Consider the following 144,179-nt stretch of genomic DNA (forward strand, 5'->3'; position numbering starts at 1 on the left):
AATGTTAAGCCTAAAATATACCTAATATATCATCAATAATTACATCAATATTGCTACTAATTTGTGCCAATTATACCTTTTTAGAATACTTTTACATTCGAATATGTTTCTTTCTTGTAAGGTACCTAAATGTTTGGTAGAATCCAAATAGGAACGAAAGAGGTTAAAAACAGAATAAAAACCCTACAAAAGGAGTCAAAAACGATGAAGATCAATTACACCAAAACGAGGACAAAGACGAAGTTAGAAACAGAGAAAAATATCAAATTCTCGGTTGAGGAAACCAGATTCTCGGTAGAGAAATTGAGAGCCGCGACCGAGAATCTCAAATTCTCAGCCGCAACACGCGTCATCCAGCCCCTCCTTCCATTCGTTCGAAGACCAAATAATTGCTCCCCCATTCTCGGCCGAGAATTTTGCATTCTCGGTAAGTTCAGAATTTCTGGAAGAGCCATTCGCACACTTTCGTTTTCGACAAAACGCGTTCGTTCGGGTGGATAGAAACGTCCCTTCGCAGAGGATACGTCCCTTCACAATGGACATGAAACTTCAATCACGACTCTTCAACATCTATAAATAAAGAGTTGATGGAGAGTTGGAGAGATATAGAAAAAAGAGATTAGTATAGAATTAATGCAGAAATTTCGAGTCAAGTGATTCAGAATTTAGATTTCATTTCTGTAAAAAGCAATATGATGTACACACATTGTTTATTCAATAAATACAAACATAGTAGCGTTTAGATTTGTTAATATTAGTTTACATTTTGGTAGAGGCTGATCGCATCCCTATTATGAAGTTATAGCGAGAAGATTGAGTAGAGAATCCGCTCCTGAGTCTGACAAACTCTAAACGAAACCCAAGGAAAGGATTGACAACCCGTTCACTTGCACGCCGTCGAATGTTTTCATGCTCCTTGTTCTCTGTAAACTTGTATCAAATTTATATTTCATCTAATAAAGTCCGTTCCATTCGATAGATTTTTATGCAGCACTTTGGTAAAGGATCCGAAGTGGATGCTGATGTTTTCATTAAAACGTAGTTAAATTCAAATCTTTACAAGGAAACTTTGTTGAACACTTAGGCAAATTGATATCATCAGTAGTGTATCAATTTGGTTAAGGTAGCAATCTAACCCGACCGTAGGAGGATTGACTGCAGTTCAAAGCCCTAAAATTAGAAGAACAGTCATTTATATCATTGTTTTAACTTATGCAAAGTTTAAAGTTGTTTTCTTTGCTTAATGCAAATGAATACATTTGTTTAATTTTCTAAAAGAACTAAATGTTCCTTTTTTGTAAATTTATCCCTAAATCAGAAGTATTTTCTAACATTTGTTATACTCTAATCTAATGCTTATTCTAGCAATTTCAAAACCAAATCCAATTAAACGATTTTACATATTATAAACCTTAAAAGTAAATCTAACTGATTCAAAATAAGTTTTTGTTAAAAAGTGTTCCCTGTGGGATCGATATCTTTTATTACTACAAGTATATACCGTACACTTGTGGAAATCGCTCAACAAGTTTTTGGCGCCGTTGCCGGGGAACGCCAAAAGTTTTGACAAAAATTTAGATTTTTCGTATTTTATTTCGAATCTAGGTTTATTTATACTTATCCAAAATTTTATAAATTTTATATTTTACTTATTTTAAGTTACTTATTTTATTTCGGTGCGTGCAAAATTTCAAGTTCATGCGCAGTTCTCGAAGTTCGGGCACGCCACAAGACCCTATTGACCCAAACATTGAAAGGACTTTTAAAAAGAAAAAGAAAGACAAGAAAAAGAAAAAACTCCAATAAAAACTAGAGTTACTGAGCCAGAAATTATGGCCACACTTATGGATTATGCCAGGCCAGGGGTGGCCGGTATAACAAACAGCATAGTTAGACCCCAAATAAATGCAAATCAATTTGAGATTAAGCCAGCACTGCTTAATATGTTACAAAATAACGTAACATTTTACGGGTTACCTAACGAAAATCCTAACACCCATTTGACAAAATTCTTAGAAATTTGTGACACTTTTAAAATACCAAATGTGACTGCGGAAGCAATCAACCTTCACCTTTTTCCTTTCACTTTGAAGGATCGAGCCAAAGAGTGGTTAACTTCTATGCCAGCCGCAACATTTGAAACTTGGGAGCAATTAGCCCAAACATTTTTATCAAAATTTTTTCCTTTAGCAAAAACCGCAAGAGTCATAAAAGAGTTAACATCTTTTTCTCAAAATGATAATGAAACTCTTTATGAGGCTTGGGAACGTTTTAAAGAACTTCAACATTTATGCACACACCACCAATTGCCCGCTGAACTTTTAATGCAAACATTTTATAATGGATTAAATCCTACAACTAGAGGTTCATTGGATGCTATGTCTGGAGGGTTATTCATGAAGAAAACATCGGCCCAAGCAAGAGAACTTTTGGAGGAAATGGCAATTAATAATAGTATGTGGCCCGCGGAACGTGGACACGTACCAATGGCAAAACCATCATCCTCAACTACGTCATCAGTTAAAGGTATAGTGAATCTTGATCCAGTTGCGATGTTGCAAGCCCAATTTTCTGCCTTATCGCACAAAATTGATAGGTTTATGGCACCGTGTGATCCTAATGGTAAGCCAATCCAACCGGATGTAGATTATGAAGGTATGAGAAAAATTGAACAGGTAAATTTTGTCCAAGGGCAAAATCAAACTAATAACCCTTATTCCAATACATATAATCCTGGATGGAGAAATCATCCTAACTTTAACTGGAGAGATAATAATAATGCCAATGCTAATCAAAATCGTACCACCAATTATCAAAATCAATCAAGAGATATGATTAGCACTTTATCTTCCAAAATCGATAAATTTATTGATGCTATAAGCGGAAAAATAAGTAATCACGACGATGGTTTTAAACGGATCGAGAATAAATTCGATCAGCTTATTAAAAACCAATCATCTAGCATCCATAATTTGGAGGTTCAAATTGGACAACTCGCTAAATTAATTCCATCACGCAAAGAGGGAAGCCTTCCTAGCCATACGGAAGAAAATCTGAAAGAGCATGTAAAGGCTATCACTCTTCGTTCAGGTAAAAATTACTTAGGTCCGGAAATGCCCGGAAATTCAACTTTACCAGAAACTGATTTACCAAAATCCAAAGAAGATACATTAAACCAAAAAGATACACCAATTGACTCAAGTACAAAAACTTTTGTACCCAAACCACCTTTTCCACACAAAGTCCGAAATAAGGACTATGACAAACAACTTTTAACATTTTTAGACAAACCTAAAAATTTTCATATTAATTTGACGTTTATGGATGCGATTACGCAAATTCCCAATTATGGTAAGTTCCTAAACGATTTAATTTCAAAGAAAATCAGTTGGGAAGGAATTTCATCCATTTCACTAACTGAAGATTGTAGTACAATTGTGTCAAGTAATTTGCCCACTAAACTCAAAGATCCCGGATGTTTTACCATTCCGTGTAAGTTGGGAGATATTGAATTCCCAAGTTGTCTTTGTGATTTAGGAGCAAGCATAAACTTGATGCCTTTATCTATTTTTAATAAGCTAGGCTTAGAAAAAGATATCAAACGTACCAATATGGTTTTGCAATTAGCGGATCAAACCACTAAAAGACCATATGGTATAATTGAGGATGTTTTAGTTAAAGTTGACAAATTTATTTTTCCTACCGATTTCGTTATATTAGATTTTGCATATGACGTTAATTGTCCATTAATTTTTAGTAGACCGTTCATGAACACGAGACGTGCTCTAGTCGATGTGTCGAAAGGGAAAGTAGTTTTACGAATAGGAGATGATAAGATCGAGTTTGATATGAATCAGGCAATGAAGTATCATATGGAGGATTTCGCTTGTATGAAACTTGATTTAGTTGAAGAATGTGTAAATGACATTGTTCAAAAAGAAGAAATAATAGAACCTATAATGAGTGATGAATTAGAAGATAAGGAATCAGAGCCTTTGATTCGTGAAGATGGACCAGTTCCGCCTTCAATTATAGTTCCACCTAAATTAGAACTTAAAGAATTACCAAACCATTTGAGGTACACTTTCTTAGGCGAAGGCGATTCTCTACCTATAATTATCTCGAACAAACTAACACAGGTTCAAAAAGAAAAATTAAAGGATGTTGTTAGAAATAGAATAGGAAGTATGGGATGGCAAATTTCAGACTTAAAATGAATTAATCCTAGTATTGTAATTCACAAAATTCACTTAGAAGAAGACAAGCCACCTAAAGCGGATAGGCAAAGATGCTTAAATCCGAATATGAAAGAGGTAGTAAAAAATGAGATTACTAAACTTCTAGACAATGGAATCATTTATCCTATTTCAGATAGTGCATGGGTTAGTCCACTCCATTGTGTACCCAAAAAATAAGGTATCACTGTCATAAGGAATGACGAAGGTGAATTAATACCTACACGAACCACCATCGGTTGGAGGGTTTGTATAGATTATAGGAACCTTAATAAAGCAACTAGGAACGATCATTTCCCTCTTCCTTTCATTGATCAAATAATCGAAAGGATAGCTGGTCATGCTTTTTATTGTTTTCTAGACGGTTATTCCGGATTCTTTCAAATATACATTTACCCGGATGACCAAGACAAAACAACCTTCACGTGTCCTTACGGAACATTTGCATATAGGAGAATACCTTTGGTCTATGTAACGCACCAGCAACATTTCAACGTTGTATGACTGCAATTTTTAATGATTTCATTGAAGATATCATGGAAGTTTTTATGGATGATTTTTCCGTTTATGGAGATTCTTTCGATTCATGCTTACAAAACTTGGATAAAGTTTTGTCTAGGTGTGAAGAAACAAATTTAGTATTAAACTGGGAAAAATTTCATTTCATGGTTGATGAGGGAATTGTTTTAGGTCACAAAATATCTAAAAAAGATTAGAAGTAGATAGAGCAAAAAACTTCAGTAATAGAAAAATTACCCCCTCCAACTACTGTTAAGGGAGTAAGGTCGTTTTTAGGACATGCAGGTTTTTACAGAAGATTTATTAAAAATTTCTCTGTAATTTCCAAACCACTTACTAATTTACTCATGAAAGATTCAACCTTTGATTTTAATGAAGATTATGTTAAGGCTTTCGAAACATTGAAAACAGCTCTAGTCAGTGCACCTATTATTGCTAAACCCGATTGGGATTTACCTTTTGAAATTATGTGTGATGCAAGTGACTTAGCTGTCGGATGTGTTTTAGGTCAAAGAAAGGATAAGAAACTTCATGTAATTTATTATGCAAGTCACACACTGTCCAGTGCACAATTAAACTACACCACAACCGAGAAGGAAATGTTAGGTGTAGTTTTTGCATGCGATAAGTTTAGGTCATACTTGTTAGGTTTGAAGGTTATTATTTATACTGACCACACAACTTTAAGGTATTTATTTGCTAAAAAAGATGCAAAACCACGTCTAATTAGATGGGTTTTATTGTTACAAGAATTTGATATAGAAATTAAAGACAAAAAAGGAGTAGAAAACCTTATCGCCGATCATCTATCGAGACTCGAAGATGAAGACGGTCCTATAGGTGAAACTATCGGTATACGAGATGATTTCCCTGATGAATATCTCTATCTAATAAAAAGTGTCATGTCACCATGGTATGCGGATATTGCAAATTATCTTGCAGCCAAGATTGTTCCGGAAGGATTAACTTTCTATCAAAAGAAGAAATTCTTCTTTGACATTAAACAGTATTTTTGGGAAGATCCTTTTTTGTTTAGAACTTGTGGTGACGGGATAATTAGGAGATGCGTTAGTGAAAATGAATATGAGTCTATAATGTCGGAATGCCACTCTAGCTCTTATTTGAATGTGGATTCTTTTGGCCTACATTGTTTAAAGACGTCCGTTCATTTATTACTCGTTGTGACAAATGCCAAAGAACGGGAAATTTAGGCAGAAAAGATGAGATACCCCTCACAAACATGTTAGAAGTTGAAGTCTTCGACATGTGGGGAATAGATTTCATGGGACATTTTCCTCCTTCTAATGGTAAAACTTATATCTTAGTCGCCGTTGATTATGTTTCGAAGTGGGTTGAAGCAATTGCGACCCCGACAAATGATTCTAAAATTGTTGTTAATTTTCTTGACGATATATTTTGTAGATTTGGTTGTCCTAGAGTCATTGTTAGTGATGGCGGTACCCATTTTATAAACCGAAGTTTTGATATACTTATGAAAAAACATGGAGTATGCCACCGCGTGTCAACGCCATACCATCCTCAATCGAATGGTCAAGCAGAGATATCAAATAGAGAACTCAAATGGATTCTAGAGAAAACAGTTTCATCTTCAAGAAAAGATTGGTCTTATAAACTAAACAATGCGTTATGGGCATACCGTACTACATTTAAAACACCAATAGGAATGACTCCATACCGATTAGTGTATGGGAAGGCTTGTCATTTGCCAGTCGAATTAGAACACAAAGCCTATTAGGTATTAGGGAACTTAACTTTAATTTGCAGCAAGCAGGTAAGAAACGTTTGCTTAACTTAAATGAGTTAGACAAGTTACGTCGTCTATCTTACGAAAATGCAAAAATATATAAAGAAAAAGTGAAAAAATGGCACGACGCCAAGATTAAACTCAAAAGCTTTAAAATTGGGGACAAGGTGCTGTTATTTAATTCATGACTCCGTTTATTTCCAGGTAAACTTAAGTCCAGATGGACAGGACCATATCTAGTCCTTAATGTATTCGATTATGGCTCTTTAAAACTTGAAGGACCTGACGGAGTTCGTTTCAAAGTTAACGGTAATAGATGTAAAATCTATTACGAAAATATTTCAAATGAAGAAATTGCGTTCGTGACGCATTTTTCTGACAATTAAATTCATTTAGATTTAATGTACTTTATTTTTATTTATTTTAGTTTCGTGTTGTTAGTTTTAATATGTTTTAATTATTTTTAATTTAGTTTTGATTTTTACACATGCCAATTTTATGATTTTTAATCATTAATAGACTTTATATTAAGGTTTAGATACACAAAAATATGTTTAAGTCATGCTTTTATTTTATTTTTAGGTCTTTAGCACGAATTAGGAGAAAATTGGTGATTCTCAGCCGAGAATTTGGAATTCTCAGTTGAGAATTCCCATTTTCAGAATTGTCCAAACATGTAAGGAATTTTCTGAACTTACCGAGAATTTATATTCTCGGCTGAGAATCAGAAACTTAGGGTTTCGACGCCTGATTTCCGCGAGGAAATCAGCGTGTCGCGACCGAGAATTTGAGATTCTCGATCGCGACACAGGAATTTTATGCCCATTAGACCTGTATCTTCTTCTACCTGCAGACACAGCTTTTTAAAAACGAAAAATTGAGTTTCTTCAACTTTCAGAGGTCTGATTTTATGCCTTTTCGCATCAAAACAACACCTCATTTCATCCTAAAGTCCTATAAATAAGTCCTAGATGATCAAAAGTTCTGTTACATTTTTATCTCTTCATCTCTATCAGAACAAATTTCTGATTTTCTCAAACCACCATTCATAAACTAAGTTACAGATACCTTTGTTTCTTTAGCTCCTCCAAAAAAAAAACCATGACTATTAAACACAAAACCTCTAAGAAAATTGCTGCTTCAGGCACTAAACGTCCCGACTTATCTAAATGATACGGTGCGCCCTTTCCTATCTTCAATCATGATGAGGGCGGGCGCTACTGGAGGCTTCATTACAAGTTCTTCGTCGGAATGTTATATATTGAAGAATTTTTGAATGCACAACTCGGAATAAGCGATGACATGAGTCGCTATTTGGAACGCTTAGGGTGGACAAAATTTGCCAATATGCGATTTCCAATAATTGGCGATTGGATTCTCGAGTTTTTCTGTACCGTTCGTTTCATTAACAAACGATGGGTGCATCTTAGTTTTCGTCGAGATGGCGAAATATTTACTTTCGGATATCCCGAGTTGCATGCCTGGTTTGGTTTTCCCCCGAGGGATACAATCCTAAACTCGCAGAATATGTGGGAAGCGGAATATGTGGCAGGCGAACAGGCCACTGATATTTACGTCCACTGATATTTGGAGAATGCTCACTGGATTCTGGCGTTTCAATCCTAAACTCGCCTACAATCAATCCTTTCACTCAAATTCGATGTTGTATCTACACAAGTTCCTGTGTCACAGTCTGTTCAGGTGCACTTTTAGCAATGTGGTCCGAGACACTGACTTATATGTCATTGGAGATGTATTCCAAGGCAATACTATTGATACTTCAAAAATTCTGATGGAGGGTCTTGTTGCCGTTTCTCGATCCAAGGATAAAAAGATTGGATTCGGGAATATAATTTGCGGCATAATTCTTGGTACCAAGGGTACTATCAATATTCCTTGGAGTGAGGATGAATCTTTTCCGACTCTAGATTATGAGTTTCTAGAGTATGAAGGTCTAGTGAAACGTGTCTTTCGAGCAGGCCCGCATTTTCTCTCTGCACCAGAACGTAAAATTGACCGTTTTAGGGCTAGAGAAATCCCGATTGATAGGGATGAGTATATAGAATAGTTTAGGTTTATGAAATTTTATTTTGTACATATTTCCGTATTTGTGTTATTTAAATGCTTTGTTTTTATATTTTGTACATATATGTTAATTCAATAAAATTTCTATTCATTTTAGTTCATTTATTGATTTTACCATAGTTAGATATATTTGTTCCATTTCCTATGTGATCATGGATAACTCTATACTAAATCCATATAATGTTGACCAATTCTAATTATTCTTGCTCAAATGGAGATTCAAACAAATGCCTTAAATGAACTAGTATGGTTTTTCTTAATAAACACATATATTCACATTTAAACCAAGTTCATTATGTTCAATACATTAAGATTTAATTCAATTACTTAATACATGAATTTGTATTTATTTGCACTTAATTCATTTAACTTATATACATAAATGTGCATTTATGTTTCATTAATTCTTAATATGCCATTTATTTCTCTTTATTTTTACAATTAATAAGGATAAACCTATGGTTTTCTTTGAATTTAATGTTTTTCAATTAAGTCCTTAAGTGCAGGTACAGTTTAAATTAAGTTCAGGACACAATTAATCAATAAAATTCCACAAACCAAGTCAAAATACACAAAAACAGCCACATTTGACCGATTCTCGGCCGAGAATTTATAATTCTCGGTAAGTCCAGCAAAAACAGGCCGAAATCAGAGCAAAAAATTCTCTGATTTTCGCGTGCCGTGACCGCGGATCGGCATTCTCGGTCACGACACGCGACCTGTAGGGCGAATCTCTCCGGATTTTTGACCTATTTTTGGCCTATTCCTATTCCTATTCAACCTCTACATCTCCCTATCTCACCCTATATAAATCTACTCCTTACACAAACCTCACATCACCTCACTTTTCACCCAATCCCCTACTCTAAACTCTTCCCCATAAATTACTTTTCCTCTTCCCAACTTATTCTTTACCCCCTCTAATCACTTATCAATTCAATTCCTCATTTCCAATTCTCACCTCACCTTCAAGCTTTGATTTTTCTCTCTTTTCATCTCTTCTTCTTCTTCTTTGCAAACCCTAACCACTATTAACATGACTAGAACAAAGCGTGTTGGTCACAAGCCAGCAGTTACGGAAGCTAATCGCCTTTGTATTCGTTGCGGAGCCTATTTTGACATTGAAATGGAGGAGGAAGCCGCCCGGTTCATTCACTTTTCCCATGCTAACAGGCAGTTTGTGGATATGCACTTCCTTGACTTTGATTCGCTAAGAGCATTGAATTTCTCTACTCGAATTAATGCTTTCATTGAAGCTTTGGGTTGGCAAGAATTTGTTTCTATGCGTTTTCCCCGTATTACGGATTATATGGTAGAATTTTTGGTCACTTTGACCATGGATAAAAAGAGGACATCAATTTCCTTTAGGAATAATGGTATAACTTATACCATAGATTATGAGGCTATGGGGAATATGTTTGGTTTCCCTACTAGTGATTTTTATGACAAGCCTAAGGATTTTGATAACGATTCTATTTGGCAAACTCTTTCGGATCAGGATTATTTTAACTCCCAAAATACCTCAAGCAAGTTGATTTAAGGACAATTGTGTGTTCTTCTTTCACAAATTTCTGAGTTTTTCATTATTTGGTCGTGTTGAGAGCTCAAAAATTCAAGTTCGAGATTTGTTCATTTTGGATTGTCTGTTTAAGGGTTGATAGCATCGGTATGCTATTTGATAATTTGTTTCATGCTTCGAGGGCTTCCATAATTCAAGTCCCTCTCGGTAATTTTATCACGGCTATTGTTTTGGGGGCACGGGGTGAATTGGCTGATTATGACATGTCCACCTACCATGGGTATGTTCCGATTTTGGACATTTCGGCTCTTGAGCGGGCTCACTTATTGCTTACTTCGGTTCCTCCAGTTTTTATTTCATATGCTTCCCGTATTGCCCATCTTCGTGGCACTATGGGTGGGGGCGCTTTGAGTTCACAATTTGTAGGTACCGAAGAAGGAGGCGAGGCGGAAGGCGAAGAAGATGCACCGCCGGCTCAACCACAACCCCAAGCACCTCAAGATGATGATTCGGTGGATTTCAGGCGGATTTTGAACCAAATCAATTTCAATAATCGCCAAATGAATTTACGAATTGATGATTTGCTGGAGAATAACATGGTGATGAATGACAACCTCAATACTTTGAGGCGCGAGCATAGGTCAACTCGGCATCGGATGCTTTCTTTCTTCCGTCGCCGCAATGTGGAAACTTCACCAACACCTCCGGATTCCCCGCCTAATGCTTAGGTTTTATCTTTTCTTTTCATCTTGTTATGTTGTTTTTCAGTTTGGTACATTTTTATTTATTATGTTTCGTACAATTTTCATTTTATGTTGAATGCTTTTTATTTGCTAAATTTCTATTTTTTATTCCGTATGCTTTATTTCGTGCTTATTTTTCATGTTATATCAACTTTTGCACCAATGAGGACATGGTCCAATTTAAGTGTGGGAGAAGATATACATATATCATTTAAACATATACGAATAAATGCAACGAATAATTTTTAAAATGCAACGAATAGCAACAAAATGCAACACTTGTTTTATACAAATGCAACGCATATTGCAACACAATGTATTTAATATTTTCGTATGTTTATAAATTAATCATAAGTTAATATGATTATTTTTAGGTTATCCTTATCAATAGAAATAATATATTTCTATACGGGCAATATTTTTGAAAATTTTCACAAATCTTCGACACGATTTTAAGTAAAAAATTGTTTCGAGTGAATGTATTTAAGTAAAAAATTCTTTATTTCAATCTCTATTTTATATCATACAATTCATGATACAATAAATCTTATTTTAAATTTTCAATTAGGTTTATAGGTATTAAATTGAACTAACATTTTTAGCTCGGTTTGATTTCGTCTTACATTAACACCAATTGAAGTTTTTAAGGAAACTTTAGCCATAATACATGTTGAATTTTAAGTCAATATAGGATGAATGTGCTATCTTTCTTTTTCCCAAGTTACAATTTTAAATTCATATTAATTAATCAATTAGTTGAATTCTTAAGTTTTGGCCACGATTGAGACTAACCTTATCACAATCGAGGTCTGAAAGGGAATAAAATTAAGTACCGTTTACTTTTGGCCACGATTGCGACCACCCTTATCACAATCGAGGTATGGAAGGAACGCTTAAAAAATAATAATAATAAGCATATTTAAGTTTAAAGTAACGATTGCGTCCACCCATGGCATGGTCGGTACCTCTTAAGCAAACACTAAGCAATAAAATACGTATAGAGTTACGGTTGAGACCACCCTTATCTAGGGCGTAACTAAGCAAATAAGATTAACCCAAGTACTTATTCATTTAATATATTTAATATATTAGTTTAGGTTTGGGAAAGGAAATTTTGTGCTTTCAAATGCCTTGAGACGAAAGACTCAATAACATGCGTGCTTATATCGTCCCAAATACTTCAGTTTTAAAATAAAGATACAAGACGAATGATATATCGCCTTTATACTAAGTTAGTTTGATATTTTGCATATAAATTTGCCATGTGAAGTTAGTCTTTTCGGCATAACTAATTTAAAAAGTAATACAAAGATATATGTTTTATTTTCTTAAAGAGATTAGTTAAAGAATAAATTCTGTGAAATTTTGCTCGGGACTAGCAAAAGATTAAGTGTGGAGATTTGTTAAGCCCAAAATATACCTAATATATCATCAATAATTACATCAGTATTGCTACGAATTTGTGCTAATTATACCTGTTTAGAATACTTTTACGTTCGAATATGTTTCTTTGTTGCAAGGTACCTAAATGTTTGGTAGAATCCAAATAGGAACGAAAGAGGTTAAAAACAGAATAAAAAGCCTACAAAAGGAGTAAAAAACGACGAAGATCAATTACACCAAAACGAGGACAAAGACGAAGTCAGAAACAGAGAAAAATGTCAAATTCTCGGTTGAGGAAACCAGATTCTTGGTAGAGAAATTGAGAGCCACGACCGAGAATCTCAAATTCTGGGTCGCGACATGCGTCGTCCAGCCCCTCCTTCCGTTCATTCAAAGACCAAATAATTGCTCCCCCATTCTCGGCCGAGAATTTTGCATTCTCGGTAAGTTCAGAATTTCTAGAAGAGCCATTCGCACACTTTCATTTTCGGGTGGATAGAAACGTCCCTTCGCAGAGGATACGTCCCTTCACAACGGACACGACACTTCAATCATGACTCTTCAACATCTATAAATAAAGAGTTGATAGAGAGTTGGAGAGATATAGAAGAAAGAGATTAGTATAGTATTAATGCAGAAATTCCGAGTCAAGTGATTCAGAATTTAGATTTCATTTCTGTAAAAAACAATATGATGTACACACATTGTTTATTCAATAATTACAAACACAGTAGAGTTTAGATTTGTTCATATTAGTTTACATTTTGGTAGAGGCCGACCGTATCCCTATTACGAAATTACAGTGAGAAGATTGAGTAGAGAATCCGCCCCTGAGTCTGACAAACTCTAAAAGAAACCCAAGGAAAGGATTGACAACCCGTTCACTTGCACGCCGTCGAATGTTTTCATGCTCCTTATTCTCTGTAAACTTGTATCAAATTTATATTTCATCTAATAAAGTCCGTTCGATTCGATAGATTTTTATGCAGCACTTTGGTAAAGGATCCGAAGTGGATGCTAGTGTTTTCATTAAAACGTAGTTAAATTCAAATCTTTACAAGAAAACTTTGTTGAACACTTAGGCAAATTGATATCATCAGTAGAGTATCAATTTGGTTAAGGTAGCGATCTAACCCGACCGTAGGAGGATTGACTGCAGTTCAAAGCCCTAAAATTAGAAGAACCGTCATTTATTTCATTGTTTTAATTTATGCAAAGTTTAAAGTTGTTTTCTTTGCTTAATGCAAACGAATACATTTGTTTACTTTTCTAAAAGAACTAAACGTTCCTGTTTTGTAAATTTATCCCTAAATCAGAAGTATTTTCTAACATTTGTTATACTCTAATCTAATTCTTATTCTAGTAATTTCAAAACCAAATCCAATTAAACGATTTTACATATTATAAACCTTCAAAGTAAATCTAACTGATTCAAAATAAGTTTTTGTTAAAAAGCGTTCCCTGTGTGATCGGTATCTTTTATTACTACAAGCGTATACCATGCACTTGCGGAAATCGCTCAACAATTACCATATTGAGTGATTTATGCTAAATATATAACTATCACATGCTGAGTAGACATACACGTTGAGTAGTTATCTCAAACTGAGTGACTAATCACATGAATTATACCTTTGCGTAGAACTGACAACTCAGAACATTAAACATTTAGAATTCTTAACACTGAGTAAAAGATCCGTTGCACAAATTAATGCTAAAACACGCGAATTAAATAGCCACCTAGGATGACGTAAGCGCAATAATTAGAAAATACATACGCCGATTGTGTCATAAATGCCAGAATCTTTGTCGGTTGAGTATCTCGAGGTCAAACGGCCACCTCAACGCTTCAGATCAACTCGACATCTCTATAAATAGTGGACGAATTCCCACTTGTACCTCTTTACACTCAAAAATTTCTGGTATTCATATCTTCTCTTTTCTAAAAATCCCAAACTTCTCTAAGAATCATGTTTAACGATTCTCAGAACGTCTCCGGTGCCGGTTACGATGACCACCGCTCCGATGAAAACCCTCCATCTCCTGCTCAACAGGAGTATAGCGAGACTCCCATAAAGTCTCAAGAACCTAGTCAGCGTGACCACTCTAAGGTCACTACCCCGAGCAAGAAAACCCAGGCTGACCAAGCTACCTCTTCGAAAGGGAAACAAAAGGATAAGGGAAAGAAACCAATAGAACGTACCTACTCCCTAGTATACCAAAGCGTAAGGGGATATAAGGTTGACCACTCCCACTGGTTTTCACAGGGATTTATGACAGCTGAGAAACCCTTCTGTGAGTGGATCTCAAAGAATGGCTGGACCGAGCTGTTCTCAACTTGAGAAGCTACCTATCCTGAGTTAGTGAAGGAATTCTATGCTAACCTAAGAGCCTCTAATGATAGCCGGGACTACATGGTCACCAAGGTTCAAGGGAAGGATATCTTCATCAACCCTTCTTACATTGCTTCACTGCTAAAACTCAAAAATGAAGGAGCTAAGCTCAAAAAATCGGGTGACCAGGATAAAATTGATTATCCCGTTGAGTTCTGCAAACCCGCCGATCACATAGGAGAGATACCCAGCACTTTCATGGGTCAGAATCAGAAGATGGCCCACTATATACTGACCAACTTCCTCTTCCCCAGGATCAACGCCACCTCCTCAGCGTCGAACTTCGAGCAGTGCTTCATTTGGCACATACTGAACTACCAGCCGATCAATATGCCAGTTTTTCTAATTGGTGGTTTTCAACGGAGCACTGGAACCCTTAGGTTAGGCTCCCTTATTACAAGAATCCTCAAGGATCACCAGGTGAGCCTGGTTAAGGAAATCAACGTCTGGGGAACTAAGATCACGGCCACCATTTTGTTCGGCTTAGTCTACGACCAACCGATTTTCCCTAAGAAAGGAAAAGGGGCTGCTGTTCAGGATACCGAGGGGATGGTGACCAAAAAAGGAAAGAAAGAAAAGAGTGCTCAAGCTGACAAGAAGGACAGAAAGAGGAAAGCTGTTCAGAGCTCTTCCAAAGACGCTGACTCTCCACCGAAAAAGATTCGATTTGTGTCCAAAGGAACTAAGCCTCAAGTTCAACAAGGTCAGGTCGGACCTAAGTCAGCTGAGAAAAGACCAAGGCAAGTTGAGCCTGAAGAAGAGAAAGAAGACACCCCTGAGCAACCATTGTGAAAGAAGAAGAAGATCTCTTCTGGGTTAAGTCCTATCAATGCACCTCCACTTGACATCTTAATCTCTGAAGACTCACATTATGTGAGAAGTCTTGGCATTGATATTGAGCAACCACCAGTTGAACAGGAAGAAGAAGAATTGGGTGGTCAGTTCGATACTGAGGAGACAGTAGATGCTGAGCAACATGAGACAGCAAATGTTGACAACATGATCCAACCAACACTGAGCAGGTTGAAGAAGACGCTGAGCCAACAGAAAAAGATCACACTGATCAAGGGGTAACTTCACCTACTGACTCAATTGAGTCCATTCCTGCTGACCCCTCTCCTCCAAAGACTAAGAGATTAAGGAGACTTAAGAAGAAGGCTCATAAATACCCAATGATTGACCTTATGGATGACTCACCACTGCGGGATCCGATCACTGATCTCTTTGATATGCAGTTTAAGTTCTTCTCCAATCCCACTGAGTCTCATCCAATAGAGAACCAGGAAAAGCAAGCCTCTGTTTCTCAGCCTAAGGAACATGTCGACTCAATTGCTACTCCAAGCCAATGTAATACCGAGCAAGTGCTCGAAGTTCATGCTCCTCAACATACTGAGCTAGCTAAGGAAAAACCTGCTCAGGTCAGTGCTGAAATTCCTCCACTTCCTAAATCCAGTCAGCTTCATCCTGACTCTGAGCAAGTACAAAACTCTGCCGATCAACCACTTCCACAACCACAAGTGCAGAATATCAATTCAAGACCAGCCGCTGATCATGCTGGCACTTCCAATATTGAGCAGAACCAAACACCTCCACCATCCGGTTCTACTCGTACTCCGGCAACTGGGCTAACCAATGATGGATCCTACAGTTATCTTCATGCATTTGAGTCTGGTTGAAGAATCATTGACTCAGCTCAAGCCCTTCTCCAAGACCTTCATCAAACAAATGCCGATGCCGCTGGGTATGTTAATGTTGAGCCAACTCAACTTTCGTCTGTCACTCAACTTCTAACAGAAATCAAAGGTCTTAAGGATCTTCTGAGTGTCATGACTTCTCTACAGTCTTAACAACCCAGACATGACTCTATAGTAAAGCTGGCCAAACTCCAGCTGACAATGGTAAATCACATGGACTCTTTTCAGGGTCAATTTCAAGCTATGTCAGCTGCGAACTCAATGTATGCAACTTCTGTTGAAGTTCATCAACTCTTCAACCAGCTTCATGTTAAGCCCAAAATATACCTAAAATATCATCGATAACTACATCAATATTGCTACGAATTTATGCTATTTATAACTGTTTAGAAAGCTTTTACTCTCGAATATGTTTCTTTCTTGTAAGGTACATAAATATTTGGTAAAATCCAAATAGGAACGAAAAGAGCTTAAAAACAGAAGAAAAACCTTACAAAAGGAGTAAAAAACAACAAAGATCAATTACACCAAAACGAGGACAAAGACGAAGTCAGAAACAGAGAAAAATGCAAATTCTCAACAGAATCCACAATTCTTGGTAGAGAATTTGGGGCTGCGACAGGGAATCTCAAATTCTCGATCACGACACGCCCTTTCATCCGAAGGCTGAAAAATCAATTCCCCATTCTCGGTAAGAGCAGAAATTCTGCCAAGTACAATGAACACATGTTAAAATCCAAGAAACGCGTTCGCTCGGGTGGATAAAGATGTCCTTTCACAACGGATATGATCTTTCACAACAGACACGACACTTCAATCAAGACTCCTCAACATCTATAAATAAAGAGTTGATGAAGAGTTGAAGAGATGTAGAAGAAAGAGATGAGTGCAAGAGTTATGCAGAAACTCTGACTCAGAAATGAGTCAGAGATTAGAATTTCATTTCTGTTCAAAGCAATATGATGTAGACACATTGTTTATTCAATAATAACAAGTTCAGTAGCGTTTAGACATTGTTCCAATTTAGTTTTCATTTTGGTAGTAGACAGACCCCGTCTCTATTACGAAGATTCAACGAGAAGATTGAGTAGAGGATCCGCCCCTGAGCCTGACAAACTCTAATGAAACCCAAGGAAAGGATTGACAACCTGTTCACTTGCAAGTCGTCGAATGTTTCCATGCTCCTTGTTCTCTGTAAACTTGTATCAATTTATATTTCATCTAATAAAGTTCGTTCTATTCGATAGATTTTTATGCAGCACTTTGGTAAAGGCTCCGAAGTGGATGCTGGTGTTTTCATTAAAACGCATTCAATTCAAAATCTTTACAAGGAAACTTTGTTGAACACTTAGGCAAATTATTATCTCGGAAGAGTTTTAATTTGATTAAGGGCAATTATCCCGGATAGGGCTTTGTCATGTTCAAAGCCTAATAATTAGAGGTTCCGTCATTTATTTCATCTTTATAATTCATACAAAGTTTAAAGTTGTTTTCTTTGCTTAATGCAAACAAATACATTTGTTTACTTTTCTAAAAAGTACTAAACGTTCCTGTTTTGCAAATTCATTCTTAAATCAGAATATTTTCTAACATCTTCATACTCTAATCTAATTCTTATTCTAGCAATTTCAAAACCAAAACCGATTAAACGATTTTCCATATTATAAACCTTAAAAGTAAATTTAACCAATTCAAAATAAGTTTTGTTTGAAAAAACATTCCATGTGGGATCGATATCTTTTATTACTACAAGCGTATACCGTCTACTTGTGGAAATCGCTCAACAAGTTTTTGGCGCCGTTGCCGGGGAACGCCAAATTTTTAACAAAAATTTATGTTTTCCGTGTTTTATTTCGAACATTGGTTTATAATATATGTATTTATTTATTTTTACAGTTTTTATTTTGAGGATGGTCAGTAGGACTAAATCCTCGTTGTTATTTAACGTTTGCAATTAGATGTTTGCAGATAAAAAAATTCAAGTTTTTTCAAAAATAACCTGGAGATTTGATTATCAATGAAATGCACAGAAGGAGTCTACAGAAAAGAAATTCTGTATACAGATACATCAGAGAGGAAGGCAAATTTTTGAAATAGGATGTCAGACGTGACAGATGATTTTTCCAGAAAATTTACCTCTTCCCAAAATCTTTAACCCTTTTCTATACACTTAACCCTTCACCAAAACGTCATACCTCTTTGTCAAGAAATTTATTCAATTCCTACACTAAACCCAAATAATTTCACTTTTTATCACTACCTAAAACACCTACATCTATCTCTCTAAGAAATCACCATGGAAAATCTTCTCAGAAAGATATATCAGAAGTAGGATGAAATTACCTTATCCGTCAGGAAGGAGTTGTATACTTTTAATATAGTTTTGAAAGTTTCAGTTCATGCACGTAGTTCTTGTTCATGCGCAGAACCAGAGGTTCGTGTATTTAACCGAAATCACTAGATCCTTAAATTGAGAAAACGCTAAAAAAAAGAAAAGCGCTTAAAAAATGTTAAAAAAAGAAAAAGAAAAAAAATACAATAATAATTTCAAGTTGGGGGTATAGTTCTACTTTTTAATTCTCGCTTGAAATTATTTCCAGGTAAGTTAAAATGGACAAGTCCATATTTAGTTGATCAAAATATTTTGAATAAGAATGAGCTCCAATTCAAGCAATTGAATTTGCAAACAAGTTATTTGAAAATTAATTCGCTTAGTTTTTACGTTTAGATTTTCATTCTTCTTATCTCTTGTTCATAATTTTTATGTTTATTTGTTTTTAGTTTAATTTATTTTTGTTTTATTTTTATTTTATAAGTTTGATTTGTGTATAAACAAGTTTTATCCAATAAAAATTCTTTAAAGTCATGTTTTCTAAATGTTTTGCAAAATTTTTTTATTTCCAAACTTACTGAGAATGTGAATTCTCAATTGAGAATCTTCCTTTCTCTGCCTTGAAAATTTCTGAACTTACTGAGAATATGAATTCTCAGTAGAGAATTCAGGATTTCCAAGGAAAGGAAGAGAAAAAAAACTTCTGAACTTACTGAGAATCGAAATTCTTGGTAACTTCAGCGAAACAAAAAAAAAAAATTCCGCGACCGAGAATCGCTATTCCCGGCCTCGACACGGGCTTATATCAGACCTATATCTCTTCAGTTCATTCACCATTGCTGAATATTTCGAAAAGTTAAGATTCTTCATGTTCAAATGGTGTGAATTTGTACCTTTTCGCCACCAACAGACACATTGATTTGTCTTGTTTGATTATAAAATAATTGAAAAGACCAGATTTCCATCCTTTTCATATCTTTCAGACAAAAATCTGATATTCTTCTCCAATTATTCAAACATTTCAAAAAGTTCCAGAGACATTTTCCTTTTATCAAAACTATGATTTCCAAGCATAAATCTTCCATGATGATTACTGCTGCACGTAGTAAGCGTCCTGATATATCAGAATGCTACAGTGCACCATTTCCCATTTACACACATAATGAAGAACGAAGATATAATAAAACTGTTTGTTGTGTATAGTTTGTACATGGGTTTGTTTTCATTTTTATATATGTATGTTCTTTGTGTTCTTATGTATATGTGTTCTTCTAATTTTAATAAACTATCAAGTTTGATTCTTTGATTCTTTTTGCTTCAAAATACGTTAACCATACAGGTTATACGAATACATCTGAATCTAAGTTTAAATGAAATAGTTTAACTTTTAATCTGAATCCAAGTTTAAATGAAACAATATAACTTTTACAATGACTCTGTAATTGTTTTGAATCTGTATCCATTTCAGAAATGTTTCTGAACATCTGACTTTTCATATATATTACACACTCATAAATTATAAATCATTAATACTATTTCATGAACATTTTATATGATAATTCTAAGTTTTGTTCTGTATATATGTTTTTCAATTTTGATAACATATCAACTTTGATTCTTTGGTTCTTTTTGATTCGTGTGTGTTAACTATGCAAATTATTTGAATGAATCTGTATATATGTTCATATGGAACAGTATCACCTTCACCATGAATTTGTCTATAATGTTAAAATGGATCTGTATGTCATTTCATTATTCTGCATAAGTTTCAATGTTTCAGATTTAATATGAATCAGTGATTAATAATTTGATTTGTTTAATTTTCATTTGTTTTTGTATATAGGTTTGTTTCTAATCTTTCTTGTACATATGTTAATATTCATTTATGCACATATGTGTTATGCAATAAAAATTTGTTTCATTTTCATACTTTAATCTTATATTCTGGTTTATGTCTGTTAAAATTTATAAACTATTAACAAATGAATCTGTTCATATATATCTTCAATGCTAATAATTTATGATTAATTATTGAACATAATAATTAAGTTTTCATGCAACCATTGAGTTTAATTTTAATTAAGAAATTATGAACTTATATCATGTTGATTATTACATATATCAATATGAACTTATTAAAATGAAATATACAAATTTTTCATATGAATCTGTATCAATTAGAATAAGGTTAATGTTTAAGGTTAAATGTTTCTTTATTTGAATGCTGCTTTAATTTGAATAAGGTTCATGTTTAAGTTTTACGCATGAATAAATACCTACATGAACTTACATTCATTATCTTTTAGAAGATTAATTTACCTTATGTGAATTAATGCACATTCATGATTAAATTCAATTATCTAACAGTGTTAATGATCATTTATGATTCGTTTAATTCAGTTTGGTCATTAATTGATTCATTAATTCAGTATTTATCCAGGCTAAACCTATGGTTTACCTTGAATTTAATGTTTTAAATTTGTGTTCTTCAGTGCAGGTATAGTTTACATTAAATTCAGGACACATTTAACAAATTAAATTACACAAACCAAGTCAACATGGACATAAACAGCCACTTTGAACCTATCCGCAACCGAGAATTATATATTCTCAGTAAGTCCAGCAAAAACGGACCCAATTCAGAGCAAAATGTTCTCTGAATTTCGCGTGCCGCGACTGCGGATCAGCATTCTCGGTCGCGACACGCGACCTGTAGGCCGATTTTTATCCGGATTTTTGATATATTTTGAGCCTATTCCTATTCCTACTCTACCTATACATTTCCTAACATACATATTCATACCTATATATACCTTTCCCTTACACAAACCTACCATCACCTCCCATTTTACCCAAATTACACACTCCATACACAAACTTCATACCCTACTCCTCTATTTTTATATATTGCCTAGACATAAGGAGGTTACTCACAAGGGTTCCTCTACCTCTAATAAATTGTTTGCATGTTGAATATGGATCCATTCAACATTATTTCAGATTAGGACGGGCAGCGGTACAAGCATTTTTATGGACATAAGCATAGTGAAACAACCTTATTGTATTGTTTACTCTTTCCTACTTAAAATAGAATGAGAGGATTATATTTAGGGAGTTCGGTTAATTTTATGAAGTTGGGGATGACGAGATGAGTATTTGGTTTGGATATCTTATAACACAATTTATTGTTAAGCCCATCAATTTTCACAACAATCTGGTAAAGGATTTAAAGTCAGAATTTATTTGTTAGTTTTGGATTACACCTTCAAGGATTTCGTGGTAGATTAAATTGGATTACTTTTTAACAATTGAGTCCATGTTTCCATTTTCAACCAATAAGCACGTTGCTATGCGTACTTTGATTACGGGTTTTGTTTTGGATGCTACGAGTATTATGGAGTAGTTTTCATACACATCATCTTAAGTCTTTTCCAATGTTGGATTATGCCACAATTTTACACATTCCTTTAATGGTTAGCCACTGTTGGCTAGTTTTGCAAGTTCGATGTTGGTATTCCAGTTCACATGGAAATGGTATTAAAAAGGATGGTCATGAGCCGAAACATTTTTGATTAGGATGATGATACACATGTAGATGAAGAAAAAGGTGAGGATGAGGGGCATGTTGATGCCTACACGCAAGCACAAGGACATGTTGGTAACAAGCACAATGATCAAGTTAATTTGCCTAGAATTTTGAACCAAATGAGCACACAACCGTCAAATGAGTTTGAGGTTGGATGCTATTGATGAATTCCAATCAACATATTAGTAATAAAACGCGGTGGTTGCCAATTTCCATACTTTGTGGAAACATACGTCAACCCGACGCCAGTTGTTTTCATGTTTCCGTCGTCAAAACGTTGTGACCACACCATCTCCACCGGGTTCACCTTCCCAAGAATATGTTTTATCTTATCTTTTCTCAACTCATTTATCTCTTATGTTATTTTTTGATTCAGTTTGGTACAATTTTAATTTCTATTTATGTTGGATACCATCCATTTCATATTTCTATATTTCGTACAATTTTGCTTTATTTCGTACAATTTTTTCGTGTTTTTATCATTTTTGCACCAATGAGGACATGGTCCAATTTAAGTGTGGGAGGAGATATTGCATATATCATTTTAGTTTTAGTACGAATAAATGCAAAGAATAGTTTTTATAAATGCAACACTTATTTTATGCAAATGCAACATATATTGCAACACAATGTATTTAACATTATTTTTCATAACTTTACATTTTTATATGTTATGTTTGAAATATATTTTAACTTATGATTATTTTTAGGTTATCATTATCGTTAGAAATAATATTTCTATATGGACAATATTATTTTTCAAATTTATCATAAATCTCTGATACGATTTTTAGTAAAATTGTCTCGAGTGAATGTATTTAAGTAAATAAATTCTTTATTTCAATCTCTATTTTATATCATGCAATTCATGATACAATAAATCTTATTTTTAAATTTTCAATTAGGTTTATAGGCATTAAATTGAATTAACAATTTTTATTAGCTCGGTTTGATTTCGTCTTACATTAACACCAATTGAAGTTTTTAAGGAAACTTTAGCCATAATACATGTTGAATGTTAAGTCAATATAGGATGAATGTGCTATTTTTCTTTTTCCCAATTTACAATTTCAATTTATAATTCATATTAATTAATCAATTAGTTGAATTCTTAACTTTTGGCCACGATTGAGACCAACCTTATCACAATCGAGGTATGAAAGGGAAGATAATTAAGTACCGTTTACTTTTGGCCACGGTTGCGACCACCTTTATCACAATCGAGGTATGGAAGGAACGTTAAAAGCAACAACAAAAAAATAAGCGTGTTTAAGTTTAAAGCAACGATTGCGTCCACCCATGGCATGGTCGGTACCTCTTAAGCAAACACTAAGCAATAACATACGTATAAGTTACGATCAAGACCACCCTTCTCTCGGACGTAACTAAGCAAATAAATTAATCCTAAGTACTTATTTAAAATAATATATCTCATATATTAGTTTAGGTTTGGGAAAGGAAATTTTGTGCTTTGAAATGCCTTGAGACGAAAGACTCAATAACATGCGTGCTTATATCGTCCCGGACACTTCAGTTTTAAAACAAATATCAAAGACGAATGATATATCACCTATTATACTATGTTAGTTTGATATTTTGCGTATGAATTTTCCATGCGAAGTAAGTCTTTTCGGCTTAACTAATTCAAAAGGTAATACAGAGATATATGTTTTATTTTCATAAACGAGATTAGTTAAAGAATAAATTCAGTGAAATTTTGCTCGGGACTAGCAAAAGATTAAGTGTGGAGATTTGTTAAGCCCAAAATATACCTAAAATATCATCGATAACTACATCAATATTGCTACGAATTTATGCTATTTATAACTGTTTAGAAAGCTTTTACTCTCGAATATGTTTCTTTCTTGTAAGGTACATAAATATTTGGTAAAATCCAAATAGGAACGAAAAGAGCTGAAAAACAGAAGAAAAACCTTACAAAAGGAGTAAAAAACAACAAAGATCAATTACACCAAAACGAGGACAAAGACGAAGTCAGAAACAGAGAAAACTGCAAATTCTCAGCAGAGAATCCAAAATTCTCGGTAGAGAATTTGGGGCCGCGACAGGGAATCTCAAATTCTCGGTCGCGACACGCCCTTTCATCCGAAGGCTAAAAAATCAATTCCCCATTCTCGGTAAGAGCAGAAATTCTGCCAAGTACAATGAACACATGTTAAAATCCAAGAAACGCGTTCGTTCAGGTGGATAAAGACGTCCTTTCACAACGGATACGATCTTTCACAACGGACACGACACTTCAATCAAGACTCTTCAACATCTATAAATAAAGAGTTGATGAAGAGTTGAAGAGATGTAGAAGAAAGAGATGAGTGCAAGAGTTATGCAGAAACTCTGACTCAGAAATGAGTCAGAGATTAGAATTTCATTTCTGTTCAAAGCAATATGATGTAGAAACATTGTTTATTCAATAATAACAAGTTCAGTAGAATTTAGACATTGTTCCAATTTAGTTTTCATTTTGGTAGTAGACAGACCCCGTCTCTATTACGAAGATTCAACGAGAAGATTGAGTAGAGGATCCGCCCCGGAGCCTGACAAACTCTAACGAAACCCAAGGAAAGGATTGACAACCTGTTCACTTGCAAGTCGTCGAATGTTTCCATGCTCCATGTTCTTTGTAAACTTGTATCAATTTATATTTCATCTAATAAAGTCCGTTCTATTCGATAGATTTTTATGCAGCACTTTGGTAAAGGATCCGAAGTGGATGCTGGTGTTTTCCTTAAAACGTATTTAATTCAAAATCTTTACAAGGAAACTTTGTTGAACACTTAGGCAAATTATTATCTCGGAAGATTTTTAATTTGATTAAGGGCAATTATCCCGGATAGGGTTTTGTCATGTTCAAAGCCTAATAATTAGAGGTTCCGTCATTTATTTCATCTTTATAATTCATACAAAGTTTAAAGTTGTTTTCTTTGCTTAATGCAAACAAATACATTTGTTTACTTTTCTAAAAAGTACTAAACGTTCCTGTCTTGCAAATTCAATCTTAAATCAGAATATTTTCTAACATCTTTATACTCTAATCTAATTCTTATTCTAGCAATTTCAAAACCAAAACCGATTAAACGATTTTCCATATTATAAACCTTAAAAGTAAATTTAACCGATTCAAAATAAGTTTTGTTTGGAAAAACGTTCCCTGTGGGATCGATATCTTTTATTACTACAAGCGTATACCGTGCACTTGCGGAAATCGCTCAACACTTCACTATGAGCAAGCTAAAACCAACGAGGAACTCTCTTCCTCCTCCCAATGCTCCATTGAGCAAATTAGTGAGGCTGTCCGTCTACTCAACTAGAGTAAGAAAGAGATGGAAACTGACCAACTCAAGATGAATGAGCTTCTGCAATACTCCCAATCCATCTTCAAACATGTGCGTCATTCAAATGCTCAACGTCAGTATTATGACTCGGCTCTGCTTAAAATGTTTCATCAAGCCTATGCCATGCTGACTGACAGTATCACCTAGGTTAGGAAGTCTTAAGCATACCTTCTAAGTATGCTCAGTGCTTCGATCAGGGTTCCCCGCTCTGTTTTGGATGATGGTGTGCCTATTTTTGATGGTATAAATGAAAGCACACGCAAGCTTAAGACATTTTCTGCTCGATTAACTCATGTTGCTATTCATGACACCTTCATTCCTCCTCCTCCCGATGGTGGCAAAACGGGGGAGAAAGAACAAGCTGAAAGAACTCAGCATACATGAGAAGCATCTAGAAGTCAGCAAAAACAAAAGGGAAAAGCCAAAGCCAAAGAGCATCCTGTCCAGATCAACTACAAGAAAAAATAGCTTGACTAGGAATGACTAAATATGCTAGACTTAGCCTTTTGTTAAACTTATACTCTTTTGTGTATTTTGTTGTGTTGACTATCAATCCAAAACTATGCATGCATCTCTTTTTCATATTGACCAATCTTATACGATGCTTACCTATGTTTTGTGATAAACTTTAACGCATCTTCATTAAATCAACTGTGTTAATTGTACTACACTGCTTTATGATTGTCTGCTGTGTTAATCAATATGTTGACCTCTTCTTATATGTCCTCTTAACTAAAACTCATTGAACACATATATACTCAGCGCCCTCTGATATCTAAATCTTCCACATAAACTGAGTTAAAAAGAATATGTTCCATGAGCTGACCTATTTTTGAAAACTGACCTTAGACTTACTTGATTAAACCTTGAAATGTTTAAAGTAAAATTAAGTTAGTAGCTCAACCCTTACGGGGGAGTATCTTGAGTAATATAAGGTCAACTATCATGGGGGAGCTCAACACTGAGTTCTTCACTGAATATTTTTGCCAACATCAAAATGGGGGAGTTTGTTGAAACACCTTTCCACATGATTTTGATTTGACAAAATTATTTAAGTAAATGATAAGAAATATTCTAACACATTAAATTTAAATGCTTTGATTTATTCACACTAATGTGTTTGTTCAATGTTGAGTTTATTGATTTATAAGACATTAAGATAAAAAACCTAAAGGCCCATAAATGGAAGTCAAGCCCAAGTCAACAGATCAAGACCACACGGCCCAAGAAGACAAAACGCAGTCATTCTAAGCAAATCACAAGCTCAACATGAGGAAGGATTGAGAAGCCTTCTATCAATTGCTTCAAGATGAAGCTGTTGAGTTGAACGACAAGAAGTACAAGTCAGTGGTAGAACATAATCAACTTGTAGACAAAGTAATTCTACTTTGGGTAAAGTTCAGAAGGCGCAGGAAGCTGTCTGGAAGACTTTACTATAAATGTCGAAACATTTTGTTCATCTGATGAAAAACTGCTGAGCACTGTCGTAGACAGAAGATGCAAGAATCTCATTGGCCAATGAAACTGAGAACATCCTGAGTGACAACGACAGGAAGCCGTTAGCCCCCAATCGTTATTTCAAAATTCGAAATTACCGGTGCTTGAAGTGTCACTATAAATAGGCCTCTCAATTGCTTCATTCGATGCAGATCTTCAATTAGTCGAAACGCTGACCAAATTCATACTTGAAGTTCTGTGAGAAAAGCAAAGCAAAACCTTACACCAATTTCCAATCATTGTGTAAAAGTCTAGAGTGATTTCATTCATCTAAAGTGTCTTAGCAATTGTTGTTTAGGACAAACACTTTATCATTTCTAGAAGAATAGAAAGGAGAAGCTGAGTACTCGTTTATAGTACTCAGCGGTAGTTATAAGAGTGAGTAGAGGTATAGAGGAAGGTACTATTGTATACTCAGCTTCTATTGTAAAAGGTTTCGTGCTCTACCTTTAAAGAGCTCAGTAGAGAATTCATAAAGCTCAGAACGCATTCCGGGGACTGGACGTAGGCGAAGAGGCCGAACCAGGATATGTCTGCTGAGTAACATATTTCTAACCCTTAAACTCCTTTATATATTTCTTGCTATAAAACTGACTAAGTAACGAACTCACGCTGAGTTGAGTGTACTAAGAAGCTGAGTTCAGGAATAGACTCAAAGTTCTATCTCCTGACTCAAGGAAAGAAACAGACTTAGTCACAAGTTGACTAAGCTTGTGTCTTAAAATTACTTAGCGCCGCTGTGTAAACCTTTTCTTAAGAAAAGAAGTCAGCCTTAACGGACAAAATTTTAAATAGTTCCTATCCCCCCTGGAAAAACCTTGTCACGTTATACGGGACCAACACTAACGTTAGGCAATGAACGAGATATGAATGAGATATCTCGATTATTTATATGATTGATGTTATGATAAGCTACACGGGTGGAATTCGAGGATCGATACACATACACAAATTTTATTTTATGAGCTTAAGTTTTGAGTATATTTTATAAGATTTTGATTAAATCCCTTTATAAATGTATATATGTAGTTATGTTAAGCAAAGTTGGTTTTTATAGCTGATAGTTTCTTACTGAGATTTTTGTCTCACCTTTTTAAATGTTTTAATGTTTTTAGGTGAGAAAATACATGATAGAGAGAAGGTTACCGACCGATTATGCGGGGATTGGACGTTGTTGGTTATTATTAGTATTATGGTTAGAACTTTGGTATTTCAATTGTAATATAATGGAGTTGGTAAATATATGTTGAGGTTCTCGAATGACTAATGTAGTAGGAATATGAATTATTCTAGAATATATATTGAAAAGGAAGGCCAAAATAAATAAATAAATATGATATTATGGTATTTGGATAAATTGGAGACTCCTAAATATTGATTATGGTCTTTCTATTTCACGCCCGATGTCGATTGGGGTCATTTAGGGTCGGGTGTGACAATTTTGCTCGTGTTGTAGCAAGTAGTTGTTTAAAGTGACCTTGCTCGAAATGCCTTTTTTGACGATACATTTGCGACAATGCAATTATCATCTGGCCCTGGATCATTTCCATCATCATTGTTCATTATTGACGGGATAATTTCTTCGTTTATATGCATTTTATAATGAAAAATTATCTATAAAATAATAAATATTAATTTACCGATAAATGAATAATTTATTCATTTATCAATAAATAAATAATCTCGCTTAATAAATATTTTTTTCCGGTCCCAAAGATACGCATTCATCAAGATTTTACTGTATGCATTATTTTATCAGTAACAAATCACAAACATATGTTGGGATGTGAAAAAAATAAGAAAAAAATATTAAAAATATATTGTCTTTTAGGCTGATCCCAGGCTAGTTTTGTTTTTGTGTTGTCTTTCTTTTCCTGTTTCTACTAAAAAAAAATCTCCAATTTTATTATTAAATAAAAAACATTATATCCTTTTTTAGAACAAATTGATATAGAATTGGTGCAAAATAAAAAAAGACTGTATTTTATAATAGTGTCTGAAATTGATCCAATTTATCAACGTTAGGGGTAAAATTGCTCTTGGCTACAAAAATTATGGGTAAAATTGCTTCTGACCCAAAACGTTAGGGGTATTTTTGTACCTTAACCCTAAAAAGAAGCAGTATAGGTAGAGGCAACATATCGTTTTCAAGTTATGACAGATCGTAGATATCAATTGCCACCCCGTAATCGTCGATCTACTTAGCATTAAAAGTTTTTTATTATTATTTTAAGACGTTTTGTATCGAATAGCAATTATTTACTAAAGTATATTTTTTTCAATTAATGCTATTTTGTCGAAATTTTTTTTACATAGAGTTTTGCCCCCCCCCCCCCTCAAATCCTGGATCCGCCACTGTGCCACAGTACGAGGATCGAGATGTTTTTGGCAAAGAGACTTGCTCAAAGATATTATGTATGCATGCATTATAATGGACAATATTATTGTTGAGGATGAAAGAGATGCATATGAGAGTTTATTTGATTTTAATTATGATGAAGATCCCATTAATGCCCCAATAGTTGAAGTAATTCATGGACCTATTTTCGACTTTCCTAAATGTTGAAATTCGTAATAAAGATACTCAATCTTCAGGCGGATTGGATGGAACACATATGGTTCAAATTTGGAAATAATTCTAATTAACATTTATTTATTTGTTTCAGAATAATTGATTATGGTTAATGTTATTTAGTTATTTCAAATTACTGTAATTTTTTTGAAAGCATAACTTTTCAAATATTGGAACATTTTTTAAATAAAAGTTGGTGATGTGGATGAGAGAGGAAATAAAATATTAAATTTTGGGATTATGTGATAGCTCTTTGGAGCTTTTTATACAACTTTTATTAGATGTTCTTAATACTTTTGTTGTTTCCTTATTTTTCATTATTGCCTTAATACTAATTTATTTTTTTTTTGTTATTTTATCAAAAATATATTTATGGTCTCGAGCTTCAGAAGAGTCTCACCTTAAATTTCAGTTTATTATCGGATGAATATTTTATTTTGTTTGTCGTTATAAATATTAGTTTTTTATTATTAATAATGAATAAGAAAAAATTAAGGGTCAAATATGTCCTTAAATTGAGAGAGAAAATTAACTAAAGCAATAAATTAGGATGTAATTTTCAAAGAGAAACTAGCCATTAGAGACATATTGAATGAAGTCTACCAATTCGAGCGAGTTGTTTGCCTTAAAGAATGAGAAAATGAAGCTCACTCTCCACATAAAAAGGAGTTTCAAAGTAAGTACTTGATGTGGCAAATAAATAAATGATGCATGTTTCACACACTCTAAAAATGAGTGTCTTCTTCTTTTATTGTCTTCTATTTACTACAAACACAGACATGTGGGACACCTGTTAAATCCAAGAATTTTGCACCAAAATATGAGGATTTTTCCTTAAATAATGTTATTTTTAGCATTATTTCTCTATATAGACCCGCATTAAAAATATGTACATTGTAGTGCTTATTTTTTAACCATGCTCAACTGAAACCGGTGAATGAATCACCGGTTTCAGAAAGTGTAAAGACCCCGGTTATAGAATAACCAGGGTCACTACCATGTCTACCACAAGCAGATATGGAAATTCGAAACCGGTTATTGAATAACCGGTCTCGCTAACACTGGTAAATGAATCACCCGTGTCAGATCGCGTGCGAATCTCACTCACTTAAGTGAGATTCGCACGCGAACTCTGCTTCCTGCTTGGAAGCAGAGTTTGAAACATTATTGAAAGGGCAAAATGTTATTAACATCTTAAAACTAGCCTATACCATAAATCAAATTATATATATACTCTTTACTCATTTTTCACTCTTCGGCTCTGTTCTTTATCGCTGAAAAAAACTGAACTGAACAGAGCTGAGCTGAACTGAACTGAATTGAATTGAATTGAACTGAACTTAATGCTACTGAATACTGAACTTAACTGAATGATACTGAACTTAACTGAATGCTACTGAACTTAACTGAATGCTACCGAACTTAACCGAAGTTAACAATAATGATGATATTGAACTTTAAAATAATTTCATGATAATATTGGGCATTAATTAACTTATAATAATAATAATAATGTGGGCGACTATATACCGCCCTTAAATTCCGGTTCACCGCCCTGTATTGACCCTTTTGCCCTTCTCATTATTTCAAACATAAGTTTTGAAAATTCCAAATCCTCTCAACTTATTTTCCATTCTCAAAAAAACCGACCTAAAACGAGATGGCACGAAGAGGAGGCATCGGCAAAGGATACATGGGTATTACGGTAAGTATTTCCGTAAAAAAATTTAACGAATTCGTGAGTAATCGGACTGAAAATCGGGATTAAAATCCCAGAATTTCAGCTAGACGGACGACCCGCACCATCTCCACCGTATGGTGGATCGCACGGCGCACGCGCTCCACCATAAGGTGGAACGCGCGGCGCATGCGCTCCACCATGCGGTGGATCGCTCGTCGTACGCGTTCCACCTAAGGTGGAACACGTACAAGACGTGCGCTCCACCTTATGGTGGAGCGCACGCGCCACCCGTTTGGCCTAAGGGCCAAACGTTTGCGGCGCACTAGTCGGCCCTAAGGCCGACTAGTGCGCCGCACCCGTTTGGACCATAGGGCAGGTGGTGTAAGCCACCTGCCCAGGCCAAAAAGGGGCAAATTTTGATTTTTTTTTTAAAAAATTGTACGGACCGGGCGTAGGCAGACCCGAACATATATAAAAAAAATTATGTTAAATTGAATATACTAAATAAATAATATTACAGGATCAGGAGGGATCTGACCCTAGACGCACGTCTTCACGTCCTGTTACTGTATCTGCTCGGCGGGATCGGGCGGAGCAGCAGCGATTCATGGCGGACGCCCGGAGGGCACATGCTGCACAGGCGGAGCGTGCTGAGGGACAGGATGAGGCGGCTGATATAGACATGGACGGGGATGCTTCTATGCATCGTCCTAGTGCTGATACTATCCCCATAGATTGTGGCATCGTGATGAGGGGTCGAGACGGACGATTTTATTCTACCGCAGCATCTTCTTCTGGTAAGAAAAATTTAAAAATGTGTTTATTTGTATTTGTGTTAATCGTGATTATTGAAAAATATACCAAAAATTTAATGTAAACCGTTTACTGTAATTTCAGGTAGCAGCAAGCGATCGAGGAGTGTAGAGGATGACTGGGTTGTGAAGGACCCCGTCCCCGGGGGTCCATTTGATGGTGCTATGATCCCGAGCTTTTTGGGACATATTGCATGTGCTATCTGGGCCGGTCAGGATAGGGGCATCCTTAGGTGTCATACCAGATCAGGGTATTGCTCGAAGCTGAGATTATGGTACAGTGGTTCTTCCAGGACGATTTAGTCGCGTATCGAGTCATCTGGCATGTTCTATTTACCTGGTATTATGCACAGTCACATAGATGCTGCTTTGATCACGGCATTTGTAGAGCGGTGGCAGCCAGACTCGTCATCATTTCACATGCCATTTGGCGAGATGACCATTTTGATGCATGATGTGTGGGAGATATTGCGCATCCCCGTAGATGGTGCCATGGTGACTGCTGATGCGACTGTTGATGAGCTTAAGGAGTGCGTGATGGATTTGTTTGGGATGACTCGGGTTCAATCAGATGCCCGTCATTATGCTTCTGGTGGTATACGAGCCGCTTCCGTCATGGAGCACTGTGGAGGTAATCGGATTCCTGAGACCCAGGCTATAGCTTGGACGTGGCTGATGCTCGGTTCCACCTTGTTCGTAGACAAGAGTGGTGACCGCATCCGACCTTCTTGTCTGTTAGAGGTGCAGGACTCGGCGGCTGGAGCCGTTGGACTTTCTTGGGGATCAGCTGCACTAGCATATCTATACCGTCAAATTGGTATTGCTACCAGAGGAGATTGCGGGCAGATGACGGGTTGTATGACATTGCTCCAGTCCTGGATTTACGAGTATTTTCCTTGTTTCAGGCCACATCGAGAGGCAGTTACAGTTGACCCGGATCTTCCTAGGGCTTCATTGTGGCCATCTATATCGATGGAGAAGAGCGATGAGCGGCTGAGAGCATTTCGTGCCCGGCTTGATGTGTTGACAGCAGATGAGGTATACTTGCTATATAATTATAAATACTGTTCAATTAAAACAAATTTGTATTACTTGTATGTGTTAATGTAATTTTATACATCTGTAGGTCATGTGGATGCCGTATGGTCCTGATGCCATTACTGAGACCCCGAGGACTCTATATTCTAGATGGATACGGTATCGGGATGTGATCGAGCCGTACATGCCGGGGCGATGCCTTCGACAGCTTGGACATGTGTAGACCATTCCTAGACCGATATTGCAGCCTTCTAAGGCTGTTCGCCCGTGGACCAGTTTGAAGTATCGTGTAGAGGTGCCAGCTGTGATAGTGCAGGGTATTTGGGACTCTTTTCCCCAGTCGTCCGTCCTTATACTGTCTGTATTCACTCCAGCACATACTCCATCAGATTGTGAGGATCAGTACATGCATTGGTACACCCGTCACTCACACCCTCGTCTACTTCCGGAGATTGTTGCACCCGGACCGACTGTTTATACTCGCTCGAACAGTGAGATTGTAAGTTATTTTTGGTTTTTCTTTACTGGTCTAGTAATGTGAAATGATATTTACTGAAATGTGAAGTGATATTAACCTTGTTTTTTGTTCCTTACTTTTTACAGTGGGTTAGTCGATTATCTGGCTGGGGTGAAACTGTGTTGGATCACATGAGTCAGCTGGACGAGGATGCTGCGATTGTATATAGGCAGTCGTTAGAGCAGATTATGGGTGCTTGGCATTTGGCCAAGTGAGTTATGACTGTATTTTGAAGTATTTTAGTACTATTTTGACTGAATTTGGTGGATTGATATTTTAGTACTATTATGACAGAATTTGGTTTTTTTTGTGGTACGTTTTGTTATTATTGCAAATTTAAGAATACATTAGAATGACATAAACGGCATAAACTGTAAAAATACATTACAACGACATAAACTGAAAAAATACATTACAACGACATAAACCGGAAAAAAAAGACATTAGTCACTATCTTCTTCGTACACCTGAATGTTTGGTGAAGATGTCGCTGGTACACCTGACTGTATTGCAAGGTATATCTCTTTCTCCTCTGCAATATTCGTCTCATATTCCACAGGAAAAATGTTCCATGGAGCATTTCCTCTATTTCTTGGCCAAGCTCGTCCTGGCAGGTAATCGTTCTTTGAAGCGCTGATACTCTGTAGTACTCGAACCTCTAATTTATAGCGATCCCAATTTTTCACGATCGAGTAAGGATAAGTTCGATGAACCTCATGAGAAATTTCAGACTCTGTCCATCTTAAAAAGATGATGGAGTTGAAATTTTTTTTAGGGATAATTCCCCTCTGATTATCACGCAGTAGTCTGGCGAACATAGCTTTCCAGTCATCAATAGGCATAAACCACTTCAGAAATGTTTGAATATGACTAGGAATATTTCCTTCATTCAAATTGTTCAACCATTCCTCTAGAGCAAATTCAAAAGGCATGTAATACATATAACATAAGAACCACATCATGTGTAGTGAGTATATTGGAAACTCACCAGCAGACGGAAGCTTGAAGCAAAACATAAATGGAGTTTCAGGATGGAACATTGTTGGACTCACAAATGTCTCTCCATATACACGGATTGCGTAGTATTGGTAATCAAGCATCTTCGTCGTGCAATCAAACTTATTCAAAGTTGATACTATGCTTTTCTCGGGAGGAAAATTAGGGAACTCATTGGTAAAATCAGATGAAGCCATTTATGTTTGAGAGTTTTCGTTGAAATGAATTTAAAGAGTAAATGTGGATAACTGAAGTAGCAAGATTGTTTAATTTTATAGATGGAGAATATAGCCGTTGGAATATAGACGTTGGAATATAGCCGTGGGAATACCACATGTTCGAATATATTAATCAGAATTGATCATAATTGATCAGAATTCACCTGTAACATTACAGAACCACACATAATTAATCAGAATTCACCTGTAACATTACAGAACCACATATAATTGATCAGAATTCACCTGTAACATTACAGAACCATACATAATTAATCAGAATTCACCTGTAACATTACAGAACCACACATAATTAATCAGAATTCACCTGTAACATTACAGAACCACACATAATTGATCATAATTCATCTGTAATATTACAGAACCATACATAATTAATCAGAATTCACCTGTAACATTACAGAACCACACATAATTAATCAGAATTCACCTGTAACATTACAGAACCACACATAATGATCAGAATTCACCTGCAACATTACAGAACCACACATAATTGATCAGAATTCACCTGTAACATTACAGAACCACACATAATTGATCAGAATTCACCTGTAACATTATAGAACCATACATAATTAATCAGAATTCACCTGTAACATTACAGAACCACACATAATTGATCAGAATTCACCTGTAACATTACAGAACCACACATAATTGATCAGAATTCACCTATAACATTACAGAACCACACATAATTGATCAGAATTCACCTGTAACATTACAGAACCATACATAATTAATCAGAATTCACCTGTAACATTACAGAACCACACATAATTAATCAGAATTCACCTGTAACATTACAGAACCACACATAATTGATCAGAATTCACCTGTAACATTACAGAACCACACATAATTAATCAGAATTCACATGTAACATTACAGAACCACACATAATTAATCAGAATTCACCTGTAACATTACAGAACCACACATAATTGATCAGAATTCACCTGTAACATTATAGAACCACACATAATTGATCAGAATTCACCTGTAACATTATAGAACCATACATAATTAATCAGAATTCACCTGTAACATTACAAAACCATACATAATTAATCAAAATTCACCTGTAACATTACAGAACCACACATAATTAATCAGAATTCAACCTATAACATTACAGAATATCAACCACTAATATCCCCTAAGTTGGGCCAATCTGGTCCACTGTGTCACCCTATCCTGATAGAAGCGCTCCCATCCTACAACGCTTTGGCCTCGGTGCACAAACCACCAGTGTACTATAGGGGGCACTAGAAAGTTAGGCGATAAATTTAAACGTATGTAGTGCTGGCAGTGATTCCCTAAATGAGCTATACAAATCTCACGTGATGGTCTTGTAGCAGTCGATGCGGCATACAATGGTAAGATAGTACCACACTGCTAATGTGTCCCCACCTGAGAAGCCAAATAACATGATAGCAGAATTGTACATTGTAGCAACCGGCCATAAGTCATCCCAAACGGTCATCCAATAATCCGGCGTACAACCTGCACCGTCCCAACTTACTCTACGAAGAGCTGCATCAACAGTATCAACAAACACTCTTTGATACAGACAACGGTTAGCAATTACTTCATTTCGAATGTGATGCCTAACTGTCTGCCACGCTTCTTCGTCACCAAAAATGTAAGTTGCTACCGTACGGAAACCACAATTTCCATCACCTACAACGTCGTAGTATGATTCGACGTATGGTTTAATTATGCCAACTATTTTATCGGAATGTACGAATTCAGAACCATGATATGTTTTTCCATCTGCATTCATGTATATTAGTGTAAAACAACTCTATATTGCAAAACAGTTATAAAAAAAAGTTAGGTTTATCAGATAAACATTACCTGATGAGGCAGCATTATGTACCGAGGATGACGAGCTAATTCTGCCACTTCTACCACGACTCCTAGATGAACTAGTAGAATGAGCCCGTCCACGACGAGTTTCATTGTATTCCCAAGAACTCGACATACGTTTTTTGGATTTGCTCACCTTAGGTCGCCACCGCACGTTAATTTTGACATCGGGTTTGGTGTACTGAGCTTGATCAGGGTGTAGTTGATCATGGATAAACATTGAAATATTACGCATTACAGATGGGTCGGCTTTAGAGACTTGGTCCACTAAGGACTTAAAATATCGCTGCTCCTCGTTCAGATCATTACGCCCGTCATTTTCATCAGTGTGACCATGATTGATTAAAAGTGTTCTCCAAAACACGTGAACACTCTCAGAACTGATCATTTGTTCCAGATCACAAGCTCGTTTCAGCTCACATGCACATGGTATCTGATGCGATGTTCTCAATACACAACCGCAATGCACGTACACTTCATGGCTCAACCCTCTCATACGCTCTAAGTCTTGATTCAACAACTGCAGACAATAATGAGAGACTTTGAATACAAGTTGGCTTAATAGGCGTCCGGTGAAAGTGACTGCTTGACGAAGCCGGGACTATTCAAGCATGTACCTGATACGAAGACAAAATTATTATTAGTTAGTGAAATGATACAACCCTAAATGCAAATTCCAAAATCGCAGTAAAAGAAATTGCAAATACCTTATATTGGTTGCTTGTGATTCAATCTGCTTGTGAACCTTCTGCCATACCGTGTCAAGGGACCCAGTTGCCATATTGAGCCATTGCTTTAGACTAGCATGTTCGCTCTCCACTCGACAAGTAGTTGTGTTACCAAAATGTAGGAACTCCTTTGTCCAAGCAACAACAAACTTCTCCTTATGCACCAACCACGTCTCCTCAACATACGAGATAACTCCTTTAAACCTGCTCATCTTTTCCTTCATCATCATAAGATTGGTCTCGTACTCCTCAATAGTTAATGATTCTAATATTGTTCTCCATTTGCCATTCTTGAATTTAGAGGTAAGGCCTTTATCTCCAATGATTCTATACACACGATCTTCCACATCCTTATTTATATGCCAAGTGCATAGCAAGTGCGCTGCTTGTGGAAAAACTTCTTATATCGGCTTTAATAACCCAAGCTCCCTGTCACTAACAACAACGGTCGGGTTCAGATCATCCCCAAGCAAAATCTTCAGCCTTTGCAAAATCCAACGATAGCTCCTTTCGGTCTCGTCTTTAACAATAGCATACGCTATCTTGAAGTTATTATTGCATGGCGTCATCCCAACAATCTCAACAAACGGTATTTTGTACTTGTTTATTTTGTACGTTGAATCAATGCCGATGTACCAGTGGTAAGTCCTAAGCATATCAACTGACTCTGGATGTGCCATGAACACATGCGTTATCACACCTGAATCAGTCTGTGTGTAATTGACATATTTGTTCTCCACAGCAATATGGTAGAATTGACTAGCCAGGTCTCTACCTTCAAACGCGTCCCTCCTCATTTTGTCCCTCTAATTATATATGTGTTTAATTACTGAGTTGTCCTCTGGGTGTTTTTCTTTAACTGCTGCTAAAATAGCACAAGGCTTTGCTTGAGCTGAAGACATATCACGCACAATTTGTTTAGATGCGATACTGAGTCCGCTCATTTGCCGACTTCCCTCTAGATACATACGCATTGTATGGTTATGCATTCCAGTTAACCCAGCCTTAGCCTTTATCCCCCATCCCGAAAGGTCTGCATGTTGATAGGCTTTAATCTAAAATTTACAGCGGCACGCTTTAGTTTTACTTTTCCTAATTGCAGGATCTTCATCATTTTTCACAACACCTCTATATCGTTCACCCCGTGAACAGCGCAACAACTTCTGTTTTCCTCCATTTTTGTGCGAAGATATTACAAGCTCAAACTTCTGAATAGCTATCTTTCTTGCCCAATCAATAGCATCCTGACTGGAGGGGAAAACGGTATCCGTTATGAAACGCGAACTATAATCAATGTTATCGGGGTTCCAATCTTCTATCGGTACCTGAATATACGAAAAATTGACATTAAAATTACAAAAAAAAAACTTCGGGGCTATTTCTCCCGTTCAAAATTAATTCGGGGCAATTTCTGCCTATTTTGGCCTGAACGGGCAGGCTACCCCTTTCAACATAGGTGGAAATGGGCAGCGCGTACTGCCCGTTCCAAAGGTGGAACGGGTGGCGCGTACCACCCGTTCTATGGGTGGAGCGGGTGGCGCGTACCACCCGTTCCATGGGTGGAGCGGGTGGCGATTACCACCCGTTCCCTAGGTCGAACGGGTAGTTCATCCGTTCGGCCTAAGGAACGGGTGGTAATCGCCACCCGCCCAGGCAAAAACCGAATAAAAAAAAAAGAAGCTAAATAACGTTTTTAATTCTTGTAATATTACCTCGTGTTCGAACTCATTGTCTTCGGGAATGCTTTGATCCATTTTTTTCAAATCCGGGATTTGTGCTCGGGAGAGAAAACTAGAGAGAGTTTTGAAGGTTTTAGGGGGAAAAAATGACAAGGGTAAAATGGTCAAAACAGTGCGGTGAACCGGAAATTAAGGGCGGTATTTAGCAATACCCATAATAATGGTACTAATAAATCTAATAATATCAATAATAAATAAATATATTATTAAAGATAAAACTAAATTGAATATCAAATAAAAGCCTGAGTTGATAAAATCTTGGCTCGATAAAAGCCTATGAAATTAAATAAAAATGAGTTTAATTTAAATTAAAAATACAAATTACATACAAACACAAATTTACATATAATTAAAAGCCTATGAAATTAAATACAAATCTTCATATGAATACAAACTCTTAACTTTTTATTTTAATTAAGGGTTAAAATGCAAAAATAACGTTTTGGGTCAGGAGTAATTTTACCTCTAATGTCTAAAATGGTGCAATTTTATCCTTAACATTGATAAATTTGAGAAATAATTCATAATATGGATGAAATTTCTAATTTTTAAATAAGGATGCATACTTTAGTTTTAATTTTTTTATTAAACGATATACACTTTAATAAACTATCATTTCTTGACTTTTATCTAATTTATAGATAATGATAAACTATAAATAATAATAATAATAAATAATGATAAATTATAGATAAATAATAATAACAATTATAATAAATTATATATAAATAATTATAATATAATAAATAATGATAAATTACTGAATGCTGAAACTGGATGCTGAAACTGAATGCTGAACTGAACTGAACTAAATTGAATTGAATTGAACTGAACTGAACTGAACTGATTGTTACTGAAATTAAGTGATAAAGAACATGACCTTCTTCTCATTTCATTTATTCTCATTTCACTTCTTCTCGTTCCACCCTCCTATACATCTTTAAATTCTTCTCTCATTTATATATACATCTCCACTTATCATTCCACCATCTTGAAGACTTGTGTTCTCATAGACAATAAAAATGTGTAATTTATTTTCTTTGATTTCGTATAAAATGTTATTATTGATCTAATTTATGTACTTGTGCTTTTGATGTTGAAGGAGCTTTGAAACTAAACATAGGTAACTTCATTTTATGGATATATGTAGTCAATATATATTTGGTTGTGTTACACTTATGATTAGATAGTATTATTATTTGGTAAAGTTAGATAGTGTTATTATTTTGTGTAATTGGATAATATTGTTTTGTATATATTATTTGTATAATTGAATTTATTGTTTCTTGAAATTAATATAGATAGATAATTATAAATAAAATTACCCATAGTTGAATATATGGTTGGAATTAATATATCTAGATATGTGAAAGAAAAATCAATTCAACTATGAAATCATTTGTTTGGGGTTTGATATTGATTTAATGGAAATGTTTTTTAATATAATTGTATCCATAAAATTAAAATAATACTACCCATAAAATTAAAATAATATTGTCTATATAAAAGTTTCAAGAAAATAATACTATATCCATAAAATTATTATTTTAATATAATTATATCCATAAAATTAAAATAATACTACACATAATATCCATAATTATACTATCTTAATATAATTGTATCCATAAAATTAAAATAATACTATCCATAAAATAATACTACACATAATATCCATAAAATAATATTACACATAATATCCATTATATATTTACATCAAAATATCCATAAAACTAAAATAATATTATATCCATAAAATTATACTATCTAAATCCATAAAATTATTAAAATTACAATAAATAGATTAATTTATAAATATAAAGTTATTTTTTTAACTTATAAAAATATAACACTTCTTAATTGACTAGTAATAATATTTTATAATATTTGGTAATATTTTATATTATTTGTGGTTAGTAAAAAAGTTCTTAATCTGTATACTATGTAGGTATTTTAGATATATTAATTAACTGAATATATTAATTACATCATAAGTTGGGGCAGGGAGATGAATTTTAGGGGCTCCGATTTTGAATATGATTGGTCTAGTGCATTGGCAAAGAATAAATGATCGAAGTTGAGAAGGAGACCATCATTTAAAAATCTCGTATCTAGGATCCGAGCAATTATTGAATTAAACAATGGTGACATAATAACACGAATTTGTGTACAATTTTCCTATCTTTGGCAACTCATCATTGTCGTATTCTTGTATGATTATTTCGAACGACGACGATATTCAATTCATTTACGATAATTTAAGCAATGTACCAACATATAATACTGTTGAATTATTTGTTCAGTTTGGGAGAGTAACCAATAACGCACATATATCAAGTATGTTTACAAATACCAATTTCGGTTATGGCTCCACAATAGTTGGACCTAGCTATCAGCCAACATCGTCTTTCTTATCACTAGGCATGGCAAAGCTCGACCAAGCTAGCCCATCATATGCTATTCCGAATGGCAATTTCCAAGACAACGGACATACTAATGTTGATTACTAATTCAATGTGACTACATTCCCCAAATACATTGTTGGAATAAATCGACATGATGTTGGAGTTGTTTATATCCAAAGAAACAACATGTTGACCTTTACGTTTGAAGTAGGAACTAGCCATTATCCAACAAGGATTGGTAGCCCAAATAGAGATGTCGGTGAAACTGACCTGATAGTTGAATATGTTGTCGATGATATAGTTGAAAGCGAGAGCGATGACAGATTGGATGTTGAGAAGGATTTTGATTATGAAGAATATGCCGACCAAGATGAAGAGGTACAAGAAGATGTCGTTGTGGATCATGAAGAAGGAATGGTAGGCAATGATACTAGTAGAATACCTACCATGCCTGCTGTAACTTCATGGATGATGGATTTGAATGCAGCTCCAACTGATGTGCTTGAATTCTATGGTACCCCAACAATTGCTCCTGCCTATTCTATGATAGAAAAAGATCGTGAATATGGGGCTTCAAATGATTCCAAAGAGATCTGTGTGTGGGATGGAGTATCCGAGTTAAGAAAAGGATTAGTTTTTGTTGGAAAAGAGGACGTTCAATTAGCACTAAAGAAATATTCAATGAGTCGAAATGTATCATACTCAACAGTTGAGTCCAAACCACACAAATTAGTCTTAAAGTGTAGGAAATCAGAATGCGCGGGCGGGCGTGTGGCTATCACGCCTCACCGTACACACGTCCCACCACACGGTATGGCATGTGGCTATCACGCCCGACCGCACAGTGAGACATGATAGCCACACGCCCGCGTGACGGAAAGGCAAAAAAAATAGCTTCTCACCCCCAAAACCCATAAAAGTGAATTTTCGTCCTTTCACGGAGTTGGGAGTGGGAAATTGCGGTTGAATATAACAACACCCTAATCTTTTTAAGGAGAATGATACAATCATTTTATGTGTGGAGGTTCATGGCCATAGTTATGGAACAGATATTGGTGGTTGATTGCCGTGGATCTACTTCATTGCTCTCAAATATGGGTAGATCACATTTAGGAAATAATTTGTTGAAGAATGGAGGCTTTTTGGGCTTAGAAAGTGGGATCCAGGAATGCTACCCAATATTCATCTATCTAGGTTACTAACAGGGGTCATATTATGTTTATCCTTGTTAAAATTTTGGGTGACAGGTTTGTGAGGAGAGTGAGTGTTTTCTAAAGTAGAGATAGATTTTTGTACCATTTCTTCTAAGGATTCATGTGAATCAATTTGCTCCTTCTTCAGTTTATTCTGCTCCACTAGCAGAGAATCCATTCCTTTCTGTTGTTCAGCTTGCTAAGAGTGGATCCTTTCCAGTTGTTTTGCAGTAGCTTCAACTCTATCATAGAACTGAGCAGTGAGGGTCTTCAGTTATGTTCGAGAGCATCCATGGCTCCTTGTCATTTTTTAGCTACATGAGCTTTTCTAGTAAGGTGACCATACGATAAAGATTAGTCAGAGGATTAATAGTCTCTTATACCAATGTCAGATAGAGCTGAACTTTAGAAGATAAGAGTCCTAGAGGGAATGAGAGAGAATAGAAGAGAAAGAAAAGAGAATTTCATAAAAGAATTAATAATATTTAACGATAAAAGAATTAATAATATTTAACGGTGAATGACTAAAGTATCTTAAAAATAAAATTAAATCTAACGGTGAAAAACCAAATTAATTTGATGATTAAGGTCCATTTAATTCATTGATAGATTGCTTGTGTACAAGCATCACCTTAATAGCAGCTGGTACAACTACTTAGGTCAAGGAAAACAATTAAGAATAACAATTGAGATATGACAACTGGTATACCAACCTCTAAAGGTAAAAAATAGACTAAATGACAAAATCAGAATTGTAACGACTAACAGGAGGCTACAAGAGCAGCTAAAACCAACACTAATAATGAAAGCAACATTAATTAACAACTATGAGCATAAAACTAACTGAATAACAAATTTATGATTTAATTATGTTTCTTCCTCTGCAGGAGGCAATGAAGATGTCAAATTGGCAGAACTTTGAACCAATGTGGGTCACATATTACTTCGGATATTCTGTGATAAAATTTGCTTGTGAACTTGAGGCTGCATATTATGAGACGCTGTTCAAGATGGACGAAAACAGCAAGTATGTAAGAAAATAATAGACGGGCAATGAATTCAAAAATCAGAAACTATCTCTCTAGTGAAAAAGAACCAAGTGTTTAACTTTAAAGTGATGTTTGTTAAAATTGAAGTTAAGTGCTGAAAATAAAAATAAATACTAAATTGTAAGTGTTCGAATATTATAAATGCTCAAAACTATTAAATGGATTTGTTTGATAAAATATTAGAAATAAAGTATTGAATTCTAGGATATTGATGTATTTTCAGGTATACATATTATTTTCATAAGAAACTATATGAAAAGTGATCATATAAATATATTTAACGAGTATATAACTCATTCGTATATAAAATTTTATGATATTAATATTTTAATGTTGAACATAAAAATTTAAATTAAGTATTCTGACTCATAAGATTAAGTGATCTTTGATTTCATCGAAAATTTCAAGTTATGCTATGAAACAAGCTAAAAACAAATAAGCACTTAATACAGTATTCCCTTTGTGCCTTTCTGTTCAAGAATTTTAATCTTTCAAATTTCATATATATATAGAGAGCAAGATAGAAGATATGTAGTCACTTTAGATTCTCCAGCACAGTACAATTCTTTTAATGTATTGCAGTGGAATCAGTACAAAAAAGATGTACCACTACAAAAATTCATCTCCGGAACAGAGACTAGAATCAATGCATCAGTGCATGGAAAAGAAGGAAAAAGGATAAGTTAACAGTTTGACTAGCATTTCACATAATTCTTCTCAATCTAGGAATTACCTCCAGAATCAGAGTTGTTGTTGCCAGATGGGTTCAATGGCAAAGAATTGGGAATTGTATTTTGATACTTAGACTCCATGGCAACCATCTTCACAGATATTTTCCGCAGATAATCAGGCTGAAGCAGAGATCATGAAAAAAAAAAGAAGTTAGACAAAACAAAACAATAATGTACTTTTGAATCTTCACAGATTTTTTCTGTGTTTCTCTCCTTAAGTCTCACCCAAATTTTATCCCTATAAGAGAATTAACAAATATATTCAAACGACTATACTGACAATATACCTGGTCCATGGCAATAGTATAAATCTTTTCCTCAAAGCGCGCAGAAATTTTCTTCAGCTCTTCTAGTACCTCTTGGCCAGAAAATGGAACATAGCTCTTCAACGCCTCCGTTCTACGCATGCAAAACGATTAATTTTTCTATTTAGGAGCATTGGGAAGTTAGTAGGCAGCTACTGCAGAAAACCTCGATTGATAACATGCCGATAGCATAGGAATACATTGACAGAGTCACATTCTGATATGAATGGATGTCAGCAAAATTGTATAAACTGGAAAATATGCATGACATTATCCACCACATTATAAAAATTTAATGCAGTCATCATCTCATACAAATTGAAGCGAAAACCATAGATAGTTTTAATCATGCCAAACCACTACCCATTATCATGTTAGAAGAAAAGGATGCCAAGCAAAACAATTATAATTTGAAGATTAAAAGTCCACCATTGGACTTTTGTGATGCAGGTATCAGATTCCAACAGCAGAAACCTAAACTCCACAACTTTTTTAAGAAAAGAATTTGAATATGAATAACAAATAAAGTTGCATCAAGCTCATTTCTAATACAGACAAACTACAATGTCATTTCCAATGTCTCCCATTCAAATAAATTACTAAACTTGAACAGAGCAAAACCCAGTTTATTGAATTTAAACGAAATGAAATACTAACATCTTATTGACAATTCTTTCCCGTGAACCAGGTGGCATCTCAGTTCTCCAATTATTGGTATCCATCTGCTAAAGAAAAATTGTATAAACCGATTACAATAACTCAAAAGGCAAGCAAAACGACTGCACTGACTGAATCAATGGTTTAAGATAAACAATAAGCAATTTTTACGACTTCAAACTTTTCCATTGCACTAAATCATAATGATAATGATCTAATGAAATTAGATAACCAACTAATTTATTTCAAGGATAATAAAACCAGAAATTTTAAAACCCACGCAATCAATTGTTCGCTTCCTATCATTCAGTTTCGCAATTGACAACCGTATATACATATACAAAAAAAAAGGGACTGGAAACAATGATTCATCACTAAAGTTGAGTTTAAACCACTATCGCATAAAAGAGTTCCATGAATCCATAAAAAAAATCATAAATAAGACATGTATCCATAAATATATGTAGAATAATAAGTGAAGGAAAGGAGGAAAAATATCAACCACCTTGATATTGTTTGGAACAGCTCGGCCTTGCTTTTGTTTGGGAGGACGCAACTCAATAATTTATAGGGTTCGGAAGAAACCAAGCTATCGATCTCGACCCGGCGGAAATTGTGGGAAACGAAGAGCCTGAGCGAGAACGACTCATCATCGTTTTGCACGGCAAAAAAACAAGCATAACTAAAGTGTATTATTATTTCGTAAAAATATTAGTTTATAATGTTTAATTTAAGATGTTTTTTTTTAAAGATTATAAAAATATTAGTTTATAATGTTTAATTTAAAATGTTAAATTAAATATTTTGATTTATTAAAATAAGTGATTTTTAACTCAATTAACTATTTTAAATGTTGGAGAAACAACCGTTATTAAACGTATTTAAAATAAATAAGTGTTTAAAATTCTAATTTAAGTGATTAAATAGGATATCAAACAAGACATCTGCCTTTAAATTTTGTTTGTTTTAAGTATTAAGCCACTTATCAATTATTTGTTTTCTATTGATTATTGATTTCATTATGGATCCGGTCTTTATCTAACTTTTCGTCGAATTTGGACGGCAAGCACTATTAGGGTGATTCGACTTGTTTATGTGGATAAATAAAAATAAAAAGAAATTAGATAAATAAATTTTCATTAAGTTTTAACAAGCTGGATCTTCTCCTCTCTCATTTCACGATTTGCAGCATCAGAATCGTTAAATCGATTTTCTCATCTAACAAAAAATCTGCTTTTCAGAGGTTCTTCCGAGCTCGATTTCCAACTTTGAAGAACCTACTGAAAATCAAGTTCTGTAATTTTATTACTTTTTACTCTCTCCCGTAGTCAAAAAAATTATTTTTTATTTATCCACGTGGCAGTGAAAATGTCCACGTCATCAGACCGAATTTCTTAAAGGCATGTGCCATCCAAACTCGATGAAAAAGTTAAATAAAAGTCGGATCCATAACAAAACTAATGATCAAGGGTTCAATATAAAAAAAATAACTGATCAAGGATTTGGTCCTTAAAACAGACAAAGTTCAGGTATTTAATTATGCTTTATTTCTTTTGACTTGATAATTGACTATCCACACTATTAACCATGGTTATTAAAACCGCACCAGTTAATGGACCGAAAGAGCCAAAGAATTAAAGGTTTAAGGTTCAACGAGAGTTAGGGCCGATCTTGACATTTTAGGGGTCCTAGGCAAAATAAGCAGTAAGGAGCGTTTTAATATAAAATTTACTAATTAAAGTTTAAAGGTTGGGTATATCTTTTAATTTTTTTTTTGATCAATGAGCTTTTAGAAAGAATTCGACCATCTTGTATGATTTTATCACTGTCTATGTTAAGAAAAATTAACTTTCATACACTACAAGAAAAATACGAAAATTTATTACCAAAAGTATATCTATAGGAACTATAGGAAACAACTACCCTTTCTCCTACAGAACGTAAAATGTTGTAGGAGATTTTGGAGGGAATATTCCTCCATAACTCACCTACAAAATAATTGTTTTTTCTACGCATTTATTTGTAGGAGTTAGATAATAATAATATATGTACTTTATGTATTTATTTTTTTCTACTTATTTTAGAAAACCTTCTCTTTTAATTTTAAAAAAATTAGTGATGATAAAATTACACACAATAATTATTTACAGCACCATTATTAATTTTTTTAGATTTATTATTATTATTCATATTGTTTTTTTGTTGCTTTTTTATTATTAAATTTTAAATTGGGTTTAATTTATATCATTGTATAAATTAATTTTTAATTTTCAAATATAATCAATTTAAGGTAATAAAATGAAACTAAGGCAATAAAATGAAACTTTTTTAATTCTAAATTTAATCAAATTTAAAATAATTATTCTAAAATGAGGTAATAAAATAAAACTTACTTTCTTACCTTTGACTACATATTCAATTATAATCAATTTAAGGTAATAAAATGAAACTTTTTTAATTTTTAAATTTCACCAAATGAAGAATAGTTATTCTAAAATGAGGTAATAAAATGAAACTTACCTTCTTACCCTTGACTACTCATATCATTTATATAGAGTTTTGCTATCTACCGTCCCTAAATTACTTATCACCGCCTCCATTTGGACAATTTTGCCATTTGGAAAAAAGTTTGTCAAAACTGAAAAAAAAATTTGAGAGAAAATTTTAAAATTTGGCCTAAACGGATGTCGCATCCGCCCCCACCATGGGCCGGGCGGATGCCGCATCCGTTTAGGCCAAATTTTGGAAAATACAAAATTCTCAAATTTTTAGTGAAGAAAAATTCTAAATCTTTTAATTTTTTGTGACGAAAAATGCAAAGTCGTCATGAAAAATATGTATTATTTTCATGAGTTTTTGAAAAAAAATATAAATTTTAATGTTTCCGACTCATAATCATCCATTTTCGGGGTTCGGGTTGTCACACATCAATTATTTTCATAATTTCAATTATTGTTGTTCGGGTTTATGATTTTGGAGAGAAAATTTTAAGTTTTTGATCAAAATTATGAGAAGTGCAAAAAAGTCCAATTGGGGCGGTGATAAGTAATTTGAGAGCGGTATTTAGTAGCTCACTTTTTATATTAAAGGGTAATTAATTTATTAGTCCCTATATTTTGATAAAACATACTGTTTAGTCCCTGTATTTTCAAAAACACACGGTAAGGTCCCTAACCTTTTCCTCGATGAACTGTTTAGTCCCTAACGTTTTTTATCGGTTAACTATTTAGTCTTTATCGTTAGAGATAATGGCGGTACGAGGTATTACTAGCGCGTAGTTTGGGACTATGAAAATTATTGGTCTAGATAACCAAGTTGTCATGGATAACATGCCAACATTGGTAAGCACTTTCGAAAAAAGCCAACAATAATAATTACAATACTTGAGTATTCGTATGTAATTTTATCTACTGGACCAAGATTTATAAGAGACTATTAGAGATAATGACACAACACTTCTAATGTAACAAAATGACCTTAAAAGTGGAAGGTTACTATTATCCTAGCCTAGGCCCATGGCGGACATTGGGTAAGAAAAGCTTCTTTTGGGGAAACATGTGGTATAACATTACTATCATTTGGATCTTGATTATCACCATCTTCCATACCAATTACTCATTAAATAATTTATTCGTTTGTAGCCGATTCCATTAAAACTTCATTTTCACTAGGATAATTTAGAATTTGCTCTACATTCATGGCACTTCTTTAATTAATTGTTTAGTTTCTGAAATATAACATTATTTTTACACACATCTTTAGGGAAGGGAATCACGTTGCTGATGCTTTGGCAAAATTTGGAGTATCTCCTCTGTGATCAATTGGTGGCCTTCAGCTCCTGCTTTTTGTCACAGGTTTATCAATGATGACATCTGTAATATTTTTCATTTGCGTTTTCTTGATATTTCCTAAACTTTTCTCCTTTCCCATTCTTCTTATTTGTTCTCCTTTCTCTTCTCTTGTTCAAACACTCATCTTTTTTTTTTTTTTTTAATATATGATGGGTTTGTCAGTTTTTGGGCATGGATACTCTCCCCGCTCAAGTTCTGTCTCGTCCCAATTTCTATAAAAAAAAATGAAAAAAAAATCTATAAATTAATAAATATTAATTTATCAACAAATTAATAAAATATCCATTCATCGATAAATTAATAAAATATTCATTTATTGATAAATTAATAAAATATACATTTATTGATAGATTAATAACTCCGTATACTATGAAGCACCGATATGGGTACGTGTAAGGGTATGGATACACGTACAATATGAGATAAGGGTAAGACGGGGATACGACAAATTTTATATATAATTAATAATAGATATATTATTTATAATGAAAAATTCAAAGGATACATAAATATATAAATCACAAATCACATTTATAAAGTCATTATAAAACCACAAATAATACTAATAAGTCATTATAAAACCACAAATAACATATATAATATTAACTAATAAGTCATTAATTCATAAAAAAACAAACATTTAATACTTAAAACTACTTGAACAACAACAACAACAAAACCTTAGTCTCGACGAATAAAAACTTTTAAAACTACTTGAACTATCCAATTTAAAAACTATTCTAATATATCTTCATGTTCTTCATCTATTTCTCCTTCATCTACAAACACCGGGTCATCAAGAGATAGGTTGGCAATCTCAAAGATCCCTGTCGTCAAGGTAAGATTTGGATTAAGAATAACTTAATGATTAATAAACAACCAGAATAAAGTACCACAAGAGTTGTGAAAGACAGAACAAAAATAGAGTCGAGTTGCAAAAGTAGAGTCGAGTCGCTGTACAAAAATAGAACTCGGACAAAAGTTGAAGTTTATGATGATGAATTTGGACAGAAGAAGTCGACCAAATCGAAGAAGTCGATGATGACCAGAAGAGCCAGTTATGCGAACCAGAAGATTTTTTATTTAGGGTTCGTTTGACAAAAGAGACAAAAAAGACTAATTGATTTAGGAATTTCAATTTTTGTACATCTACATACTTAGTGGGGTGGGGTTAATTTAATTGTAATCTTTGTACATTCAGAGTTTTTTTTTTTAAAAAACCCCTAAACTTTCAAAGTTTTTCTAAGAAAACCCCTAAATATCCCCGCTGTATCCTTGGCGTATCCCCTAATAAAGAAAAGAAAAAGAAAAAAGGGGATACTTCCCGGCCGTATTCTGTACGTATCCTGCCGTGTCTCCATACTCGAAGTATCGGATACACTTACGTTGACCTCCGAAAAGTATCGGTGCTCGTATAAGATAATAATTTTTCAAATTCCAAAAATATTCATTAATAGAGGTTTTAGTGTACTTTAATGCTTACTTGCGGCCCTAAAAGCTTCATATATCAAAACTGTTCTTTTAATGTATTAAGTGGATTTTGACCATCAACCTGAGTTCAAAAAGATTACCACTACAAAAATTCATCTCCCAAACAGCAGAGACTAGAATCAATGCATCAGTGCATGGAAAAGAAGGAAAAAGGATAAGTTAACAGTTTGACTAGCATTTCACATAATTCTTCTCAATCTAGGAATTACCTCCAGAATCAGAGTTGTTGTTGCCAGATGGGTTGGGTGGCAAAGAATTGGGAATTGTATTTTGAGAGTTAGACTCCATGGCAAGCATCTTCAAAGATATTTTCCGCAGATAATCGGACTGAAGCAGAGATCATGAAATAAAGAAAGTTAGACGAAACAAAACAATAATGTAATTTTGAATCTTAACATCACCTATCCCTATATTCACCTGGTTCATGGCAGCAGTATACATCTTTTCCTCAAAACGCACAGCAATTTCCTTTATCTCTTGGCCAGAAAATGGAAGATGCCTCTTCAATGTCTCCATTCTATGCATGCAAAACAATTAATTTTTCATTTTAGGGTACGAGCATAGGAAAGTTAGTAGGCAGCTACTGCAGAAAAGCTCGATTGATAACATGCCGATAGCATAGGAATGCATTTACAGAGTTACATTCTGATATGGATGAATGTCAGCAAAATTGTATAAACTCGAATATGCATGACATTATCAACCACATCATTTTTCTTGTCACCTATTTTTTCCTGGACGTAACAGACCATAACCGTTGTTTTTCACCTGTGTCTTGGAGTTTGTATTTTGGAACTTTTGCTTTTTTAGAAACTGAAAGCATCTTTTACATTAACATGGTAAAAAATTTGCAGCCTTAATTGCAAAATTGAAGGTTTCGTTTAATGTATTATTATGGGTTTATCTTGTACATAAGAGCTTCGAGAATCAGTGCATAATGTAAACCAAAAAATTTACCTTCCAATTATAAAAATGTAATGCAACCATCTCATATAAATTGAAGCCAAAACCATAGATACTTTTAAAAGTTTTAATCATGACAAACCACTACCCATTGTCATGTTAGAAAAAAAAGGATGACAAGCAAAACAATTATAATTTGAAGATTAAAAGTCCAGCATTGGGCTTTTGTGATGCAGGTATCAGATTCCAACAGCAGAAACCTAAACTCCACAACTTTTTTAAGAAAAGAATTTGAATATGAATAACAAATAAAGTTGCATCAAGCTCATTTCTAATACAAACAAACTACAATGTCATTTCCAACGTCTCCCATTCAAATAAATTACTAAACTTGAACACAGCAAAGCCCAGTTTATTGAATTTAAGCGAAATGAAATACTAACATCTTATTGACAATTCTTTCCCGTGAACCAGGTGGCATCTCAGTTCTCCAATTATAGGTATCCATGTGCTAAATAGAAATTGTATAAACAGTTAGAATAACTCAAAAGACAAGCAAAACGACTGCACTGACTGAATTAATGGAAGACACATTTCAAATTATCTAGAAGATAAACAATAAGCAATTTGTACGACTTCAAACTTTCCCATTGCATAAAATCATAATGATAACGATCTAAGAAATAAGATAAACAACTAATTTATTTCAAGGATAATAGAACCAGAAATTTTAAAACCCACGCAATCAATTGTTCGCTTCCCAACACGATGATTCATCACTAAAATTGATCATTTCAAACCTTAAGCAGCGATGGTCTTATAGAATTTTAACCACTATCGCACTAAAGAGTTCCATGAATCCATACAAAAAAGGGTAAATATGTAGAATAATAAGTGAAGGAAAGGAGGAAAAATATCACACACCTTGATATTGTTTGGAACAGCTCGGCCCTGGTTTAGTTTGGGAGGACGCAACTCAATAATTTATAAGCTATCGATCTCGACCCTGCGGAATCTGTTGTGGGAAAGAAGAGACTGAGGAAGAACCAGACAGTCATAATCGTTTTGCACGCGGAAGACTTGATAACCATTTATGCACACTATTAACACGTCATCACCACCGACTTTCTTAGAATTTATCCAAAAGTGAGACAAAATTAAATAGGTATATATGCGAATGCGTGTGAGGTGAGCAAAAGACCTAAAACATAAAGTTGAGTGGAGTGAGGTCACCTAATTAAATTTCAATTAGGTCTTTGTAAAAGTTCTTTTTATCTGTCTAACCAATGGCCAAGGTAAAGAGCGTTTTGAAATAAAAAGAGTGGTTTTAATCAACTTTAGTGGTTTGGCCACTGAAATCGTTGATTGAAGTGTTTGGTGGAGAGATGTTTGGGAGAGAGTTTTGGGAAACGCTAATTCAGAAAAAACTCTTTTTAGAAGCTTTTTCAATTAGCGTTTTGCAATATTAAAATGAATGGACTTCTTTAACCCTACTTTTAGTTTGCGGATCCTAAAATTAAAAAAAAATGCCCTTATTCGTCTTTTTGCACAAACCGCTACTATCAATCAGCTAATTTTTACCAAACATGTTTACACAAACAGCTAGTCAAATCAGCTAATGTAATCAGCTAATTCCCAAACAGGGCCAAAAAAAATGGATACCAAAATAGGTTAAGGTTAAGGTTTTTTTTTTTTAGAGAAGTGCCAATTTTAGATTTTACATTCAATATAATTTGTTCTTTGAACTTATCCAAAAAGGTTGATTGGCCCTCTTAACTTTCAAAGTGTCCCAATAAACCCCTCAACTTGCATAAGATATTCAGTTATCCCTCTGAACTTGCGTAAAATGTAATTAATTGATCATTCGCTCACAAAAAAATAAGTTAAACAGGGAAGACGTATTACACGCATCTTAGAATGTTATTTCACAATTCAAAAATAGATTAAAAATGAAGTTATTGTTTGCTGAAGTGTACAACTTGTCTTCTCTAATATTAGAACCATATACCCTGATTTTGGTCATTTTACTTTTTTTAAGACTCGTGCAATACATTTTCCGTATTTAACTTGCTTTTTTTTTGCAACCGAGTGATCAATTGATTACATTTTGCGCAAGTTTAGGATGCTAACTGAACATTTTATGCAAGTTAAGGGAGCTATCGGGACGCTTTGAAAGTTTAAGGGACCAATCAACCTTTTTGGATAAGTTCAGGGGGCAAATGATGTATTAAGCCTTAATATAGACTTAACGTTTTGCAACATAACATCAATTTAGGCTTAACGTTTCCAACATATCATCAATTTAGGAATTACTAACAGAACGTGGATAAATTATTAGAAGCATCCGGTTCTCCATGTCAAATAGAGAACCTTCTATATATATTTTGACACGTGTAATATGGACTCACGCATATTATAAGAGGTCTCATTATTTTAATTATTACATGAGGTTACAATACATGTGTCCAAATGTGAATTGGGGGTCCTCCGAGTAACATGGAAGTCCCGATGCTTAATATAGGAACTCCAGAACGTGACACGTTATTCGTTGAGTCTGCCAACTCAGCGCCACGTCACATAAGATACCAAAATAGGTCTAAGGTTTGTAGAAAATATCAATTTAGGTTTCACGTACAAAATAACACCAATATATATATGCTTAACGTTTACAAAATAATACGAATTTAAGCTTAACGTTTACAAAATATATCCAATTTAAGCTAAACGTCATAATTAATTATATTATATTATTTTCCTGTTAACTTCATATGTTATTTTTTTATTTAGTTCTATTTTCTTATATATTATAATACAATTAATTATTATTCTTGCCGATTAAAATTTTATATTTGTTTTTCATCAATGATTCAATGATTCCCAAATTCTAAAAGTAATTGAATATCCACAAAATTAACACTAGTTAAAATGATATTGATATATGACCATATTGTCGCACAAAATATCAATTGTCAACAGACAACTCATCCAAAATGTATCTAAAATATTACCATACAGCCACACAAAAGAAGGAGAGACCTTTCAAAGTCTCAAGGTTACACGTATCCAAAGGGTTGGATTTGTCTGACTCAAATACATTGAACTAATTAAACAAAAGCCTGGTGACTCTTCACTTGACCAGGGCAGTTCGGACATTTCAAAGTAAGGAAGGGTGTTTCGGTCTTTTAACAACAATGGGGTATTCTAGAAGCTGTCCAAATGTCTTATAATAGTCACCATATCACTTGATTATTCCTTAGAGTGATCATATCTGGATTTGATCAATGGTTCACCCGCTTGTCTTGTCTTGTACCTTTTAGTTTAGCCTTCAAGATTATTTCATCAATACACCTAGTAACAATATAAATGTAATAATTAGCGCAATGTTTACCTTAATCAGAAAGATATTATTTTTCATGCAAATTATTAAGGAAACTTAACTTTCAATTAAACAGCAATAGCATCAGTTCTTACACAATGAAAATTAGATAAGGGTTGATCAGCTACAAGAATTTGAGGTTTAGACAGATTCAAACCCCACTTAGCTAACCCATTTGCCTCTTCATTGCTCTCCCTTCTCTGGAATATGAATTGAATGTTTGAGAAGGTTGAGCTCTCTTCTCTGATTAGCTGTGCCACAGAATCAGTGTATCTGATATCCCTTGGTTCCTTCACCGTGTTAATAGCATTCAAGCAATCAGAGGAGAGTATGATTTTGCTGAATCCACTGCTCTTTGCGAAAACTAGAGAGTTTAGAATTGCGAGAAGCTCGGCATGGAGAACGGACCAGCAAGTTCCAAGGGGGCACGCTCCGCTCATTAGGATCAAACCCATACAGTCACGGACTAAGAATCCATTGAGGAAGTCTGCAGCCGGTGGAATCCACTCCTTTGGCTCTTTAGAGCATCTTTACTGGTCTGATTTAGGGACTATTCTGCATTCTTTTACCTTTAAAAAAACAGGTCCCAATCCAACCTCTAAATGGGTTGGTTTGGAGATTGTCCAAAATAGATGTGTTTTGGTCTGTAAAAGAATAACAAATTCAAAGCTAGGAGGATTGGGAAGAGAAGTGGACAGCACTCATGTGGCAGAAAGTCATTGGAGTGTGAAGTTCAAACCAATTATTGATGTGTGTGGAATGCTAAGTTCATTCCACTTTTTTCTTTCTGAATTTGGACTCATTAACAATCTGGATACAAATATAAATAACTAATAAATGAAGTTTTATTTATCCATATTATAGAAAAGTAACAAATAAATGAAGCTTTGTACAAAACTTGAAGTTACAGCACTCAACTTGAAGTTACACAGTGAGGAGTTTGAGCGGGAAGAACAGAACATCAATGAAAACAACAATTATGAATACTGACCAAAACACACACATATATATAAATCTCTGGAACTCACTGTATCTGCACATTACTTTCTTCTGTAGAGTGGTGAGCAGAAATATGAATAAACTGTTTGGTATAAAGCCTATGACGCCTCTCTCGTGCGTAGAAAACCCAGAACATCAAGGAAAACATGACAGCTGCTGATACCATTACAAACCCAATAAACACCCATCTGCTGTACTGATTCAGGCCTGGACAATGATGCTCACTGATACTTGTGAATGTTTCTCGAACGAAACTACAGTCTACAAGACCAACAAGGAATGGACTGTAGTGATATAATGCATAACTAATATTCACAGCATATGTCATTTGGTTGTAAAATTCAGGTGTCATACGACCTCTAGTTTTGCAAGTACCATTTGATGAAACTTGGCACATGTACTTGATCCATTCCTGCATCATACATGAAGTGAGGTTAGTGAGTGTTCTAGGCATAATCACTTAGATATTGTAGCTAAAAATTAACCAATTTAGGGTGTTTTTATTAGACTATGTATTTAGTTATTATTCTCTGTATTATTTATCTCTAGCCTAGAATATAGGATAAGCTGTTAATTATAGTTGTTCACCTAGAGTGAACTGTATCCTGTATAAATACTGAACTTCACATTAATAACAATCACTGAGAATCATATTGTTACATGGTATCAGAGCCCTAAACCTAACCCTAATCCTCTCTCTCTCTCCTACCTTCACCGAAACACTATCTCTCTTCTCCAATATACGGCCGCCGCCGCCGTCCCAGATTCCGGCCACCGATCTCCACCGATCCAGCCAAACCGAAACACCATCCCTCTCCTCCCATCGCCGATCATGAGTACCAACACGGTAAACTCCACCGCCGGCACACCACCAAACACAAACTCGAACCTCAACAACACAAACTCAAACCTTAGCATCACAGACACAAACCCTAATCACCATCCCTCCCTCACCGTATCCAACATATCTACCTTCATCAAAATAACCCTCGACATAGAAAAGGGACATTATCCTACTTGGGCGGCCCTATTCAAACTCCATGCCACGGCATTTCAGGTCCTGGACCACATACTTCCTCCCTCACCCACAGACCCTTCCGCTAATACTCTCAAACAATCCAATCCTGCTCTCTGGACTCGTATTGATGCTGTTGTTCTTCAATGGATCTATAGCACCATCTCCCTTGACCTTCTACATACTATTATTGTAGCCGACTCCACAGCCGCCAGGGCCTGGAGCCGTCTTCAGGAGATTTTCTCAGACAACAAAAATTCTCGGGCTCTATTTCTTCAACAAGAGTTCTCCAAAACCAAACTCAGTGACTATTCTGACATCTCCACATACTGTCAGCACCTCAAATCCCTGTCTGATCAATTATCAAATGTGGATTGCCCGGTTACCAATGATCAGATGGTGCTACAGCTTATATCCGGTTTGACTGATGTGTATGATACTGTCGGCACTCAAATTAGACATGGGGATCCCCTTCCCACTTTTCAGAGAGCTCGATCCATGCTGATTCTGGAGGAAACAGCTCGTGCCCGTAAGATTCTCCCTCCGTCCGAATCCGTTGCATTGACTGTGTCGTCTGGTGACACTGCTGTTGCGCCGCCGCAATACTCATCTTCCCGACCTGCGCACCATCGCGGCTCCTCCTCTTACCGCGGAGGTCGACACGGTGGCCGTCCGTATCGTGGCAGAGGTGGTCGACATCATCATCGGTCATCTCAGCCTCCACATTATCGCCCTGCTGCTATTCCTCCTTGGGGATATACCTACCCTTGGACACCACCGCAACAATGGGCATCTCCTCCTTGCCCTAATCCTACATCAGGCAGACAACCGTCAGGGTCTGGTATTTTGGGGCCTCGTCCCCCTATGCAGCAAGCACATCTTAATATGGAAGCATCATCATATGTGCCTACTGACATTGCGGAAGCCATGCACACCATGACAATAGCTCCACCTTCTGATCAATGGCACATGGACACCGGAGCTACCTCACACATGACAGCCGACAAAGGTACACTCACCTCTTATTTTAATTCGAGCCTCAATGAAAATATCATTGTCGGTAATGGTCATTGTATGCCTGCTTGTGGATTTGGTAATGCAGTTTTAGCTTCTAAATATCACCCTTTAAAGTTAACCAATGTTTTGCATGCACCTCATCTTATCAAAAATCTTATTTCCGTCCGTCAATTTACTAAAGATAACCAAGTTTCTGTGGAATTTGATCCCTTCGGTTTTTCTGTGAAGGATTTACAGACGGGCACTATTATCATGAGATGTAAAAGTTCCGGCGCTCTGTATCCAGTCACTTCTAGCTCCCACAATTCACCGTCGTCTCCATCTGTCTTTACTGCTTTGTCTTCCGCCGTTTGGCATCATAGATTAGGACATCCAGGGCCTCCTGTTTTGAACGCCCTGGTCAATAAAAATTTGATTCCTTGTAATAAAGTTAAGGTTGATTCTGTTTGTTCTTCTTGTATTAATGGAAAACAAGTAAAATTACCTTTTCGGTCCTCGAACAATTTTGCATGTATGCCCTTTGATTTAATTCATAGTGATATCTGGACTTCACCCGTCCTTAGCTCAGGTGGTCATCGGTTTTATGTATTATTTCTCGACTCTTACACCAATTTTTTATGGACCTTTCCGCTAGCTCACAAATCACAAGTCTACTCTGTCTTTCTTATTTTTCGGTCCTATGTCAGAACTCAATTTGAAAGAGAAATTAAAGTTTTTCAATGTGACAATGGGGTGAATTCAATAATAATTCTTTCAAACAATTTTGTCAAACTAACGGCATGCAGTTCCGGTTCTCATGTCCGTACACCTCACCCCAAAACGGAAAATCAGAACGCACCATTCGCACTATTAATAATCTGATTAGAACAGTCATGCATCATGCTTCCATCCCTCTTAAATTCTGGCACCACGCTCTCGATTTAGCCACCTATCTTCTCAATATCTATCCGCACAGAGTTCTAGGATATCAATCACCAACTCAAATTCTATATCACCAGGAACCTAGTTACTCTCACTTGCGCGTCTTCGGATGCCTTTGTTTCCCTTTAATTCCATCCCAAACTCGAAATAAGCTTGAATCTCGTTCTTTTCCATGTGTATTTTTAGGATATCCATCCAATCATAGGGGCTATAAGTGTCTGGACACGTCTAAAAATAAAATAATCATCTCCCGACATGTTGTCTTTGACGAATCGAACTTTCCATTTTCCACCGCACCTAAAAGTTGCGATCCCTCCCCTTCACTTCCTCCTGCGTCGGACAGCAACTTCCTACCCGCTGTCCATTTCCGCAATCCCTCACCTCGTCGCCCCTCCGTCAGTCTCGAGTCAGTCGTCGTTCCAAGATCCATCGCGTCCTCATCTCCTGTTGCGTCGAAACAATCACCGTCATCCACCCCTATATCCAGTCGCGCTAATCAGTCCGTGTCAGCTGCTGTTCCGTCGAGTCTCACCACTCCGTCACCGTCATCTCCGGTCTCGTCCCATAATGTCAGTCCTTCCGAGTCGTCGTCTGCGCGCACAGCGCAATTACAAACCTCTGAGTCCGTATCATCTTCCACATCCTCCTCTACTGCACCACAAACACAGTCTGATACTTCTGTCGTTTCCCCTCAAATACAGGTTCCTAATACTCACAAAATGACCACAAGGGCCCAACATGGAATCCACAAACCCCGTCGAATGTTAAATCTCTCTGTCTTAACCAATTCTCCCATATCTCCTATTCCTAAAACACCCTCTCTTGCATTAAATGATCCAAACTGGATACAAGCCATGACTGATGAATTTGAGGCTCTTATTCAAAATAAGACGTGGGTACTTGTACCCCGTCCTAAATGTGCTAATATTATTCGTAGTTGGTGGATTTTCAGGCACAAAACGAAGTCAGATGGCTCCTTTGAGCGATATAAAGCAAGATTGGTTGGCAATGGTTCAGGACAGTTGCCAGGGATTGATTGTGGTGAAACATTTAGCCCTGTGGTTAAACCAGCTACTATTCGTGCTGTCCTCAGCATAGCTCTGTCTAAAAATTGGAAAATTCGGCAATTGGACGTCAAAAATGCATTCTTGCATGGGGACCTTCACGAAACAGTATACATGCATCAACCATTGGGGTTCCGGGATCCCAAGTATCCTGATCATGTCTGTCTGCTGCAAAAATCCTTGTATGGCCTTAAACAGGCACCTCGGGCCTGGTATCAACGATTTGCTAATTTTGTCATCAAAATCGGTTTCTCCAATAGCATCTCTGACAGCTCTCTATTTGTCTACAAATAAGGTTCTGACATGGCCTACCTTCTTCTGTATGTTGATGATATAGTGCTAATAACCTCTTCTGACAAACTTCAGGCTTCCATCATGTCCCAATTGAGCTCCGAATTTGCAATGAAAGACTTGGGTCCCCTACATTACTTCTTGGGAATATCAGTAACTCACTCTCCAGGGTCACTATTCCTATCTCAGCGGAAGTATGCTTCCGAAATTATTGACAAAGCCGGACTCACCTCTTGCAATTCGGCCACCACCCCAGTGGACACCAAGCAAAAGTTAAGTATCTCTTCTGGTTCTGCTTACCATGATCCTACTGAATATAGAAGATTGGCTGGTGCACTTCAGTACCTTACTCTTACCCGACCTGACATCTCATACGCGGTTCAACAAGTCTGCCTGTTCATGCACAACCCCAAAACAACACACATGGCTGCCCTTAAACGCATTCTCAGGTATGTTAAAGGCACTATTGAGTTTGGGCTCACACTCCTAGCATCTCCTCTCAGTCAATTGGTTTCATATACGGATGCCGATTGGGCAGGCTGTCCCGACACTCGCCGTTCAACATCAGGCTACTGTGTATTCCTAGGAGACAACCTAGTCTCGTGGTCCGCGAAGAGACAGCCAACGCTGTCCCGTTCCAGCGCAGAGGCTGAATATCGCGGCGTTGCCAACGTTGTGTCTGAGACATGCTGGATCCGCAATCTCCTATTAGAACTTGGCTGTCCAATTCAGAAATCCTCACTAGTGTACTGTGACAACATCAGCGCAGTCTATCTGACAGGGAACCCGGTTCAACACCACCGCACTAAGCATGTGGAAATGGATATCCATTTTGTCCGAGAACGAGTTGCCAAAGGAGAGGTCCGTGTCCTTCACGTGTCCTCTCGTTATCAAATCGTTGACATCTTCACCAAAGGTCTGCCGTCGACACTGTTTGAGGATTTTCGAAATAGTCTCAACGTTCGCCCTCCGAACCTTAAGACTACGGGGGTGTATTAGACTATGTATTTAGTTATTATTCTCTGTATTATTTATCTCTAGCCTAGAATATAGGATAAGCTGTTAATTATAGTTGTTCACCTAGAGTGAACTGTATCCTGTATAAATACTGAACTTCACATTAATAACAATCACTGAGAATCATATTGTTACAGTTTTGAGTGTTAAATCATCCATTGAAACCTTCTACGTTTCGTGGAGTATCCTCATATCAAGAAAGGGTAAGTTTTTGTAGGGTCTAATTCGGGTTCCACACCCGAACATAATCTCTTTCACCCATTTGTACTCATTTTCACTCATTTTCGCGCATATTGAAATTGTATAGCTTACCTGTGATGCATTGGCAAAGTGAACTTCGGCTGCAGCACATATTCGATCTGTCATGTTAGAATTGAATGGATTGCAAAGAATAGGCACCAATGGACCTGACTGATTATAGTATACAAGTGTAGCATTTGGTGGTAAGTTTGGAGGCAAATCTGTTGGTGGGTCGATATTGGCTACATTGGTGATGAATGAGTTAACAATGCCAACTAGCTGGAAAGTGACTTGTTCACTTTCGGACAATGTTTGTTGGGCAGTTGCTCTTTCTACACAGGGAAGAATATCATCTAAACTCGTACGTGCTGTCGGGTTTTGAACCCATTCGTCCATGGCAACACAAGTATCTCCAACTACACTGGATTCAAAAATAGGAAATATATTGAGCATATTTATGTTGGAGTGTACTTCTGTAACATGAATTAACCAATTGTACTTACTTATGGAGGATGAGAGATATGCATGACAATATCAATGCAATTGTTGCCACTATCCATCCAATGATAGCCAATCTGCAATTAATCAGCCAACGCATTATATGAACATGAAGCATCCTGAAAAAGTCACAGAAAATGCAATTTATGCCATAAAAATCCTAAAACTTCTATTAAAGTTTCTCTTTTTCCGGTGACTGATTGGTCAGTTATATGACATTGTTAGAAAGGCCTAAAATGTTGCTGCTGATTTTAATGCTTCACTATATACATTATATGTCACATTGATAGTTGCTAGAAGATAGCAGTTGGTAGTAGTAGTAGTAGCAAAGGTACTCACGCATAGACTAAAGATTGCAATCCAAAAATTGAGACCACTGCAAATTGAGTACAAAAAAGTGTGCATCTTGTGAGAAAATTTATAAATATAACTAATTAATCATGAAATGGCGTCTAGACATGATGATTAGAGAGCTTACAGAAACCAATAAAAGCTAGAAGGAGGATCACAGCAGAAACAGTAATCAGAATTGCCCGTCTGCAAAACAGATGGACAGAAAGCAGAAATGACTTGCTAGCTGCAAAGCAACATTATTTACTCAAAAAAGCTAGCTACTACTCACATAGATTGCAGAACTTTGTGTATCAAATCTGAATTATCATCGGTTGCGTCTCGGAGAATTGTAGCAGAAGCATTAATCATGTTATTAACTTTATCAATGTTGTTTTGGATGGGAGGAGGCAGAAAAAATTGATCAACTCCTACTCCTTTTGCTGCAGATAGATACTCGGATATAGTGGTGAGATTTTGAACTGTATTATCTGCTTCATTCACAACAAACTTCAGTGTATTAGTTGAACTTTGGTGGAACTTTTCCTCTCCAGTGTAAAGAACAATGCAGCCAATTCTGGAACAATTGAGGAAATGTCAGAATACGAAATTTGTGAATTCATCCACGAAAGAAAGAGATGAGAATCGAAATATGTACATCTCGAATACAGTGAAGAATATGAGAAAGCCAAGGGAAAGTGTGTAGGCGGTTCGAGAATAGCCTGAATGCTTAAGTTGGCAGCAGCAGTGACGGATAGAGAGGACTAATAAGGTCACAGCATAACCCAGAAACCAGATCACAGTAAGGAGAAATAGAGGAGCAGCAGTATAAGCAACAGACTGCAACAAAAATGAGAGTTAAATTACTCATAACTCTTAATGCAACAATCAGTGGCGAACCAGAACCAAATACTCAGTAGTCAATGGATGAAAATTTGTTAAAAATTACAGACTTTTTAAGGATTAAACATCAGTGACGGACAAATCCATCACAGATTACCTAATGATGTCAAATGAATTTTTTTTTTGTTTTTGTAGAACAGGAAGGCTAAAAGTACGAGCAAAACAAAAAAGAAAAACTAAGAACAAGTGACACGACTAAGGACCAATCCACATCGATCTTCAGAATGAATATCCATGTCGAGTAACAATTCAGTCGCAGATTCCATAGTGATGTCAAGATGTTGAATATAATGAAATCACCTCCGGTAATTATATATTCAACAAGGGAAATATCAGTAAGTAATGTAATTATTCACTACTAGAAAATTCCTGATTTCTAAGCGAACAAATTCTGCCGCACATTTTGGACGGAATTTCGTCAGAAACTCTGTCCGTCAGAACCTTTGACGGAACAGAAACGTCATCAAAATTAGCATAGACTATTTTACTGAAGTTTCTGATCAGTAAAGTTCTGTCATGGACCACTTTACTGACGAATGTAGATCGATTTCCGACAGATCTTTCCGTCGAGATCAGAAATTTTCTAGTAGTGATTTTTATTTTTTCCCTAGAGTCGTGGGTCGACGGACCCTCTATGACTCCCTGTCCCTCTGTCCCTACCAAAGATAATTTTAAGAGTTGGTGTTGATTAACAAGTTCGATGGAGGAACACATAATTCACTAGTAATCAACAAGTTGGTACTATACATCCAAAAGTGCAAGTTTCAGAAGTCCGAGTCTACACACATAATGAAGCAATAAATAATTGGGCTACAAAGAAACTCACATAGAAATAATGCTTTTCCTTGATATTCCATCCTCCCTTGTAGTATCTAAAATTGTCAAGAGGATCTTTCCTATGAGTTCTTTTTGCAGCTAATATCAAAGACTTGTTTTCAGTGAATTCAACATTGCTTTCATCAAGAGCAGACCTTCTCTTTGTTTCCCATGAACCAGAATCATACTTAGGCTCATCGACGATATTCCCTATCGGACAGTTTTGCAGAAAACAAAGTAGGCAGTCAGTGGAAAAATTAACTAAGTTTTAGAAAAAAATACAAGACTAACAACTCCATTAAAATAGAAAGAAAAAAGGTACCTTGAATTTGAGAAAGAGAAGCACCATATGAGCCTAAAAGGATGGTTGATGATTGCAGTAAGAGAAGAAATGACAATGATTTGATGATACTAACCATTTGTTATATTGACACAGTACAGTAGAATAAACAGCTAATTAGCCCATGTATTTATATAAGCTGTGAAATTCTTGGATATTATCACCTAGATACTCATTCTTGTATCCTGATTGTATATATATATATATATATATATATAAAATAAAGTCAACACTAATTTAAGTAATATTTTTTTCCCTTTTGTTTTATGCTCTAAAAAGTTAAAAAGAAACATAATTCTCCCTCTGTTCCACAATAGGCGAGGCACAAGAATTAAAAAACGTAATTAATTTTAACTAAAAAACTTTGCTATCCTTATATTTATTGCATCCGCTAATTAATTTTATCTATTCCCAAAATAAAAAGTCAACTTAAACGGATCTATTTGGAAAAAATCAACTAATGTGCATGAATCGTATCAAAACCATAAGTATTGTGGAACAAACAAAATTCTTTACAAAACATCTACAGTGGAACGGAGGTAGTAGGATTTTATAAGATTTACAGAAATGTATTAATCATGAGTTAGCAAATATTTGAATATTTACAAAGTAGAGCATATAATATTGTAAAGGCTCATTCCATATCCAGTTTGTAGCTATTGTGCGAAGGGATCATGTGATTGTTTAGCTCTGTATTTCTTGTACTTCTTCCTGTGTTGCCTTTCTCTTCCATAAAATATCCAAAAGCTCAAAGAACACATAACTGAAGCTGCTATTATAAGCATCCCGAGATACGTCCTGAAACTGTAGTGTCTAAGGTTTGGACAGTAATCTTCACTTATCTCAGTGAATGTCTTTAACACAACAGAGCAATTTAGTAGCTCCACCAGAAATTCTCCGGAGTTATACAATGAATTGCTCACATTTACTGAAGATGTTATCTGTTCATATGCCTCAGGTGTCAACCGCCCTTCTGTGCTGCAAATTTCACCTTCTCCAACCTCACATGTATATTTCTTTAATTCCTGCATCCATTCAATTCATTAGCACATGTGTAACAAGGGATAGTGCTTCGTATAAGGGGGAGTTGGTCCGTAGGAAAACTCTGCCCCAAACATAGGTCTGGCTCTGGGGATGATTCGAAAAGATGGCGAATGGAACATATCAGTAGTTATTGGAGACGGACCCCAAGTTGGAATAAGCACCACTATAGGGGACTGGGACCTCTGTCACCCCTGGGTTAGTGGTTGCACTAGCTTAAGTTGATCTACCCTAGTCCATCGGAGAAGGAGCCCTATCGACATTATGAGCTATCAGAGCTCATAGTGCACGCTCCTAGGAGAGCCGAGGTTTGATATACAGGGGACCTTTTGGGACGGTATGCCTAAGTATCTTGCGAGAATTGGCTTAGGCCCGTCATACTCTCCTAAGCTTGAATTGACGGGAGGCATATAGGGGAGAAACCCCCTCGAAACGTTCCCGTGACATTTAGCTCTCTGGTGATCTATGGACGCTCATTTGATATTTTTCGGGTGCTTTTGTAGGAAAATTTAAAGTTCCATACATAGTTTCCATTGACTTTTCCGGTGACCAATGAGTACCCATCCCCTTGGATCCGTCACTGGGTCCGTTTTCCATTTCAACTTGTCTCGTGCAGTAAGAATGGATTTCAATACATGTAAATGCGTTTTAAAACCATGAGGCCTAAATATTGAAGCTTAGGACAAAGTGGGCAATACCTATACAGTATTAGACGTGACCTGACAGTTATTAATAGTGCAAGTAAACTTGAAGTTGTTAACTATACGTACCGGAGATGCATTGCTAATATTGACTTCTGCAGGAGCACATTTCCTGTTTGTGAAATCAGAATTGAAAGGGTTACAAAGAAGAGGCACCAATGGACCAGATTGATTGTGATACAGTGGTCCAGCATTTGGTGGCAATTTTTGATTGGCAACTCCATTGATGTATTTGTTGGCTGCATCAATCAGAAAATAAGATGTTGCCCTGCTTGTGTTTAAGGTTTGTTCTGCTGTTTTTTTGTCCAAACAAGGAAGCAACTGAAGACTTAGTGGAGAATCAGCTCTTGGATTTTCAAGCCACTCATCCATGGCTACACATGTATCTGCCACTGCACTGAAAGGTTCACTATCCATTTAGATACAACATGTATCATTCGAATAAATTCTACCATACTCCTAGTGCAATAATGAATTCATTATTGAAGGCGAGCAATATAACTTCTTATGGACGAAACTTCAATGGAATTTTGTTGGAAATCTGTTTGTAATTCCGACAGATTTTTGGGGGCATGGATGGATGACATGGCATGCCAGGGGTACATCGCTCGCTCCCAATGATGTTCGAAGGAAAATTATATATATCTCTTAAATGTGATGCAGTCCAACTTACTTGTGAAAAGCTAGAAAAACTCCACATAAAATAAAAGCTATTGTGACAAGGATCCACCCTATGAATGTCAACCTGCAATTCATTCATGTAAATATTAGGCAAAGGGAAAAATAATTGACACAACACATGACTAGAAGCAGATGTGTACCAAGTCATATGCGAAACAAAGCGAAAAGAGCTTCATCACTCACATGTAAATGCAGAATCTTAGGCCGAGAATTGAAAACACTGAACACAGTCATATTACAGAAAACAGTAATTAGTACTTGTGTAATTGGAACTGATTTATTATAGTTATAAGGATTGAACAATCTTACAGAACCCAAGAAATGCCAAGACAAGCATCACGGCAGCAATTATTTCAAGAACTAGCCCCCTAATTCAAGCCAGAACAACACATCAGAAAGATCAATGAATGACTATGACATAGAAATCCTGGAAGTTGCGATAGCTTACGCTGGGCTTAAAACTTCCTGAATACTTTTAGATGTCGCCAGCGATTGGAGTTGAGGCATATCAGCTGTGGATTGAATCAATTGGTCCACAGCATTGATGTTGTTCTGCAATTCAGGAGGCAGACGAAATTGATCGATTGTAATATCAGCCGCAGAAGAAAGGGAAGTCATTACACTCTTAAGATGATCAAATATGGACAGGCCTTTTTTAAGAATGAATTCCAGAACATGAGCTACTGCACTACTGAAGTCTGCCTGGTTTATGTATAGCACAATGCATCCACATCTGATATCAAGCAAAAGTCAGGCAAGGGAAAATGTCTCGAAAACGAAAAGTGAAGACGAAAATGCTTGAGACCTTACATTGCTGCAATGGTGAAGAGTGTGAGAAAAGCAAGTGAAGCTCTATGAGCTGTTTCAGAATAGGCATGTGGCTTTTTTCGTTGGTGGCGGCAGCAGAAACAACAACAACAACATATGAAAGCAATGCAGAAGCTGAGGCCAACTACTATAAACCAGATCACAGCAATGATGAACAAAGGAGCTGCAGAAAACCCAACAGACTGCATTGACAACGAAAAAATGCTCGAAAATTGAAATTGTTGGATGATTAAATTAGGAGGAAAACACTTTAAAATGCATATGAAACAAGAAAAAGTTTATGTTGAGGTTAATCTTATATTCGTGAAGCTTAAATTGGTGTTAGAAAGCTTTGAGATATGTTTTGAGTCATTAAAGTCATTCAGAACATTTATAGAGAAAACTGTAGGGCTAGCACTTCGAGCTGCCCAAAGTGCTGAAACTGCCGAGCCAGCAATCCAGAATTCTCAAAGTGCTGGCTTGGCAGTAGCGATAAGAGGACAGCATGCTCACCAAGCTGGCCACTCTGGCTTCGAGGTAGAAAGATCTGAGCAAGGGACGGCCTCACAATGGGGGAGAAACAAACTGAATAACAAATTGGAAATGGTGAAAAAAGGACTGGGGTTTATTAGTAAGGTGAATTTCTAAGACATGTAAACAGCGTTTTAAAGCCGTGAGACACAAGACGTTGAATTTGGCCAAAAAGGACAATATCTACCTAGTATTGGACTAGGTTGTTACATAAATACATTCCTATTTGGACGTTCTTTGGGTATTTAAGGGTTTTAAAGCCTATATAAACACATATAGATGTGTTTATGATGATCATTGACAGCAAAGAAACACATTACCATAGAATTTTAGGAAATTTATTTGATTTGTGAGGTTTCATAAATTGTCCTATAAGTTGTTCTTGGTTGCTAGCTTTGATAATAAAGACTTTTTTTTTTGTGGAAGTAAGAACAAATTGGCCAAACCACATGCATTCTTTGTGTTTCTTATTTCTATTTTCTTTTGAATTGTTAAATTAATTTGTATTTAACAAGGATGAAGATGTATACTTACAGCCCAGTAATGCATATTTCTGTAATCCCATCCACCTGTATAATATTCAAATCTGGCAAGAGGGTCTCTTCTGTGTGTCTTTTCTGCTGCTAATATGATCATCGATTGATTTTCTAACTCATCCATTCTTCTTTCAAGAAACAGCCCTTTTGTTCCTTCTTCCAACACCATAAATTGCTCATCATTCCTCCCTATATAGAATACAAGAAAATGAACTTCAAATCAACCTCAAACTTCGTTAAACATAAGACAAGAAAGAAAAACAAAATTAATACCTCCGGTTTGGTGATTTGATAATGGTAGATGAACATGAAATTGAGAAAACAAGGTTGAAGAAGCAGAGAGAAATAAACAAGGCAGGAAAAGAAGCAAGAATGGATATGGTTTGGTAGAATAATGCATATTGTGATTCATTTTGCTGTCTTCTCTTGCTAGATTATTTCTCTCTTAAGGTTTTTCCTTTTTCATTTTTGTGAATTTAAAACATATGCCTATAGAGGAGAGAGGAAGTAAAAGAAAATGCATTGATTTTAACACGAAATGTAAGACAAGAAAGTGTTAATTCTGTTGGATGATGAAGACTTGTTTTCTTCTTTAATTATATGGTGGTTACCTAATTTTAGATTTGTATTAGTTAAGATGTTGCATATCTTAGATTGAGGTTCCTATATATCTATATTCCATATATCTAGCTCACCGTTGCCATTTTCGTGTTAAAAGTAAATTCTTGTCTATAAATGACACTTCCTTTTTTAAAAACTAAAAGATTTTAAAATTTTAGTTCATGATTAATTAGTCAAGAGGTGTAATACGAGAGAATTTGTGGGACAATACTCTATTATCTAAAAGGTTCTTTCTAATACCTTAAACAAGATAGAAAGATGATCACTATGAGGTCGTTGATCTGCGACCCAACTCTAATACCTAAGTTAGCAGGATTTTGGATAGCGTATCAATTAATTATATGATGTTATATCATATTTATAGGATGGTCAGGGATAAATCCATCCGTTCAATGCTCTCTCTAGATTCCTCGAAAGACAGCTAGATTATGGATATCTTTTAGGTAGTTTCCATAATACGTGATTTTAGATTCCTTAATCCTCGACAGGATTGACAAATTCTAATCCGAGCCAGATTCAAACTTTTTTCCATGGGTCCATGTGTATCGGGATGGCTGATATCCCTGTTTAGTTTAATCGGATGGCTCCTATTGATCCGGACATCCTTACTAGTATAAGATGAGGATACATGTATACTTATATTTATTTGTATGATATACGATATCCCTTTGACTCCCGAAGTTCTTTAGGGCTTCGGTTGCTGAAGGTCTCGTGGGAGCCTGTCGGTTTGAAAATGGTTTGACATTCCGTAGATATCCGATCCTTTGAACATTACTATTTGGAATGATAAAAGGGTGTTGCATCGCACGTGGTTTATTACCATTTAAAGTGGGTGGATCATTGCAATATGTGACATCATTGCCTTGAGTAGGCATGCAGTCTTCCCTAGTAGGCACCGTTATAATAACTCTAGTTTTTTTTTTTTTGAAATACGGATCTAGCCCAATGAATAATAACTCTAGTTCATTCTATGATAAAATAATATAATAACTTTAATTAGATAAGTTGATAGGTAATAGTTAGATTTGATAAGTTAATATACCATAACTAAGTTGATACACAATAATTTATTAATGCTATAGTATAGATAGTATAATTATATAATACAAAACAAAAATAAAAATAATTTATCTAGTATGTGTTGAAACCGAAAACCGAATCAAACCAAACCGAAATATTCAGTTTGGTTAGGTTTGGTTATAAATATTAGGGAAAAGTACAAAAATAGGGTTATTTTCAAATGTAAATTATGTGATTTAAAAGTTTACAAATTGATATCTTGAGGTTGATTCCGTTAGCAAACAAGATCCAAATACACTAACGGTGTTAAAAAAGATAAGGTGACAGCCTAAGTCAAAAAATCTAAAGGGTAATTTTGTCATTTCATTTATTTTATATTTTATAATTTATTATCTTTTTTAAATATTAAAACTTACCCAATTGAAAACAGACACCTCACCTCCCTCTCTTCTTCGTTTTCAACATTACAACACCTCCCTCTCTTCTTCGTCTTCAACCTTGACCTGCAATGGTGAATTTTTTTCTATAAGGACCAACAAGTTATCGATAATAATAAAAAATTGCTAGCCTACGAGGATCGCAAGCGACGGCTTCGGCCGTATCGGATGTACCAAGCCAGACTCTTGCTGCTGTATGAGGATCGCATATTTCAGTTGTCTATTTTCCCTACGGCCTTTGCCTTATTCCACCGTATCTTCTCCGCCGATCCATGGTGTCTTCAGGAGCAGTGGTTGAGGTGACGACCGAACGAGTTGTGATTGGTAATGGCCGATTTCAATGAATGTTTATTACTGTTTGTTACTGTTTGTTATTATCTAGTGATCTAGAACATTCCAATTGTATTTTCTATATAAACTAGAGTTGTGTCTCTCATTCAATAAGATGAATTCAAGATTCAGTTTCTTTTCCTCTCTTTGGTGTTATTAATATGGTATCAGAGCATCCATGAAGATCCATCGATGCAAGAAATTTTGAATCGACTCCAGCCCAGAGATGAAAAAAAGCTTGAAATCATATGCACAAGTTGTAAGCGATCAAGGTGCAAGCGAAGAAGAAGAAGAACCAGTAGAAAGTTCCAATCCAAATTCTGTAGAAAGTACAAATCAAGGATCAAGCGAGGATCGGAGCGGGTTCGAAAATCAAATTTTAGAGAATCAACCTAATAATCCAGAAGCAGGTATGGAGTCCAGTAATGTGAATAATCACAATGATAATCCAAGATTAGTGTTAGTAAGTTCTGTATTGAATGGAAGTAACTACATATCTTGGAAACGATCGATGATGTTAGCGTTAAATGCTAAGAAGAAAACTGATTTCATACTGAAAAATGATGAGCCTCAGGATAAAGACTCAGAAGCATATCTAAAATGGAAACAAATTGATGATTTAGTGTTTTCATGGATATTAAATGCTTTATCTAAGGATTTAGTTGAAGTTTTTCTACATGCTACCTCTTTAAGAAAATTGTGGAATGAAATAGCGTTACGATATGAGAAGAGTAATGGTCCTTTGATTTTTAGATTGAGGAGAGAAATTGCAGGTGTATCACAGGGAACTATGAGTCTGGTTGAGTTTTTTTAACAAGATTAAAAGAATGTGGGATGAATATGATGTTATTAAGCCAACTAAGACCTGTAAGTGTGAAGAATCTAGAAAATTGGCTTTAGAACAAAAGGAAAAAGAGCAACTGATGCAGTTCTTATCAGGGCTCAATGCTGAGTTTAACCATGTGAGAAATCAAATTCTCATCATGGATCCTCTTCCATCTATTGGCAAAGAATTCTCAATGCTTCTAACAATCGAAGATCAAAGAAACAATGATACTGAGACTGTCACAGACTTTGTAAACATGTCTTTTGGGGGAAACAATAGAAATTTTGGAAATAGAAGCAATAATGCTAACAATTCCAAAAGGCAAGGATATGCAGGTAATACAGGAGGAGGAAATACAAGTAATTCAAGCAATTCTGGTGGTTCGGGTGGTAATGCAGGGGGGCCTAAAAATTCTGCATCAGGCAAGTCTAAGAAGGAGAAATGGTGCTCATATTGTAGAAAAGGGGGTCATGAAAGAAATGAGTGCTTCAGAATTAAGGGGTATCCAGACTGGTTCAAAGGAAAAAGAATTGAAGGACCAGCCAAACACCAAACAAATATGATGAATGAGCAGCAAACCCAATTGAAGAGGACTCAGACTTGGAAATTGAAGGGTACAAGCATGATGCAGTGAAGCTGATGATACAGAAAGAAGTTCAAAGGATCATGCGAGGCAAAGCTCCACAAGATAATTCTCATCAAGAATTTTCTGCTTTTGCTAGTGCATGCTTAGGTATGAGTCTATGCCACACTCATGATGATCTTAATGTTAACAATGCATGGATAATTGACTCTGGAGCCACTACACATATGACATATGATTTGAGATTATTGAAGAATGTAACAAAGTTGCAGATTCTGAAAAGAGTTTTCTTGCCAACTGGAGAAGCACAATTGGTAGCATATCAAGGCACTGTGTCATTTAAAGAGGGTCTTAATTTGATGAATGTGCTTTATATCCCCAATTTCAAGTACCATTTATTATCTGTGAGCAAATTGCTCCAAGATCAACAAATGTCAGTGAAATTTTGGTCTAAGTACTGCATTTTGCAGGACCGGGCATGTTCTAAGGCTTTAGCTGTGGGCAAGATGCATGAAGGACTATACTATCTCAGTCAAGGTTCTTTTGATAAAAATGTAATAGAAGAGTTTACTGCTAATAATGTAGTGTGTGCTGTAACTGAAAAAAGATAGTAAGAGTATAGAATTGTGGCACAAGAGATTAGGCCATATTTCTAAGGAGAAGTTTAAACATTTGTTTCAATTACCAAATGTGTACTCTGAGATTTTCAATGAATGTGATGTTTGTATTCGAGCTAAATACAACAGGAAACCATTTCAACATAGTGAAATTAAAACAAAGCAAGCCTTTGAATTAGTTCACATGGACTGTTGGGGGCCATATAGACAGTGATCCATGACAGGGGATAGATATATGCTAACAATTGTAGATGATTTCACTCGAGTTATCTAGATTGTACTGTTTAAACATAAGCATCAAGTGACACAGCTGCTGCAGGATTTTATTAGATTAGTACATACAACCTGCATACATAGATCTTAGAACCTTTGGCTGCCAAAGCTATGTTAAGAACACTGATCCACAAAAGAGAAAATTTGTTGATAGAGCAATAAGAAGCGTTTATCTGGGAGGGTTAGCAGGTCAGAAAGGATGGAAGGTGTACATACTAGATACACGTAAACTATGTGTATCAAGAGATGTACAATTCCAAAAGCACATTTTTCCTTATATTCATAACATTTTAACTAGTTCTTGTAATGCAGGAAATTCTCAAAAAGGTGTAATACCACTACAAAGTGAGGAGCTACCTGATCAAATTGAAGATTTATCTCTCCTAGATACATCTCCATCTCATAATACACTGCAGACTTCACTATCAATGTCTGCACCATCAATTGCAGATATTGAAAGTCAAGAACATATGTCTCACTCATCTGAACCAAGAACTTTTGAAATTTCAACAACACATGTCCCAATTGATTTAGAACAATTTGATATCACAGTGACCAAGGGTGATAGAAGACCTACTAGGCATGTTAAGAAGCCTGGTTGGATGGAGGATTTCATAGTCAACCAAGCCTCGGTAAATAAGGCAGTTTATAAATATACACCTGCTCACACATCATTTCTCACTAAGTTAGATGAGCAAAAGGAACCTAGAAGCTACAAGGAAGCCAAAGGGGTCCCAAAATGGGAAGAAACCATGCAACAGGAGATTACAACTTTGGAGACAACCCAAACTTGGGACTTGGTACCTCTACCTCCTGGCAAGAAGTCAACCACTTCAAAGTGGCTGTTTAAAATTAAAAGAGTTGCAGATGGCAGTGTAACTAGGTACAAGGCACGCCTGGTAGCAAGAGAATATGACCAAGAGTATGGAGTAGATTATCATGATAGTTTTTCACTTGTAACTAAGGTTACTAATGTTAGAATTTTTTTAGCAATTGCTATCACTAATCAATGGCCAATTCAACAAATAAACATCAACAATGCCTATTTGCATGGCAGCATTGAAGAAGAACTCTACATGGATCCAGTTGCAGGATATTCAAAGGCTCAACAAGGCATGGTTTACCGACTGAAGAAGTCTTTATATGGACTAAAACAAGCAGGAAGACAGTGGAACAAGGTCTTCACTGAACAGCTGCTGCAATTAGGCTTTACTAAGTCTATACATGATTATTGCCTCTTCACTAAGAAAGCAGGAGGTGAGTTTTTGGCGCTAATAGTTTATGTTGATGCTGTACTCATCACAGGCACCTCTATGGCTATGATTGAGGAAGTTAAGTCAGCACTTGACAAAAGTTTCACCATCAAGAACTTGGGAGAAGCTAAATACTTCTTGGGAATAGAACTGGCCAGATCAAGTCGGGGATTAATGATAACACAGTCCAAGTACATCAAAGATTTAGTGAATGAGGCGGGTTTGGATCAAGCTACAATCACTACAAGTTCGTTTCCTGCAGGACTCAAACTGGATGTAGCAGGGACAAATTATGATAAACCAGAAAGATACATGAAACTTGTTGGCAAATTACTCTATCTTGGCTTCACTGATATTGCTTTTGTGACTCCACAATTGATTCAGTATATGAGTAAACCAACAGTGTTGCAGATGGAGGCTGCTCTATATGTAGTAAGATACTTAAAAGGCATTAGTTAAATGGGGATCTATTATGACTCTCAATCAAACTTAAGTATTGATTCGGGATATGAATCAGGGCCTGAAGGCCCAAGGCCTAGGAGGGCCCAAAGCCCAAGCACCCTCTATAAATACACAGCTCATCTTGCGAATCCGGACGGGTAACTCTTTCTATCTCTTACACAATTGATTAATAAACGCTCTTGAGCTACTAATTGTCTTGCTCGTCGGAGTATCCGCAGGGACCTTTCTCGGCGCAGGGACGAGCAATCGGAGAGCCAGATATCATCACCGAAGGCCAGGATCACTATATTCACATTCCCAGATTATTTGGTGCGGTGAACGTGGACTACAAGTGACTCCAGAGCTTCAAACAAGATGCAAACCCCTAATGACTCGGCACCAACTGTAGTACCCGAAGCTGGAGCAACCAGCTCCATGACGCACGCCAGAGGCGTGATCCCAAACCTTCCGATCTCCCCCAGAAACCTTGGGCCTTTGATGGAGGAGGTAAGCCCTGAGGAGGAGGAGACCTTTAACACCACTCAACTCCTCAGCGCAATCCAAGGTTTTCAAACGACCCAGGCCGTACACACGGCGGCTCAGATGAAGATCATAGACCAGCAGAGAAGCCTGCAGGAGGAGAACGCCAAAATTTGGCAATACCTTAAAGAGGCGGCAGAGATACAGGAGGGAGCCTTGCCAGAGCAAGCCCCAGAAGCGGTGGTCATCGCGGGAAGAGGAGCCGGGGCCGTTGCGACCAGAGAGGGCGAGGAGCGGCGAGAGGGGACTACAGTCGCGAATAGCGAAGAGTTGTTGGAGCTGAAGATTCAGCGTTTTCTCGACAAAAGGGCCCTCGGGGGCGTGATGGGAGGAAGCATCACCTCCAGCAAAACACCACTGGTGCAAAGGATCATCGAGAAGAGGTTCCCGCGCGACTGGAAATCTCCTCGACTAACCCAATATTCAGGGACCGAGGATCCCAACGACCATGTCGCATCGTTCATGAGCACCATCAATTTATACTCAAAGGATGTGGACATCATGTGCAAGGTCTTCCCCACCACTCTCTCATCTAGTGCGCAGGAATGGTATCGGGGACTTACCTCAGAATCCATTGATTCTTTTGATCTCCCGCTTTGCCGTAGCGGCAAAGGTCAGGAAAATCAGTTCGGACCTCAACGAGCTCAAGCAGCGAACAACCGAGCCTCTGCACAATTTCCTCTCAAGGTTTCATCACATGGCCTCGCAAGTTAAAGGCCTCAACCTGGAGGTGGCCCACGACGCCTTAGCGAAAGGGACCACTTGCGAGCCTCTAAAGCAGAAGTGTTTCCGAAAGATGCCGAGATCTTTCGAAGAGCTGATGACCATGGCACAGACGTTTGTCCGATACGATGATTGTGACCGTCCCGCCGGCTACGAGGAGACAGAAAGGGACAAGGCCAAAGGCGACACGCACAAGCAGGATAGAGGCAGGACGGTCCCGGAATCGCATGAGGAGGCCCGAGTCCGCAAGGAGGCTCCGATGCCCTTTCCGGCCCGAACCGAGCGCGCCAACCCGGAGCGAAGGGGAGATCGATCCCGAGGCAAGGAAGTGCATTACGCTATTCAGAGTCAACCTCGCCGATTCACATAGCAGGTTCCGGCCGGGGACAAGGGCAAAACCCGAGTAGAAAAGGAATACTGTAAGTATCACAGATCCTCCGGACATTCCACGGAGAACTGCTATCAACTACAAAAGGAGATCGAGCGGATCACGGAGCAGGGAGCGCCACCAAAGGCGAGCAGGCAAAGGGAGCAAAGCCCGAAGCAGAGGGAAGCGGGGCGAGCAGAGGAGCCAAAGAGGCCAAGATACCATGGGGAAATACACGTCATAAGGGAAGGAGCACCAGCACTTTCCGCACCGCCCGAGTGCTCCCGTAAGAGAAAGGCGATCGGGCAGACACTAACGGTGCAACCTCCACTCCGTACCAGCCACTCGGAGGCCCTTGTTGTCACCATTAGCATCGCAGGTTTTAAAACACACCGAGTGCTTGTGGACACAGGAAGTTCGGTGAACTTGCTCACCTGGGCAGCACTCCGCGCAATGAAGAATACTCGCACCGCCCTCCGGGCCGGGACTTTCCCTTTGGTTGGCCTCTCAGAAATCGAAGTGCCGGTAAAAGGAGTTATTACACTACCGACTATCTTCGCCGAAGGGGTCGAGGAACTCGAGGATACCGCAGAGTGGGTGGTGGTCGATATCCCCCTGGCTTATAATGCTATTATCGGAAGGCCTCTTCTGGCCGCCCTGAGGGCCACGGTGGATATCTCCGGACTATGCTTGACTTTGCCCCTTCCGCGTGGAAAGATCACCATCCAGGGAGATCGTATGCTGGCCAATAAATTGCAATGGGAGGCGACTCAGCCTCGAACAGCGCTCTACCTAGAGGACGGTCTGATGGACATGAGGGGTTATAATCTCGTGCCCATTGAACCAGTTGATGACTGTATCCTCGGGGACAATAAGATAGTGAAAATGGGAACGAAACTCGCTTCCCCGCTGGCCGAAGAGATCAAGGCTGTCCTAACAGAGCATTCGAATGTGTTCGCCTGGTGCACCGAGGACATCACGGGGGTCGCACCTGAGAAAGCAATGCACAAGGTGAATATCGACCCCTCTGTCGAACCAGTGAAGCAAAGGATGCGAGTGTAGGCGAAAGACAAGCAGGCAGCAGTAAAAGCAGAGATCGACAAACTCCTAGCTGTAAAATTTATCCGCGAGGTCAACTATCCGGACTGGCTTTCTAACGTTGTACTTGTAAAGAAATCCAGCGGAAAGTACCGCATGTGTGTAGATTTCACGAATGTCAATAAAGCTTGCCCCAAGGATTCTTATCCACTGCCTAACATAGATCAACTCCTCGATCAAACTTCCGGTCGCAAGATCTTGTCTCAGTTTGACGCCATCGCCGGTTTCCAGCAGATCCCTTTGGACCCGGCCGACGCCGAGAAAACCTCTTTCATTACACACGAAGGCACATATTATTACAATGTCAGACCTTTCGGGTTAAAGAATGCAGGGGCCACGTACCAGCGTTTGGTAGATAAGATGTTCGGCCATCTCATTGGTAAGACAGTACAGGTGTATATCGACGACATGGTGGTCCTAAGCACTGAAGAGGGCGACCATTCGCAAGACTTAGCAGAAGTATTTAAAATCTTCAGAGCCTATAACCTCAAGCTGAATCCGGAAAAATGTTTCTTCGGAATTCGCAGTGGCAAATTCCTGGGTTGCGTGGTATCAGAAAAGGGCATCGAGCCTAACCCCGTAAAAATCGAAGCAATTCTAGCAATGGAACCACCGCGCGATCTGCAAGGGGTACAAAGGCTCAATGGAAGAATCATCGCTCTGGGACATTTCATCTCCTGCTCGGCGCAGCGATGTCTCCCCTTCTATAAAGCAATCAAGAAGGAGCACCCCTTTAGGTGGTCTACAGATTGCCAGGCCGCGTTCAACGCCATGAAAACTTTCCTCGCAACACCCCCTCTGCTCTCGGTGCCAAAACCAGAGCAGGACATTCACTTATATTTCACCATCACGGATGAAACAGTAGGGGTCGTTTTAACTCAAGAAGAGGGGACGGAGCTTTTTCCAATCTACTTTCTGATCAAAGTGCTGAAGGGAGCCGAAATCCGAGGTGGAAAAAGCCCTATTCGTCATCACTCAAGCTTCAGAACGTCTGAGACCATATTTCCAAGCACACACGATCGTGGTCAGGACCAATTATCCGCTAAAAAAGGCCGTCCAGAGACCAGAGGTTTCCGGGCGTATCACTAACTGGTCCGTTCGTCTCTCCCAGTTTGACGTCCGTTTTGAGCCCCGCACGACGATCAAGGCTCAGGCCTTATCTGATTTTATTGTCGTATTTACCGGCTGTGCTAACACCAAGCCTACGACAACGGCAGCTCGCACTGACGACATCTGGACTATAAGCATTGACGGGTCCTACGCTCCAGGACGGGCAGGCGCTAGTATAGCCATTCAAGGACCCGACAATCTCCACATGCGGTACGCCGTCCGGCTAAATTTCCCGACCACTAATAATCAGGCCGAGTATGAGGCCTTGATCGTCGCCCTTCGGCTATCAAAAACAATAGTGAGCGGACGGCTGATAATATGCTCGGACTCGAAGCTTGTCGTCAGCCATGTCAGCGGCACTTACCAGACAAAGGACCCGACAATGTGCCAATACCTGGCCCTCGCCACATCCCTACTCAATGATCTCAAAACAAAAGGAGTAACCCTTGACCTGATACTAGTACCACGAGAGGAGAACGAGGAAGCAGACGCTATCGCCGTGCTTGCAGCAGGCGAACGATCTAGTGACCCGCTCACCTTAATCGAAATTGCAAGCGCCCCAGCTATTCGCACCGAGAGTTTGCTACAAATTGACTCAGCAGACGCCGCGGCAGGAGGATGGAGAAGCCCAATTATCAGATATCTTCAGGATGGGACACTCCCAGCAGATCGGACAGCGGCATCCCTCGTGGTCCGGCGTTCTTGGCATTATGCATTACATGATGGCTTACTTTATCGCAAATCTGCCACGCATCCCTGGTTGCGCTGTGTATCCGAGGAAGAGGGAGATCACTGTCTTAAGGAAATTCACCAGGGCGTATGTAGCTCGCATCAGGGCGCCCGAATAATTGCAAAGAAGGCCCGGCTCCAGGGGTTCTACTGGCAGACCATGGATTCCGACGCAACGCGTCTGGTTCGCAGTTGTCAGGCATGTCAACTACACGCCAATACCCATCACGCCCCGGCGGCTCCATTCAAAGGTATCATCACACCCTGGCCATTCGCGGTATGGGGCATCGACCTGCTAGGCCCTTTCCCAATGGCTTTAGCACAAAAGCGTTTCTTGGTCGTGGCAGTCGATCACTTTACCAAATGGATCGAATCTGAAGCCCTTGCCAAGATAACCGCTGACAACGTTATCAGTTTTCTCAAACGAACAATTATTTACCGATTCGAGGTCCCTCACTCCTTTATCATTGATAATGGGAAGCAGTTCGACTGCAGTCAGTTTCGCGATTTCTGCGCAGACTGGGGTATCAGAGGACGGTACACGTCGGTAGCTCACCCTCAGAGCAACAGCCTCACGGAGGTAAGCAACCGAACGCTCCTTCGAGGGATCAAAGCACGTTTATCCGACCAAGGCAGGGCATGGCCCGATCATATTACGGCAATCTTATGGTCATACCGCACCACCCCTCATACGGGAACAAGACGTACCCCCTTTTTCCTCGCTTATGGGGCAGAAGCAATGGCACCATCTGAAGTCATTCTTCGCTCCCCCCGACAGACCAGTTTCGAAGAGGTCGACAACAGCGCGGAGCTCAGGGAAGCCAGCGACCGACTCGAGGAAGAGCGCCTTAATGATCTTTTACATATCACGGCCCATAAGCAGAACATCACACGCTATCACGATAGAAGAGTTCGCCCCCGCACTTTTCAGGTCGGAGACCTTGTGCTCAGAGACGCCGCAGCTGCGCAATCCCCTTTAGCTCAGGGAAAGCTCAGCCAATCATGGGAGGGACCGTACAAGATCGACACTGTTCTCCACAATGGAGCTTACAAGATCGCCTCTTTAGACGGGATGGTTTACGACAATAGCTGGAATATCCAAACGTTAAAGAGATATTATCAATAACTTGTACACGAATCACGATTCATAGAGATGTTTTGGTTACATCGTCTAACTATCATTTTGTTAACGATTTTGAGCGAGCAGAACTTTATCGCGTTCTCCGCCAACTAAGCATTCAAATGCTAGCATCAGGCTCTTCGATCATATCGAACGCCTCCTACATCATCTAACTATCATTTTGTTAACGATTTTGAGCGAGCAGAACTTTATCGCGTTCTCCGCCAACTAAGCATTCAAATGCTAGCATCAAGCTCTTCGATCATATCGAACGCCTCCTACATCGTCTAACTATCATTTTGTTAACGATTTTGAGAAAGCAGAACTTTATCGCGTTCTCCGCCAACTAAGCATTCAAATGCTAGCATCAGGCTCTTTGATCATATCGAACGCCTCCTACATCGTCTAACTATCATTTTGTTAACGATTTTGAGCAAGCAGAAATTTATCGCGTTCTCCGCCAACTAAGCATTCAAATGCTAGCATCAGGCTCTTCGATCATATCGAACGCCTCCTACATCGTCTAACTATCATTTTGTTAACGATTTTGAGCGAGAAAAACTTTATCGCGTTCTCCGCCAACTAAGCATTCAAATGCTAGCATCAAGCTCTTCGATCATATCGAACGCCTCCTACATCGTCTAACTATCATTTTGTTAACGATTTTGAGCGAGCAGAACTTTATCGCGTTCTCCGCCAACTAAGCATTCAAATGCTAGCATCAGGCTCTTCGATCATATCGAACGCCTCCTACATCGTCTAATTATCATTTTGTTAACGATCTTGAGCGAGCAGAACTCTATCGCGTTCTCCGCCAAACAAACATTCAAATATTAACATCAGGCTCTTCGAACATGTCGAACGCCTATTACGTCATCTCACAATCCCACATTATGAACGATTTGAAGTACGCAGAACTCCGCCCCTTTCTTCGCTTCATTTAATTTATAAATAAAATAATAAAACTCCTCGAGCATCCGAGTATAACATCCGAATGTTATCGTTCGAGTCTCTCCACAACATTCAAGTCTTATCACGTGAAAAGCGCATAGATTAAAATAAAATCGCAAACTACAAGGTCAACTACGATATCAAACTACAACAAGGTCACTCCTGCTACAAAGAGCCATTACAAACATTCCTATGGCTACAGCAAACGCATAAGCAACCCTAACACATTCAGGTAGATTGAGGACGATCAGGGTTAGGGATAGCCTCCTCATCCATCAAATCTTGATGCATCGCTCTCTAGTCCACGCACTCATCGGTATTATGGCCGTTCTGCCTATGATACAAACAGGCTTTGCCCACATGGGTCACACGATGATTAGGATTAGCAGGAACGGGACCAAGACTTCCCTGCCTCACAAACTCCAAGAAAACCACACTTCGAGGTTTGATGGGATCGACGAACGCCGGTCCATATGGACGCGTTGGCGAGGCATGGCGCCCTACTCATCGGTACTCCGTCTCATGAGGCAAGTTTATCACCCTTTCCATCTCATCGGCTAGCAGCCTCTTTATCCAGGAAGGATGCGGATTGAGCACCGGAGCGACGGTTTCATCGGGGTGGAGATACCCGATGCCCTCATGAGACCATATTTTCTTTTCTGTTGAAGAAAGCGCGCTAACAATGACCTCATAGGAATCGGTGACAGATCCGATATAGGGAACGAAATTCTCACTCTCCACTTTCCTCCTTTGAGAGGCCCAGTCCCGGTTCATCCAAACAGGGGACGAATACCTCACTTTCCTTTCCAGATCATTCTCCTCAGACGGGGGACAATAAACATAGGGATGTGGCATCGCTGATATTGCCTTCTGCACCTCCAACATGCGGGCTGGATCGACAACGTCCTGAAGCGACATTTCCCCGAGAAAATTAGCTAAAGAAGAAAAGGAAAGGGCGAAAGAGAAATGACAAGTCCACAACGAAAAATCCGGCTCCTATTTATAGCACAACGGAGAAAAGACATGAAAGACATCACAATGAACTACAATCAAATCAACTTGCAGGACATAATTAGAACACTACAATATCACAAAAAAGATTCAGATTGTACGAATCATCATTACATCTTTGAAAACAAAATGGACAAAGTACAAACTGCCTACTGCTTCTTGAAACGACCACAAAATTCGACAGCCTTCGCCTGGGCAGCTTTGTCATACACATTCGGAGCAAAGATCACCTCCGGAGGAACTTCGTAACTGGCAGAATGAGCAGCGGTGATCAGCATCATACGATCCAGCTTTATGAGTTTCTCCTCGCGCTGACCAGCGAGAGCACGAAGATCAGCAGCCTCTTTCCGCGCAGCTTCCAGTTGTTGCCTAAGAGAGTCGTTCTCCTCGGCCAGCACTGCCGCCCATCCTGTTTTCTCCTTCAAAGTCTCTGCTACTCGACGAGTCCACCCAACAGCCATCCTGAGCAACACCCTGTATGCACAACTCTCCTCGACATCTTGTTTCAACCTCTGGGAGAGCTCCACTCGACCGGCCGTCTCTACTTTCAGCTTCTTGGACAAAACGGTAATCTCGGCCGCACGACGATCCAGAAGCTCCTGCGCAGCTACCAATTTCTTATTTGCCTCCTCGAGATCGCCGACAGATTTCCGCAGACCGTCTTCCATATCACGAAAAACTTGATCATCATTAACGCACATGTCGAAAACCCTGGTTGCATTCTGGATAGCCTACATAAGATAACACAAGTTAAAAGACGAAAATCATGAAAAGCAAACCAAGGCTAACAGTGCAGATAGGAGAACCCACCACACCAAGGGCCGATAAGGTCTCCAGGCCCAGGTTCATTTTTGAAGCCCCCTCCATCCGTTGATGCTCCCCGGGGACCCTGGCAACGTGAGCCATCGCGCGAGCTAGATTGGAAGTCATCATATCCGAGTGCACCGACAAGTTCATAACATAGTCCCTGAACTTGGAGATTTTTGTTTCCATCCTCTTAACCATTTCCGGATGATCTCCTACTCGATCTGGCACGTCAGCAGACAGCTCGGTCCCGCCGTCAGAGCAGGGCTTCTTGGCACCCTCGCTGGCACCAGCTGCATTTTCACCAGCAGGCTCTTCTCCGGCCATATATTCATCAACAGTTTTCCTCGTATCCCTTTTTCGCTTCCGAGCAAGCACCCCATGATTCGGACTGCCGCCTTTTTCTTCTTCAAGGACGATCACCCCCACATTGCCCTCAAGCTCCTTGGCAACTGGATCATTCACGGGCTTTCCTTGCGGAACATCAACTAATCCGTCAGCATCTTCTCGCACATCAATAACCCCTCCCATACTTTGCACCACTTGGTTCGCATCCTCGAGCGAGGAAAACGAAGCAAACGAACCCGAAGCACCTCCGAACGCCTCATCAGCGGTCTCCAGACCAACACTGAATTCATTAGGGTCAAAATCCATGCTGACACGGGGATCTCCTGGACCTGCAAAATACAGAAGGGAGAAAGAACACTAAGACATTCCGAATACACAACAACATATTACGTGCGACATAATTCACAAGGCAAAATAAAATCCCAGCCCCTCACCTACAACGGCAACATTTACGGAGATCGCCTCCAATTCCGCCAATTCTCCAGCTTTGAAGTTATATCCCCGTTTCCATTTCTCAAAATCCTCAACCGACCACCCTCTAAGTTGAGCCATCCGCCATTGATTCCAAATGTAGTAACCGGCGGCCAGGAAATGACGAAGTAACTCATCTATATCCTGCTTATGATCCTTATCCGATGGGAGACCTTTCAAATACTTCACCAAATTCTCCTCGAAAGGCAGCTTCGGGTGGGTTTTCAGCCATCGACTGGAGTCAATGGGGTCGTCGTTCCATACCACCCTAAAAGGAAAGTCCCCGTCGAGCTTCCTCACCAAGAAGTAGCGGTGGCGGTATTCAGATAATTTATCTTTCAATCCACCTATCACTTTGAACTTCTGGTGTGAGAACGTGACATGTTGAGATCGTTGCCCCTTGTTTGGTTTAAAAAACTCGCGAAAGACTAGACCTGTTGCTCGATACCCGGCAGATCGGCACAGGGAGTAGAAGGCGACCATCATTCTCCAGCCGTTCGGATGTATTTGCCCAGGGCACAGATCGTATTCCATCAGCACTTCTACAAAAAAGGGTAGGAGCGGCAGCCGCATCCCCGATTCTAACTGCTCCTCGTAAACGATGAGCTCATTTGCGCCACCCGCAGAATGGGCTCTATTTTCTTCGCCCAGCGCAACCAATTCGTAAGGCTCCCTGAGTCGGTACACCACAGATATCGCCGGCAGGTCTGCTGAGACGATTATACTATAGGCATCTTCGACCGAAAGGGATTCCGGCCTCTTAGGACGCTCGGCTCTCTCAAAGCGCTTACCCTCGATACTAGAAGTCCCAAGAGATCGAGTCCACACCCTCTCGCGCATTTCCTCATAAATCGCGGTAAGGGGCCGCTCCGCAGTAATCAGACCCTCTGGCATAACCACTACCACCTCTAGGACGCCGGCAGCAACGCCCCCGGCAGGACGATCGACGGTAGGCGGCGGACGAACAACGGATTTCTTTCTTTTCTTCGCCGCACCGGCCACTGCGCTATTTTCACTATCCTTTTCCGCTCGCCTTTTTCACGATACCGTTCGCATCCACGAAGCGTCTCGAAGCGTGAAGTCACCAGGGGCAACCGGCGGCAGTCTGCTTAGGGCTCCCCATGAAGAACCCTCTGACATAATACCCCTCCCCAGAAAAGTCGAAATAAAACAAAGAAAAACGCAAAGCCAAGGCCAAGAGATTATACGACTAACCTTAGTAAAAGTTACGACAAACTCTGACGCGAGGAATCTCCCGAAGAGCAACAATTTTCGGATGACCGCCAAATATTCAGTGCACGGGCAAATCAGGGCAGGCCGACACGATCGCAGAAGAACCCACAGGAAGCAAAAGCAGACAGAGAAAATTTTTCTCAGAAAAAATTGGAAGATGAAATAAAGAGATTTCATCTTACCTCTTCTAGTATTTATAGCTGGGGGGGGGGGGGGGTAAAAGGCGCCGGCACAGCTCATTTTTTCAATAAATTCTTAGGGCGCATGAGGGGAATTTAATTACAGACGTAATTAATGCGGCGCTACAAACAAAAAGCGCATGCAGTAATCCCAAAGGTTTCTTCCAGATTAGTCCAAAGAGCTCTTCTTACAATTGTCCGCCATTTATCTGGGCAAGAAACAGATGCAGTCCCGTATCTTCTCGCATTAAATACTCGGCTTAGCTCTTCGGCGGGGGGGGACTACTTGATTCGGGATATGAATCAGGGCCTGAAGGCCCAGGAAGGCCCAAGGCCCAGGAGGGCCCAAAGCCCAAGCACCCTCTATAAATACACAGCTCATCTTGGGAATCCGGACGTGTAACTCTTTCTATCTCTTACACAATTGATTAATAAACGCTCTTGAGCTACTAATTGTTTTGCTCGTCGGAGTATCCGCAGAGACCTTTCCCGGCGCAGGGATGAGCAATCGGAGAGCCAGATATCATCACCGAAGGCCAGGATCACTGTATTCACATTCCCAGATTAAGTATCATGGAAGGTTTTCGTGATTCTGATTGGGGGAGATGCAAGATTACAAGGAAGTTTGTCACTAGATACTGTGTTTTTATGGGAAATTGCTTAGTCTTGGAAGTCGAAGAAGCAAGTGACTGTTAGTAGAAGCTCAGCAGAAGCTGAATATCGAGCAATAGCAACAACATCATATGAGCTCAAATGGCTATATTTTCTATTGAAGGAATTCAACATAGAGCCAGAACTTCCTATTTCATTAAGATGTGAAAATTAGTCAGCAATTCACATTGCAGCCAATCCTGTGTTTCATGAAAAGATGAAACATGTGGACATTGATTGCCACATAGTGAGAGAACACCTGGAACATGGGTTTATCAAGACTCCGTATGTGACTTCTGCAAATCAAGTTGCGGACATTCTCACTAAAGCTCTAACAGGACCACAGATGGTGGGATTCTTAAACAAGATAAAGATTGTTCAGTGTGCTTCATCTTGAGGGGAGGATACTGAAGAGTAGAAGAAGTGGTTAAGCTTTAGGGGTGGCTATTAAAGACAACTGTCAAAGAGGAATAAAAACAGAATAAAAAAGGAATAAAAATAAAATAAAAAGGAGTAGGTAAAAGGTTGTTACTGTTTGTTATTATCTAGTGATCTAGAACATTCCAATTGTATTTTCTATATAAAATAGAGTTGTGTCTATCATTCAATAAGATGAATTCAAGATTCATTTTCTTTTCTTCTCTTTGGTGTTGTTAATAAAGTTGTCCGATTTCAATGATCCCCGGTGTCTTCAGGAGCATCGGTTGAGGTGACGACGGCGTGGGTTGATACTACTGTGGAATCACCAGTTCATGTTCTGTTACAGTAAAATTTCAATACTTTTAGATAAGGCGGTAATGGTGATATGATATGAACTGTTCCAGTTTTAATTCCAAACTAAGACTGACAAATTCATATGATAAATCAATATTATTGTCATTTTCATCTATATTAATTTATCAGATAAAACAACGAACTAGATAATGAAGAATAAATTATAGCAGAGTAAATGACACCCATGGCAACTGTTTTTTTTTTTGTAGACCCAGCCATAGCCATGAAGAACGTTTTTGGGAGATGGAAGAGGAGAGATGTGAAAGCAAGAGAGATGAGGTGTCAGTTTTGTAATTGGTTGTAATTGGCAATGTTTAATATTTTAAAAGTATAATAAATTATAAAATATTAAATAAATGAAAATACAAAGTTACCCTCCAAATCTTTTGACTTTGACAGAAATGTCTATGTTTGCTAACGGAATGAAGTACATTATACCATTTTACAAACTTTTAAATCACATGGGTGCTGTTTGAAAACAAATGTAACCACAATGTTTATTTTTGTACTTTTCCCTAAATATTATTCGGTTAGGTTCTGTTCTCATTTTATAAGTTATTAGGTTTTCTGTTATTACCGAACCAATCGATAAACATCTCTAACAATGACTAGTCTCTAACCACCTGCTCTGATATCGTTGTTGAGAATGGAGAATTTAATCAAATGGATTTTATTTTAGAGATAAGGTATCAAAATAGGTTTAAGGTTTTTGGAGAAGTACAAATTTAGGCTCCACGTTCAAAATAGCACCAATATAAGTTTAACGTTTATAACATAGCATCAATTATTAGGAATTACTAACAGAACGTGACACGTCATCCGTTAAGTAGAAAGTATATTCAATTTGGGCCACGTCACATAAGGTACCAAAATAGGCCTAAGGTTTGTAGAAAGTATCAATTTGGGCCTCGTTGTACAAAATAGTACCAATATAGAGGTTTAACGTTTACAAAATAATACGAATTTAAGCTTAACGTTTACAAAAAATATATTCAATTTAAGTTGTGTCAAAACGATAAATTTATTTTTCTAGCATGGTACAAATTAAAGAACTGATATTAGACACTTTGGATTTTGTGTGACTATATGGTAGTATTTTAGATACATTTTGGATGAATTCTCAGTTGACAATTGATATTTTGTGTGTCAATATGATCATATAGCAATATCATTTTAACTAGTGTTAATTTTGTAGAATTTCAATTACTTTTAGTTTGCATATATTACATGAGCTTATGGAATTTGGAAGTTATGGAATCATCGATGAAAAACAAATATAAAGTTTTAATGGGCAAGAATAATAATTAATTATATTATAATATATAAGAAAATAGAACTAAATAAAAAAATAACATATGAAATTAATAGGAAAAGAATATAATATAATTAATTATGACGTTTAGTTTAAATTGGATATATTTTGTAAACGTTAAGCTTAAATTCGTGTTATTCGTATTGTGACTCTATGTAATAATTAAAATAGTGAAACCTCTTATAATATGCGTGGGTCTATATTACACGTGTCAAAATATGTATTGAATGTCCTCCATTTCACATGAAGAACCGAGTGATTCTAATAATTTGCCCACGTTCTGTTAGTAATTCATAAATTGATGCTATGTTGTAAACGTTAAACATAAATTGATATTATATTGTAAACGTTAAGTCTATATTAATGTTATTTTGAACGTAAAACCTAAATTGGTACTTTTTTAAAAACCTTATACCTATTTTGACGCCTTACCCATTTCTTTTATCGGTTTGACAAATAAAAAGAAGTTTTACAAAGACCTAATTGAAATTTAATTAGGTGACCTCACTCCACTCAACTTTATGCTTACGTCCTTTTGCTCACCTCACTCACACACATATATACTTACTTAATCTTGTCTCTCACTTTAGGATATTTTGGTAAAAAGTTTCACCAAATTCTAAAATGTCGGTGGTGATAATGTGTTAGTGTGCATAGTCAATAGTCATCAAGTCTTCCGCGTGCAAAACGATTATGAATGTCTGGTTCTTCCTCAGATAGCTTATAAATTATTGAGTTGCATCCTCCTAAACAAAAGCAGGGCCGATCTGTTCCAAATAATATCAAGGTGGGTGATATATTTTTCCTCCTTTCCTTCATTCATTCTCTTATTATTCTACATTTTTTTGATTTTTTTGATGGATTCATGGAACTCTTTTGTGCGATAGTGGTTAAAATTCTATGAGTTCGCTGCTTAAGATTTGAAATGATCAATTTTAGTGATGAATCATCGTGTTTGGAAGGGAACAATTGATTAGGTGGGTTTTAAAATTTCTGGTTCTATTATTCTTGAAATAAATTAGTAGGTTATCTTATTTCATCAGATCATTACAATTATGATTTAGTGCAATAGAAAAGTTTGAAGTCGTACAACAATCTTGATCATATGCACCTTAACGAGCATGTAGAATTTGCTCATTCACCGTTAGATCTAGGCTTATTAAGATAATAAGGTGGAGATTCAAAATATCCTGAGGCTTGAATTTAATAAGACTATATCTAACAGCAAATAAGCAAAATTCACTTGCTTATTGAGGTGCATGAGAAAATTCCTGAATCGCACAAATTGTTTATTGTTTATCTTGTGGATAATTTGAAATGTGCTTGCATTGATTCGGTGCAGTTGTTTTGCTTGCCTTTTGAGTTATTCTAATGGTTTATACGATTTCTCTTTAGCAGATGGATACCAATAATGGGATGACTCTATTGACACCTGATATGCGGCAAATAATGGTCGATAAGATGTTAGTATTTCATTTTGTTTAAATTCAATCGAGGTTTTCTGCAGTAGCTGCCTACTGACTTTCCAATGCTCGTAAATTGTTAGAATGGAGACGTTGAAGAGGCATATTCCATTTTTTTGGCCCAGAGGGACTAGAAGAGCTGAAGAAAATTGCTGTGCGTTTTGAGGAAAGGAATTATACTGCTGCCACGAGCCGGGTATATTGTCATTACAGTCGTTTGACTGGGTGATGTTTTCTGAACTGCCAGGTAGTCGACAAATAAAAATAGAAGATTCTAGTGATGATTCTGATGGTTCTAGTGAAGATGATGAAGAAACTGGTAATGCTTCTGAAAGTGATATTTGTGCTTTTAATTTATAGTTAGCTATTTTTTATTGTTATGTTGTAATTTATTTTGGATTTGATATATCTATAGACAATTAGTTTATTAGAATTTTTCCAAATCTATTAAGTGTTGTTGTGTGTACTATTTTTTATTAAGAAAAGTCGGTGTGACATTTTAATTGTATTTTTTTTTAATATACAGATGGACTTGGACGGACGGGCTTGGGATTCATATTTTAGGCTCGAGCCCAGCCCGAGCCCGACTCAATTTATTGCAGGCTGAACTGGGCTTGGGCTCATCATGTTTTATTAAAAGTCCGAAAGCCCGACCCATGCCTAGGTCTATTTTTCATATAGTTTCTTATGAAAATAATATTTATACCTGAAAATACATCAATATTCTAGAATTTAATACCTTATTTCTAATATTTTATCAAACAACTCCACCATATAAGGGTTTCAGCATTTACATTTAAAATTCAATATTTATTTATTTATTTATTTATTTTTGCATCACTTTAACTTTAACAAACATCACTTTAGAGTTAGACATTTAGTTCTTTTTCACTAGAGAGTTAGACACTTGGTTCTTTTGCACTAGAGAGATAGTTTCTAATGTTTTAATTCAATTTTCGTCTATTATTTTCTTACATGGTTTCTGTTTTCACAGCGTCTCATAATATGCAGCCTCAAGTTCACAATCAAAGGCAACCTCCTCCTATGACAATGTCAGCTAATCAGTCGCAAGTATGTCAGCAAATTTTATCACAGAATATCCCAACTAATATGGGATCCACAAGGGTTCAATATTCTGCCGGTTTGACATCTTCACTGCATCATGTTTCTGGCTCATCACAAACTTCTATCCCTGATGTTGTTGGGCAGAATCCTACCATGTAGAATATTTCTGTCGTTTCACAGAGCTCATAAAGGAATTCAATGGGATAGGGGTGCCTTCTGTCACGATATTGGATAAGAATTAAAGATGAATTAATTAGGTTATTATTTGCTAGTGTGATAATTTTCTTAGCAATTGCTATTTGTTTTGTTTTTGCCTTGAAGATCTGTTAGAAGTTAGTTAGACAGCTGTGAGTTTTGTGTTGCTGCCAACAGTACTGTTAGGAGTCATGCCTTTGTAATGAGTTGATAACAACCACTATAAAGTATGAAGGACCAAAACTAGAATATTTCCTGAAAGGGGGACCAAAGGAGATATTCACCAAAACGACAGCGTACCACGATCAATGGAGAAGCAATGGCGTATCGAGCAAGACATCCACGTGGTGAATCCTGTAGATTCCGCCATACGCTACCCATAGTCAAACCTATGGAGACCCGCCATCACATCTCGATCCGCCCTCCAAACGGCAGGGTTAACTCCCAATAAATCTCATTAAAAGCTCAATAATGAGATACTTCAATGAGATTCGTAACCACTATTAATGGACATTAATGGAGGCTTTCCAGTAACCAAGGAGTTACAACTCTACGACTATAAATAGCTTGCATCACAAGCTATTGAGGTACATTTTACTGATTCTCTACTTTTGTGCTTACAGTTTATTCTCAGAAATATTACTGACTTTGGCATCGGAGTGTCCCCGGCCGATCCCAACGTCGCCTCACAAGGAAGTGCTCCGATCAAGGATTTTTCCACAAGTTATCAATTGGTGCGGTGAACGTGGATCTCTAACAAACAGAAGATCACAAAATCTTGATTGTGTAGAGTTTCACAAAGAACAAAATAATGGAGTCAACGGAACAGAAATCTCAATCTCAAACCTTGGCTCAATACGTTCAAACAAATCTATCCAAAGATAGAGTTCTGTACAGATTGGTGGGAAAGAGTTTTCTACATTAGATCTGGAATTTTATGATGGATCAGATAAGTTTCTTCCCCTTTCTTATTCCATTTTTAATTAAAGAAAATTGAGATCCCTCGCCCTTATAAAGTACTATGAATATCATTACATGTTATTATGATAAATCTAATAAATTGTGAAAGATAAAGTCATAGACACAAATCTTTCATTAAACGTTGCATGCTTGCTATGCCCTCATATTTTTAAGCATGAAAAGTGTAATATGTCATTATCATTGAATTAGTACAAGATGCATGTATAAAATCCGTAATCTTGGAATTTTATAGAAAAAATCCATCCATTCAAGGTGATTTTCAGTCTTTTGGATGAACATGCATATAACTATTAGAAGAAATTACAAAAAAATCATATTTGGTTTTCCTTATACAATTCAACATCTATGTATGGCTTTTCTCATATATAGTACTTTTAATATCAGAAATTCATATTTTTGAATATTGTTTCGACAAACAGTTATTTCATTCCCTTTTTTATAAGGATGTGTTTATTCATAATAAAAACTGTTTATCTGACATTGTTAGAATTTCTTTTACCAACGTAAGAGAGTTGAACATATTGAATCTATTTCTGATTATCATGTAATTGTCCCTAACTATTAAGGCCATTCTGGGATGATGAATTACCAAATTGGGTAAACAAAACTTTCATGTCCTTAGGATATTGAATTTTGGGTAATTTCCCTTACACCCCGAATTGGAGAAGAATCATGGTACATGTATTTTTCTTCCAAAACTACCCTTCGTCTTTTATTTTATTTATACAAATGAAAGGATATAAGCGTAATTTTATATATAACTATATTATTAAATTATCGCTTCCCTTACTTTAATTACATCACATCCAAACTATGCTTTAATGATATCTGAATGCCATTAATGCATGGATGCAAAAAATTGATTGCAAGTAAATAGCAACTATGTAAGATATCTTACCCAATATTAAATGTCATAACTTTTATGATGTCCGAAATAAATATGCTATCTTGGATATTAATGTGCACTGAAATACAAAAAGGCATTGTTTTTAACCATTGTCATTATGGTATGCATTATCAAAAATTCATTGCGATATTTATGTGCAGTAGTAATCTTTATGGTTATAACCGTTATATGTGATATTATTAATTATTAATGCAATCATAATTAAAATTCCATCATGAATGTGTTTGACATATAATATTTACTCGGTTTTATCCTTTGACTATCGGGGAATCAAATTAATGAGTCACACTATGAAACTTTGGGAGCGAGTGATTGAACAAAGGCTAAGGAGGACGGTGAAGATCTCGGAAAACCAGTTTGGCTTTATGCCGGGAAGATCAACTATGGAAGCCATCCATCTAATGAGACAATTAATGGAGCACTATCGAAATAAGAAGAAAGACTTGCATATGGTTTTCATTGACTTGGAGAAAGTATATGATAAGGTACCAAGGGAAGTACTTTGGTGGGCCTTGATAAGGAAAGGCATTTTGCGGAAATATATTGACATCATAAAGGACATGTATGAGGGAGTATGCACGAGTGTATGTACTAGTGTTGGGAAGACTGAAGAGTTTCCTATTACGATTGGAGTGCATCAAGGTTCCGCACTAAGCCCATTTCTTTTTGCCATCGTTATGGATGAACTAACAAGTTCACTTCAAGATGGTATACCATGGTGCATGCTGTTTGCAGATGATATTGTGTTGGTTGAGGAGACGAAAGAAGGAGTGGAGATGAAGTTGGAACTATGGAGGCAAACTCTAGAATCTAGAGGCTTTAAGTTGAGTCGAAGTAAGACAGAATATTTGGAGTGTAAGTTTAGCGGCCGTAGGAGTAGGGAGGCAGGGACAATCATCCTAGATGGGAGAGTTGTTCAGGCCTCGGATTGCTTCCGGTATTTAGGATCTATTATCCAAACGGATGGAGAAGTAGATGGAGATGTTGCTCATAGGATTAAAGCTGGTTGGTCGAAGTGGAAGAGTGCTACGGGTTTCCTTTGTGATCCCGGCATGCCTAATAAATTGAAGGGAAAATTCTACCGGACGACAATTAGACCAGCATTGTTATATGGTACGGAGTGTTGGGCAGTGAAACACTGCCACATCCATAAGATGTCGGTGGCGGAGATGCGTATGTTGAGATGGATGTGTGGTCACACGAGAAAGGACCGGGTGCGTAATGAAATAATTAGGACAAAAGTAGGGGTCACATCTATTGAGAATAAAATGAGAGAAAACCGACTAAGGTGGTTTGGCCATGTGAGACGTAGAGCGCTTGATGCGCCGGTTAGGAGAACCGAAGAGTGGCAAAGGGATGTAGTGGTGAGGGGTAGGGGAAGACCTAAGCAAACTTGGAGGAGGGTGATCGAGAGTGATATGAGTTTATTGGGAATTGAGGAAAATATGGTAGTGGATAGGACGGAGTGGAGGGAGCGAATCTGTGTCGCTGACACGACTTGATTTTCACGGTTTTATATGATGGTTCATGTTAGCCGACCCCGAATCATTTCGGGACTAAGGCTTTGTTGTTGTTGTTTATCCTTTGACTAAGTTCATTCTAGAGTCAGGAACCAACGTAAAGGAATTACTAAATTGATTCCAAGATGAACTAAGAATTCCATAAAGAGACATTGCATTGTACATGATATTTGCCAACAAAGTCAATGCAAATAGTCTTTCATTATGAAGCCAGTTCCATGGATCAAGCCATTGATCCCCAAGGTAAGTGAATATAGCTTTTATGCCTTACCACAGTCTTTTAATAATGGACAGGATATGCCCCACTTCTGGAGTTCTTTATGTACTAACCCACAAGTACAAGGGAATCACTAATACTGCAACCAGCGCCTAACACTGGCATGAAAAGTAAAGCTTAACCCAGAGAGGTGTACATTCGAAGTCACTTTAGAAAAACTCCTTGACTACATCATTAGCCAAAGAGGAGTTAGAGCAAATCCAGATAAAGTAAAAGCCCTACGAGGAGAAAGGTGAAAAGAACGCCTAAATGAAAGCCCCACAATGGGTGAGAAAAGATCCAGAGGTTGAACGGGCGGATCACTATACTAGAAAGATTGTCAACAAGCATATCAAGGCATAAAACAATTTCTAGCAGAACCACCCTTGATGAGCAGACCAATCTGAACGGGAGACCTGCATTTGTATCAATCTGTCATGGATAAAGCTATGTGCACCGTGATTATTCCAGAAGAAGAAGGTCAATAGTTCTCCATCTATTATGTTAGCAAAATGTTGAAGGATGCAGAGATAAGATATTCGAAGTTAGATAAAATGGCTCCAGCGGTTGTGACAACATCCATCCGCGTTGAACCGTAGTTCCAAGTATAACCTTAACATGATCAAGATCAAAATCAAGAGCTGACTTCGCCACCACTGAACACATGGATGATGAGATTGAAAGGCGAGTGCATACCGCTCTAGATAGATGAGAGAATGATGCAAAAAGATACGCCCATCCAGTTAACATGAATTCGCCGTTCACAGCACGGACCTTGAAGTATGAGGCGGACAGAATGTTTAAAGCTTCCAACTTGCCACAATATAAAGGAGAAGAGTACAATATAAATGGGACATTAAATATCCCGAACCCAAAGGAGGGGAGCATGTAACCGTTGAAAGGAACGCCAAGACGTATTACAAGTTCCATAGAAGAAATGGCCACCACATTTTGAAGCTTGCTGGGAGCTAGCAAACTAGATAGATTTGTCCAGAATAACAAATAACAAGACGACAAGCAGAAGACAGATCCCAGAAAGAAAAATATCCGCTCTGGATAAAACGTCCCTCAATTTCCCCTTTTGTAGAAACAGGTCCAGTAATCTCTCCACATACAGATGCATTGGTAGTAACAATGACGATTGAAGGATGTGAGATGAAATGAAGTGAGTAATGGTAGACACGGACAATTCTTGCAATATCATCACCAGAGGTCACACTATCCAGATCAAGGGCCAGGTAACTTTGGAATGCAAGCTGGCGGATGATGATCAAGCGTGGATTGGTGATCTGGAGTTCTCTACTATGGATGGACAGTGGATTAGTGATCTGGAGTTCTCTACTATGGATGGACAATTAGCTTATAAACATCATTCTTGGGCGACCATTCATCTCAGAGGTTGCAGTCCTAATTTCCATCCGTCGTCTGGCAATGTACATTCCCCCCAACAAAGGAAGAGTAATGATTAGCGGGAACCAAAAGGTGGCTCAAGAGACCTACTCGGCGTCACTATCGATTCGCCCACAATCCAAAAATGACGAAGGTGAGGAAGATGAACTTGTCACTACAGCTTTGGGCGACACAAAAATGTTCCTTATTGCTGATGGAAAACGGGTGCGGATCGCCAAAGGATTAAAACCTGAGATTAAGGATGGTGTTATAAAGGTTCTCCTCGAGTCAAAGGACGTATTCGCATGGAAGGATGAGATCCTCACAGGGGTCAATCCAGATATGATCACTCATAAACTCAATATCGCTGAAGATGCGATTCTAGTTGTTCAGAAAAGACGGAACCATGGGCCTACAAATCAGTATTTTTACGTATTCTCATATGTGCATTAAACTGTTATAATATCCTATATTTTATAATTTGTTCTTTCTTGCCATGCTTTTTATATATTCATTTGCCTAGTTTTGTTCTATATCTTTCCAAATTCTATAGAAAAAGAAATAGCAAAGCTGAACAGGCGGATGTAATCAAAGAGGGGATATACGCCCAATGACTGGCGAATGAAAAGTTCCACAGGCGGATCAATTACCTTAAAGATAGGACAATTGATCCCCATCACGGGCGGATGCCCTTTCCACAAAGATAAGAAACACAAACCCTCCAGAGCTTTCAAATGAGCTCCACTCTCTCCTCAAAAACAGGAAAAATATTGGTCACCATCAAAAGCAGGGTTGAGATTATCTCAAACATGAGATAATTACACCCTAAACTTTCTCCTATCTAACATAGGAGACCCAACGGCGGATCAAGCCCTGATCACCGCCAGGATTAAAACATTTCTCAGACGTGAGATCTTTACATCCTTCAAAGTATAATTACTTTCTCCTATCTAACATAGGAGACCCAACGGCGGATCAAGCCCTGATCACCGCCATGATTAGAACATTTCTCAGACGTGAGATCTTTACATCCTTCAAAGTATAATTACTTTTTCCTATCTAACATAGGAGACCCAACGGCGGATCAAGCCCTGATCACCGCTAGGATTAGAACATTTCTCAGACGTGAGATCTTTACATCGTTCAAAGTATAATTACTTTCTCCTATCTAACATAGGAGACCCAACGGCGGATCAAGCCCTGATCACCGCTAGGATTAGAACATTTCTCAGACGTGAGATCTTTACATCCTTCAAAGTATAATTACTTTCTCCTATCTAACATAGGAGACCCAACGGCGGATCAAGCCCTGATCACCGCCAGGATTAGAACATTTCTCAGACGTGAGATCTTTACATCCTTCAAAAAACTTGTCTCAAGAGAGAAGTTTTTTATACCTAATGGCAAACTGATCCACCTCAAAGATTGGAAGCAGATCAGGCGCTTCAGGTAGCTTAACTTCCTCTAAAGGAATAAAAGCTTCAAACCTTCACAAAGGTTCATATCCCTTTCCAAAGAAGGGTTCCAAGACCTAAGGGCGGATCGGTTTACCTCAAAGATAGGAAACAATCGATCACCTGGGGCAGCTTAACTTCCTCTAAAGGAATAAAAGCTTTAAACCTTCAAAAAAGGTTCACACATTGGGGTACGGCTGGCCACTTGCCCTAAACAATCAGGAGAAGTCCTAAGTAAACCAGGTTCTAAAAAGTTACTTGCTAAAAGATATAATGCATTAGTAAAAATAGTTCTGGAAAGAAAAGAGTTCATCCAAATAATGAAGCCTCGTCTTCATCTCCAAATAATGAAGCCTCGTCTTCATCTCCAATTAATGAAGCCTCGTCTTCATCTCCAATTAATGAAGCCTCGTCTTCATCTCCAATTAATGAAGCCTCGTCTTCACCTCCAAATAATAAAGCCTTGTCTTCATCTCCAATTAATGAAGCCTCGTCTTCATCTCCAATTAATAAAGCCTCGTCTTCATCTCCAATTAATGAAGCCTCATCTTCATCATAGAAATAACAAAGTCTCGCCTTCACAAATGCAAAGTAAAAACACTTTGGAAAATGAGTAAATACTAGAGTGCCAAAACGCCCCCACGAGACGCGCAAAAAGTCCCTGAATGGCTGATCATTCTTACTGATCCCTAAGGCGAATCATAATCCTACGCGGATTAATGCAAGGGTGGATATGCAAATAATGAGGAAAAGGAAGGAGTCTCTAGTATTATGCCACGCCACATAGACCATTGCAAGATACGCCATAACGAGATACGCCCGATGAGAGCGAGTAGTGGAGACCTGCCATAGCTCTCAAGAAGAGGGTACATACGTCTTGACGAATCTAAGAATACCAAAAGGCACCTTTATTAACATCCATAAATGGGAATAAATACAATTAAATGGCAATTAATAGCCATTGAAGGGGAATAAAGACTTGACTGTTCGAATACTCCAACTCTGAGGGTTTTAAGGATAAATACTGGGATTAGTGGAGAATTGATAGCATTAAAGATGAGTAATGACATGACTGTTCATCTACATCTCCATAAACATCCAAATATCATACATGGGGAAAAAGGATAAATTGACAAAGAATGAAGGATCCGCCATCAATACTCTTATGGGTAAGGATCCACCAAACGGATTTATGGATTCCTCAACACGCCTCAAAGGGTCAAAGGCCTTGGGAGACCCGCCGTCAACATCGATACGCCCAAGGAACGGCAAAGTTGATTCCCAATAAAGGCAACTAATAACCGATTAATGAGCTAACGTTCATTCTTGAATAAGATCAGTAACCGCCATTAATGAGGCATTAATGGAGACTTTCTAGTTTCCACATTGATGGTTACAAGTATCCTAGTATAAATAGCTTGCATCTTAAGCTATTAAGGTACACTTACTGATTCTCTAACCTTTGTTATCAAATGTGTTTATTCTTTTGTTTGCAGAGTTCACAGACAACATAAAAGTCTCCATACATTGGATCCCAGTGAAAGAAATCCATAAAGCTTATCATAAGCTTCTAGGGGTATGGTTGGCCACCTACCTCGAGACATAAGAAGTTTGAAACCTTCGGAAAATTCATAACAAGTTTGAAACCTTGAGAAAATTCAGAAGAAGTTTGAACACTTGAAAGATCAATAGCATGGAATATGATGAAAAAGCATTAAAACATGCTTTAGACAGCCCTAAAGAGCTTTTTATACCTTTAGGGGGGCTTCTGATAACAACCACTATAAAGTATGAAGGACCAAAACTAGAATATTCCCTGAAAAGGGGACCAAAGGAGATATTCACCAAAACGACAGTGTACCACGATCAATGGAGAAGCAATGGCGTATCGAGCAAGACATCCACGTGGCGAATCCTGTAGATTCCGCCATACGCTACCCATAGTCAAACCTATGGAGACCCGCCATCACATCTCGATCCGCCCTCCAAACGGCAGGGTTAACTCCCAAGAAATCTCATTAAAAGCTCATTAATGAGATACTTCAATGAGATTCGTAACCACCATTAATGGACATTAATGGAGGCTTTCCAGTAACCAAGGAGTTACAACTCTACGACTATAAATAGCTTGCATCACAAGCTATTGAGGTACATTTTACTGATTCTCTACTTTTGTGCTTACAGTTTATTCTCAGAAATATTACTGACTTTGGCATCGGAGTGTCCCCGGCCGATCCCAACGGCGCCTCACAGGGAAGTGCTCCGATCAAGGATTTTTCCACAAGTTATCAGGAGTGTTATTAAAAATATTGATGAAAAGTTATTCCCCTTTCTTCTCTACTTTTTATTTATCTGTAGAGATTTTCTTCCTCCGGCCATGGAAGAATTTAACCAGCAAATGGAACAGTTCTGCAAGCAGCAACAAAACTTTAATTAGTGATAGAAACTTCTTCACAAATGAAATGTCACAAAAATAAAATAGAATTTGGAAGGTTTTTTTTTTTTTGATAAAATGCTACATATCATTCTATTAATTTAAAAATACAAGTACAGTACGAAACAAAGAGGAATAAAACCTCCATCCCACACAGGCAAAGATCCACGAAGGAAAGAAAAAGACTACAAAGAGCAATACATAGACTACAAAGAGCAATAAAAAGACTACCGAGAGCAATAAAACCAGAAAAGATACAAATACAACAAACATAGAAATCATATTCTTCTCATACGTCGAATCCCGTTGAAAAACCGTTGTAATCCATACTTAATCATTTAGGCTCTTCCGGACGTTCAGATCTGAGTCCTTTCTATTTGTGCATCCACGCAGATCTATAGATCGACGGACAAGATAAACCTTTTCCGCGCTTGCTAAGACCGAAAAAAGAATAAAAGAAAGAAGTATAGCTCACAAATGTAGATCTGACGGAAAAAGAAGTTCAAGAAGAAATATAGACTTCAAACTAACAAGAAAATGTAAATATAAAGCTAAAAACGGAAACTAAAATATAAATGGGAGGAGCAAGAAGGAAGACAAGCTTCCTTCTTCCTCCCCGGAGTAGATCTGATAGAAGGGAGTCAATGGAAAAGAAGACTAGAGAAGAGAAAATTGAAAGGAGGAGCTGCTAAAAGAAAAGAAAATTGGAAAAAGCAGACAAGAAAATGGAACCGGGAAAGAGGTGAGGGAGGAGAAAAAAAAATGCTGGAGCAAGTCATTGCTGAAAATTTCAAAAAGGGTTTTTTTTTTAAACTCTAAAACTTTAAATGGAAAAGGTAAGCTCCTCCATGATTGAGTCTTACTCTCTACCATGTCCCATCATTCCTGCCCTTGGGCAGGGCCGGCCCTGTGTTGGTCCCTTATAACGTTACAAGTATAGTTCCAAGGGGGGGTTAGGAACTATTTAAACTTTTTCTTCTTTTAGGGCAGACTTCTTTTCTTAAGAGAAAAGGTTTCTAACAGCGGCGCTGAGTAAACAGCAAGATACTGGCTTAGTCAACTGGTGACTAGGTCAGTTTTTTAACTTGAGTCAGGATATAGCACTTAGAGTCTATTCCTGAGCTCAGATGTTCGATGCGCACAACTCAGCTTGACCTCTTTACTTGGTCAGTTTTCGGTTATTTAAGCAAGCAATATATATAAGGAGTTTAAGGTAAGAAATACGTTACTCAGCAGATTTATCCAGGTTCGGCTTCTAAGCCTACGTCCTGTCCCCGGAACACGTTCCGAGATTTCGAATCCTCTACTGAGCTCTTTAAAGGTAGAGCCTCAAAGCTTTTACAATCTTAGCAACTGAGTATAACAAGAGTACCTTCCTCTATACCTCTACTCAATCCTAATCTCTCGCTGAGTACTATAACCGAGTACTCAGCCTCTCCTTTCTATTCTCTAGAAATGATAAGTGTTTGTCCTAAACAATGATTGCTAAGACACCTTAGATGATTGAATAATCACTCTAGACTTTTACACAAAGATATGAAATGTAGTGTAAGGTTTGCTTTTCTTTTTGCTTGCAGAACTTGCGTAGAAATTTGGTCAGCGTAATGGCTTGATCAAGTTCTGTATTGAATGAAGCTTCTGATGGCACTATTTATAGAGACATCTTGAGGCATCGGTCATTTCGAATTTCGAAATAACCGTTGGAGGGAAACGGCTTCCTGTCGTTGTCATCCTGACTTGCTCAGAGCTCTCGGCCAATCAGATTTGAGTATCTTCTGTCCTCGGTCAGCTTTTGGTCAGCTCGGCAGAATGTCTCTCCTTTTATGGTAAAGTCAACTGGACAGCATACTATGTCATCTGAACTTTACCCAAAGTGGAAACACTTTGTCTGGAAGTTTTCTCTAGCCAGCTGATGTCTTGTACGCTTTGTCGAATCTACTCAGCAGCTTCGTCCCGAAGTTATTCCCAGAAGGTCTTCTAGATCCTTCTTATGCTGAGTTGCGTTTTGTATACAGCGACATCGTTTTGATAAACGCGGACCGAGTTGTCTTGAGTTGTTTGACTTGGGCTTTGACTTTCGTATTGGGCTTGGGCCTTTTAATCCTTATGTCTCATAAGCAATTTAACTCAACATTGAACAAACACATTAGTAGAATAAATCAAAGCATTTAAACTTAGTGTGTTTAGAATATGTTTTTAATTATACTTAAACAATTTTGTCAAATCAAAATTATGTGGAAAGGTGTTTCAACAAACTCCCCCATTTTGATGTTGGCAAAACTATTCAGCGAGGAACTCAGTGTTGAGCTCCCCCATGATAGTTGAACTAATATAACTTAGCAAACTCCCCCGTAAGGGTTGAGCTATTGACTTAGTTTTACTCTAAACATTTAAAGGTTTAATCGAGTAAGTCTAAGGTCAATTTTCAGATATAGGTCAGCTCATGGAACATATTCTATTTTACTCAAGTATTAAGCGGAAGGTTTTATCATTCAGAGGGCGCTGAGTAATTTGTTGTTCAATGAGTTTTATAAGACTACATGTAAGTCAATGTCAAACATGTTATCAGCATTTGGTTAAATCAATAAATTTTGTAAGCATTTAAACATAGCTGATTTTAATTGAAGATACATAATGACATAATACAGAGCATCGCATGAAAACAATTCATAACTCAGTGTTTGAACAAAAGATGCAAGTATTGATATTTAATATAGGTAGTCAGTGTTTACAAACAAATGTTTAAGACAGGCATAGAGACTACATACTTAGTCTATACTGAGCTAGCCTATATTTCTATTTCTTTCTCTTCTGTTTGGACTGACTAGACTCATGCTGTGTTCTCGCTTGTTCTTTCTCCCCCGTTTTGTCAGCATCGGGAGGAGGAATCCTAAAGGTGTCGGTTAAGACAGATCTGGTCAGTTCTGTAGATAGCGCTTTAAGTCGGTCGGCGCTTTCATTGACACCATCAAAAATAGCCACACCACTGTCTGAAACCTCGGTGGGTATATTAAGCTCAGCAGTGCTGATCATGCTGACAGTGAAGGCTTCAGCTTTGCCTATCCATGTAAGTGCATCGGTCAGACCAGCAATGACTTGATGGAATGTTTTGAGGAAGTAGGTGTCATAGTATTGACGTTGAACGTTGCTGTGACGTATGTGGTTGAAGGTTTGTCTAGTGATAGACAACATTTCATTTTGCTTCATAGCGTCAGTATCCATTTCTTGCTTGTTCAGATTCAGCAGTCGAACGGCCTCACCAATTTGCTCAACGGAGCACTGAGAATAAGAAACCATTTGCTCATTGGTTTTGAGTTGCTCGGTGTGAAGCTGAGCAAAGAGCATCTTCACTTCATCAGAGGTAGCATAGCGTGTGTTCGCAGCTGACAAGGTCTGAACTTGTTATTGTAGAGCATTTAAGTGTTGAACTGTTGTCAGCTGGATCTCAGCCAGCTTTGCAATGGAATCCTGCTTAGCTTGTTGTGCTTGATAGGTAATGATGATACTCAGCAAGTCCTTAAATCCCTTAACTTCATTTAGAAGTTGAGTTACTTGGGAGAGCTGAGTAGTCTCTACATTAGAAGACCCAGCAGCAGGAGTAGAAGATTGTTGAAGGTCTTTGATCAAAGTTTGTACTGAGTCGATGATGCATTTGCCAGACTCAGTGACATTCATGTAACTTAGAGATCCTTCATTTAGTTGCCCAGTTACGTCAGTATGACCGGTTGGAAGAGGAGTTAGTGGGATAACCTGGTCAGTGACTGGAAGTGTGGTTCCAATCTGCACTTGAGGTTCTGGTAGAACTGATTGATCGGCAGATATGTTGAGTGGAGAAGAGGTAATTCTTATGCTGTCAGTGCTGACTGGAGCAGGAATGTCCTGAGTCAATGTAGTGCTTGAGGTAACAGCATTGACAGGAATTGGCTCAACTTGACTTGTTGAGTTGGTGGAAGCATTTAAGTCGGCGTGTTCATTTGGTGAAAAAACAGAGGCTTGCTTTTCAATGGAAGCCGATGTAGTAGAAGTTGGTTGTCTTTTGAAAAATTTCAGCTTGAGTTGAGAAGGGTCTTGGGTTGGCTTCTGAATAACAAAGTCAGGTATAGTTGGTAGTTGAACAGGAGGCTCGCTGACTGTCTTCTCACTTGCCTTAACCAATCTTCTTCTGCGAGGAGGAGTGTCAGCTTGGATAGACTCTCCTGAGTGAGATGGAGAAGATTCTTCTTGCTCAGCATTAAGCTGGTCAGCTTGCTCTTGGACTTGATCAACATTGTGTTGGTCAAGTTCTTGTTCTTCTCCAGCAGCCAACTCAGTATTGGCTTGCTCAGCTTCAACCTCACTGGTTGTTTCCTCATTGTCCTCAGCGTCATCCTGACCGCTGGCCTCTTCTTCTTCTTCATCCTCTGAACTGTCACCATCTAGTTCTTCCTCAACTTGTGCAATGAACTGATCGTCCAAATGCACCTCATCTTCTTCATGCTCAGCTACAGTTCCTAGACACTGTGTGAAGTGAGAGTCACCAGGCACAACAATGTCAGTAGGGATAGCATCGATGGGAGTCAGTGAAGAAGGCTTCTGCTTCTTCTGAGGTTGCTCATCAGCATTTGTTCTTTTCTCAGTTTCAGGCTCATCTTGCCTGTTCCTTTTCTCAGTTGACTGAGGTCTTTCCTGACTTGGTTCAACAGCTGACTTAGGCCTTGTTTGATAAGCCACTTAATGGCTTAAATTAAAATATTAAGCACTTATTTATTTTAAGTGCGTTTGATAACAATTATTTTTCCACCACTTAAATTAATAAATTAAGTTAAAAAGCACTTATTTTGGTAAGTCAAAATATTTGACTTAACATTTTAAGTTAAACATTATCCACTAATATTTTTATAATAATTATATCACTCAATAATTTCAGCACTTAAAATATTCAGCACTTAAAATTCAGTACTTATTTTTTCAGCACTTAATTTTCAGTTTTATCAAACAGCACCTTAGGCTTCTTTGCCTTAGGTTCAGCTTTCTTTGAAGTGGTCTCAACAGCTTTCCTCTTGCGGGCAGCTGGAGCCTTAGTTCTTCTCCCTTTCTTCGGGACAGCTGTTTCCTCAGCTTCTTGTTCACCAGAAGCAGCAGCTTTTCCTTTCTTCAGAGGCTGATTGAACTTCAAAGCCCTCAGCGAAGCTGCTGTGATTTCAGATCCTCTAGCTTTAACTTCATCAGTTAGGTCTATCTTGTGATCAATGAGGATCCTAGTGATGAGCGAGCCCAGTCTTAGAGTTCCAGTGCTTCGTAGGAACCCAGCAATGAGGAATACTGGCATGTTGATTGGCTTATATGTCAGCATATGCCATATGAAGCATTGCTCAAAGTTCGTTGCTGAGGTGGTGCAGTTGATCTTGGGGTAGATGAAGTAACTCAGCAGATAGTGAGCCATCTTTTGGTGCTGACCCAGAGAGGAACTGGAGACTTCTCCTGAGTGGCCTTCAGGTTTACAGAAGGTGACTTCGTACCCAGTATTGTCCTGATCTCCAGATCTTCTCAGCTTTGCTCCTTCATTTTTCAACTTTAGCAAATTTGCCAGTTAGTTAGGGTTTATGAAGATGGTGTTTTCTCTTACCACAGTTGCCAGATAATCCTGGTTGTCATCAGCAACACGGAGATTGTGGTAGAATTCCCTTACGAGGTCAGGGTAAGTGTGATCCCTAATAGAGAACAGCTCTGTCCATCCATTTTGCGATATCCATTCGCAAAAGGGTTGCTCGGAGGTTACGAAGGACTCAGAGACCCATCGTGAGAAGTCCACCTTCCATTCGCTAATGTTACCAAAGACCTTGGTATAGGTTCTGGTTTTGGTCGGTTTTTCTTGGGAGGAGGTAGCTTGCCCAGTTTTTCCTTTACTAGGCGTAGTGACCTTGGTAGTTTTAGGCACAGAGGTTTGCCTGGAGGTTTCATCGGAGCTGGGCTTAGGGTGGCCGACACTGGAAATGTTGAAGGAAACTTTGGTCATAGTTTCAGAATTCGTTTGGGAAGCTTTGAGAGTTTTTAGAGAGAAAGCCTTTGCCTTAGAATTCGGTGGATGTAAAGAAAATAAAGAATGGGGATTTACCCATTATTTATAGCGGTGAAGAGTGGATCTTATCGAATACATGTGTCAGTTTTGCCTTGGGATTGTCAACCGACAAAGATCCTGGCATTTATGACACATTCGGCGCGTACGTCATCCTAGGTGGCTATTCGCGTGCTTAAGCAATAAGTGCAACGGATCTAACACTCAGCGTTTAGAATGCTAAGCGTTTTGAATTCTGAGTGGTCAGTAGTATATGAAAGAATGATTTCTCAGTTTAAGATTACTACTCGGTGTGCATATTGACTTAGTATTGATGTGTATTTTGTGTTAAGTGCTCAGCATAACAATCACTCAGCATGCATTTGCATAAATCATTCAGCATAGTAATTCACTCAGCATAAATTCACATTTTAGAACAGGAATTTACTGAAGAGGATTAAACATACCAATGGCTTCTCTCAGTATGCTAAACTGTTCACGAGCCAGTGGCTTTGTGAAGATATCCGTAAGCTGCTCATCCGTTGGGACGTAGGTCAGCTTTATCTCACCTTTGAGTACAAGGTCTCTAATGAAGTGATGCCTTATACTGACATGCTTCATTCTGCTGTGTTGAATTGGGTTCTTTGATAGATCAATTGCACTTTTGTTATCGCATTTGACATCAATTGTCTTTGTTTGAACACCATAGTCTTCAAGCTATTTCTTAATCCATAGGACTTGAGCAACACAATGACCAGCAGCAATGTACTCAGCTTCAGTGGTAGACAAGGCTACTGAAGCCTGCTTCTTGCTGAACCAAGATACAAGACAGCTTCCTAAGAAATGACATCCTCCAGAGGTGCTTTTTCATTCTAGCTTGTCTCGACCATAGTCAGCGTCAGTGTATCCAACGAGTGTGAAGCCATGTGTGTTGGGATACCATAAACCTGCGTTCACTGAGCTTTGCAAGTATCTAAGGATTCTTTTTACAGCTATGTAATGAGATTCCTTAGGGTTAGATTGATATCTCGCACAGTAGCATACTGAGAACTGAATGTCCGGTCTACTGGCTGTTAAGTAAAGTAGAGAGCCTATCATACCTCGATACAATTTGCTGTCTACTGACTTACCATTCTCGTCAGCGCAGAGGACAGTGTCAGTGCCCATAGGAGTGGATATTGGCTTGCAATTTTCCAAGTCATATTTCTTTAATATCTCCTTGGCATATTTAGCTTGACTGATGAAGATGCCATTCTTTCCTTGTTTTATTTGAAGTCCGAGGAAGAAGTTGAGTTCTCCCATCATCGACATTTCAAACTCAGTCTGCATTTGTTTGCTAAATTCTTTGCACATTGATTCGTTAGTTGCACCAAATATTATATCATCAACATAAATTTGAGCCAGCAGGGTATCTTTACCTTTTCTCTTAATGAATAAGGTTGTATCAGCTTTGCCCCTGACATAATTTCTAGTCAGCAGGAAACTGGTCAGCCTCTCATACCAAGCACGTGGTGCTTGCTTGAGGCCGTACAGAGCCTTTTTGAGTTTATAAACGTGGTTTGGGAATTTTGGATACTCAAACCCTGGAGGTTGATTGACATAAACTTCCTCGTTTATAACTCCATTAAGAAATGCACTTTTAACATCCATTTGGAATATTTAAAGTTCATGTAAGATGCATATGCACATAAGATCCTAATAGCTTCTAGCCTTGCCACTGGGGCAAAGGTCTCACCGTAGTCAATACCTTCTTGCTGACTGTAGCCCTGAGCTACAAGCCTTGCTTTGTTCCTGACTACATTTCCTTGCTCATCCAGTTTGTTGCGGAAGACCCATCTTGTTCCAATGGTCTTCTGACTCATTGGATGTGGCACTAGCTCCCATACATCGTTTCTTCTGAATTGGTCAAGTTCCTCTTGCATTGCGCTCATCCAGAATTCATCTTCCTCAGCATCAGCGAAGTTCTTAGGTTCCTGTACTGAGACGAAGGCTACATTGCTGAGGTACCTCCTGAGTTGATTCCTCGTCATCAGGGTATTTCCAGCAGAATCAAGGATCGCACTCTCTGAGTGCCATCTTGGAATCCTTATCTCTTTAGGTAGATTTATGTCTTGTGCTGTCTGTGTTTCAACAATCACCGCAGAAGTAGACTGGTCAGTGAAAGTAATCTTAGGTTCACTCTTACTCCTGAGTATGCTTTGCTGTTTGTTGAGTAGCCTAAAAAGATAGCCTCATCAGCTTTTGAGTCAAACTTTGCTAAGCTATCTTTGGTATTCAAAATAAAACATTTACAGCCAAAGGCACGAAAGTATCCAATGTTGGGCTTTCGTCCTTTCCAAAGTTCATAGGGGGTTTTCTTTAATATAGGTCTAACTAGAGCCTTATTAAGAATATAGCATACTGTGTTAACAGCCTCTCCCTAAAAATACTTTGGAAGCCTATGCTCATCCAGCATTGTCCTGGCTATTTCAACCAGAGTTATGTTCTTCCTTTCTACAACCCCATTTTGTTGAGGTGTTCTAGGAGCAGAAAAATTATGGTCAATGCCGCTGGCTTCACATAATTCAACAAACTTTTGGTTTTTGAATTCTCCACCATTATCACTTCGGATGTGAGCCAATTTTAGGTCTTTATCATTTTCAATTTTTCTAACCAAATTTGAAAATGTCTCAAAGGTCTCATCCTTGCTACTCAGCAAGATGACCCAAGTGTACCGAGAGAAGTCATCTACAATGACCAAGGAAAATCTTCTTCCACCCAGACTCAGTGGCTGGACTGGACCGAAGAGATCCAAGTGTAGTAACTCTAACGGACGCTTAGTTGAGACAATGTTTTTGCTATGAAAAGATTGTTTGGTTTGTTTTCCATCTTGGCAAGCGTGGCATAATTGATCTTTTTCAAATTTAAGTTCAGGCAGTCCCTCAACCAATTGCTTTCTTGCTAATTTGGCCAGGAGGTCCATGCTTACATGACCAAGTCTCATGTGCCATAGCCAGGAATTTTCTTCCTTTGATACTAAGCATATAGTTTTTGAAAACTTTTTCTTTAAGTCTAGCATAAAGACATTATCTATGCGAGGGGCAGTTAAGATTAACTCATTTGTTTTACCCTCGTATATTTTACATCCAGTAGCATCAAATATAACTTTTCTCCCATTGTCACATAGCTGAGCTACGCTGAGTAAGTTATATTTGAGTCCGCTGACTAGGGAGACTGACTCAATAGTGGGGTTACCTCCAATGGTTCCTGACCCTACTATCTTACCCTTTTTGTTGTCTCCAAAACTTACACTTCCTCCTCGTTTACGCTCAAATGTGATGAACTGAGTTTCATCACCAGTCATATGCCTCGAGCATGCGCTGTCAATATACCACATCTTTGACTTCTCAGCACATCTCAGGCTTACCTGCATTGTAACTAGTTACTTTTAGGTACCCAATTCTTTTTGGATCCTTGCTTGTTAGGTGCAACAGGTAAAGCATCATATTTTATTTTATGGCGACATACATGGACAGTATGGCCATTCTTTCCACAGAAGTCATAGCTGACCTTCTGTTTAGGTTGTCTCACTGACTGGTCAACACCCCAGTGCTGAGCATGCCAGCACACCTTCGTGGTGTGACCTTTCTTCCCACAGAAGTCACACTGGACATTCCGCTGGGGATTCCATCTCTGCTGAGTACCTTGGTACTGAGTTCTCAGAGGACTATTTCTTTTATTTGGAACCTTTAATTGGTTCTAGATAGTTGTGACGTCCTTTCTCAGTTTCTTTGAAACTGATTGGACTTCAGAGACAGACTCATGTATGATCTTCATGTTATCATGCAACGTTGAGTTGTCCTGAAGAAGGTATCTGAGGTCACTCAGCTTGACCTCTTCAACCTCGTCACAGCGCCTGCTGAGTGCTCTAATTTTCTTATTACACTTTTTGATAAGTGTATAGAGATCACTCAGGGCATTACCCATTTCGTTTCTGAGCTGGGAAAGTGGTATTACCTCATTTGATTGCTCCTCATCTTCAGATACAACGGAGGGGTCAGTATGCTCAGAAACGCACGGCTCAGCAAGTTCGTCAGCCATGAAGCATATCTTCGCTGACTCGGTGGCCTCAGCTTCTGTTGATGAAGACTCATCACTGTCGCTCCATGTAGCCACCATTGCCTTTTTGCCGTTCTTCTTATCTTTCCTCAGCGTGGGGCAGCTTGACTTTATGTGGCCAGTTTGATGACATTCAAAGCATGTAATAGGCTTTGAGTTGTCTTTCTTGTATTTGCTGTCGCTGGAGTCAGCTTTATACTTATCAAACTTTCTGTAAGGCTTCTTAGAATATTTGTCATTTTTCCTGAATAGCCTTTTCATCTTCCTTGTGAACATAGCCATCTCCTCATCATCTGTTGAGCTCCCTTCTGTGGAGTCAGCTTTCATGACAAGAGATTTCTGCTTCTTGTCTTCAGACTTTTCCTTCACCTCGAAGTTCTTCATTGATATCTCATGGGTCAGCAACGAGCCGATGAGTTCGTCATATTTGTAGGTGGTTAAGTCCTGAGCTTCCTCAACAGCAGTCTTCTTTGCTTGCCAGTCTTTAGGAAGACTCCTGAGTATCTTTTTGACTTGTTCTTCCTCAGTGAAGATCTTCCCAAGTCTCTTGAGCTCATTTATGATGTTGGTGAATCTTGCATTCATGTCAGATATGCCCTCATCATTGTTCATTTCGAACAGCTCGTACAGTCTCATCTGCTGGTTCACCTTGGACTCCTTTACTTTATTGGTTCCTTCGTAGATGACCTCTAGCTTCTTCCAGATCTCTTGTGCCGACTCACAACCTGAGATTTTATTATATTCTGCAGCATCGAGCGCACAGTGAAGCATATTAATAGCCGAAGCGTGATTTTGAAGCTTCTTGAGATCATCCTCTGTCCATTTGGCCTCAGCTTTTACAACTGTTTGGCCAGCCACAATTTCGACAGGTACAAATGGGCCTTGCACTATAGATAGCCAAGCACTCATATTTGTAGCCTGAATGAAATTTTTCATCATATTCTTCCAAAAGGTATAGTTAGACCCGAAGAATAGGGGAGGCCGAGTGATGGACAGCCCCTCAGGCAATATCTGAGTTGTTTGGTTTCCTGGGAGAAATCGAGTACTGTTTTCGCCCATAGTGTGGATCAGCTCAAGGTTGTTAAACCTTTTACAGTGAGCTTGTAAGCTCTGATACCACTTGTTAGTCCCTTATAACGTTACAAGTATAGGTCCAAGGGGGGGTTAGGAACTATTTAAACTTTTTCTTCTTTTAGGGCAGACTTCTTTTCTTAAGAGAAAAGGTTTCCAACAGCGGCGCTGAGTAAACAGCAAGATACTGGCTTAGTCAACTGGTGACTAGGTCAGTTTCTTAACTTGAGTCAGGATATAGCACTTAAAGTCTATTCCTGAGCTCAGATGTTCGATGCGCACAAATCAGCTTGACCTCTTTACTTGGTCAGTTTTCGGTTATTTAAGCAAGCAATATATATAAGGAGTTTAAGGTAAGAAATATGTTACTCAGCAGATTTATCCAGGTTCGGCTTCTAAGCCTACGTCCTGTCCCCGGAACATGTTCCGAGATTTCGAATCCTCTACTGAGCTCTTTAAAGGTAGAGCCTCAAACCTTTTACAATCTTAGCAACTGAGTATAACAAGAGTACCTTCCTCTATACCTCTACTCAATCCTAATCTCTCGCTGAGTACTATAACCGAGTACTCAACCTCTCCTTTCTATTCTCTAGAAATGATAAGTGTTTGTCCTAAACAATGATTGCTAAGACACATTAGATGATTGAATAATCACTCTAGACTTTTACACAAAGATATGAAATGTAGTGTAAGGTTTGCTTTGCTTTTTGTTTGCAGAACTTGCGTAGAAATTTGGTCAGCGTAATGGCTTGATCAAGTTCTGTATTGAATGAAGCTTCTGATGGCACTATTTATAGAGACGTCTTGAGGCATCGGTCATTTCGAATTTCGAAATAACCGTTGGAGGGAAACGGCTTCCTGTCGTTGTCATCCTGACTTGCTCAGAGCTCTCGGCCAATCAGATTTGAGTATCTTCTGTCCTCGGTCAGCTTTTGGTTAGCTCGGCAGAATGTCTCTCCTTTTATGGTAAAGTCAACTGGACAGCATACTGTGTCGTCTGAACTTTACCCAAAGTGGAAACACTTTGTCTGGAAGTTTTCTCTAGCCAGCTGCTGTCTTGCACGCTTTGTCGAATCTACTCAGCAGCTTCGTCCCGAAGTTATTCCCAGAAGGTCTTCTAGATCCTTTTTATGCTGAGTTGCGTTTTGTACACAGTGACATCGTTTTGATAAACGCGGGCCGAGTTGTCTTGAGTTGTTTGACTTGGGCTTTGACTTTCGTATTGGGCTTGGGCCTTTTAATCCTTATGTCTCATAAGCAATTTAACTCAACATTGAACAAACACATTAGTAGAATAAATCAAAGCATTTAAACTTAGTGTGTTTAGAATATGTTTTTAATTATACTTAAACAATTTTGTCAAATCAAAATTATGTGGAAAGGTGTTTCAACACCCTGGTCCTAGGCTCGGGGTGCGCTGGCCTAGGGCCCATGGCCGGGAGGGGGTCCAAAAAAATTAGTACATAAATTGCTTATGTGTTAAGTACAATAAACAAATTCAAAGTAGCAAAAGGTATTACCTTTCTCTAACTAAAGAGAGCATGTGTTTGATTCCCACATTTGTAATTTTTAATATATTTTTAATATATAAATGATATGGGTTCTTAAGGATAAGGATGCAAGTTTCATTAGAAATTTCATTTTATTACCTTAATTTGATTAAATTTGAAAATTAAAAATTAATTTATGCAATAATTACATGAATAAAACTCAATTTAAAATTTAATAATAAAAAGTAACAAAAACAATGTCAATAATAACAATAAAAAAATTAATAATATCACTGTAAATAATTATTGTGTGTAATCTTATCATCACTAATATTTATTTCAAATTAAAAAAGAAAAGGTTTTCTAAAATATATATTATTATTTCTACCAAAAAAAATATATATTATTATTATTTAACTCCTATAAATAAATGCGTAGGAGAAACAATTACTTTGTAGGTGAGTTATGGAGAGAATCTTCCCTCCAAAAATCTCCTATAACATTTTACGTTCTATAGGAGATTCCTACAGAACATGTTTGTAGGAGAAGGTGTATTTATTTTCTATATTTTCTACCGGGACACTAAATCATAAATTTTATAGTAAAGGGTCCTTACTGCTTATTTTGCCTAGGGCCCCTAAATTGTCAGGACCGCCCTGCCCTTGGGTAAACCAAAGATGGCAGGGAAGAATTGCAATCTAAACCACCATTCAAATCCCCAATAATCACTACACTTTGGACCCTAGACAAAACAACAACAACAACAAAGCCTTAGTCCTGAAATGATTCGGGGTCGGCTACATGAACCATCATATAAAATCGTGAAATCAAGTCGTGTCAATGACACAAATTCTCTCCCTCCACTCTTTTCTATCCACTACCATATTTTCCGCAATCCCCAATAAACTCATATCACTCTCGATCACCCTCCTCCAAGTTTGCTTAGGTCTTCCCCTACCCCTCACCACTACATCCCTTTGCCACTCTTCAGTCCTCCTAACCGACGCATCAAGCGCTCTTCGTCTTACATGGCCAAACCACCTTAGTCGGTTTCCCTCATTTTATTCTCAATTGATGTAATCCCTACTTTTGTCCTAATTATTTCATTACTTACTCGATCATTTCTCGTATGACTATACATTCATCTCAACATACGCATCTCTGTCACCGACATCTTATGAGTGTGACAGTGTTTCACTGCCCAACACTCTGTACATATAATAGTGCTGGTCTGATTGCCGTGCGGTAGAATTTTTCCTTCAATCTATTTGGCATGTCGGGGTCACAAAGGAAACCCGTAGCACTCTTCCACTTCGCCCAACCAGATTTAATCCTATGAGCAACATCTCCATCTACTTCTCCATCCGTTTGGATAATAGATCCTAAATACCGAAAGCAATCTGATGCTTGAACAACTCTCCCATCTAGTGTAATTGTCCCTGCCTCCTTACTCCTATCGCCGCTAAACTTACACTCCAAATATTCTGTCTTACTTCGGCTCAACTTTGGACCCTAGACACCTGAAATTTTTTGAAACCTAACCCGAGTTTCAGATCTCCAATCATTCCTTCATCTTATGCCCAAAACATCCCAATCAAACTGAAACATCAACATGAATCTAATCTGTTATCAGTGTTCAATCTGAAAACTCCAGACAAATTACGTTTTGGTACTAATGTGAGTCTACTTGTTGGTCATATTATTGGGCCATTTTACTCTTTAGTTATGTTGCTCTTATTATTGTTTCTTCCTTGTCAAGAGTACAACTCTTTGATCCTCAACTTATTATTAGGGCTCCCAGTCCTTTTGATACTTCCATTGGACAAGGGAGACCTCCTGCTCATGAAAAGGGAGGTTTTAATAATTCAAAATCATTAACGGGTGTTTCCTTCCGCATGAATGAGTCTACAAATTTATGGATTATATTATCTTGCTTGAATTTGTCAATAAATGGAGTTATTGATGAAGAAAACCAACAGGATATTTATCCTGAGTGTTGTTGTAAAGCTTTTATTCCATTTTGTAGCTACTACACATAGCAGACAAAGGACTCACTTGGTGTTGATTATGTGCCTATTCTTTTGGGAGTTTCATCAGCTTTAATGTTGGTAAACTTTCGTTGCTTGGTGTTGTTCCTAAAGTTGCTGCTTTGTTATATACCAAATTGATCACAGTTCATAATGTTATTGCCAATGAAAATGTAAATTTAGAGCTAGCTTTACATGGTTGCTTTCTTCCTGTTCCTTCACCCAACAAGTTTCAAGCAATAGACGACAAGGAAATTCCAGGTAGAATAATCATTGGAAAGGAAGATATTATACTTAATCCAAGTTGAAAAAATATTTTTCTATACATGGGGTTGAGTGCAGTGCTCATCAGGGGAGTAAGAGAATGGTGTACAAGAGGGCCCAAATTTAAGGGGGACAATTTTTTTTATTATATAAATCTAAATAAATTATTGTTATTAATTATTATGTGAAAAATTAAGTAAGTATTAACTTATCCAGAAAATTAACGCTCTAAGGGGGCGTTTGGTTCACAAGAGGTAAGAGTAAAGGAATCAAGAAAGGAAAATTAAGGAAAGGAAAGGAATAAACATTAATTCCTCTATGTGTTTGGATATGTTTAGGAAAATGAATGAGAGTAAAGGAATCCAATTCCCTATAGGACTTGGGGTAATGGCTTAACCTAAAGTGGGGTAATCCCATAATCTAAAATGGGTAAAGGGAATGAGGTTTTTTTTTAAACAAACAAGAACAAAGGGAATGGAACCCTCTCATTCCCATTCTCATTCCTAAAGACCCCGAACCAAACGCCCACTAAGAGTCTTAAAGGGTATTATATTATACAATATTTAATTTAATTATTTTAATTATATTTATTACGTTAAAAATAAGTTAAAAGTACTTTGGTATTTCCTTTTTTTTTATCATGTCACTACAGAATGCATGGTCAATTATAGTATGTATGAAATTAATGAATAGTCGATAATATTAGGCAAAAAGCATCATTAGGCTCTATTGAAGTTAATTGAAGATTAATTAGTTAAATTGAAAAATTTGAAGTAGTATTGGATTTCTTTTAGTGTTTCTTATTTCTTTATGGTTTGTTTATGTAATTTACCTTTGTAGCCGTTAAGCGTTTTTTGTCCCTTCGGACATGTGTCATTTGTTTAGTGAGTCTGTTTTGCTTTCTTGTTTGTAGTGTTTTTCTTTGCCTTTTTAGACTCTGTTCCCTAAAATTCTTTATTGCTGATTTGGGTAAACTTAGTTTTCATGGTATCACAGCCAAAGGCAATGAAAAGAATTAAGGATTCTAGATGAATGTACCTTCTATCATCTTCATCTTTTTATTCCTTTGTTCCTTCTGTATTTCTTTTCTCTCCTTTTCCATTTCATCATTTCTTCAAAATTCATCTTTAAATGACGAAGCCTAGAATCACATATCAGGATATGTTAAATCCTTTGTTTCTTCATCCCTCTCATGGAGCAAACTCCATCACCATAAACAATCTTGGTTACTAGGATAATTAGTTGAAGACCCCGCGTTGCGTGGGATATATAATATTTTATCAAACATTCTAAACATGTTATGTTATTGAATTTAAAAATATGTATTAATTAATGTTTTGAAATTTTAGTTATTTATGATTGAAGTATAAAGTTTAATTATGTAAAAAAACATTAAAAATTAAAATCGCTTCAAAATAATTTTACATTCAATTATATAGTCTTAAATCTTAATATATATCTAACCTCAACTCAACAATTGATATTAGCGTATATATTTGGGTTTAATATCAATAATTTGCAATTAAATTCACAAACCTATTCAATTTTAAAGTATATGAACAAAATATAATTTGATTCTATCTGCGACGAAGCTCCTTTTATCGTATTTGATTTTTAGTTAAAAAAAATTATCCAATATAAAATGAATAACAAAATCGCAAGTTCATTAATAACGTACTAACATAGAGTAGCAATATTATAATATATATTTTATTTAATTCGGATAGCTATAACATCTCTTTTTTGTTATTAATAAAGTAACAAACATTTTTTTGCAATAAAATTTCATTTTAGTAATGCAATTTCAGTAACATAAAGTCAAAAACTTTATCAGTTAAATAATCCAAAAAGACTTGCTTTTTTCTATAATTTAGTGTTATGAGTAGCAAGATGGCCAATTTAGTAAAGATGATTGAAACTTGAAAAAATGATAGAATTACATAGCAGTTAAGTTAAGCACTTATATGGTCTCTTTTGATCTCTCATCTTGCTCTACCGTTAAGAATTATTGGTATTACTTGCAATACTATTTCTGGTTTGCCATAAAAAAATTGTCATTTCAAATCATTCTCTGAGTTTAAATTTAAAACAGATTTTGCAAAGTAACTACTATGTCTATAATCTAGCCATTTCATTTTGCCAAATCCTTTGGATTCACATGCGTTTCTGAACATTCAATCTAGCCATTTATTTTTTAGTTGTTTCTTTGATTGTTTGTCTTTTTTATCTTATCTACACTTACTCTTCTCTCCTTTCAAAATACATTTAGTTAAACTTATTAATGATGAAACAATGTAATAGTGTAAATTTATCCGTAAAAACACTATCAAAAACTTTAAAATTGGTGGATTGTACTTTCATAATAATTCTTATTAAACAGTTATAGAAGAAAACAATAAATTAATTAAATAATAAAAATAAAGTTTGAAGTAAGAATAGAACGAAAATTTGAAGAAAACCAAAAAAAATCCTCAAACAAAAAAAAAACAAGATGTTTAAGGTTGGAACCACAAACTCCATAATTCCTAGCTGAGAATCGACTCCATCAAAAGGTAGCCGATAACTGATCCTGACAAGATGAGAAATATGATATCATGGAAATGAAAGAAAAAAATATAAATCAAAACTTTTGATGACTAGTGGAGAAATTCCGATCAGCTTCCGTCCATGTGGGGGCGTCGTTGGGTTCGACGGGGGGAAGCTCCAATGCCAAAGTCAGTAAGGAAGAACAAGAGAGCAAACTGAATTGACAAAGGATAAGTGAATGTGTACCTTGATAGCCTGAGACGCAGGCTATATATAGCTATGAAGTTGTAACTTCCAGTAACTAGAAAGTCTCCATTAATGCCCCATTAATGGCGGTTACTGGTTACCCTTAAGTTGGCGGTTAGCTAATTGATAGCTCATTAATGGTCTTTATTGCCGGATCGGCGCAACCGTTCTAATGGCGGATTGAGAGCTTATGGAGATCCGCCTCACAGGTTCGCCCGTGGGTCTCTCTTGGCGAGTCCTAGGTGATCCGCCCGTCGGATCTCTTTACTTCGATACGCCGCGGAATTCCTTTATATCAGGCGACCAACACGTGGCGTTCTTTAGGCAAATATCCCTTTTAATCCTTGGGATAATATCACAATGTTATCAGAAGCCCCCCCAAAGTTCCTTTAAAGTCCTTTAGGGCTTTTGAGCTTCTTTGCGCGCCGTCATGATTACCTGCATTAATGAGCACTCTGTTCGATGCCAATCGTGAAGCGACACGTGTAGCAGGCGCACCGCTCAAGGAGAGAGAAAACGTCTTCTTACTTCTTCTCTTTCTCTTTCCTCCTCATTTGTTCTTCTTCTCCATTTTCCTTTGCGCTTTCGTTGCCCAGAGCTTTTCCTGGAGTTTCAGAGTTCTTCGAAGTTTTTACTTTCATGTAAGTTCATTTTTTCATTCTATTTTTTCTGAATGTTTAGGAGCTCTTCTTCATCTTCCGAATCAACCTCTGAATTTTTTAATTTGACTTCTTCCTCGGAGCCTGTATTTAGTTGGACTACTTCGTCATCGGAAAATTCCTTTTCCTCCGAAGGTACGGTCAGCTCCAATTTAGCTGAGTTACACAACTCGGCGTGTAATCGTGATCGAACTCATCTAGGTAGGAGTCAAAACCTTTCCACTCCGATCACCAATACTGCTCCGGCCGTAGTTCTTAGGCATTTTCCAGGGGTGATGGCCTCTTCTTCTGCCCTACCTAGGAAAAAGAAACCTCGAGCGGAGTCCACTCCGTCTCGTATGAGTGTCGCGGATCTAGCGGATCTGGCGAGTCGCTTCCTATGGATAAATAATTATGAGACTCAGTTGGCGGCGGCTCACCAACGACCCTCCTGTCCGCCAAGCGGATTCTTGTCGGTATACTGTAGTCATGTTGAGAGAGGGTTCCGGCTTCCTCTTCCAAAGATGATGGCGGACATCCTTTCTTACTTTGATATCACTGTTAGCCAATTACATCCTAATGGCTGGTTAGACATAGCTTTAGACTGCTATCTGGCCTCGAACTTAGGAGTAGTGTACACTCCCCGTATCTTCAGAGCTTTTCATAAACCGTCGAAACGAAAGTCTGAGTCTTTCCTTACCTTTGCAAAGTTTGGAGTCTATTCGCCATTTAGTGGCAAAATGTCCAACGTTCATTGTTGGGACAAGAAATTCTTCTACGTGAAGATAAACGAGGGCGAATCCTTAGGCTTCCCAACATTCTGGAATCCCCGACCTTTGCACATGGCGGGAGATATGCGTATACTGACGAATAGTGATGAGGTAGTGGCGGAGCTCATGAAGAGTGTCAAGGCGGAGGCCTGGACATATGCAGATGCCTTAGATTTCATGATGAGTGACATTGCCCTGATTCGCCGGGAAGGGGACAAGTTTATTTACTCGAAGATTGCCCAGTTTGATCAAGGTAACTTTGTGTTTTCTTTCTTTGAACTTTGATCGCTTTATTGTTCTCTTTGGCAGGGGTTTATCTAAGGCCAATCACGCTCTTGCAAAGAAGCGTAGGAAGTTGATGGAGGATGAGGCTCGCAAAAAAGATCAGATGGAGAATCCCCAAAAGGGTGCAGGGAAACGTCTGGCAGATACAGCGGCTGATCCGCCTCTGAAAAGGAGGAAGCCTGCAACCTCTGGCGGTCCAAAGCTTATGGCGGATGCCATGAGATCCGGCATGCCCGTGATGGAGATGGAACAAGTAGGTTGTCTTTATCTTTTTATCTATTTGCTATGTTTGGAATCTAAGTTTTGATCCTTACATCTTTGCGCAGACGGCGAAGCCTGACCTAGGCAGATACTGGTTCGCCAAGTATGGTGTCCAGGGATCCTTAGAGAATGAGTCTGTCATCAATGACCTAGACGAGGCTCTGGGTCAGTTGGGTGAGGTACAGAGGAATCAGAACTAGATTCCAGGATCAATCCATGCTCAAAGGGGAAAGACGGAGCTCCTTACGGTAGGTCCCCTTGCTAGAAAGGATCTCTTTTTAGAAAAAGTTGTACCCTTGTTCTTTCCTTTTGACAAAACTGTTTACCTCTGACAGATGTATACTCGCATACGCACTATGGAAGCTGAGCTCCTTCAAGGGGTGGCGGACAAGGCTACCATAGAAAGGTTGGAGAAAGAAATTGCGGATGCCAACGCGAATGTCGCATCTGCCGCGTCCGCCATTGCCCTCAAGGATGCCGAGATTAAAAAGCTAAAGGAGAAGATTGAGGCAGATGCCAAGGAGCATGAAAACGCTTTGGGAGAAGCAGAGTACATGGCTGGAGAGCAAGCTTTCTTTTACGGCGAGCTGATCATGGCGTATTTTGAGCTGGCGTATCCCGAGATCGATTTTACAGATCCGCAATTCGCCGTTCCGGACCCAGATGATGTTCTCAAATTTAACAAAATCCTGGACATCAAGGACTATCTCCATGACTATGTTCGGAAATGGATGAAGGGACCCGTCGAAGAAAGCAAACCTTCCACTAATGTCAAGCTAGTGGACCTCGAGGAAGTACCTCCAAAGTCGGGTGAGGAGCCGATAACCGATGGCTCCCTTCTTCCTGAGGGAACATCTTCTGTGGAAAAGGAAGTCTCCTTGGTAGGCGCATCTGGAGCTGTTGAGAAGGAAGCTTCTCAAGCAGGTGCCTCAAACGAGAAGAATGTTAAGGAGAATGCTCTTGTTAATGTTTAGTTTTGTTGTTTGTAAAACTTAAGTACAATTTTTTAATCCTTATAGTTGCTATTTATTTTACCTTTACATTTGCGTAAGTAAATATATAGGCTTTTAGGATTTATTTTGGAGTAGGTGGCCAGCCATACTCCATCATGAGAACCTTTGTGAAGGTTTGAAGCTGTTTTATTCCTTTTAGAGGAAGTAAAGTTGCCTTAGGGATCAACTTGCTACCTATCTTTGAGGTGAAGCGATCCGCCATTAGGACTTGTGAACCCTTCTTTGGGAAGGGAGTAAGAGAGTGTAAAGACCTTGCGTCCAATGAGCGTTTTAACTCTATCTCGAATGGGGATCATCTACAGATGGAATCCGCCCATGAGATTGTTCTCCTATCATTGAGGAGAAAAAGTAGCTATGAGATAGCAGTACTTTTTTAATGTGGAAAGCGTTGATGCCCTCCTTCTTTTTGAGATTGGAATATTTATATTGCTGCAAGAAAATACTTAAAAAGAATATGGACAATAGAACATCTGAATTTTATTGATTGAAGATACGCTTTATTACAGTAAGCGGGTCTTATATATGAGCCTCATTAAAACCTTTAACAAGAAAAACCACATGGGAAAAAAGCTTATTAAAGGAAAAAGAGTACTCAAGACCTTGTTTACATTCTATTTTCTGGCGAAGTACTTGCGAAGATTTTGGAGATTCCAAGTGCGTGGTAATGTATTTCCGTCCATGTCCTGGATTTTAAATGTGGCGAACCCAATCTTGTCCACTATGTGATATGGACCCATCCAGGTGAGCCCTAGCTTGCCTTTCCCTTCTTTTGATTGGATTTTGTCGGCCTTGCGGAGCACGAGATCTCCCACATTTAATTCTACAAGTCTGGCATTTTTGTCATGATAAGCTGCGATCCGCTGCTTGTAAGTCGCCATACGCACATATGCCTTGTCTCTCTTATCTTCCACTTGATCAAGACTTTCTTTTAATCTCTGACTGTTGTCTTCCTCGCAATAGAATGCAACTCTGTCACTCGGGACCAATATCTCGACTGGGATTACAGCTTCCACGCCATGAGAAAGGGCGAATGGGGTTTCGCCTGTGGCCGTGCGAGGAGTAGTACGATACGTCCATAAGACGCTTGTCAACTGATCCGCCCATTTCTTATCATGCTCCCCTAGTCTTTTCTTTATACCGTTTATGATTGTCCGATTCATGACTTCGGTCATACCGTTGGATTGTGGGTAATATACGGAGGTGAATCTGTTTAGAATGCCCAATTTTTCACAGAAAGCTTTGAATTCACCACAGTTGAATTGCGTTCCATTGTCGGTGATGATCGTGTGCGGAACTCCGTATCTCCCCACAATATTATCTTTGACTAACTCCACCATTCGTTCAACATTGATGGAGGGGACAGCTTCAGCCTCCACCCATTTAGTGAAATGGTCTACTGCTACTACCACGTACTTCCTCTGTCTACGAGTAGGAGGAAATGGTCCAACAATGTCAATTCCCCAGACAGCAAAGGGTCGACCTTCAATGATGGGCCTCTGGAGATGTTTGGCGGTATGAGATTCATTTGTATGAATCTGACAACTATGGCAGGATTCCACCAGTTTCTGTGCATCAAGTTCCGCTGTGGGCCAATAAAATCCCGCTAGCCTCGACTTCTTCAAGATGGAGGCGGATGCCTCACGGGCTCCACATGTTCCCTCGTGCAGCTCCTTGAGAACCTGTTGTCCCTCTTCTGGCAAAATGCATTTTAACCAAGGGTGGCTAAAAGATTTTCTGTAGAGGCAATCATTTATCATGGAGAAATAGGCCGCTTTCCTGACTATCCGCCGAGCTTCCTCCTTGTCCGTAGGTAGTGCTCCATCTAACAGATATTGGCGGATGGCCGACCTCCAATCACCTTCTACCGTCGTGAGTAAGGACACTTCTTCTGAGGCGAAGGCCGGAGCCGCTCTAACTTCGAATGGACATTGTGGATCCATCCAGTTCTCCTTGCTGGAAGCCATTTTAGCTAGATGATCCGCCTCAGTGTTTGATCCGCGAGGTACATGGATCAACTCCCATTTAGTTTCCTTGGCTTCAAGGTGATCCAGCAAAATTTTAACTTCAGCAACGTATTTGGCCAAAACGTCATCCTTTACCTCGTAATTTTTGATCACTTGGTTGACCATCAACTTGGAATCACTATAGATCACGATCTGCTCGGGAGTAATTTCTTTCAGCAGGCGTAGTCCCAATATTAAGGCCTCGTACTCTGCTGCATTGTTGGTTGCAATAAAATCCAATTTTGCTGCGTACCTTAGTTTTATATATTGGGGGCCTGTGATTACGATGCCTATACCAGCTCCTTCTGCTGAGGAAGCTCCATCTGTGTACATCGTCCATTCCTCGACTTGAGATTTAGGGAGATTCATCCCTTCCTCAGTGAATTCATTCACAAAGTCTGTCAAGACTTGACTTTTTAGGGCTGATCTACTCTCGTATCGTACATCAAACTCTCCATGGCGGATTGCCCATTCCATCAATCTGCCTGAAGTTTCCGGCTTTTGCAATACCTTCCTCATGGGTATGTTTGTTCGAACTATAACAGTATGAGCCTGAAAGTATGGCCTAAGGCGGATTGCTGTGATGACAACGGCTAGAGCCATTTTATCAAGTTTGGAATATCTGGTTTCAGCATCCTTCAATACTTTGCTCACGTAATAGATTGGATACTGCTGGCTATCCTCTTCTCTTATCATGACCGTGCAAACAGCTTTATCTGTAACCGAGACATACATATAAAGATCCTCACCTTTCAAGGGCCTACTCATTAAGGGCGGTTCTGTGAGAAACCGTTTGATTCCTTCGAAGGCCTTCTCACAATCCTCATTCCACTCGAACGCCTTTTGCTTCTTTATGACCTCATAAAAGGGTTGGCATCTGCGGGCCGAACAAGAGATAAACCTGCCCAAGGCTACGATCCGCCCGTTAAGGCGTTGCACTTCCATGATATTCCGTGGCGCTTGCATCTCCAGAACGGCTTTAACCTTGTCAGGATTTGGGCTCACTCCCTTCTGGCTAATCATGAATCCCAAGAACTTTCCATACGTTGCACCAAAGGTACATTTTTCTAGGTTCAGTTTGATATTGTGACGTCGGAGTACGCCCAGTACCTCCCTTACATCATCTGCATGCTTTTCCATAGTGGTACTCTTGATGATCATGTCATCTACATAGACGGAGTAGTTATCACCTTTGCTTTCCGCGAATATTTTATTCATCATCCGTTGATAGGTTGCACCTGCGTTCTTAAGCCCGAAGGGTATGACTTTGAAGCAATACGTGGCTTGGTGAGTCACGAATGAGGTTTTGATTCTATCTGAGGGCTCCATTGGGATTTGGTGATAGCTGGATTTCACGTCAGTGAAGGAGTACATAGCGTGTCCCGCGGTTCCATCTACGAGGATATCGATACACGGCAACGGGTAGTTGTCTTTTGGACAAGCTTTATTGAGATCTGTAAAGTCAATACACATGCGGTATGATCCGCCTGCTTTCTTCACTAGAACGACATTCGCCAGCCATTGTGTATAAAGTACCTCTTCAATGGCGTCCGTGATAGGGGTCAAAAACCCCTATCTTTGGGTACGGTTTTAGGACGGGTTTTAGTGTTATTTAGTTAATAAGCGAGCAATTATCGCATTTAAATGCTTTTGTGTGAGTTAGTTAGAAATTGGAAATGTTTTGTTTACTTTTCGTTGTTTAGGCTCGTTTTATGATCAATTTAGGCAAATACGGCCAAAATGGCATGCATATTATAATTCCGTTATCTTTTGAAGCTAATTGATCCGTCAAAAGTCCCACCAAACGAAGCGTTTGCTCAAATAAGCGATTCGCGGGTCAATTTAGCCTTTGGACTAATGTTATCTGGAGTTTGTGTGCATGCGCAGGGACAAGTTCGGGCGAAAAGACACTTTATTAGCATTCGGCAACCGCGCGGGGGCGCATCGGGCTAGACTGCTCGACGAACTGGCCTATTTTAGGCCAGCTCGCGGTGAGCTGGCCTTCGTAGGCCAGCTCACCGAGCAGGCTCTGCCTGCTCACCGAGCAGGCCCTCTGGAGGCCTGCTCGCCGAGCAGACTGTGCCTGCTCGGGACGAGGTGGTTACTCTCTTAAAGGAGATCTCGGCTAGGCTTGCCAACAATGAAGCTTTCTGCAAGGATCTGAGCAATCAGGTAGCCCAGATCAATAGGGACAGGCAGGAAAGGCCACAGGGTTCTCTCTCAAGCACAACGGAGAAGAATCCAAAGATCCTGAGGAAGGATTGAGTAAGGGGGAGAAATCGAGTTCTCCTCGGTTTAAATTCAAAGCTTGAACAATTGTTTCTGCATTTTTTTCCTTTCTTTCCCTTCTTTTTGTTTTGGTTAAATTTGTTTGTTAGTTTAATTCGTATTTTTTATTATATTGTCAAGCTTTGCACCCCATACTCTCTCTAAATTAAAAAAAAAATGCCCCAGCTCGGGCGAGCAGGGCACTGACGCCCTGCTCGCCAAGCTGGTCGGCCGAGCCAGCTGCTCGGCCGACACAGGTTGTGCGGGATTTTAATCCCGAACTAAAAAAAAAAGAAATGAGTGAAAAAATAAAAAGATAAGGATAGGGGATGACTCATCATCCCCTTCCTTACCTTCTTCTTTCCTTCCTTCCTTCTTTTATTTACTTCTTTCTTCTTTCTTTCTTTCTTTTCCTTATTTCACAAAACCTAAACCCCAAATCCTCCATACTAACCCAAATTCAACAACTAAGGTATGTATTCTTACCTATTTTTGATTTCTAACATGTTTCTAGGTTTAGATTTTAGTTTAGGGTGTTAATTTTTGAGATTTGGGACAAAACCTAAGTTTTGGGTTTTTATCTTTTTTCTCAAATAACCTTTTACTTACTTTTAATTCTTGATATTCTTGCAATATATAGTTACATTATGATCAATATGTGATTTGGGTATGATTTTTGTTCTTAATTTGTGAATATTTGGAGAAATTGCTCAATTTGGGTAAAATCTCCATTTTAGCTCAAAGTTCAACTATTCAGTTTATAGTTGACAAGTTGCCAATAGAATTCTATATCACATTCTTAACACATTTTAGTCACTGGGCATCTCTAATTTTGCACGAATTTAAGAATTACGGGTAAAATTACTTAGGGACTGAAAGCTTACGGTTTTGGTCCCTAAGTTTCTAAACTATGGTTTTACCTATTTATTGGTTATTTGGAGGTTTATGTTTATGTTTGTGAAGAGATTCTAACTAGTCCGTTTGGTCTATCTCTCAGGCACTATGGGAAGGAAAGGCAAGGCCAAGATCACAGTTGACAATGAAGCCGACTCTGACATCGAATTTAGTGACGCTCTGCAAGCTAAGTATAACCCACCTTTTGGGCTAGTCGATGAGAGAGAGGGGCTATTGTATCGTTGGTTTTCTAGGCAAGAACTTGCCACTCTAATCATTGTTGACTAGAAATATCTAGCATCTATAGGTCTGGAAAAGGATTTCAATGAAATCCTAAAATTCCACGGTTGGCATAGACTAGCCACAAAAATGACCCTAGTGTATTACAATTTCACTGTAGAATTTCTGACCACCTTGAAAAAGGAGTTGCATGTGGGGTGTGGTAAGCATTCTTTCAAACTGAACGGTGTACCCTATCGTCTCAGTGACACTACGTTAGCAGCCTTGATGGGAGTCTATAGCCATCCAGAGGCAGTCTCGGGTTTTGAGGAACCCATGACAAAAGATAAAGCTTGGGAACAATTAACAGGCTTATCAGAATTTGACTCCCGCACTGCTAGCCCAATCCACCTCTTAGACCCAGTGCTAAACCTTGTGCACAAGTTTGTGGCTCACAACTTGTTAGGCAAAACTGAGAGCAATAAGATCTCAAAGACATAATTGCTCATACTGTGGTGTGTGGCCAACCATAAACTCGTTGATAGTATCAAAGCCATCTTTGAAGGCTTTTCAAGCCAAACAAGTAGAAAACGCGGGTCCATTGGCCTTGGACATTTGGTTACCAACTTCCTTGATAACCAATTCAAAGATTTGGACATTCAGGAAGATGGTTTCCACCCCACCTTGCTTAACTCCGCATTTCTGGGAAAATCTACTTTCCATTCAGTTTTGAACAGGAACTCATCTGGAGGGGCAAGCTCAAGTGGGAGAGCAAGAAAACGGACAAGAAACCTACCACAACTAAGAGAGGGAGAGCACGACGAACCTGAGGAAGAAGAAGCTGCAGCAGCAGATGACCAAACGGAACACCAAGGGCCGGGGACGGAGGCCCAATTCCACGCCATTAACACTATGATGGCAGAAATGAGAGACCTTAACCTTCGGACCTTCAATATTGTTCAACAAATGGACCAACGGTTCACTACCTTCGAAGAGAACATGGACCGAAGGCTCACGGGCCTTGAATACATAGCGGCTGACTACTGTGAGCGCTACAACATGCAGTGGCCACCTCCTCCGGCCGATCAGTAAGTTGTCTTCTCCACCCTAACTTTTTACATTTGTTCTTTATGATTTGTGATGCAATGTTGGAACTTATTGCATATTTTTAGTGTGAGGAGGAGGGGTAGACAAACTTACAAAAATTGTATAATTTTTAAATTTTTGTTGCATCGTGTCTAGTTTAGTTTTGCGTTTTTCGGGTTTTATTTATGTTTTGCATGTTTAGGACCTAAAATCGTGAACCTCCTTCGAATCTAAACTTCGTTATTTGTCCTTGAGGGTTGGGAACCGAATCTAAGATTGCATGACAACTAGTTTAGGTGTAGGACACAATCCTTGTATCTGTAAAAGCATGAGCTAAAGTTTGCATTTAGACCCTACTTTTGAAGAAATGCTAAAATCATTACTTAGGTAGATAACTTAAGAATTGAAGGCATGTGATATTAAACTTGAGTTTGGGGAGAACTAGTAAACACAAAATTGAAACCCAAAGAATTGTGAGTTGAATTTGAGCCCAAGAGCGAACATCAAAAAGCTCTTTTTCTTGACATTTTTGTGTGAATGCTTTGACTTGTGGAAAGATTACAGATTTTGCACCTAATACTGTGTTGAACCTACATGCAATGATTTGAGATGATAAATGATGAATTAGCCTCATTAGAATTAACCCTTTTCTTTACCTTATTTTCTCTTTTTCATCCACTCTAGGAAGCCCCTTTGAGCCTATATTTTTGTAGTTTATAGATTTTTCTTTCGTTCTAACCCAATTTTTGCAAACCATCATTTGGTTTGCTACTTAACCCTAAGTTTTTGCAAAGCTCACATCGAGCCTTTGTCATTTCTAGCGCTTTATCTTTGTTTATGGCATCATAGTAGCAAGCCAAAAGGCTAAGAAGTGAATGAGCATCACTATCCCAAAAAGAAAAAAAAAAGAGAAAAAGAAAAGAAAAGAAAAGAGAAAAACAGAAACAAAAAAAGAGAAAAGAAAAGAGACGAACAAAAAGGGGAGAACTTCATTCCCCAGTTCTTAAAATCAAAACGTCTCAAGAAAACGTCCAAAAAAAGAGATAATGAATGAATAAAAAGCTCAGTCACTTCATATTTGCTAAAGCCATTTGAACTTTGTTTTTCTAGCGCTAGAACTATTAACTCTTGTTGTACCTTTAACCCTCTAACCACATTACAACCCCAATTCGAGGTTGTTTTTTATATCATCGGAGTCATATAGCGTAGTAGAGTAACTCGGATGAACATGCAAAATCAACGTAATCCTAAGCAAGAACATAAGCCGAGAGTAAACACCTTAGCCACCAAAATTGTGTGAAATGAGTGAACTACCTATGGTGAGGTGTCTTACTTAGCGATCCCCTCAAGCTCGTTTAATTGAACATGTGTCCTTTTTCTTAAAACATATGACCTATGATAATTGAAATGCGGCTTTTGAATATCGTGTCTCTACTTTGTATTTTCGAATGCATGTAATTACAGATGCTCGAAATTGTGTCAAGCACCTAGTCAAACCGGGAGGTTTTCTAGCTTGCTTGTGATTGCGGGTTTAGTTTTTAGTTTACTTGGGGACAAGTAAAGTTTTAAGTGCGAGGAGGTTTGATAGGGGTCAAAAACCCCTATCTTTGGGTACGGTTTTAGGACGGGTTTTAGTGTTATTTAGTTAATAAGCGAGCAATTCTCGCATTTAAATGCTTTTGTATGAGTTAGTTCGAAATTGGAAATGTTTTGTTTACTTTTCGTTGTTTAGGCTCGTTTTATGATCAATTTAGGCAAATACGGCCAAAATGGCATGCATATTATAATTCCGTTATCTTTTGAAGCTAACTGATCCGTCAAAAGTCGCACCAAACGAAGCGTTTGCTCAAATAAGCGATTGGCGGGTCAATTTAGCCTTTGGACTAATGTTATCTGGAGTTTGTGTGCATGTGCAGGGACAAGTTCGGGCGAAAAGACACTTTATTGGCATTCGGCAACCGTGCGGGGGCGCATCGGGCTAGACTGCTCGATGAACTGGCCTATTTTAGGCCAGCTCGCGGCGAGCTGGCCTTCGTAGGCCAGCTCGCCGAGCAGGCCCCCTGGAGGCCTGCTCGCCGAGCAGCTCGCCCTGCTCGGCGAGCAGACCTGCGGGAATTGGTCAAAAAGACCAATTCCGCCCCCACGACGCCACGATGGACCCCACAACTTCCTACCTGTATAAGGACACGAAATAGGTCATCAAAAGGGCCCGAGCCACGCCTATAAATAGGATTTTTCCAATGTAAATTAGGCATCTTTCATTATTTGTAAATTACTTTAGCTTTCCCCTTGAATTTCCTCTCCATCTCCTCCATCTTCTTCGACCTCCATTGAAGCTCCTTCAAAGCTGTTCTCGAGGAATATTCAAGGTCCGTCCTTAAGACCTAGGAAGCCGATTGCAGAGTAGACAGGTTCCTTGAAAGGGATTTTCGTATCTCCTTTTACTTTACTTTGTTTGTACTCTTTGATACAATCTATGAATCCTAGGCTAATTGTATCCTGTGACATTATTCTTCATCTTTAATAATACTTTAGCTCTTATTTTGTTCTATGCTTATTGATTTAATCTTTGTCTTACGCTTTATTCAATTGGTTTAACTCATTCAAAAGCCCCAAAATCGAGTAGGCACATATTGTGAGCTGAATCTGACCTAGTCAGAGCCTAGGAGATTGACGACCTCTTAGTTGATTAAGCCCAAATTGCTGAGCCTTAGACCTAGTTTCGGCCTTACAAGGGAATCACGCACTAGGAACTTCAGGAGGGTAAGTAGGGTTAATCGCCTTGAATACAAGTGACTTAGATTAGTTTTTTAATCAATAGACCTAATAACCTAACTTCATTATTATCGTTCATACCATGTTCCTTCGGGTAATTGCATTAGTGAAAGATCAATTAGGAGTAGTTTAACTTAGTTAGGAGTAGTTTAACTTAATTAGGCGTAGAATAACTTAGTGAGAACTAGTATAACTTAGCTAGGAGTAGCGTAATTCAACCTAGGACTAGATTAACTTAAACAAACAACTTCAAAACCCATAAAGCCTAGATAACACCTGAGACCAAGTAATTCGATACTTGTGGTAAATAAGTCCTGTGGATTCGATACCTGGACTTTCCAGATTTATTACTTGATAACGACGGGGTACACTTATCCCTTAGTGAGTCTCGCGGTGCGACTACCGTGAGGCGCGTCAGTCCGCCCGCTGGAGCTTGGTGATTTCCTCCTCTATCACCTTTTGCCTTTCTAGGCTATGGTTTTTCCGCTTTTGGGCAACCGGAACTGCATCTTTGTCGATGTTGAGTTTGTGAGTGATCACATCTGGACTAATCCCGAGGAGGATCTCATCTTTCCATGCAAAGACGTCTTCTGCCTCATGGAGAACCTTGGTGATTGCTTCTTTAATTTCCCCTTTAAGCCCTTTAGCCATTCGTACCTGTTTTTCATCCGCCATGAGGTACATTTCTGTTTCGCCCAAGGCCATTGTGACGAGTTCTTCTTCGTCTTCTTCCTTTGACTGGGGGCGAATCATTAATGATGCCGAATATGTCTCCTGAGCTACCTTTTGACTCCCTCTGATCATTACACCTCCCTTGACCGTGGGGATGTAAAGAGTTAAGTGGCGTATGGAGATAAGGGCCGCCGCTTCGGAGATAAAGGGTCGCCCAAGGATAACATTATAGGCTAACTGGCCATCCAGGATGGAGAATTCCAGATCACCTTTCCAGACTTGTTCTTCATCTGCTAACTCACAATCTAATGTGACCTGGCCTTTTGTTCGAATGGTGTGTCCTGTCACTCCCAGGATGTCCACTATGGTGGTTTCCACCTGGATTGGGTCTACCATTAGTTTGGCGAATGCTCCCCTTGTGATGACATTGCATGAACTCCCAGTATCGATCATCACTCTTTTCATCTCCCAGCCCTCCACCATCATAGTGATGACCAAGGCATCCGTATGAGGGGAGATCTCTGGACCGACATCTGCAAAAGGGCGATTAAGTGACGCCTTGTCAAGAGCAGTGGTTCTTGCCTTTTTCGGTACAGGTTGGTACCCAGGTCCGCCTGCTATGACATTGATGGTCCCTTTTCCTTTCTTCTTTGGATCATCTCTGGATCTATCGCCATCTCCCTTCTTGCCATTATTTTGGACGAACCGGTCCAATTTGCCTCTCTCGATGAGTCGTTCTATTTCTCGGGCCAACTCCCAGCATGCATCTGTGTCATGGCCATTTTTCCTGTGGTATTTACAATAATTTTTAGGATTTTTACCACTGTTGGTGTACTCCTCCCCTTTTGGTTCGGGGTATGAAATGCTCAGTTTGTGCTGGCTGTTCTCTATCCACACGAGCACTTCGCTCTTAGAGGCATTGAGAGGTGTGAAGGACGTGACAAATGCCGATTTGTTCTTAGAACCCCTTCGCCTGCCTCTAGAAGAGGAGTCTTGGTGCTTGTCCTTTTCTCTATCTCGGTGGCGAGATTCGCCTTTTTCCTTTCTAGGCGGAGATAGTGATTCGCGGCGAATGTCATCCACCTCCATAAAGTCCTTGCCGCGTTCCATCAATTCTGCCATGCTGCTGGACTTCTTTCGAATTAGATCCTCCTGTAAACTCTTACATGTTGTGTTCTTTACCAGAGATTCCACTGCCATGGAGATATCCACATCAACAATTTGTATACACAATTTGTTAAAAGTGTTTACATATTCTCAAAGAGATTCGTTCGCCTTCTGCTTTAATTCAAAAAGCTTCCGAGACTTGACCACTGGAGGGATACATCCGACGAATTTAGCACAAAACTCTCTGCTTAGTTGATCCCAACTGTCTATCGATCCAGTAGGCAGAGATTGGAACCAGTCATAAGCGGGACCTCCCAACGTGGTGATAAACATTTTGCATAGCACTGGTTCCGTTGCACGGTTAAGGCGAAGCAGTATTCGATATTTTCTAGCGTGGGCCTCTGGGTTGTCAGCACCCGTGTATATCGGGAGATTGGGTATTTTAAATGCCTATCCGTTTCCTCCGCCTCGATCCAAGCCGTGAAGGGCGAATCTCTATTGGCGAATGGATTATGCCTGGCATTTTCCTCATTCATGCGGAGCACCGCAGCTCGAACTCTATCATCAAAATTCTCCGGACCCGCCCTTGGGCGTTGATAGCGTGACGCCTAGTGGTAGAGTTTCTACAACGAAATGTATATATTATGAGTGCGGACTCTATATCTATGGATGTGATCTTTATAAATTGCTCTTAACTCTACTAGACGCTACGACTACTTAGGGGCAAGTGTACCCCGTCGTATCAAGTAATAATCCGGTTAAGACCGGGTATCGAATCCACGGGATTTATAATTATAAGTATTAGACGACTCGATTTCGTATGTTATTTAAGCGGCGATTAGTTTGGGGTAAAGTAAGATACAACTATACACTATCCCTAACTATTGGCGACTCAGATTTGTGTAGCTAAAACCCTATGAAGTGGGATGGATATCGATAAGTTATAACCACGATAAATAACGACTCTAAATGTATACGGATAATAATTTACTCTTGCAAAGACGACTAAGTGTAGTAGGACCGACCCGTGAAGCACTTAGACTACGTGATTCCTAGTCAAGGCGTGTCTAATGCGGGGGAATTAGAAACTAGGGCCCGTAAGTTCCGTGGTTTGTCAATTCCTACGATTTCCGGTTTGTCACTTCCGGTAGGGCAACACCTATATAACTCCCTAAAGATAGCCCGAATGGCATCGGAAATCGCGTTCTCCTACACAATAATCAATTATCAATATCAAAACAAGTAGCAAACACTAACACGTAAAGGGAAATAGAGATTATAAATCATGAAATTATAAATATGAAATGTATATAAATGGAATACAACCAAGCCTAGTACATAGGAAGAGTACAAGCTAATTAGCACGTAAAAGGGGAGAATCCGCCCTTGAAACTAGCTAACCGGACTCAAAGCCGTCTCCTAGGTCGTGGAGGTGGAACTCTCGAGCTTGGTGACGAATGGTGGAGCGGAACTTTGATGGAATGCCGAAACAACCGAACAAGCTCTCGAGGTGGAGAGTTTAGCTACAAAAACTGAATCTATACTACAACAATAATCAAAACAAGTATATTTTGCTCTCTAGTGTGTAATTATTTCTTGGTGTCAAATGAAGTTCAAGAGCTTCCTATTTATAGACATCAAGCAAGGGCAATGTTGTAACTTCACAAAGTACAAGTATGGAGCAACATTATTTGATGCAGAAATCCCATGATACGCCCCGCGTGAGGTGGTCTACGCCCCGCGTAAGTGCCCATTCCGTCAAAAATCTCCTGCATGTGGACCAATTCCGTGTCTTGTTGTCTCAAGCACGCCCTGCGTAGCTAAAGTACACCCCGCGTGTTTGAGTCTCTGAAGTTTTATTGCTTGAATTGGAGCTTTTACGCCGTGCGTAGCTGAAGTACGCCCTGCGTAAAAGAGTCTCCAAGTTTTTATCATTGAGGAATTGCCTGGTACGCCTCGCGTGTATGGTTATACGCCCCGCGTACGAAGAGTTGACTCAGGGAGATAGTGTAGTCTGACTTTCAGGATTAGGCAAATTATTTCCGACATGTGTCATACGCCCCGCGTAGGGTGGCATACGCCCCGCGTATGCTGAGTCAATTCCACATGGTGCATGCGGATAAGGCAATTATTGCTGACAATATGTTTCACGCCCCGCGTAAAGGATTATACGCCCCGCGTATTTGAGTAAATTTTTGCTCCATGCTCGTACCTGAAATACAAATCTTGCAAGCCGAGTTAGCTTGACGTTTTTATTTCCTAAACTAATCAAAAGCACGGAAAATTAACTGCAAGTACGAGATTTATTGTTATTTCTTTATTTTATCAAAACACTTTATTTTTGTAATTAAACTTATTTATTTTATCCAAAATCAACCCGTAAATCACGCTAAAAGATAGGGGTAAAATAACCCTATCAAACCTCCTCAGACTTTAAAGTTTTACTTGTCCTCAAGTAAAAGAAATCGAAAGACAAGGGATTGAGAAAATTAAGAAACAAACCGAAGGTTGGTTTTGCCAAGTGCGTGATTTCAAAGTTATGGTTTTGTGCAAAGGTTTCGGTAAGTACCTACGCAAACAATTGAGTACGAAACTTATTTGAAACCTCCATGATCAAGATTAATAGGCAATATTAACGGGGGTTGATTATCTTTTGAGAACCCGATAGTACCTCACCAAGGGAGTTCGCTCTTACGCTCAATTTTAGGTGTGTCGGTGTTTTAGCACTCTTCCTTGCACTTACTCGAGATCATGTTGAATTTGCATTTTCATCCGGGTTTTTCCTCCTAAAATATGGTTAGGCAACATTAAAAATGAATCCGGAGGGGGGTTGTAATGTGGGTGGCTTCTTTAGTGGTTAGTTTAAAGAATCTCGAGCTCAAAAATACCGTTTTGTGATTGCACCGTATTTGTTTATTTCGGCCTTGGCAAATTTTACAAAATATACTTCAAAATTGCTCGAGTTGAGCTTGAGAATGCCTTTTTATTTTTATCGTATCCTTTGTTTTGATAGAGGCACAAAAACAATATTTTGAAAACTTATGGTGCTCATTTGCTACGGCCGTGACTTATTTCGGGAAATTCGGGTGCAACTTGATTATGTCGGTATTTTGAACAAGAGGAAAAATGGTTAAATGTTTAAAAGGGTGTTAACAAAAGGGTTGGTTAATAGGCTCTAAGGGGTTTCCTAATGTTCAATGAAAAAGAGAAAAATAAATTAAGAAAAATTAGCCTAAGTGGGTTCGGTTTATCATCTATTGCCTTTTTACCAAAAATAAGTGTACTTAACCCGGTATTGGATGCAAATTCTATGAGTCGAGTGAAGTCAAAGCTCTCGAAAAATTGTGAAAGAATTAGAGTTCTCGTACGAACTCTTTTAGGCTCAAAAATACCTCACAAAGATTCGGGTTTAAATTGTGTACTATCAAGTCTTCGCTAAATTCTCAACTATCCCGTTTTTATTGCCTTTTTAAAGTTTATTATGGAAATAACATTTGGGTTAAGCCTCAATGCCTTAGTTTAGTACTAACCTAAGCTTTGCACAAATTCGCTAACTTTAAGATCAAGACTAAAATCTCTTAATTGAATTATTCCTTTATGTTCCGATGCTTTTATTTTTTATGACAAATAACAGAACTTTAATTAATTTCCGAAGGAGGGATAGCGTGTCGGGAAAATTTTGAAGAGTCAATAAATGAGTTTAATTATTTTGTTGTTATTAAATTTTTATTTTTGTTTTTGGTAGTGCAAACCAAACTAAAAGTGTGGGGTTGCACGACCCTCCGCGTTATTTAAAATGACGCCTATTCCAAGGGCGTCGCAAAAAAGAAGTGAAAACAAAAACAAAAATAAAGGTAAGGAAAGAAAAGAAGACCCGTAGTGGTCAGGGGCCCTACGCGAGGCGTGCCCAGGGGGGCGCCCTGCGTAGGGCGGCGTTTTTATTGCTTTTTGAGTCAAAGACTCAAATACGCGGGGCGCAGGAACAGGGCGCCCCATGTGTTTAAGTTTCTGAACTTTGGGAACCACGGGAAGGAACACATACGCGGGGCGTAATAGGGGGTACGCCCTGCGTGAAAGGTGTTTTTTTATTGCTTTTTGAGTCAGAGACTCAAATACGCGGGGAGCAGGAACAGGGCGCCCCGCGTGTTTGCGTTTCTGAACTTTTTTAAGCATAAAAATGGTGGGTGTGCGGGGCGTACCATGGGGTACGCCCTGCGTGGTGTTATTTGATAGGGGTCAAAAACCCCTATCTTTGGGTACGGTTTTAGGACGGGTTTTAGCGTTATTTAGTTAATAAGCGAGCAATTCTCGCATTTAAATGCTTTTGTGTGAGTTAGTTAGAAATTGGAAACGTTTTATTTACTTTTCGTTGTTTAGGCTCGTTTTATGATCAATTTAGGCAAATACGGCCAAAATGGCATGCATATTATAATTCCGTTATCTTTTGAAGCTAATTGATCCGTCAAAAGTCGCACCAAACGAAGCGTTTGCTCAAATAAGCGATTGGCGGGTCAATTTAGCCATTGGACTAATGTTGTTTGGAGTTTATGTGCGTGTGCAGGTTAAAACATGATCAATTTCAGGCAAAAATCGAGTCTCGGGGACCCCCGGCAGTCGCTCGGTGAATAGAGCATCGGCGCGCAGCCCGGGCGCTGCTCGGCGAGCAGCCCAGGCACCGCCCAGGCACCGCCCAGGCACTGTGCCTGCTCGCCGAGCAGGTTGTGCCTGCTCGCCGAGCAGGCCACCAGAGGCCTGCTCGCCGAGCAGGGCGCTGCTCGTCGCGAGTAGCCCTGCTCGCCGAGCAGCTCGCCCTGCTCGGCGAGCAGACTTGCGGGAATTGGTCAAAAAGACCAATTCCGCCCCCACGAAGCCACGATGGACCCCACGACTTCCTACACCAATAAGGACACGAAAATAGGTCAAAAAGAGGGCCGAGCCACGCCTATAAATAGAGTTTTTCCAATGTAAATTAGATATCTTTTATCTTTGTAATTTTCTTAGCTTTTCCTCTTGAGAAATCCTCTCCACCTCCTCCATATCCTTCAAACCTCCATTGAAGACACCTCCGAAGCTCCGTTCACCGAGGATTGCTCAAGCTCCATCCTTAAGTCCTAGAAAGACGACTGCATTGGTAGACAGGTTCCCTGAAAGGGATTTTTCTTCTTTTACATTCTGTCTAGCCTCTGATACATGTTATGAATTCTAGGCTTATTGTAACTTCGTGACAATATTTTCCATCTTTGATATTTATTATAGTTCTTGTTCATTGTTTTAATGCTTTAATCTTTGTCTTATGCTTTGTCTGATTGGTTTAACTCATTCGATAATCCCAAAATCAAGTTGGCACATATTGCGAGCTGAATCTGACCTAGTCAGTGCCTATAGGATTGACGACCCTATAGAAGATTAAGCCCAAATTGCTGAGCCTTAGAGCTAGTTTCGGCCTTACAAGGGAATCACGAACTAGGAACTTTAGGAGGATAGGTCGGGTTAATCGCCTCGGACATAAGTGACTTAGGTTTTAATTCAATTGCTTAAACAATCTATTTTCATTATCATCGTATCCCTTCATGTTCCTTCGGATAATTGCATTGGTAAAAGATCACTTAGGAGTAGTTTAACTTAATTAGGGGTAGAGTAACTTAATTAGGCGTAGAATAACTTAGTTGGAATCAGATAACTTAGCTAGAAATAGTATAATTCAACCTAGGAGTAGATTAATTTAGCAAAACCAACTCAAAACCCCCTAAGCCTAGATAACATCTGAAACCAAGTAACTCGATACTTGCAGAAATAAATCCTGTGGACGATAACCTGGACTTAACCAGAAATTTATTACTTGATAACGACGGGGTACACTTATCCCTTAGTGAGTTCTCATCTCTAACTTAGGTGAGGGCGCATCAAATTTTTGGCGCCGTTGCCGGGGATTTATTTCTTCTGCAATATCGAACCAAAGGTCGATTTGTTAGTTTAGGCATTCCTTGTTATTATCCTTTGTTTATAATCGTTTATACTTGTTTATATATAATCCTTTATACTTTTCTTTTTGTGAATATTTGTTTTTAATTTTTATTGTTATTTCTAATGATTCTTCTTTTTTGAGAAAATGGCTAGAAACAATGAAAATAAGGAGTCTATTACGCATTTGCTTAACTTTCTATCTACTCACGAAGATCAAACTGACGATTTATATGCCTCAATTAAAAATTTATGCATACAAAAAGGGATCCTAGTTGATTCAACCGCGGACGAATCAATTAAAGAACCCAATTTGGTAAGTCAGGTTGATAAGGTAATATCTTTTTCCATTAACAATGAAGAACTGGTCCCTAATTATGAGAAACCAAAAGTTTCAATATTAATTGAGGAATCAGTTGAAATTGAGCCTCTAGAGAAGAATCCAAAAATAGAAGAGTTCGGTTTTGCTCCATGTCCAGAAGATTTCATTCTCTTCGATCTACCTAGAGAATCAAAAAGGGAGCAAACTAAACTTTTTCATAATTTATTTAAATTTGATCCTTTGTTTTTATTAAAATTCCTTGAAACTGATAATCCGTTTTGCAGGTACTGATTATTTATTCAGGAATTTGAATTCCTAACGCGAATGTCAGCATACACCTAGGCGGGAATTCTATGTCGAGCTCACCGACTATAACGTAGCGCTTCTTGGGAGGCAACTCAAGTTTTAATAAAACTTTTCAGGTTTATTTTATTTAGATTATACATTGATCTTTTAGTTTAGTCTTTTTAGTTTTCTTTTACGTTTTTTTTAAAAAAATGTTCGTTTAAAAAAAAAATAAATAAATAAATAAATATTTTTTTTAGTTGTTTAGCTTTCTTTTATTTTATTTTATTTTATTTTTATTTTTATTTTAAAGTTTTCAGGTTTAAAATGAAATTTAAAAAAAATATATTTTTTTTGGCCCAGGAGGCCCAGCTCGCCGAGCTGGGCACTCCAGCTCGGGCGAGCTGGGCACTACCGCCCAGCTCGGCGAGCAGGGCCCTGCTCGCCGCGAGCTGGGCGCTGCGCCCAGCACGCCGCTGGGCGCTGCGCCCAGCCCGCCGCTGGGCACTGTTTGTAACGACCCGGTCCGTAGTGGGTGGCGGCGGGGTAGAAGGCCTGAGCAAGGAGCGGCCCTAAGGGATGGCGATGGGGACAGGAATGAACTGAATCCCACATCGGAAATGGAGAGGGTGTGATTGGGGCTTATTAGTAAGATGTGAATCCAATACATGTAGACGCGTTTTAAAGCCGTGAGGCCCAATGTGTTGGAATTAGGCCAGAGCGGACAATATCTACATGGTATTGGACCAGGGTGTTACACTGCTGCTCGGCTGCGATAAGCAAACTGTTCGAGATTTTTTTTAAATCCCGAATGGAGCTGAAAAATAATAATAATAAATAAATAAATAAAAGAAAAAAATTTTGCACCGCAAATCATCAAATTTTTGGCGATTGCGATAAAATCCGTAAGTTTTCTTCTCCACCCTAACTTTTTGCACTTGTACTTTATGGTTTGTGATGCAATGTTGGAACTTATTGCATATTTTTAGTGTGAGGAGGAGGGGTAGACAAACTTACAAAAATTGTATAATTTTTAAATTTTTGTTGCGTCGTGTCTAGTTTAGTTTAGCGTTTTCGGGTTTTATTTATGTTCTCGCATGTTTAGGATCTAAAACTGAAGGAAATTAAGGCTAAGGTATAGCAGCGGAAATATAAAAATTTTAGCCTACTTCCTTTTAACCATAGGATCCGTTAATATTTATTTCATATAAAGAGGGATAAGAAGAAATACCTTTCGATGATCAATCTACCGTTGCAAACGAAGTGCCCACAACTTCAAAGGAGATGTAAACTGTTTACCAATCTGCCCCTATCCGAAACAGACCTTCCAGACCTCCGACTGACAATCCCTTTGGTGGAAACATGGAAGAATATGTCTAGAAGCTACTGTCCAAAACTCGCGACGATCTGACGGTTCAATCTACGGGAATCCTCGAAATAGTGAACTGACCTGATGTAGGCGAAGAAAAACGAATTTCTCCCTTTTGATTGTTTTTCCTTCTTTCGTGAACACGGTGAGATTAAGTTAGAATCAACCCTTATGAGATGCAACCAAAATAGATTTCCTCTAATAAACCAACACAAGATCAAAGAGAAAGAGGGATGAATAAGATTAATCAATCGATGGAATGCCGTATGAATTCTTGTTCACGAACTTGGGAATAGAATTCTTTTCTCTCTCTCTTAAGCAATTTCGAAAATCACAAGTGGGGAGGGATATAGGCTTAGTCGAAATTCATTAAAAGAAGGGGTATATATATTAGCTTGTATCTAAACCCTAGTTAGATAGGAATAGGTTACTTAATAGGAATTCCATTCGGAATAGGATTCCTAATTATTATCTTATAATATATCAAATACATTTAGGATAATAATAAATAACCTAATTGGATAATAATAGGAGTATATTAATCTAATTAAAACTCCTAACTTAATTATCTCTTAATTAATTTAATTCATAATCCTAATCTAATTAGGATTAATGGAATAAAATTAATTCCTTACTAATACATATAAATTTCGGCCCCCTCCTTGTATTTGGGCCTTACTGGGCTCAATTGGGCCTCCATCTATTAATCATATCCATCTCTCTTTTGGTTCCAAGTCTTATGTGTGATCCATTAGGTCCTTACTACTTCTGGCCGTATGCAACCTATTAAATTAATTTCTTCAAGAATTATATTTAATCCCTTGCATAACGGAATGATGTACAGAGTATGTTATTGGCAAGTCCGTAATCATTCCCCCAGAGTCCGTTAAGAAGACAGGTTGATTCTGTCGTTAACCCTTCCGTATTAGTTACGGTATAATTCGATCCTTTATCAACTACATCCTTGAACTGAATCTTATGACTATGGGTGATGTCAAGTCACATATAGCGAGACGTTCGTTTTACTTGTACAGGCCGAGTCAACTCAAATAGATAGGTTAAGTGAAATCTGTATTTCTACTCTTAAGCTATCACTTTGCAAGGATTTAGAGTCGAGTCTTCCACAAGCGATCCTTGGATGTATCTCCCATTAATCGGGAGTGATAAATGCTCGATCCAATATATAACTACCCTGACATTACCTCCTGTGACACCCAACCTTTGCAGTTCACACCCCAGAGTCATCTCTGTTAAGGATCGTGGGACCACAGGATCAAAGTCTCACATTCAGTAATTCAGGATGACCAATTAACATTCCTTTGAGTCTGAGGATTAGTTATACCTATTAATACCAATGAGATGAACAGGTGACAAGGATGAATCTACCCATCCTGTATCTCAAGTCGGATCCCCAATCCTAATGAACGACGTTTCATCGGATCTATGTAACTGTCCAGATATCTATATATATGAAGCTTGTGAGATCAGCTTTCTGTCGGACAGAAGACATTGTTACATACAAGTCTCAACAGTGATATATCAATCCTAAACATATCACTTGACTTGGGGTGGTTTTAAGTTTATTAGTTTATTATAAAGTTTTGTCTCACTTCATGCTTGTATGAACACTTTATAATCACTTTAAACAAACTTACGGATTTCCTTTTATTAGACTTTATTTAGTGCTTAAAAGGGATTGCCTTTATATAGTTATAAAACATATATCTCATTAAAACAAATGATATAAAGAACAATTCATTTACATTAAGTTTGTATCCTGCAACAATTGACTATAGGACACTAAACCCCAACATACTCCCACTTGGACTAAAGCCAATTGTTTCTAAAACTTATCCCAGTAGAAGTTAAATGACGATCATGTACTTTCTGGGTTAAAGGCTTTGTCAACGGATCTGCAACGTTGTCCTCTGTAGGTACTCTTTCTATTCTCACATCTCCTCTAGCCACAATCTCTCTTATGATGTGGTATCGCTTTAGGTAGTGCTCGGATGCATTATGAGACCGTGGTTCCTTTGCTTGCGCAATGGCTCCATTGTTATCACAGTACAGAGTAATGGGATTGACAATGTCAGGCACCACTCCTAGTTCTATAATGAACTTTCTAATCCAAACTGCTTCCTTTGCTGCTTCCGCAGCAGCGATGTACTCTGACTCGGTCGTAGAGAAAGCTACGCTTCCCTGCTTGAAACTTTTCCAGCTGACCGCGCCCCCATTCAAGATAAACAGGTATCCTGATTGGGATTTAAAATCATTCTCATCTGTGAGATGACTAGCGTCTGAAAATCCTTCAATTTTCAGATCTCCTTCTCCGTACACTAGGAACATATCTTTAGTCCTTCTCAAGTACTTAAGAATGTTCTTGACGGCAATCCAATGCTCATCTCCCGGATTCCCTTGGTAACGACTCGTTACAGATAACGCGAACGCTACGTCAGGTCTAGTGCATAGCATAGCATACATAATCGAACCGATCGCGCTGGCGTACGGGACTACAGCCATGCGTCGTTTGTCATCATCAGTTTTAGGACATTGATGATTGTTTAACTTTACTCCATGTACCATGGGTAAGTTACCTCGTTTCGATTCAAGCATGCTAAACCGATTTAGCACCTTTTCAATGTATGTAGCCTGTGAAAGACCAAGCAGTCTACGCGATCTATCCCTGTAGATCTTTATACCAAGTATATAGGCTGCTTCACCAAGGTCTTTCATTGAGAAGTTACCGGATAACCATATTTTCACTGACTGTAAAAGAGCAATGTCATTTCCCATTAACAGTATATCGTCCACATATAGTATGAGAAATGCTATAGAGCTCCCACTTGCTTTCTTGTAAATGCAAGCTTCTTCGCAATTTTGTTCGAAACCAAATTGTTTTATGGTTTCGTCAAAACGCTTGTTCCAGCTTCTAGATGCTTGCTTGAGTCCATAAATGGATCTCTGAAGTTTGCAAACTTTATTTGCATCCATTGATATGAAACCTTCAGGTTGCATCATGTATACATACTCAAGCAGGTTTCCGTTTAGGAAAGCTGTTTTCACATCCATTTGCCAAATCTCATAATCAAAATGAGCGGCAATTGCAAGCATGATTCTGATTGATTTGGACATAGCAACGGGAGAGAAGGTTTCGTCATAATCAACACCTTGTTTTTGACGATATCCTTTCGCTACCAACCTAGCCTTGTAGGTGCTAACCTTTCCATCCATGTCAGTCTTCTTTTTGAAGATCCATTTACACCCTATGGGTTTTATCCCTTCGGGTGGATCAACCAAAGTCCAAACTTGGTTAGTATACATGGAATCCATTTCAGAATCCATGGCCTCAAGCCATGCTTTAGAATCTGGACTAGTAAGAGCCTCTTCGTAGTTTTCGGGTTCATCGTCTAACACGGGAACCTTGTTATCATCTCCCACTAGAAAACCATATCTAACTGGGAGTTCACGAACTCTTCGTGATCTACGAATAGGTGCCACTGGAGTCTCATCTAATGGGACTTCTTCGGGTACCTCAACCGCTTCTGTTGTTTCAGTCGTTGTTTCTTCCTCTTGAACTTCGTCGAGTTCAATCACGCTTCCCTTTTGTGTTTCTTCGAGAAACTCTTTCTCTAAGAAGGTTGCGTGTTTGGATACTATTACTTTCTGATCATCTGGATGATAGAAGTAATACCCTATGGTTTCCCTGGGATATCCAATGAAGAAACATTTATCAGATTTAGAATCTAATTTGTCGGACGCAACGCGTTTGACATATGCTGAACAACCCCATACTCTCTTGAACGAGAACACGGGTTTCTTACCAACAAACAATTCATATGGTGTGGAAACAGCGGATTTGGTTGGTACTCGGTTCAGGGTGAAGAGGGCAGTTTCTAAGGCATAGCCCCAGAACGTCTTTGGAAGTAAGGCCATGCTCATCATGGATCGTACCATATCTAATAGGGTACGGTTTCTCCTCTCGGATACACCATTGTGTTG

At 38.3% G+C, this 144,179-nt stretch overlaps 4 protein-coding genes, 1 long non-coding RNA gene and 1 other non-coding gene across 11 annotated transcripts; 1 reads left to right on the top strand and 5 right to left on the bottom strand.

Moving 5' to 3' along the window:
- Nucleotides 1–2,201: 2,201 nt before the first annotated feature.
- Nucleotides 2,202–2,308, bottom strand: LOC136225108 (small nucleolar RNA R71). Its single transcript, XR_010686843.1, has one exon. It is a non-coding gene; the product is annotated as a small nucleolar RNA R71 (small nucleolar RNA).
- A 41,185-nt stretch (nucleotides 2,309–43,493) lies between these two features.
- On the bottom strand, nucleotides 43,494–46,297 carry LOC136224271 (mediator of RNA polymerase II transcription subunit 15a-like). 3 transcript variants are annotated; one of them, XM_066012550.1, is made up of 5 exons: nucleotides 46,147–46,297; nucleotides 45,642–45,706; nucleotides 44,967–45,078; nucleotides 44,682–44,799; nucleotides 43,494–43,900 (listed from the first exon to the last, which is right to left on the bottom strand). In XM_066012550.1, exons 2-5 carry the CDS (start codon nucleotides 45,704–45,706, stop codon nucleotides 43,833–43,835), a joined length of 363 nt encoding a protein of 120 aa, XP_065868622.1. In that variant the 5' UTR covers nucleotides 46,147–46,297; the 3' UTR covers nucleotides 43,494–43,832. The 3 variants fall into 3 exon arrangements, with proteins under 3 accessions (XP_065868622.1, XP_065868625.1, XP_065868623.1); XM_066012553.1 differs by having other exon boundaries at nucleotides 45,642–45,709; XM_066012551.1 differs by having other exon boundaries at nucleotides 46,144–46,297.
- Nucleotides 46,298–50,080: 3,783 nt separating this feature from the next.
- Nucleotides 50,081–52,964, bottom strand: LOC136223924 (mediator of RNA polymerase II transcription subunit 15a-like). 2 transcript variants are annotated; one of them, XM_066012097.1, is made up of 5 exons: nucleotides 52,811–52,964; nucleotides 52,330–52,397; nucleotides 51,401–51,500; nucleotides 51,193–51,310; nucleotides 50,081–50,319 (listed from the first exon to the last, which is right to left on the bottom strand). In XM_066012097.1, the coding sequence occupies exons 2-5, from the start codon at nucleotides 52,392–52,394 to the stop codon at nucleotides 50,228–50,230; spliced, it is 375 nt and encodes a 124-aa protein (XP_065868169.1). In that variant the 5' UTR covers nucleotides 52,395–52,397; nucleotides 52,811–52,964; the 3' UTR covers nucleotides 50,081–50,227. The 2 variants fall into 2 exon arrangements, with proteins under 2 accessions (XP_065868169.1, XP_065868170.1); XM_066012098.1 differs by lacking the exon at nucleotides 52,330–52,397 and having other exon boundaries at nucleotides 52,811–52,963.
- A 3,322-nt stretch (nucleotides 52,965–56,286) lies between these two features.
- Nucleotides 56,287–63,154, bottom strand: LOC136222711 (uncharacterized). The gene is made up of 6 exons (XM_066010442.1): nucleotides 62,947–63,154; nucleotides 62,803–62,861; nucleotides 62,664–62,700; nucleotides 62,330–62,401; nucleotides 61,899–62,247; nucleotides 56,287–56,673 (listed from the first exon to the last, which is right to left on the bottom strand). The coding sequence occupies exons 1-6, from the start codon at nucleotides 63,024–63,026 to the stop codon at nucleotides 56,287–56,289; spliced, it is 984 nt and encodes a 327-aa protein (XP_065866514.1). The 5' UTR covers nucleotides 63,027–63,154.
- Nucleotides 63,155–65,166: 2,012 nt separating this feature from the next.
- LOC136221947 (uncharacterized) lies at nucleotides 65,167–69,512 on the bottom strand. 2 transcript variants are annotated; one of them, XM_066009423.1, is made up of 9 exons: nucleotides 69,284–69,512; nucleotides 69,009–69,199; nucleotides 67,947–68,127; nucleotides 67,585–67,869; nucleotides 67,446–67,504; nucleotides 67,320–67,356; nucleotides 67,129–67,200; nucleotides 66,525–66,852; nucleotides 65,167–65,738 (listed from the first exon to the last, which is right to left on the bottom strand). In XM_066009423.1, exons 2-9 carry the CDS (start codon nucleotides 69,037–69,039, stop codon nucleotides 65,370–65,372), a joined length of 1,362 nt encoding a protein of 453 aa, XP_065865495.1. In that variant the 5' UTR covers nucleotides 69,040–69,199; nucleotides 69,284–69,512; the 3' UTR covers nucleotides 65,167–65,369. The 2 variants fall into 2 exon arrangements, with proteins under 2 accessions (XP_065865495.1, XP_065865494.1); XM_066009422.1 differs by having other exon boundaries at nucleotides 67,947–68,146.
- A 20,016-nt stretch (nucleotides 69,513–89,528) lies between these two features.
- On the top strand, nucleotides 89,529–92,662 carry LOC136224224 (uncharacterized). 2 transcript variants are annotated; one of them, XR_010686329.1, is made up of 4 exons: nucleotides 89,529–89,619; nucleotides 90,231–90,295; nucleotides 90,379–90,614; nucleotides 91,290–92,662. It is a non-coding gene; the product is annotated as an uncharacterized lncRNA (long non-coding RNA). The 2 variants fall into 2 exon arrangements; XR_010686330.1 differs by lacking the exon at nucleotides 89,529–89,619 and adding an exon at nucleotides 89,645–89,809.
- Nucleotides 92,663–144,179: the final 51,517 nt, after the last annotated feature.

Source organism: Euphorbia lathyris, chromosome 3, assembly GCF_963576675.1.
Source record: "Euphorbia lathyris chromosome 3, ddEupLath1.1, whole genome shotgun sequence".
Classification (NCBI taxonomy): Eukaryota; Viridiplantae; Streptophyta; class Magnoliopsida; order Malpighiales; family Euphorbiaceae; genus Euphorbia; species Euphorbia lathyris.

Excerpts from the sequence above, each read along its gene's own strand:
- LOC136223924 (XM_066012097.1), bottom strand. The coding sequence starts at position 52,394 with ATGGATACCTATAATTGGAGAACTGAGATGCCACCTGGTTCACGGGAA. Across the intron at positions 51,501-52,329 it reads GAAAGAATTGTCAATAAGAT|AATGGAGACATTGAAGAGGC; the intron begins GTTAGTATTTCA and ends TTGCATGCATAG. Across the intron at positions 50,320-51,192 it reads CAACAACTCTGATTCTGGAG|GGATCTTTGAGATTGCCAAC; the intron begins GTAATTCCTAGA and ends CCTTGACGACAG.
- LOC136224271 (XM_066012550.1), bottom strand. The coding sequence starts at position 45,706 with ATGGATACCAATAATTGGAGAACTGAGATGCCACCTGGTTCACGGGAA. Across the intron at positions 45,079-45,641 it reads GAAAGAATTGTCAATAAGAT|AACGGAGGCGTTGAAGAGCT; the intron begins GTTAGTATTTCA and ends TTGCATGCGTAG. Across the intron at positions 44,800-44,966 it reads ATACTATTGCCATGGACCAG|CCTGATTATCTGCGGAAAAT; the intron begins GTATATTGTCAG and ends TCTCTGCTTCAG.
- LOC136221947 (XM_066009422.1), bottom strand. The coding sequence starts at position 69,422 with ATGAATCACAATATGCATTATTCTACCAAACCATATCCATTCTTGCTT. Across the intron at positions 67,505-67,584 it reads CAGGAAGTTTTAAGCCCAGC|GGGGCTAGTTCTTGAAATAA; the intron begins GTAAGCTATCGC and ends GGCTTGAATTAG. Across the intron at positions 67,201-67,319 it reads CTAAGATTCTGCATTTACAT|GTTGACATTCATAGGGTGGA; the intron begins GTGAGTGATGAA and ends AATGAATTGCAG.
- LOC136222711 (XM_066010442.1), bottom strand. The coding sequence starts at position 63,026 with ATGATTAATGCTTCTGCTACAATTCTCCGAGACGCAACCGATGATAAT. Across the intron at positions 62,402-62,663 it reads TTGCAATCTTTAGTCTATGC|ATTGGCTATCATTGGATGGA; the intron begins GTGAGTACCTTT and ends GATTAATTGCAG. Across the intron at positions 62,248-62,329 it reads ATATCTCTCATCCTCCATAA|TGTAGTTGGAGATACTTGTG; the intron begins GTAAGTACAATT and ends TTTTGAATCCAG.